The following is a 144,179-nucleotide window of genomic DNA, read 5'->3' as shown; positions in this document are numbered from 1 at the left end:
CATCTATTCTTTCTCTTTAAGACTTTCTTTTTTGGAAATAATTTCAGGTACATGAAAGGATTGAAAGACTAGTGCAAAGAATTATATACCCTCCACTGAGCTTCCCTAAATACTCTGCTAGCATTTTCCCATATTTGCTTTATTCTCTCTCTCTCTCTCTTTCTTTCTTGCCATCAAGCTCTCTTGCTCTGTCTCTCAAATGCTGTCTCCTTCTCCATAAATATAAATTTATTTTCCAAGCTGTTTGGAAATAAGTTGTAGACAAGATGGCCCTTAACCCCTAAATATTTAATCATAAAAATAAGGATATTTTCTTTCAGAACCACAGTAAAGTTATTATAATCCAAAAAATAGCATTGACACAACACTATTATCTTAATTTGCAGAGCAAATGTATAGCAAATTTCATTTTTCTCAACCAGGATCTAATCCTGGATTACACATTGCATTTAGTTTTCCTGTCTCTTTAGACTCCCTTAATCTGCAATATTTCCTCCATTTTTCCTCATCTTTAATGATCTTGACATTTCTGAAGAGTACCAGCCAATTATTTTTATTTCATTTTTTTTTTTTTTGAGACGGAGTCTCACTCTGTTGCCCAGGCTGGTTTGCAGTGGCCGGATCTCAGCTCACTGCAAGCTCCGCCTCCCGGGTTTACGCCATTCTCCTGCCTCAGCCTCCCGAGTAGCTGGGACTACAGGCGCCCGCCACCTCGCCCGACTAGTTTTTTGTATTTTTTAGTAGAGACGGGGTTTCACCGTGTTAGCCAGGATGGTCTCGATCTCCTGACCTCGTGATCCGCCCGTCTCGGCCTCCCAAAGTGCTGGGATTACAGGCTTGAGCCACCGCCCCTGGCAGCCAGCCAATTATTTTATAGAATATTCCTCAATTAGGGTTTAACCTCAGTTTGGGGTTCCTCATGATCAGACTCCAGCAACACATTTTAGGCAGGAACAACACAAAAGTGATGTTGTGTCTTCAGTGCATTATATCAGAAGTCACATAATGTCTATTTGTCCTATTACTTGTAAGTCAACTCTGACATCTTCCTTAATGTTATGTCTGCCAGATTCTCCACTACCATTTTCCCTTTGTAATTTACAAGTGTCTTATGGGGAGCTACATTGAGGGTATGTAAGTATCCTGTTTCTTATCTAATTTTTGCCCACTATTGTAGCCAGTATATTCATTCTTACTTGAATCAGTTATTATTACCATGTTGGCCAAATGATGATTTTTCTGATTCCATCATTCATTCTTAATTGATTAGCTGGTATTCTATTATTAAAAAGAGCATCTTCTTCTTCCCTATTTATATATTAATTAATTTATATCAGTATTGATTCATGGATTCCTACTCTATTCAATAGTGTTTAATAGGTTCTAATCTGTAATCATTATTTTGACATTCAAATGGTCTCAATTTCTCTCCCTTTTCATATTTTTCCTTTTCCTGCTCTCCTTGTCCCCTTGGTTTCCTATTCCCAGCCTCCCAGCCCCATCTCTTTTCTTTGTCCTGGTCCTAAGCCTATCCTTTTCCTTTATTCATTAGATGGCCTAAAATGCCTGCAGGTTCCCTTCCAGCACAGCCTTTCCTCATTTCCTGGGACTGAGACTGCCACTGGAGCAAATTCTGCTATTTTCTAAAAGTGATCTAATCATAAAGATACCAACTGCAGTTAGGTGTCTCAGTATTTCCAAGGGTTTATAACTCAGTCATAAAAATTCACTTTAGGCTGTAGCTTGACATATAATTTCTGAGCCCAGGAGTGAATTTCTTTAACCATTCTCCTTTCAATTCAACACTACTTGATTCAATGTATCTTTCATCCTCTAATAATATATGCTCATGAGTTATTACTGCAACAATACAAATCATGTCTATTGCTAAAGTAATTACTAAGGGTAAATATGAAAAAAGTTACTACTTCACTAGTGCAGAGTTTATGAAAAGAAAACAGTATTGTTCTATGTTACTCTCTCTTCTATTCATCCTACTACTGGCAAATCTTCAATCTATGAATCCAAAAAGGTTTTCTTATATTCTAAGGAAAGACATTATAGCATTTGTAGGATCCTGGCTTCTTTGCAGGGATTTGTGTTTAATTTTTGTTTCACAATCTGGTTTCAAATTAAGGGACATCACTTGACCAAAGGATGGGCGGGGTGTTCTATATTTGAATAACCAGAATTTGTAGAATTGAAATATTTAGAAATAGTAGTTGCAGGAGACTGGCAACTAGCTGTGTGACTGTGGACAAACCGCAGGAAGGGAAACATGATATGACAGAGAAAGGGCTGAATTTGAAAGCAGGAGATTGGTATTCCAGGTCTGGCCCCGTCCAGCCACTGACAATATGAGTCCAGTCAGTTCAGCTTTCCTCTGACTCATTTTCCTCATCAGTAAAAACAAACAGTTTTAGACATAATGACCCAGAAGGTCCCTTCTAACTATACTGCAGCTCTATAATCCTTCAACGCCACAAAAACAATTGCTCCTCTATTTAGTTTTAATATGACAAAGCAACTCTAACCTTGGATTGGGAATAGTGAAAAGAATAGGATTGGAGACATTAGAATCATAGATTTAGCCAAGTCAGGAAAGAAAAAAAAAAAAAAAGAGAAAGGAAAAAGACTAGAGAAAATCAGTGGGAAAAGTTGTTTGCTGATTTGCCTAGTTGTTTGTTTAAACTCATTTAATTCATTTGATCAAAGTGGTCTCCTGTGTATATCCAGTCTCAAAGGGCAGCAGAGGTAGAACATCTTTGAAATTGACTGTACATACCTTTCTCTCTTTCTAGTCCTTTATTATCATATGTGCAGAAGGAAGGATGCTTTCCTGCATAGAGGGGAAGTATTTAGGCATCTTATATACAGAATCATCCATTAAGCCTGGTTTAGTACCTTAGACTTAATGAGGACTACGAAGATAGCTATTGAAGAGAATTACATTCAATCTACATAGAGCCCTTCTAGTTCTTTGGCAGTTTCTTTGTGTCTCTGTTACTTACTTCTCTTTGTTATTCTATGTCTTTAAGGAAAAGGTAGTTTCAAGTATTTTCAGTGCTCTTAACCTCTTCTGCATTCTCTCCTTACATGATTTTGACCTGTTTTCTGGTTACGCGTAGCTCCTGAGTGCTAATGACCTCCAGATCTTTACTTGGGGGCTTGATCTATCTTCTGATACACAGATTTGCATTTCTAAGTACCATTTTCAACGGAAGACCCATCAGTATACTAAATTCGACATGGTATAAATGGAAATATTTGTTCTCACCAAGAAATGGGTGAGATTAGGCAATAACTTGTATCATGGTTAATATTCATATTCCTTTTTTTTCTGGCATGTTGTCTAGAAATGGTGGTGTCATCTTCAATTTCTCTCTTTACCTCATCCACTTTTTCTCATTTCTGCAGCTAATCAGACGGTGTATGCTAGTTAAGTTGACCTCTTTTTCAAGTTTCCTGTATTTAAATTCTGGCCTTGACAGGAAATAAGGGAACCCAGGCCAGTCATTCTATCTCTTAAATGTTACTTTCTTACTTAGTTGGGTTGCAGTGAGGATTAAAGGGGATAATGCAAGTAAAGTGCTCAGCACAACTCCTGGCACATAGCATGAACTCCATAAATGCTGCTGTTGTCTTTGCTTTTATTACACTTTCATTTTTCCCCTGTAATCCCTTGACATCCTGTGTTACTTTCTTCCACCATGTATATCATTCTGCCTTGTGATATCATTAGGTACTCATGTATTGATTTTACCCAGGAGACTGGAAGCTCCTGGAAGCAGCCAGTTCAGCTGGGCCCTCAGCAATCAGCCATCAGATGACCAGACAGAATGATAACTCATGAAGGATCATGTCTTATAGGCTGGACCTGAAAATGGCGAGCTTCTCCTCAGCCGTTTCAATAACCTACTTTACAATGACCAGAATTAATCACAAGGCCCCATTGTGGAGAGGGAGGGTAAGGATTTGCTATCTTCCCATGTGCTCAAGAGGGAAACAAAACAGTGTGGAGAGCTCATAACAGTGTCTCTGCCTCACAAAGTGTGAGAGGGGAGAGGGATACAAAAAATACCAGACAAAACAAAGACAATACAATTGTATTTCCCCCAGATGTCTCAAGTTCCTTTACTGTAATGTTTTCCAAACATTTGTCATTCCAGCACCACATAAGAAGTTTTGCTATGATGCTATGTGTCATTTTCTTTCTTTACATGGACTTATTTGATTGAATAGGGGTTTTGTTTGTTTGTTTGGTTGGTCAGTTGGTTTTTTTGGGGTGGACAGAGTCTCGCTCTGTTGCCCAAGCTGGAGTGCAGTGGCGTGATCTCGGCTAACTGAAACCTCCACCTCTTGGGCTCAAATGATTCTCCTGCCTCAGCCTCCTGAGTAGCTGGGATTACAGGTGCGCGCACCACCTTGCCTGGCTAATTTTTGCATTTTTAGTAGACATGGGGTTTCACCATGTTGGTCAGGGTGGTCTCGCACTCCTGACCTCGTGATGCGCCCACCACGGCCTCCCAAAGTACTGGGATTACAGGTGTGGGCCACCGTGCCTGGCCATTTATTTTTAAAAATAGATTTTTTCATCACTGCAATAAATAGAAAACTAGTATTTTTCTAATCTGTGTCAAAATAAATCATGAGTACTAAAATAAATTCATCTGTTGCTCACCTAAAACATTCTGCATAGCACTCACAGCACGCTACATTTTGGGAAACACTGCCTTACTGCATTACACACACACACACACACACACACGCATCTATAAACATTTTAAGTGAATAATGTTTACTATTGGGCAGATGTATTGAGGAAATGTAAAACAAAAAAGAAATTGCCAGGCTTTTTCCTCAAAAAGTTTTTTCCTTTACCCCTTTTTTCTCTCTTTCCCTCTTTCTGCCTTTCTCTCTTCCTTCCTTCCTTCTCTCTCTCTCTCTCTCTTTCTCTCTCCCCATCTTCCCCTCTTTCTGTCACATTTTGAAGAGGATGAGAGAGGGCAAGATCTTGGAAGAAATACATCTTTTATTAGTTCCCCACAGCACTTTTCTTGAGACATGGTAAGTTCTGGTCATGAAGTCAGCATCCTAGCACAATGAAAAAGTCCTGTCCAATTAAATGAAGTTTGAAGCTCTAGGGTGACCCCACTATCCTCCTTTCCACCTCCCACTCCCATCTTCATTTCATGAGCGAGCACCACCCTCAGCATGCCAGGCTTCTTATCACCATTTGCAACTCCACTCTTCAGAACAGAAAGCATGGCAAACTGTGTAGTCTTTCAAGGTGAATGTTAGCAGTAGTAGAATCAGTTGTGGCCTTTGGGTGCAGGTCAGGTTAGCCCTGTCAGACTTGGCCACAAGGCTGAAAAGCTGTAGTTGTTATATTTACCTGTCCTCAATTATGCTGAAATGAGGAAAGCCTTCTAGCAAGGTCTGGGGATTCAGGACAGGGATCAAAATGGCCCAATAGGAGTGCCTGAGAAAACAGTTCATTTTCTTACCGATGGAGTTTTACATCTAACCAGTAAATTTTATCGGAGCCCTCTAACTCTAGTAAAATACAGCAAAGTGCAATAAATTTCATTTTATGGGTTTTATAGTTTAAAAACAGCCTCAGGCAGTGTGGTTACTGAGAGAACCTGGTTGGAGCAGTCTCCAAGGGTTGGTTTCTATATGCAGGAATCCATGGAGATGACCCCATACAGTTTAGCGACTAGCCATTCAGGTAAGGTGTTACCTCCCGCTTGAACACCACTGAAGGTATGATGTAAGTTCTGTGTCTACACCTGTGAAGCTGGCTTTAAACAGTGAAGGAAGAAAGCAATTAAAGTACTAAGCAAAGGGCTTCTAGCTTCCCTGGGACAAGAATAAATGAAGTTCATCAAAGACAGGGATTTAGTTACTGACTTAGTAGAAGATAGCTGACTTCTCCATAAGGTCCCTTGGCCATTTTTTTGTTTTTTGATTTTGTTTGGGTTTTTTTTTTTTCCAAGTGGTTTTGGACTTCAATTAAATCAAACAACATTTCTTAAGGGAAACTCTTCCAACTGCTCCTCAACCAAAAATATTTTTATAATTTTCCCTGTGGCAGGCTTTTGTCTTTTCAATTGGACTTTAATTGACTGTTTTCCTTCTAACAAGGCCTGGTCACAATAGCAATTTGCATCACATAGGACCTCCCCCTACCCAGACTTCAACCACCAAACTCTGATCCTATAGTTCCTTTATTTTCATTATTATTATTATTATTTTACTTTTTATTTATACATCTACATATTTTGAGAGGGAGTCTCAATCTATCACTCAGGCTGGAGTGCAGTGGCACAATCTCGGCTCACTGCAACCTCTGCCACCCGGGTTCAAGTGATTCTCCTGCCTCAGCCTCTCAAGTAACTGGGATTACAGGTGCCTGCCACCGGGTCTAACTACTTTTTTTTGGTATTTTTAGTAGAGATGGGGCTTCACAATCTTGGCCAGGCTTGTGTTGAATTCCTGACCTCATGATCCACCCACCTCGTCCTCCCAAAGTGCTGGGATTACAGGCGTGAGCCACCACACCCAGGCTATTTTTATTAGTTTTTAATCAACTAGGATTCATGTTGAGTCCTTATAATGGATCCACTGTCTAAAGCCTTTTGCCTTTATGTAATGATAAAGCCCATTGGCATTTACTATTTGGCAGGCATGATTGGAAGCACTTTATCTGTATTACCTTGTTTTATTCTTAAAAAACAAACAAACAAAAAAACCGCACATGAGGTAGAGCTTTATTCTTGGCCCTTTTACAGATAAGGACACCAATTTTCCCAGAGTTACAAAGCTACCAAGCGGAAAAGTCAGATTCAACCACCACTTAACATCCTCTGTAGGTTCTCAGACACTGCCACTTTAAGCTAAGCGATATACGGCAGGTCTTCAAATAATGTTGTTTTCCTTCAATGTCATTTTGTTATAACACTGATGGAAAACAGATTGGTTCATTATAGGTCATTTGACTCAAAGTTTCCTTTTTCAAGAACCTGTGGACAATGTTAAGCAAGGACTTAACATACTGCCTTCTGGTGGGCACCTGGGTGGTAGACGCAGTGTTCCCCATCAAAGCATTCATGTGCATGACTTGATAAGTATGAGAGCTTTTGTTTTGACCTGAGAAGGATCAAGTTGTTTTCAAATACCATTAAGGAATACTTTAGTCTTTACAGTTGGGATGGAGGGGGTAGGGCAAGAACCCAAGGTTGGTTCTAGGTTAATAAAAAGACTGGGAGGTATCGCGCTTTGGGAACTGAGTGGTATCATTAAACCAAGTCGAAAGGGGGAAAATCCAGAATCAGAGTATCCCACTGCACTGGCAACTCCCTCCAACCACATACCACAGGCCCTTCGTCCTAAGAATGCGTCAGCAGAAGCAGTTATGAAGCAGATGGCTGAAGTGGCCGGCAGATATTCTCAACTATCTGTCCCCAGAGAGGCCTCAGGCACCTCACTCCCCATTCTCCATCTTCTATCCCACCCCTATTTTATATTCCTTGGTAGTCCTCATCATTGCTTAATATAAATATGCTTATCTTGTTTTCTTATCTCTCTTCTCACTAGAATGTCAACTCCACAAAAGCAGGAACCTTATTTGTCTTGTTCATTGATCCCCAGTGCCTAGCATCTGGTACGACCTTAATAAATATTTGTTGAATAAATGAATAAAATGTAGACAGGAGATGTACCTGGAAGTCCCAAAAATAATTCAGAGGTGGTCAGTTGTGGTGAGGGAGGGTGGTTAAATGTGCTGAGATGGAAGTCACCAAGAACTAAGAGGCATAATCATTTTGGATTGGTGAAGTCTTGAAAAATTTTGTTACAAACCACATTTCAATATAAGCATCACCATTTCCATTTTACAGATGAGAAAGCAAAGGCTCATAAAAATTAAATAAATTATTTGCCCCTGGTCCCACAGGCCATATGTGGAAGAACAGGAATTTGCAATTCCGTCTAGCTGTTTCTATAGCTCATGCTATTTCTACTCCACCTCGTTAGTGAACGTCTACCACTGGGGCCTGTCTTCTATCTATGAGGTGGATGGAGGGGAAGAGACAACATGGGCATAAATCTCTCAAAGAACAGCTGCAACATGTCTTTTATTTTGACAGCACTATGCAGGGCCAAAATTAAAACAAAACAAAAACAAACACGGCCAAAGTTCATGGCCTTTGTCTGCCAAAGCACAGCCAAAACAGAAGGGAGATCTCTTTGATGTAGGTGAACTAAAATGATCTCTTCATGGTCAACTTATGATCTAAAAATGTTTATTAAGCTGCAGTTACACAAAAGTGACATTGAGCTATCCTTTTTCATGGACCACATAACTCTCTAGGTACCACAGCTTGGGAATGATAATTTCACAAAGAAAGAGATTGTGGTATTAAATGTGTGAGGTCTTCTTGTTTAAAGCTAGCTTATTTTCATTGTGGTTGACAATTATAGGATTTGTTGCTTTCACTGTCCTTGAAGTATCTTTTCAAACAGCAGTGGTGGCGGCATCTCTGCCCTGTCCCTTGTTCCCTCACAACTCCCAAGAGAGTTCTAAGCTTTATTTTGCCAAGTGCAAAGAGAGTCAATGAGTAGTCAATGGTTGCAACTAATCAATATCTTATCCCCAGTTCAATTTCAACAACGGAGAATAAAGTGGCTTTTAAAAGGAGACCAAAGGGGAATTCTGTTAAGAACATCTCAGGAAGTATATAAAGATAGGATTAAAATGAAATCTTCTATCTTTTGCTAAGAGATTTCATTTCTATAAACAATTCTTAGGAAAATAATACTAAATGCAGAAGTTTTATGCAAAAAGCTCTTTATTGAAACAGTACTTATGATAATGGGAAATTGGAGAAAACCTAAGCAACTACAGCAGGTAAATGGTATGTAAGTTATAATTACACTCATGCAGGAGATACGATGCAATAATTAAAAGATTATGAAATAACATAACATAAGGAATTGCTTAGGTTTTAATGCAAAGTGGGAAAAAGTAGAAAAAAAAATTAATATTTGGTATCAGAGTAACTACTTAAAAACTTTAATACATAGAAAAAAGGTTGGAAGAAAATATACCAAAATGTTTAAAGGACTAGACTTATGTGACAGGACTAGAGATTATTTTTCTTTCCTCTATTGGTTCATATAAATTTTTCAGGTATGTTTTGTGTTTATGTAAGGAAAACATCTTGATACACTTTTTTAAAGCTTTGTTTTTAAAATAAATATTTCCAACTCTCTTGCAGGAAAACAAATTCATATCAAATAATTTCTATTTGTTGAAGAATGTGGCTTTCAGACTGCATGAGATGAATCATCCAACCTCTTCTAAAGCATTGGGTCTGAACTGGGCAGACACCTCTGAATATCCCTGAGAGAAGCAAGTGCTGTTTCAGAGGTATCTTGGTCCCATGAGAAAATGGGGATGAACAGACCACAGTTCTTTTCACATCTGAGTCCTGTTAACATCACTAAATTAGAGAACACACTGAGCGTGGTAGCCAGAATTCCGAGAGCATCCTCAAAATTCTTGGCTCCTGGTATATACACGCCTTCTCTCATTACTCAGTCAACACTAATTCAAGTGTCGCTTTGAAAGGATTTCACAGATGTAATTGAGGCCTCAAGTTAGTCAACATTAAGATACAAAAAATTTCGAGGTGACTCAATCTAATTAGATGAACCCTTTAAATTCAAGACTAGAGGGCAGCGTCAGGGAAGCCAGAGATTCCAAGCACAAGAAAGATTTGATGGAGCCTTGGTGACTTGGAGATGGAAGGGGCCATGAGGCAAGGAATGTAGACAACTATAAAGGTTCAAAGTGGACCTCGGCTGGCAGCCAGTAAGAAAAGAGGAACCTCCAGGCTATAACTTCAAGGGACAGAATTCAGCCAACAACTGGAGTAAGTTTAGAAATGGATTTTTCCTCGGAGCCTCCAAATAAGAGCCCATTCTTGCCTCTGCATTGATTTCAGACTTGCGAGATTAAGCAGGTGACCCAGCCACATGCTTCTGGTCTTCTGAGCTCCAGAAGAAATGCATGTTGTTTAAAGCTACTAAGTTTATGGCAATATGTTACTCAGCAACAGAAAACTAATTTACTTGAAATAGAATATTCATTGTGAATGAAGGAAGTTTTGAGCTCTATAAAAAGGGAAAACTTTATCTTACTCTCACTTCCAACTCATTTCCTAGATGCATTATCATTTCAGAACATTCCGTAGGGTATTAGTGATGACTTCTTCTTTACAGAGATCCAGTATTAAGTTAGAGAATAAATAGTCATAATAATAATAATTAATAATAATATAGATAACATTTAGAGAGTGTTTATCATGTGCTAGCATTTTGCTAGACACTTTATCTGCATTCTCTCATATACTTCCCACAATGGTCATTTTCAGACAGAGATTATTACTATTTTCATTTTCTGTTTTAGGAATTAGAGAATTGCAGACATGTATAAATCTTCATATAGAAACCTGTGATATTGTGATATAATGGGAAATATATATTTTGTCTCTGCCCCTGGTTCCTGGCACAAAGCTTCTAAAACCCTTGTAGTTTCCTGACTAATAGAGGTGCTAGGTATATCTTTGGTTCTGATATTGGGTCTTTCATTACAGTTCCTGACATGGTGCTCCTAATCCCTTAGAATTTTCTGGGTAATACATGTGTCTTTTTTTTCTAAGGAAGTGACTCTTGATGGGCTACTGGATTGCGGCTGGTCACCAGAAAGACCAAGCCATGATTAGAAGCTTGGAACTTTCAGCCTCAGCCCCTATCCTCCAGGAAGCAGAGAGGGTCTAGAGATTTTTAGTAATCAGTCTTGCCTATGTGATGAAGCTTCCATAAAAATCCCTGAATTCTGGGATTCGGAGAGATGCAAGGTTGCTGAACATGTGGAGATGCTAGAAGGATGGTGCCCTGGAGAGAGCATGGAAGTTCAAGCGCCCCTTTCCCCATACCTTGCACTATGCATCTCACCCATCTGGCTGTTAATCTGTATCCTTAGTAATATTCTTTATTATTAAATGGCAAGTGTAAATAAAGTGTTTCTCTGAATCCTATGAGCCACTCTAGCTAATTAAGCAAACCTGAGGGGGTTCTGGGGACCACCAATTTATAGCCAGTCAGTCAGAAGTTCTAGAGACCCATACTTGTGATTAGTATCTGGAGTGAGGGGCAGTGTTGTGGTGCTGAGTCCTCGCCCTGGGAGATCTGACTCCGACTCCAGGAAGGTATTGTCAGAATCGAGTTAAATTGTAGGACACCCCATTGGTGTCCACTGGAGAATTGTTTGAAGTGTAGGGGGAGAATTCCACAAATCTGATGTCAAAAGTGTTTTATGTTTGGTTGAGAATATAATAGAAGAAAACAGTTGCTTAGTTCATTTGTTTGTTTGTTTGTTTACTACCATACAGAACCAAAATCCAGGTCTGTCTGATTTTAAACCCATTTGCCTGGTGGAAAGTTATGGATGGTGCTCAGAGTTCACTGTTCTCTTTCTGTTTCATATGCTCAGGTGTGTTGCTAAACATGAGATGCTGGGAAACTGAAAGGAATACATAAGAAAGATAGCAACAATTAAAAAATGCAAAATGAGGTTGATCTAAAATAAAGTTGACAACCAATGAAATGGATTCCTTAAAATTCATTTTTCATAGAAGAGCAGATAATGGAATTAAATACTGAAGATACATAATTGTCTGGGCTTGGTTCACTGAGATTTTTCAACTGTATTTTATATTTGTGATTTTAGAAACTATCAGAGAAACTTAACTGCAATGTGTTAAGAACCAACTACATAAATACAAATCATGGACTCCATCAAGAGGGACATAATCATCTGATCCTTTTTATTAAATTATGGTAGCATAGAGATTTAGAAAGCCAAGAAGTACATTCTGTAGGACAAAGTAGGTCATATCTACACTAGAGCCATTAAGAATTATTGCCAACTATTGACAGTTATTATCAACTATGAGTAACAGGGTTATGTATCTCAGACAGGCCAAATATGAGGAGCTCACTCCAAAGCAGCTCTGTCCAATAGAAATGTAATGCAGGATGTATATGTATTTACAAATATTCTAGTAACCACATTACAAAAGCAAAATGAAAGAGGTGAAATTAATTTTAATACTATATTTAATTTAACTTAATACACCCAAAATACCATCATTTCAACATGTAATTAATATAAAAATGTTGAGATATTTTGTCTTCTTTTTCATACTAAGTGTTCAAAATCTAGTGTGTATTTTATATTATATAGTATTTCAGTTCAAACTAGCCACTTTTTTTTCTTGTCTATAACTTTTTAAAATTTTATTTTACTTTAAGTTATGGGATACATGTGCTGAACGTGCAGGTTTGTTACATAGGTATACACCTGCCATGGTGGTTTGCTGTACCTATCAACCTGTCATCAAGGTTTTAAGCCCCACATGCATTAAATATCTGTCCTCATGCTCTCCTTCCCCTTGCCCTCCCCATCCTCCAACAGACCCCAGTGTGTGATGTTCCCCTCACTGTGTCCATGTGTTCTCATTGTTCAACTCCCACTTATGAGTGAGAACATACAGTGTTTGGTTTTCTGTTCCTGTGTTAATTTGCTGAGGATGATAGTTTGCAGCTTCATCCATGTCCCTGCAAAGGACATGAACTCATTCTTTTTTATGGCTGCATAGTATTCTGTGGTGTATATGTGCCACATTTTCTTTATTCAGTCTATCATTGATGGGCATTTGGGTTGGTTCCATGTCTTTGCTATTGTAAATAGTGCTGCAATAAACATGTGTGTGCATGTGTCTTTTAGTAGAATGATTTATAATCCTTTGGGTATATACCCAGTAATGGGATTGCTGGGTCAAATGGTATTTCTGGTTCTAGATCCTTGAGGAATCGCCACACTGTCTTCCACAATGGTTGAACTAATTTACACTCCCACCAACAGTGTAAAAGCATTTCTATTTCTCCACATCCTCACCATCATCTGTTGTTTCCATACTTTTTAATGATCACCATTCTAACTGGTGTGAGATGGTATCTCATTATGGTTTTGATTTGCGTTTCTCTAATGACCAGTAATACGGAGCTTTTTTTCATATGTTTGTTTTGGCTGCATAAATGTTTTCTTTTGAGAAGTGCCTGTTCTTATCCTTTGCCTGCTTTTTAATTTTATTTTTCTTGTAAATTTGTTTAAGTTTCTTTTAGATTCTGGATATTGGACCTTTGTCAGATGGATAGATTGCAAAAATTTTCTCCCATTCTGTAGGTTGCCTGTTTACTCTGATGATAGTTTCTTTTGCTATGCAGGAGCTCTTTAGTTTAATTAGATCCCATTTGTCAATTTTGGCTTTCGTTGCCATTGCTTTTGGTGTTTTAGTCATGAAGTCTTTGTTCATGCCTATGTCCTGAATGGTGTTGCGTAGATTTTCTTCTAGGATTTTTATGGTTTTAGGTTTTACGTGTAAGTCTTTAATCCACCTTGAGTTAATTTTTGTATAAGGTGTAAGGAAGGGGTCCAGTTTCTGGTTTCTGCATATGGCTAGCCAGTTTTCCCAGCACCATTTATTAAATAGGGAATCCTTTCCCCATTGCTTGTTTTTGTCAGGTTTGTCAAAGATCAGATAGTTGTAGATGTGTGGTGTTATTTCTGAGGCCTCTGTTTTGTTCCATTGGTCTATATTTCTGTTTTGGTCCAGTACCATGCTGTTTTGGTTACTATAGCCTTGTAGTATACTTTGAAGTCAGGGAGTGTGATGCCTCCAGCTTTTTTCTTTTTGTTTAGGATTGTCTTGGCTATAAAGGCTCTTTTTGGTTCCATATGAAGTTTAAAGTAGTTTGTTCTAGTTCTGTGAAGAAAGTCAATGGTGTCTTGATGAGAATAGCACTGAATCTATAAATTACTTTGGGCAGTATGGCCATTTTCACGATATTGATTCTTTCTATTTATGAGCATGGAATTTTTTCCATTTGTTTGCATCCTCTCTTATTTCCTTGAGCAGAGGTTTGTAGTACCTTGAAGAGGTCCTTCATGTCCCTTGTAAGTTATAATCCTAGGTATTTTATTTTCTTTGTAGCAATTGTGAATGAGAATTCACTCACAATTTGGCTCTGTTCTTCTCTATTATTGATAAGTGTTTCATAGCCACGCATGGCTACTGGCTGTCACAGTATTCAACAGCACCATTCTAAAGTTCGTTCTCATTGGGAGCAATGTTGTATACAATCAGGTAAAAGTTGAAATTGATTCTAGAATGTGTTAATCTTACTCGTTTTATGTATAAAGTACAGATGTACATACAGTACACAAAAATATATACAGGTTATCTGTGGTATTAAAATTTCATGACAAGCATATTAGTCAAGAGTTCTCTAGAGAAACAGAGCAAATAGGACATATATATAAATATAAAATATATGTAAGTATATATACAGAATTTACTTTTCTTCCTTTTCAAAATCTCATATATTTACATATATACATATGTATTTCATATATATGAAAATGTAATGCCATAGATAAAATGTATATCTTCTTATGCACTGTATATAATTTTACGTGCTTTATATATAAAATGTGTGTATATATAATATATATAAAGTGAGTAAGATTTCCTCATTCTTTAGAATCAATCTCAACTTTTAACCCTTTGTGTACAACATCATCCCCAAAGAGAATGAACATTTTAGAACTCTGCTATCCAATACAATGAGAACTAATAGCCACATGTGGCTATAGAGCTTGAAATGTGACCACATTGAACTGAAATATTATATAAATATAAAATACTATATTTTGAAGACTTTTAGTATGAAAAAGAATGCAAAATATCTCATATATGGAGAGAGAGAGAGAGGGAGATTTATTATAAGGGATTGATTGGCTCATGATGGAGGGTAGCAAGCCCCAAATTCATAAAGCTGCTGTCTCAGTTCAAGTTTGAAGGCCCACGGCTTACAGTAGAACCAGGAAGAGCCAAAGTCCCAATTTAAAGGACTTCAGGCAGGAGACTTCTGTCTTGTTGCTGGTAGGGTTAGCTTTTTTTGTTCAGTTCAGGCCTTCACAGATTGGATGAGGCCACCCACATTAGGGAAGACAATCTGCTTTTCTTAGACTACAGATTTAAATGTTAATCTTATCCAAATAGACCCTCACAGAAACACCCAGAATAACATTTGACCAAATGTCTAGGCACATTGTGGCTTAGTCAAGTTGACACATAAAATTAACCATCACAAGGTTAACATTAAAAAAAAAAAGTCTAAAAGGCTCCTTTAGTGGATAGGGGAAGTAGTAACACTCAAAAGTTGAAGAAAGCTATTCTAGAGAGACCACTACATGACTGAGGGCTGACCCTTCCCGTTTTGAAAACACAAAATACTCTAGAAAAGCACCGGAAGCTTTAACAAAGCACAAAGGCCAAGTTTACAGTCCCCAGAACTGTGCCGTCCAATGATTATATTGCCACTATTCTAAGTGGCAATTTAAATGTAAGTTGAATTAAATTAATAATAAATGTGGCACTAGGCACATTTCAAGTGCTCAGATAACTCCATGTGGCTAGTGGCTACCATATCTGACAACAGGTAGAGAATTTTCATCATCGCAGAAAGTTGTATTGAACAGTACTGCAATTGGGTGTGGTGAGTCAGGAATCAAACCCCATTTCTGCCACTTGCTATGTGTAAAACCTTGGGCAGGTTGCTATATCTTTCCTTGTCTCTGTGTCTTTACCTGTAACATAAAATAAAGATAAAAGTACCACTTTAGAGAGCTATGTGAGTAGTAAATGAGTTAATGCATGTAAAGAGCCTAGCACAGTACCTGGGATATAATTAAATATTTCATAAATGGCGGCTATTAGTTCAGTCATCTTCTTCCTGTCAAGTTTTCTTTTTGCATCACTTAATATTCGTAGTATTATTAAACCTGAAAAAAATAGGAAATAAAACATTCATTCAAATAACTTAATTTTGCTACTTAGATAAAAAATTATCTTGAAATAACCTCAATCATTATTTAAGATGTGGTCTTGGTAACTCCATTATCAAAGTATTTAAAATATGATTTTTATTTCGAACTGTTTGTGTGACGGAAAACTTGACCTCATCAAAATTTTAATTAATGCCTCAAATACTGATCTACTATAATTTCATCAGTATCAAAATGTAGCTGTTATAATGTCAAGAAAACAAATTGCATTAATTGGTGGTGTTTATTCACTCACACAGAAGTGGCACTGGAGCTGGTTAGACCACTGGCAAATATCATGTGGGAGGTAGCTGCTTTCTCTTCTTTCAGCATTGCCCACTTAGGTCACTTTATATAATCTAATTCAGAGCTTCTGCCCTTGTGTTTTTCTTTCCCCCAGTCACTTTTGCAATGGGTACAAACCTTGGTATTTCTTGTTACAAACCCCAAGCAACTCACTACCTCAGTTGGTATCTATTACTTATAAAATGCCACACCAATGAATACACCAGTTTCATTCCTGCATTTGAATACCTGGTGAAAATCAGAATCTCTGTTTGTGGCTCATGGTGATCAAAATATGTCTGACTTCTAACCAGCTAAGTTTGCATATAGGCTGATGATTATTTAAAAATCTACCCAGAGATGCTTTTCCAGGAGAATGGGTGGTAGTAACATATCTAGGAGTAAAGAAAGTTGCCCAAATTTCAAATTCTATGCGATACAAAAATAGGTTTTATTTGTTTAAAGTGAATGTCAGGCACTGTTGGTTAAAGTAATTCTACAAATGAAATGTGGCAAGATACAACGTCTCCCTTAAGCAGTGGCTGCAAATCAGAATACATTTATAGTTAGTAAAAACTGGGAAAAAAATAAAAAGCTGATCGGCAATGAGTACTCCATCTGCTTGTTTCGGGCCTGGAGAATATTTATTGCATAGAGCTCGCGCTGCTATTTTAGTTAGACTTTGGATTTAGACAAACTTTTTCACATAAGATATCCTAGATGCTTGCGTAGTTTGATGGGTTTCTGTGATCTCCAAACTTATTTTTTCCATATGTAATATTGTGGAGAACACAAACATATATTTAAAGGAGATGAAAGTGGGACTGTTCTGGTTAGAAGATGGGTCCCCTTCCTTCCTTCCTCAATTCAGCCACCACCTTCCATCCAAATTGCTTAGTGCCCTAAGGCTCTCTCATATTAAAGTTTTGGAGCATATGTCTATGTCCTACCACGAGACAATCTTGTGTGACACCTCTGAGAAAAAAAACGTGGAACCTAGGGCTACACAGAATGTGGTTTGAAAATATTGTATTGAAATAGTATTGAGGGGTATTTATAGTAGAAGGAATTATTCAACTCACGTTATTTTAATAGAGAACACTCTCACTAGCTAGAGGTCCTCTTTGGGGGTGGGGGGAAAGCTAGAAAGTTGGAGCCAAGAGATTTGAGTTCTAGTCCTGAACCCCGCTCATTAACTGGGTGTTCTCAAGCATGTCATTTAACCTCTAGCCTCTTTCTTATTTGACTTCTTCATCTGTAAAATGAAGGATTGAAATAGATATACATACCCTTGTCACCAGTAATTAAGTTCTATGATGCCATGATTCAAAACCAAGACACATACAATTTGAATGGGTAGGGGATATAAATACCAATTGAATATTGGTAATTTCATATGGTTCAACCTATAGTATCTAGAGGAATCCAGGTAGTCACAAACTGAACACACATATATATTACAATGCTGTAATTTAAGAGTTTATTATATAGAACACAGTAGAAAATTCAAGAAAGAGAAAAGGAAATTATGGCAAATTTGTCTTGACTCATCTATCAGTAACTTTTTCAGGGAATAAAAGTAAGTTCTGAGATACATAGCATAATGTCCCCAAGTCATTTTCTCTGTCATCTATGGTAAGCCAAAGAATGGTAATAGGAGCCTGTGTTAATTCTATCTGAAAACACCATCTGGTTCTAAGTGCTTATCTAGGCCATGGATGTCATAGCCTAGATGTGGTCACCATGATATTCAAAGGTCAAAGAGGGGTCTAATTACATGCCCCAGTACTTAAAGGGCAGAGCCACCAGAGCATGAACATAATCACTCAGGCCAAACAAGACCCATTTATAATTTTAATTATCAGTGAATCAGACAACTCTATCAAATACCAATTATTTGGCTGTTGCTGAAAATAACTGTCTTGTCTTGTTAGTCTCTAGAATAACCCCTTGAGGGAAGTTGGAATGTTCCCCTTAATGTAAATATTTGATAAAATCCATCAAGCAGAATTAGACTCATTTAATGACACTCTGTATAGGTGGTTATTTTATTTATTGTAAAGGAACTTCCAATATAGGAAGAATGTGGTTGAAAGCCTGTTAACACTGTCCAACATCACCAGCCAGGAATGTGTCTTGGGAGCACAAGGCAGCTTCTACTTCAGAGCTCACTTTATTTTTTCTCCGTTAAAAGAAATACTTCACCTCACAGCTCAGCAAAACTTTATTTGGGGTCTTATTTATCATGGTGATTTGGTGATAAACACTTTATGTGCCTGGGCACTTGGGCTATACGTTAGAAAAGGCACGAAGCCTCCTCTCAAGAGTTCACAGCCTATATACATCCATGTTCAGAAAAAAATGAATACATGCTAAAGAAAAAATTAATTCAGCCTAGAAACAATTTATTTTCTTTAATTATAAGATTGTGTTCTGCCTAAAGAATCAAGAAACGTTCCACAAATGATTAATCTTTTTTTTTTTTTTTTTTTTTTTTTTGAGACGGAGTCTTGCTCTGTCACCCAGGCTGGAGTGCAGTGGCCGGATCTCAGCTCACTGCAAGCTCGCCTCCCGGGTTCACGCCATTCTCCTGCCTAGCCTCCCGAGTAGCTGGGACTACAGGCGCCGCCACCTCGCCCGGTAGTTTTTGTATTTTTTTTGTAGAGACGGGGTTTCACCGTGTTAGCCAGGATGGTCTCGATCTCCTGACCTCGTGATCCACCGTCTCGGCCTCCCAAAGTGCTGGGATTACAGGCTGAGCCACCGCGCCGGCCCAAATGATAATCTTAATGTTAAGCAGTGGCTACCCTGAGCACTCTATTAAATGAACCATATGAAACTGCCTGGTCAATAACAGTGGAAAATCAGTAATTTTGTATAGTTTAACCTAACAGCACCTGGGAGGAAAAAAAAGAATATCCAGACTCTCCACACTGTTAGAAATTAGCTATCCTGAAAACAAATATCTTTAAATAAATTATTTTTCAGTGTGTCCAGGGCTGTCACTTTGAGATCTGCCTTCTTGCGAGTGGCTCTCAAAGACAAATATGAGCTCCACTTTCTGCTGTCATCATTTCTTCCCTTTGCTTTTTACCTACAGCAATTAAGACACAAGTAATATGTTATCTGCACTGCTTTGATATTTCCATTTCATTTGCAACTTCAGCACTCCTCAGTCATTTTTGACAATCTTATAATTTTTATCTGCAATTACGCTTTCATTATCTTCCTTCCTGATATTTTAGATGTCCAATAAGCCTCTCAATTTCCTTAATTACCAAGTAACCTTCCTTCTTCATGCCGAGGGCTATTTTTATTCCTACAATATTTATTACTAATTGGCACCCACACACTTTTATACTTATAATAATTTTTCTATTCTGCCCTTTATTTACCCTCTGTTTCTCCCTTTGAGAAACATTTTACCCTCCTTGGTAATATTTGATGCTAATTCTTAGGAGTGGCAATATGATATCAATTTTCCTTGAACATAGTTTGAGGCCTTACTCTAAATTTACAGGTGTAATTTTATGCTTCTTGAATAGTCACACCAGCTTCCTTCCTTTCTTTCTTTCTTCCTTCCTTCCTTCCTTCCTTCTTTACTTCCTTTCTCAACAAATATCATCATTCCAATCACAGGTCCTGCACCAGAACTGTAAGTTATTCCTATGTGCTGCTACTTAGTCTTGCAGTTCTTTCATTTACCATTCAAGTATTTTTGCACTTTGCATTCTGACCTTGGAGCAAAGAGTTTGTAGCTAGGGACACACAGAAGCATTGACATTAATTCCCTGTACATTCGGAGCATGTTCAGAAATGCTGTCTCAATTACAAGTTCATGTTGTCAGTTGTTTCTTCTTATAAGTAGAAAGTAGACTTGTGTGTGGTACCTTCTACATCATCGAAAATTCTGTGGATATTAGTATGTTGGATGTGAGTCACCAGAACTTGCCCTTTTAGGAAAAGTAACACTACCTTTAAAATACGTATCTTTTGAGGCTGGACACAGCAATTCATTCCTGTAATTCCAGCACTGTGGGAGGTTAAGGCAGGAGGATCACTTGAGCCCAGGAGTTCAAGGCTGCAGAGAGCTATGATCACACCACTGTTCTCCAGCCTGGGCAACAGAGAGAGACCCTGTCCCTGTATCTCTCTCTCTCTCTCTCTCTCTCGCTCTGTCCCCCCACCCCTCCTCAATCTCTCTGTCTCTCTCTCTATATATAATATATATATTTAATTAAATGAGAAATACTTATTAATTGCAGATATATCTATTCCATCTATGTTGTATAATTGCAGATATATCATATGCATCTACATTGTAGATGGAATAGATAACATAGAATAAAACATCTTGAATGTTTTTAATAACCTTTGTTTTAACTAACCAAGAAGGCTTCCCTCTCTGCACTTTGCCACTCTACAATTTATATTTCTTTTTCTCTCCTAGTGTAAGGTTTATTATTTTCTCAAGGGGCTTATGAGGTGTTTTTGCTTTTTCTTTCATCTAAGAAGTCTAAGGTTTAATTTCTCTATGCCTCAGAATAACTGTCTCCCAAGTTCTTTGAATATATTAACTTTCCATTCAGTTAAATGAGTTTCCTTCTTGATTTCTCCTCCTCTGTTCTGTACTACACCCAAAACCAAAATACTTGGGGATTCTGTTTTCCCTTTACTTTAGATGAAAGTTTTGATTTCACACAGTATTAACTCAGAGATTAAAAACCATCTCCTGTGCTTAGGACAGAATGAAGGACAACCAGTGATTACAATGAGGTATCCGCTTTGCAAGTCAAGCGTTTGCCCCAAAGCTGTGTGACTGGGAAATCTAGCAGGCTTGAGTCCAGTAAAAGAAGACTTGAACTAAAAGTGTATTATCCAAAAGTGCGCATTTTTATTTAATTCAGGGTAAAGCAGAATGAATCATAATAGGTCAATAATAATGACTTATGGCTTCCTTCATATGGCACATTTACAATAAATGGTAATTTACCATTAAAGAGAGATATATTTCTTTTGTGTGTGTGCAAGAAAAATTACCACTAAGTCATACTGAGAAAGAACAGGTTTTCCATTCCTACATTTAGGATTTTATTCAGTTATTCAGGCTTAGAATATCATATGCAAACCACTTACTTCCAAGTTCCCCCCTCCCTATTCCCATTTAGAAAATACAGGAAGGATTAAAATGTAACCATTTATGACATCATTCCAACTGTACAGTGATGGACTGCAGATCCATTCAGTGGAGCCATTTGGAAAATATTTCATGTTCTAGTCATTAGACTTGCTAAATAAATTCAGACATGGAATCATATAGGGAGAGAAAGAGAAAGGTAATACCTATAGGTGACTGTATGTAAATAAAAGAAATACACACATATAATTCAGGCTCGTAACTATCACTCTGATGTTTTAGGATCCTTTGTACTTAGATTCCTCCCTCCTTCCCTTCCTCTCTTCTTTCATTCCTTCTATATAATACATGCTGATGCTTTACCTGAGATATTAACTCTGTTCATTGACAAAATTATAGGCCATTATTGCTTTCACCAATAAATAAAGATCTCAGACTTGGACTATCCTAGCAAAAACTGATCAACTCTAATTTGTTTGGTATATACTCTCCAGGAAAAGAAGAATCAGTATAAAGTAGACTACAAAAATATAATTCTAAAAGTTCAATCTCTCTACTCACCTTTTGGATATTTGGCTAAAACTCTCCTCCAGCTCAGAGAGACGCCAAATTAAATTATAGAGAACACCCTAACACTTTAAAACCTGCATATTTTATGTCTGTGGTCTATAAACTGGTTCACAATAACTTGATTAGAGAAAAGTCTTGAGTAATTGGATGAAGTCAGGCACAGAAGATTTGCCCAATAATCAATGAATCTCAGGCACCTAGCTCTGCTGGTTCCATACTGCTTTTCTTTCTGTCCAAATGGTCCTTTGAAAGCTGAAGCTTCAGGGAAAGAATATCAAATCCTCGAAAGTGAGCTAATTTCATAAGCTTTTTGAAACTAGATTGGATTTAACAGGGCTGTGCTTTTGGAAATGAATGGTTGATATAAATCAGAGGTACTGGAAAGGTAACATTTATCTGATTTGATTTAGCAGCAATCTAGTCCAGATGGCAACGTGGAATTTAAAGATATTGAAATATATGGTTGCAGCTGGAGACTGTATAAACCTAAATATAAATAATTCAGATGTGCTTATGCATTTAACAATGTCAGTTTTAAATACAGATAAGAGCCAAGACTTTAGGCTCACATTTGAAAACGGGAAGATGACTAAATGCAGTTGCTCTTATGTATGTGACCATATTTTAATGCCTAATTTAGCTCCAATCTGAAAATCAAGGTGGAGTTCATCAGATGTATCTGTCTGGTCTAAGTGCATGAAGCACATATTAGTATAAGGTTAAATCTGGAATATCAGAAGCAAAAGTGTTGATAAAACAAAACTGCGTACAATGAATACACCTGATTGACTAGGACTTGGAAAGAAACAACCTTTCTCTCCATGCTAGGATCACAGAACTATCTTTTTGAAAAGGAAAAAAAAAAAAAGAAAGAAAGAAAGAAAGATGGAAATATGTCAGCTTGAGCCAACAAAGGTTTGACACCATCCTAAAAGGAGACTGAAAAAAAATCCCAGGGTGCCAGAATGATGAGAAGAGTTTCTAGAGTTTAGCACATGCCTTCTTCTACCATTCAGAAAGAACTCTGAGTTTAAAGACTTGAGTTCAAATTCTGCCTGTCACTTGAGAGCTCTATGGCTGTGGGCCAAGGATGTACAGGAGATAATCATCCATACCTCCTAGGGAGCTGTGAGGTCTTCTTGGATCAGGAGTATTAAGCCCTGACCCGGCAATACTTTGTTTCTTTTCCCGCTTTGATTTTTACTTCTCTTTTCTGTCTCTTTTTCCTCTCCTTTCTTCCAATATATTATTACTGGACCTCAGAGTCAGGGTTGAACTGAGACTATGGGCTCAACTGGGGCTCTCCTGAGATTCAGTCACTCTTTCTCTCAAGTCAATCCTGCACACCTTCACTTCCTCAAGGGCAACCCCTTAACATGTTATTTGGGCTCTGTCTCTTCATTCCTCTTCCTTAATCAAGGGCCCACTGATAGGACCCTTGAAATGATGACCTGATACTTGGCAAGATCTTAAACTAAATTTGGGGATAGAAAAAAAGCAATGCCTATAGAAAATATTGTGAATGAAAAATTAACAAATCTGTATAGGCTGTCTGAAGAGTAGCGAGGGTTGATAAAGAGGTAATGAAACATCAAAGATGACTCCAGGATTCACTCTTGAGTCTGACTGAAACACACCTAGAATCAAAGACCTGACTTGAAAAAGAAGAGCCTACTTGGGAGATTAAGTGACTTGTCGAAGACCACAGAGCTAATTATAGTTTGGCTTGGAGAAAAGGTCTCTTGGCTTCTGACAGAGAGCCTGCTCATTCTATCTTCATCGAGACATTGGATGAGAAACTTACTAAAGCCACAGGGAAAGCAAGACTGATCTAGAAGATTTTCATAATTAAAAATAAGTCTATGGGAGGATGATGGAACCATGCCATGCTTTCTAAAACAGATCAATGCCATCATTTTTCCTGGAGACTATTTTAGGAGGAGGAACAGGAAACTTAAAAAAATACATATGGGAGGAGGAGGGTCAGGAAGTTTGATCAGAGAAGTATTCATCCTGACACACCTAACATCTTCTCAATGCTTAAAATCACTTTATACAGTTATTTTTCCAAATTAAAGGTTTTATTTCATTAAGAATATTCTTGAAATGTCAGCCTTCATCTCACCTGCCTATCATAGATGGTTCACAGCCCTGTCTCATTCCCACAAGCAGAGCCCAACCTTACCAGCCAGCAGAAGAAAACAGTGCTCTTTCTTGTATCACATGCCCTAAAGCGGTGTAAATGAATCATTCCTTTACATTGGTGTATTACAACATTTTCTGAAGGGCTCACCTCTTTACCTCATTTATAAGTCCATGGAGCTGCACTCTGTGGTAATTATCTGCTTACATGTTCTACTATGAGTGGGAAGCAGAAGGAAGGTTCTTGTCCATCTTCGTATTCCCAGCCCTCAATACAGAACCTGAAGCAAGATAGTTACACTCTAAATGTTGGTTGACCAATATCATGGCAACCACTTACATCTGCATAGCAATTTAGTAATTCATTCGTTTGTTTATTCAAATATACATCCCCAGAGTACTCTAGTACTGGGGTGACTACAGGGATTATGGCACAACCGTACCCTTGAGGGGCATGTAACATCTTTCATTGAGACAGTTTAAAAAGCAATTTCACTGGTGAGTAAAAAGTGTTGTGATAATAAAAGTGCAGGGGGTTCTATGTGGGAGGACACAGAGAGGTACACAGCTCACTCTTAGGGACAAGGAAGTCTTCTCTGAGGAAGTCATAACTAGTCTAAGATCAAGACTGGGAAGGAAAGGAAAAAGAAGAAGAAGAGGAAGGAGAAAGAAGAAAGAATGAAAGAAGAACAAGAGGAAGAAGGAGAAGGAGGAGGAGAAGAAGAAGAAGAGGAGGAGGAGGAGGAAGAGGAGGAAGAGAAGAAGAGAAGAAGGAGGATGGGGATGAGGAAGGGGGGAGGAGGAGGACTAGGAGAGGAAGGAAGGAAGGAAGGAAGGAAGGAGAGAAGGAAGGAAAAGTGCATAGTGATTAACAGGTGGCAAGATAGTAAAAAAGATATTATAGGTATTACAGGTAAAGGTGGGAAGGCAAGAGTATAACACATTCAAGAACTGCACGGCCTTCCATTTTCAAAAGGACTTTCATTCCCATGAGCTCATTTGACCCTCCTAGTCACTTTCTGGGATAGACAGTGTTTTTCGAGGGGAGGGCTGAGTTAATTGTTATGTCTACTTTACAAGTAAGGAAAGAAAGACCCAGACTCTGAGAGTTTAAATAACTAGTTCAGGTCACACTTGCCAGGGTCTTCGGGCTCCAATCTCTGTGCTCACTCTACCATATCACAGTGAAAATCATTTAGGCCTTACTTGTTTCCTGAGGTCCATGATTTCTGAGTGATCTAATCCAGGACTGCAGGCTGGCCCCTGGGCTTGAAGGGCATGCTGTCTCCATGCTGGGGATAGTGGTGACCTCACTCAGCGCTGTGGCCTCTGGCCTTTGCCTAAGCACACAGATGCCCAGAGGCTTTAACTTCAAAGACATGCCAAGCCAACCCTTAGAGCCTCCAGCTCCCTGTGGCTTCTTCTGGAATCCACACTCTTTGTGCCAGAAACTCCAACTGCCAACTAAGGAACAACTTGCTCCTGAGGCCTGTGCTAATGCACTCTCAGTAAAGGTTCTTGGGGAACAGGGATTGACTGGGCAGGTCACCTATGCTGAGCTGCCCCCTCAGCCCATCCCTAAATGGACACCAAATTGCACCAAAGGCACTGTCCTTCTGGGACAGAGATGGTCACCAGAATTTCAGTACTTCTTCCTTTCTCACCTTATGCATTCAGTCAGCCCCCCACATCCAGAGAACTTGCTTCTGAAATTCCTGTAGAGTCTATAACCTGCCATTCATAACTGCCATGGTGTTCAAAGCATGCCCAACCAATTCCACTCACTACATGGCAGACACTGTTCTAATTGCGTTATGTAAATTAACTTAATTTTCACAACAACCCTATAAAGTAGGTAATATTACTATTCTCATTTTACTGACCAGAAAACTATATCAGAGAAAGGTTAGGCAATCTTCCAAAAATCGAACAGCTTAATGTATGAAACAGTTGGGTTATGAACCCAAGCGGCCTGACTCCAAAAGACTCACTTTTAACAACTAGGTTATATGTCATGTCATAGATGGAGCAGCTGAAAGAGGAGATGGAGCCTGCAGATGGACTCTCATATACCTCCTTGCGTGCTCTCACACCATCACCTGTGCCTATGATGCCCTTCCTCGCTCTATCATCTTTCCATTCTCTTTGTCCTGTTGACAAAACTAAATTCAACTCATTTATATGGCAACAAGTAAGTAAGTATACTGTCCCTGTTGGGAGACTTCTTCTACTTCCCAACAGACACCAAATCAGGCTGAATTCATTACTCCTTAATCAGTGTCCCCATAGCTATACAGTAATGATGTCACTATGAGCCTGACCCCTCATACCCCCAAAGGGCGCTACTTTCTTTGAGAGTAAGGGCTCCTTCATTTTATACACCTTCTATGGAGCACAAAGCCTGGCATATGCTGAGAACCTCACAAACGTTGAGTTGATCAAACAGAGAAACATGCAAAGGCTTCCAGCAAAAGAGGGTTTACATTTGTACCTCGACCAAAGCAGTGAGAAAAACAGCAGATGAAAGCTGCCCCAAGCCATAATTAACTTAATAGAAGTAAAATCTAAAGGTAGAGTAAGCCAGCAGGAGGTGCTGTGTCCCTCGTCACTGATGGTCTTCAAGTAGGTCTAGGCGGCGCATAAAGAAGAGGTTATGAAGGGGATTCCAGGTTTAGCTGGGAGCTAGATAAGTTTCTGAATGGAGACTGTGTGATTTCCACTGCCAAGGTCCCAGGAGGCTTGCCTGGATTAGCACAATAGTCTCCTACCTAGTCTCACTGCCAAATCTGTTGCCATGCTAATGCCAATTCACACACACACACGTGCACACACATACACACTCATAAACACACACACACACACACGTGCCTGACACTTTTACTTTTTTATGAAAAACCTCCTACGCTCCCTCTTGCCCAGAGCAGGTGTTCTCAAAACTGTTCTGTGTTTGGTCTTCTCTATAGTGTAACTTAGTGGCTTCCCTGTGGAGTAGGAAGATGGTGCTGGGAAGCCTGAACCAAAAGGTTGGTCTAAACCCTTCCCTGTGTGACGACAAAAGTAACCTTATGTCTTGTATCTATCTATGTTAAATATTGGGAGTCTATGGGAAATTTTAGTTAGGAAAGAAAAAGCTTTGCTAATTGAAAAAAAAAATCTCAAAACCCCTGGCCTCTTGCATGAATCCAAATTACTAGGCACTGAAAACCCCACCACTGCAGCCCAACATAGCCTTTCTTGGCTCTACACTCTCTGTGCCATGTTGGGTTTCTTACTTTTGCCCCAAAATACTCTTAAGTTTCATATGAAGCCTGTGTTTCTGGATATGTTGGAGGTGGCAGGTATCCCTCCATCAATCATTTTCTTGTTTGGTGAAATATTCTTTTCTTTAAGGGCTCCCTTCATTTCTCATGTACCCTGTGAAGGCTCCTACATGACTTGCACTGATGTGGGTACTTAGCACAGGTTTAGCATGTGCTGACTTAGGCATCATTCCCCTGAAACCATGGGCTCTTCGTACCTCCAGTGCCTCTCACATCTGATGACACGTGGTAGGAGCTTAATAAATGCTTATTAAGTTGATGACTATGCCAGAAGAAGGGTGAAGGATTACACAAAGTTATAAGAAAATCTCAGGGTAACTCTTCAGAAACAAAAATAAAATAATAACATTTAATAAAAGTGCCTGCTCAGGGCCTGCAGGCCAACTCCAGTTTTGCTCCAAATGTTGATGGCCTTGAGCTTTCTTGTGTGAAATTCAGGACTGGCTCCATAGGAGAGAACAAATGATGAGTAGGACTTGAGGAGCAGTTTTAGGTGGGGCTGTTTTCCAGAGCCTGCAATTTTACCCTATTCCTGCATGTTTGTACCCTAACCTAAATCATACATTATCCTGGCTGTGTGCAGAATTAAAGGAGGTGAGAAAATATATAGCCCTACAAGTAAAGGAAGAATGCCAGGGAAATGATAAAAGATTCCAGCCTGAGCCTCTTCCAACTCAATGAGGCTCAGGCTGGAATCTTTGGAAACATAGTATCCAAGTGTTGCCATGCCTGGAACAAAGGCGTCAGTGCCAGTTCTCACCAGGTGAAAAATACCCACAGATCACAAGAAGCAAATGATGTCAGTTCTTTCAACTCTTCCAGGAATAAACTGGGCCCTTGAGCTGTATTTACTCAGTGAAACATGTACGTCTCTGAAGTCAGTACATATAAGGAAAAGTGTGGGGTTACCCAGAAGAGCTTAATTTCATTTCCACTCAGGAAGAATGCTTCCATTGTGAAAATTCAACAGGCAGTAAAGGAATTGTGACAGTGTGTGTGTTTGTAGAGGTAAAGGAGAAAGTTTTGGCTGCATCTTTCCCAAATTGCTTTGCCACATCCAAATTTCTAGCAGCTAATATTTTAAAGTTATAGCACCAAGGTTATCTAAGAGTCATTAATATCAGGAACTTTAATTTACAAAAGCCAGATCTCAAGTAACTCAAAAGATCTCACCTTCCCCCACAGTGGTTCAAAGACAAGACTAATGAGAGGAATTCTGATCCATTCAAGGCTGTAGTAGCCAGCCTCCAATATGGTGCCACATGATCCCTATCTTCTGGCATTTCATCCTTTCAATTAGTCCCCTCTCACAGTGAATCAGGTTAGATCTGTGTGACAAAGAACAGTTTAGTATCCTCCACATGGATTAGGACTTTCAGGAGTTATATTATCAGAGGCATTGCAGTTTGTACCCTGTTCTCTTGGATTACTCAGTCTAGGGGGATCCAGTCACCATGCTGCAAGTCACTGATGTACACTACGGAGAGACCCATGTGGAGAGGAACTGACGACTGTCATCAACAGACAGCACCAAATTGCCAGCCATGGGAGTGTGCCATCTTGGAAGCAAATCCTCCAGCCCCAGTCAAGCCTTCAGATGACTGCAGCCCTGGCTTACTTCTGACTCAGTCTCACGTGAGACTCCACCAAGAACTGCTCAGACAAGTTGCTGCCAAATTCCTGGCCCACAGAAACTGTGAAAATTAATTAATGTTTATTGTTAAGCCACTAAGTTTTGAGGGTAATTGGTTTCACAGCCATCAGTAATACACAAGGCATTAAGGTATTCATTCATTTGTTGACTGAATATTTTTTTCACTATCTGCTCTGTACTAGGAGCTTGATTGATCCTACCATGAACTCTAACAAAGGGAGAGTAAGAGAAGAGAATCAGAGTTTGGGGTGACAACAGGTCACTTATTGCCTTTTGCAAACTGACTGGTCCTTAGGTTCACCCTGGGCAGAGACTTGAAGTCTGATTTCACCAGCAACTGAATTTACTCCTTGGGTACCTGTATTAGCTACAAGTGACAGATACTCAACCACTCTTCTTATTTTTTTATTTTTTAAGGGATTATCAGCTTATGTAAGTAAACAATACAGGTACTGGTTAAGTGATTTATATGTCTTACTGCGTGTAATTCCCAAACAACTTCATAAAGGAAGTACTCACATGATCCCCACTTCATAGAATGGGAAAACTGGGGCAAAGAGAAGTAAAATACTAGTTGAATTTAGGTGCTCAAATGATCATCCATAATCTCTTTCTCCAGCTCTTGGCTCTGTTTTTTTCTTATTGGTTCAGATTCAGGCAGGTTTTCCCTAAGTGGTGGCAGGCAAGGCCCTCAGCAGCTCAAACTTACCAGCTTAGTACTCCCCAGAGAGAAAGTACATCTCCTTCCCGGTAGTTCCTGAAAGTGTCCCGGGACTGGCACTCATTGGCTCTGATCATCCCAGTTTGCTCCCTGACTTGCTGTGTCCTAGCTGCAGCCAGACTTCTGTCATATGTCCACCCAGGAGTGACGTCATGGGGTAACTCCACCTGAACTTCACATACTCAGAGCAAGGGAGGGGAAGCTTTCATAAAGGAAAATCCATATCTCATTGCCAAGATAAAGGAAGGTGAATGCTGTTGGCAGGCAAAAGTAACTGATGCTCACCAGAGCACCCTTCTCACTTTGTTGACTGAAGTAGAGGGTGCACTGTGGGAAAGGGTAGGAAAGAAAACTAGTAAAGTCATTTTGGATCAGATAAAGCCTTGTGTTTATTCCTTCATTCCCTAAATGTTTATAAATACGTTTTTGCTAAGCCTTAGGAGTAAGTGCAATGGTGTCCTGGAGTTGGGCTGCATTGACTTGTGAGAGTCAATCATTAATATTTCAGAAATTTTGCAGGATGATATCAAACATAGCCATTTTTAGATTTATATAGGCCAGGAGCCTATAATTCCAGCACTTTGGGAGGCCAATACTGGTAAGATTGTTTGAGCTTAGGCGTTCCAGACCAGCCTGGACAACATAAGATAATCAGGGATGAATTTATTTTTCTGTTGATTATCTAGACTCAAGAAAGTGATGGAGAAAGTTAGTGATGCAAATGTATCCATAACCATTACATTGTAAATAGCACAAAATATTGAACAAATATTCCTCTGGTATTTGCAAATGTCTGATTCAGTAAAGATGACTCACATCTTTGATGATAAGTGAAGTTTCAGTGTTTCCCCTTTATATTATGTGCTAAAAGAAAATATCAGCTGACACGTTGGAACTACACTTGTTCATCAATTGCAACTATAGATTAGCAACAGGACACAGGAGTTTGGCAAGAATTAACAAAAGCATTCTGTAAGAATCAATTGGCTAAAGGAAGTTTACAAGAGTATTGTACTTTTTAATTATTTGTAAAGAGTGAGCTACATATCTGTTATATCAATAAACTTTATAACTAAATAATGTATACATATACATGTATAAATTCCCTGCCCTTCCTCCTCCAGGATACAAGTTATTCAGCATTTACCAGGGTGTTACTTTATAAAGGAGTAAATATCCAGTATTATATCAAGTTAAAAATTTTAGACTATTTTGTAGTCAATGGGAGCCATGGGGGTTTTTTGAGCTGAGGCATGGCACAATTAGATTAGCATTTTAGAAAGTTCACTCTAGCAGTGATATGGAGGATAGATTGAAGATAAAGTAGTTAGGGAAGTCTCTTAGAAAGTCTATCAAATTCAAATGCAATTAATAATATCCTTCAGCTAAATGCTAGGCATTATGCTAAGAAATTTCATACCCTATTTCCTTTACTCCTTATACTAGCTCTATTGAGGTAGATATCATCATGACAAAGGCAATGAGACTAGATATAAAGGTACAGATTTCAGAAGGAAGTAGACTGACTAAGCATTGCTGACTGTAGCCCAGATATAGACTTATTTAGTTGTCTGGCAACCAGTCAGAACAGCACTGGTTTCTGTCCTATTTCTAAACCTAGTTTCGAGCCTCCAGTAAATTATCTTTTTACTGAAGTTTTCCAGATTTGGCTTCTATTGTTTGCAACCAAAAAAACTCCCACCACTACTGTGCCTAATTAGAAGAAAAGGTACAGGACTGGGTGATGTTTAAGGCTTAATAAACATTAAAGAAAGAAGGCAGTATATAGTCCCAATTTTGTAAAGCCACCAACACAAGTGACTACAATTTGTTCTATAGGTCTCTTTTGCTCTGAAGAACAATCTCCATTTTAACATTTGTATACGGTGGGTTTCCTGAGCTCACATAAAAGGGAACCTCGGCTCCTTTATTTCTATCAGTTTCCCCACCAGCTGCACTGAGGTGCATATTAATGATGGTTTGGCAGACCCTGGTCTGTGAGGCTCAGAAGCATGAAAGACACACCTATGTGTGTGTGATCTGTGCTATCAAAGGCCACAGGAACATCAGTGGGAAGGAAAATTGACACAGCGACAGAATCCGCCCCTTATCAAACAGAAGGTCTTGACAAGTCCTCATTAGAGAGGTCTCTGTGTTTTGGACTGATTGAAATGTCTCAGTCTGCAAGGATCCCGAAGCAAAGGTCAAAGTGGCCTTGCAATGGGCCTTCTAGCTTCTCTTTCTGTGGAGGGGATGAAGAGAGGCCTTAAAATCAGTCAGGACCAGACCCTGAGCTAGCAGGAGTGCTTAATCAGCTGCCCTAGGTCTCAGACAAGAAAATTCTGACTGTTGCCAAGAAAGTATTAATGACGGATACCATAAAAGGCAGTGACCTCATAGCTCTCAACTTCTCTGTCAAACCCCTAGTTGGCAACAGATGAAGGAGGCAGTTTGCCACACTGATCACATCTGGCTGCGTCTATAAGAAAGATCAAAGTGGCAAGCCTGTAAGTCCGAGAGAGGCTCACTTGCCAGTTTCCATCTCAGCAGCCCACTGCCTGGCACCTGGGGGATGCTCCATAAGGGTTTGTGGGTAAAAGGCGAGCAGTGGAAGAAGGAAAGGATCTGCTGCTGCTCTGAGTCTGGGGGGAAATCTCTTTTTCATCATTGCAACTCCTGGGGCTTTGGTCCAGATGGGAAGAATTGCCTCCTGTTCCACTCCTGCCTCCTCACTCCCCAAATCCTGAGTAAGATTCAGATTCTTACGAAGGCAGATGGAGGCCTGGGACTCTTCTGACAACACTTCTTTTTATTCATCCTGGAGACCACTCGGAAGATAAGCGTAGGAGAGCTCCAGCCCGGAACCCCTGCCTTAGTTATTCCAGCTTTGCCTCTAACAGAAGCTCCATCAGGCTTTAGTCTTTCATTTGTTGAAAGGAAGCATGAGCCTAATTATTCTAAAGGGTCCTGTCCAGTAATAATCTTCCATGTGTTGGGCTAACAGAATTGCGTCTGTCACTGCAGAGTGTATCTTTACTTAAAACACAGATTCCCCAAATAGGGTTGCATGCCTTCTCCTCTTGACAACGGCCTTTCATGTTGTTACCATTATAACCTTCCACTGACATTATCAAAGTCCAGAAAGCAAAAGCTTGATGCCAGAGATAACAAGGCAAAAGAACCCACCCCACAAGGCCCGAGTCACGGTCATGCACTGACAGCCACCCCAGCCACCGAGGCCAGGAATACAGTCTCTCAGTTAAGCCATCTCCTGGAGCGAAAACCAGCATTTTTCCACAGAGCCAACCATTCAAAGCTGCCCTCTCTGCCCTTTCAAATTTAATTTGTTTCAAATCTTGTAGGAGCCACAGAATTATTTCAGGATTGGAGTCAAGTGAAAACAGGTGTGCCACTCTTTCATCCGCCCCCCTCTCCTCTTCAAAGGGACCTGATTAGCCACCAGATTAATCGAACTGGCCAATAGGGAGAGAGGAGCCCTGCAGCTTGCCTGAGCATCAGTCACTGGGATGCTGACCCAGAGTTTGGGGGTCCCAGCATAGGACCCCTGACCTGGCTGAACTTCTCATGCCCTATCCAAGTGCCCATGCAGTGATAGGACTTGGCTGTGACATCATCCGCCCTGTGCCAATATCTTTCTTTGCCCTTGTGCAGGCCATTCTGGCCTTGAAAGCCAAGGCATGGTGGTCCTGCCTTCCAAGATAAACCAGAGTTCTGCTCTTGGCTATCCCAGCATTTGCTTTGGCAGTTCCATTTAGGCTGACCTTCCTGATGTGTCAATATTTAGGGGGCTATGCATGGAAAACATTTGCAAAGTTTAAAATGAAATAGAAAAGTCTTATTCAAAGACAAAAATTGGAGTTCAGCAAAAAGTCAAACCAAATGGAAAATTATTTTCGCTGTGCAATCCCTGGAAGGGGAGCTGTTAGCACTCAGGGCCACTGTAAAGGGACATCTTTGCTCCAGATACTTACTGGAGAGGGCTGCAGGGTTCACATCTGGTTTGGCTTTTCTCTTCTATCTGTACAATCCCCTTTGGTTTCTTCATTTCTTTTCATGGCTAAATACCATCTTGATGCTGACAACTCCCAAGCTTAAATCTTCAACCCATGCCTCTGTCTCTTAAACTTCAGGGTTATATATTAATTATTGATTTGATATCCCTTCTCAGCATCTAAAAGATTCAAAACCATCCCATCCTAAATCTTGCTTTCCCTCAGTCTTCTCTGTGGCAGCACTGTCCTTTCATTTGTTCAGGCCCAAAACCCTGGAGTCATCCTTGCCTCCTCTCTTTCCACACCCCACATCCAATATCAGGACATCTCATCTGTTCTACCTGCAGAACATGTCTCAAGTCCAACCACTTCTCACCATTTCCATCACTACCATCCTGCTACAAATCACCACAATTTTCTGCCTAAAAAATGTAGTAGACTAGTCATCCCACTCCCACCCCACCCCCTCTACCCCGACCCTGGTTGCAGAGAGAAATGAAAATGATTATTTCAAGATCATTGAGGTTGTATCACCATCTGCTCATCACCTTCCGGTAGTTTTCCATCTCATTCACAGTAGAAGCCAAAGTCACCACAAGGGCCTCAGAGATCCTCCAATACCAGTTCCCTGTCCCACCTCCCACCAGGTAACCCCTGATCTCATCACCTGCCCTCTTCCCCTCGCTCACTCTGCTCCAGCCACACTGGCCTTCCTCATGGTCCTCCAGTTCAGCAACCATACTCCCACCTCAGGACTTTGCTCCTGCTATTCCCTCTATGTGGAATGCTATTCCTCTTCCCCCAGGTATCTCTGTCTGGTTTGCTTCCTCAACTGCTTTAGCTCATTGCCAAGATTTGCTTTAACAGAGGCAGCATCTCCAACCACTCTACATAAAATAGTAGTGATCACACCTCCCTCTGCATCATAGCCCTCACTATGTTGCTCATCCTACTTTATATTTTTATGTGACAATTATCTCCACCAGACTTATTATAGACACAAGTATTTGTTTATTTTCTGTATCCCCCAACTACAGAATAAATTCCAGGGGATTGAAACTTCATTTTGTTCACTGCTACATCCCCAGAACCTAGACTGATGCCTCGTACCTGGTAGACATGAATATGTAATTTTTAAGATAATTCATACCCAACAGCCTTCAAGTCTTCTGGCACCCTCAACTTCTCTTTGCATGATCACTCCAGGTTTAAGGGTAGAGCATGATTCTCGGTGCTGAGCAATTATAACACTTTGTGCTCCCCTCCACCACATACACACACACATGCAAAGGGATTGGAGCAAGAAGGATCATGCAACTCACTTGAATCCAATGAGACGCAATGACATTTTCTCTGGCTTCTGGGAAAAGAATATTGCTCCTTCCCATTTAATTTAACATAGAAGGGACTGGATCTACTATAGCCATTTGGACACTGTGAGAAGAGTCCAGGCAGCCTTGGAGATGAACTGATGGGGAGCAGTCACCAATCTTAAGGAGTATATGATTCCATTGACAGTGACCTACACATTTCACATAGAGACTTGAACTTCAGAGAGAAAATGAGAAAAATTAATGAAGAAGCCCTTGTCCTTGCCTTTGTCCTCCCGCTGAGCCTTCCCACTTTCGCAGTTTTGAACTGTGATGATGCTTCAAGGTAGCGCACGGATGGTAAATAGGTCATGTGCCATATCCAACTCTAATTGACAAGTGGTCATTTCCTGGAGTTTAACACTGAGAAATATTTAGAAACTGTGAACAGCTCAGCAGGAGAATGCACCATGATTGACCAGTAATGCCTGTTACAAGCACAAGACAGAGGGGGGATGTATTAATTTCTTTGTGCTTGGATAAAGCATAAAATTGAGCTAATTTCAGGGAAATGATATAAAATATATACATAATAAGAGAATAGAGGGAAAAAAAAAGATGTGATTAGATGAGGAGGAAACCCAGGGATGGTTTCTGGAACGTGAACTATGAATGGAAGCCAGGAAATGCAGACAGTCCCCCAGCTGTTTTATCTGGAGCAGAGGGGACATGTCATAGAAAGGTTCAAGATAAGGCCGGAGATGTTCCACCAGGGATAGAGTAATTGATGATGGCCTTGAATGCTAGACTAAAAAAGGTAGATTGGATGCAGGCAGCAATAGGGAGTTTCTGTAGTGTTTGGAGCATGTGAGGGTTATAATAAGATAGATGTTTGAGGCAGATTATCCTGTCAGTTGGATCCAAGATGAATTGAAGCCAAGGGAATTGGTGGTAGGGAGGCTGGTTAGCATCCTGCAGCAATGAGTCAAGGAAATGCACTCTGGAAAATGTCTTAAGCAGACCCCTCATGAGTACGACCACAGACTCTTCAGCTGTGTCCAGACCTGTGCTGTGGACATGCTCAGAGAAGTCTCAGAACCTCCATAGCAGAGTTTTCAGAGCAAGGGACCTGAGCAGTTTTGGAAGGGTCTTTCCATTCAGTTCACTTGACAGTGGCCAGGGCAAGGAGAGAGGCCATTCCGAAGGAGCTGTGAAAGCTTCTGTGTGAAAAGAATTGTGTGCCTTTTTTTGCTGTGGTGCCACAAAGTCAGCTCACTACAGTCTCCTGAAGTTTCCACTAAATCATACATAGGAAGGGATGATTTGTTAATCACTAAACTTAACTCATATAAATGTAGGCTATATACTTAGATTAGCCATAGTAACAGCAAGGGGTACAAATGCAAATGTTAGCAGGGTCCGGGTTGGCAAAATAACAAAGCAAAGCAAGCTGGAGACTTTGGTATACCAGGAGGCCACATTCTGAAAAAGCAGCAGCCGCTCAGCTCTAACTGGTGGTTTACATCAACTAATGTAGGTTAAATACTTCAGTTTTTACACGAGAAGTCTTATATCTAGTGTTTCATGTGAACTTCCCTCATTCTTAAATGTTCAGAGCTATTTTAATTTTATTTTAACTGCTGATTTCTCTATTCAGATCTCTCGACTCAGAAGCTACGGATGTGGGTTTAGTCCCTATTATTGGGTGTAGTGCTTGATTCGAGGGAGGCAGATGATGAGCTTTGTAGCAGCAGCCTGGGATGAAATCTCGGCCAGCCCACTTTTTCTCTTGGTAACTGTGATCAAGGGACTCAATACTGCCCAGCTTCCATTCCATTAGCTGTCAAATGGAGAAAATAACAAAGTAGTTAAGCATTTGCCAAATGCCAGGCAGTGTCTTAATGATTTTATGCATTCTATGAAGTAGTTGCTATTATATGTTCTCCATTTTTCAGATGAGAAAACAGAGATGCAGGAAGTTTTAAGTACTTCTTCAAAGGACTGCAATAATAATAGATGTGAGGCAGTTGTGGTGGTTGCAAAGCACATTCTAAGCATTAGTTATTATTGTCATTATTGAGTATGACTCAGAGAAAACGTGTTTTTTAAAATCGCAACTGTTGGCAGCTGTTTCTGCCCTCAGGGAGTGGAAACTTCTTTCTTGACATGGCTCTGTAGTTTGAAAAATGCCTGGAAAGTCCTCTTGGAGTCTAATGCTGAAGTTTCCAAAGGTTTGGCCCAAATGATGCATCTGGACAAATAGCGATGTTGAATTGTTCTTCAAAACAGTAGGAGGATTTGGAGGGTCTGAGTGGAGGGAATGAGGGGGCTGAGAAGGAGGGAGGAGGAAGGGATAAGGAGGACATTGAAGGGGAATAGCTCAAGCACCCTGGTGAGCACCTGGAGGGACTGGAGGAGGAAATGGTCAGTGAGTGATCTTGTACTTTGCAGGACTGGAGGAGATATTGCAATTATTGACAAATCAGGCTACATGTACTCATCTCTATTGCTGCTGAGCCTTGAGTACAATCCTTCTACCTACAAAGGCTGCTTCAGGAAAGCAGAGATAAAAGGGCTGTGTACCTTTGGGTAAAGGTGAGACAGGGGGATAGTTAATGCTTACAAAGCTTTTTCGCTGTGGCAGTTGTTTTCCAAGTGCTTTATGCTCATTTAATATCAAAAACAACCATGTTCTATTAGCCCTTTTTTTTTTTTCTTGTGACAGTGTTACCCTCTGTCACACAGGCTGGAGTGCAGTGGCACCATCTCAGCTCACTACAAGCTCTGCCTCCTGGGTTCACACCATTCTCCTGCCTCAGCTTTCCAAGTAGCTGGGACTACAGGCGCCCGCCACCACGCCTGGCTAATTTTTTGTATTTTTAGTAGAGACTGGGTTTCACCGTGTTAGCCAGGATGGTCTCAATCTCCTGACCCCGTGATCTGCCCACCTCGGCCTCCAAAAGTGCTGGGATTACAGGCGTGAGTCGCCACGCCTGACCTCTATTAGCCCATTTTTACAGATGAGGAAACTGAGGTAGAGTTACTCAGCTGCAACTAACTCCAGATTCTGTGCTGTTAACTTCTATGTTATCCTGAAAGAAAGACACAGCTGCCAGAGAGGAGATCCTTGTGAAAGCAAGGATTCAAAGGAAAGAGGTAGTAAGAACAAAAGTGACTAAAAAGACCATAAGCCCTGGAGAATCTCTAGGGATATTGGGAGGCTCAGGGAGGAGGTTGCTTGTTGCTGATTTTTCCACTAACCTGCTCGGTGGGGACTTGAACCATTGTTACTTAAACATTAAAACAAAGTGATCCAGCTTCAACTGATCTTTGGGTGACACTGTTTATTTTCAAGATTCAAATAGGATATCCAAGTGACTAAGTCTTGTCATTCTAAGTCAATTTGGACATGAACCTTATCCTTGACCTGTGCTGATGAGTGACGAGTATACCCAGGTAGTATGTCCCACTTGTGTTAGCTGCTTCCCCAAGTGTGGGAAGAAGGTGATAACACCTTAAAAGCCTCCTAGGCATCGGAGTAAATTTGAGAATGTTCTGAGTGAGGAGGGAAGAGATCATTTTGTTATGTAGAGGACTATCAATCACTTTCAAAGATACAACTAATACCTAGATCTAAAAAGAGAAAATGGTTGAGCAAATTCATCAGGGAAGCTTTGATTTTATCTGATTATGGGCAGAAAAGAGACAAAACTGTTGCATGTTTTGAACTCTGTTAATTTGTATAACACATGCTCTACTTATGTTTTTAAAGGGATATAGATCTACATGGTAGCTACTTTTTTTTTTTCTTATTGATTTTCTAAGCACAAGCATTGAAATTACTTTTAACTCACAACAATGGAAAAATCTTTTAATGAAAATAGTATCCACCAAAGGTTAAAAAGTTAAGGTTTGTCACAGAGGAAAATGAGACCGGCATGATCAAAATGCAATGCATTTTGCCCTTAGAGAGATCGGGCAGTCCCCAGATCTGTTTTGTCTCTGATCTCTCTCTCTCTCTCTCTCTCTCTCTCTCTCTCTCTTCTCTCTCTCTCTCTCTATTTCTCTCTTTCTCTCTCTCTCTCTCTCTCTGCTAGTAATCCACTAAAGAAGTGTCAAAAACTTATATTTTACTGATGATTCATTATCAGGTTTGGCTATGTAGAATCTGCCTCCTTCTTTCTCTAATGCTGTTTTTGTTTCCCAGAATGGAAGCTGAAGGGAGAAAAGGCACATGAATTATGACTTCTTTGAAATGCCCCCATCCAGTACATCAAGGGTTACCTCCCAAATTCCATTTTCTCTGATCAGGAATGGATTACTCTTTGCACTTACACACTTTGCATCTGTATTTTCTGTCTTGGAAATGACACGTGAAGCAACTACAATTGGTGACTGAGCTGAGGGATTGGCATATGTAGTAAGCATTTACAAAGAGAATCAGATCATGTGACCTCAAAAAGATGAGCTTCTTTTAGGTAGGATTTTGTTAGACCAATTGTGGTGAGCTAACGTAGAGCCAAAAGGGAGGAAAGAGACTCAAAGTGAGAAAAGGGTGCTTATGGAAGCTCAGAATTAAACAAAGAAGTCTTTTTGAGTATTAAGAAATAAAAACAATGGATCCAGAGCCATGGAATGGTGCCCAGGCCCCCAAAAGCTCATTTGCTTTTAAGATTGTTTAGGCTTTAATTAGTGAAGCCTTGCCTAGAAGGATTAAAAATCTTGAACTTTGAAAAAGAACAATTTGCAAAGCCAAATGGGAAGAAGGCTGAGTGGATACAGATGGCAGTATAGAACTCACAGCTTGTTTAGCCAAGGATTAGAACTCTAAACTCTGAGGTGGGGCTGGTAGTTTTATTTACAAGAAAAGTTCAGACCACTTTATTTTGCTTTAGGCATGAGATAAAACCTATCATGAAGAAACCTACAGAAATGATGTCCCTCTGTTTGTAGTTTTAATCTTTCTACATTTATCAAGCATCAATAGCTCACATTTTCCCCTGCTGAAATGCTCCAAAGTATATTGAATTCTTTACAATCCCTCCAAAACCCAAACTATTTTATGCATCTAAACCCTCTACACAAATTTTTTTTTCTGCCCCCACCTGTAAATTCCCATGAAACCTTTAGAAACATATCCACTCATAGCCTCTTCTCTGAAGACCTCTCTGAATCTTGCGGGCAGTGGATGATGTTCTCCTTTTTGTCATCTACTTAAATCCACCTGTGCAGTTGCACTTATCGCTTTGTGTTGCATTTATTTGGTAACATGTAGAATATATGCAAAAGAATGCATATGGAATATATGTACATTTTAAATATTAATAATTTTAAAACACCTATGTACCAACCAAGCAGCTTAAGTTATTGCCAATAACTTAAAATTCCTGTATGACTCACCCATCCCTCTGCCTACTTGCTCTGAAGAGGAAACTACTGAAAAATTTTTATGTTTATTCTTATCTCGCTTTTCTTTCTAATTTTACCACATGTATTTGTGTTCGTAAACAACATAGTGTTTTGAGTTGCCTATTTGGAACATAATAATGTGATATTAGGATTCATCTATATTGATGATTGAATCATGCTTTCTTAATGGGAGTGATATCGCCCTCGAGGGGTAAAATTTGGTTCATAATGTGTACAGCAGAGTTATATATATGATCTATATCTTAGTCTTAATGCATACAGCAAAGTTGTATATATGATCTATAAATATACAGTTTGTCTGTGACATTAAAATTTCACCCAGGGTTGTTCAGGAAAAATACCTAAAAAGATTTCACAGGGGTATGATATAAAAAAAAAGATTGAGGAACACAAGTGTGGGTCATATATTTTTATTGCTGTATAATATCTCATCAGATGACTAAACCACAATTCATCTATCTATTTTAATGATTATGGATATTCATCTATCTATTTTAATGATTATGGATATATGGGTTGTTTCAAATTATTTTTATTATTAAAATGGTGTTGTGCTCATAAACTTGATAGCCTAGACGAAATGAACCAATTGCTTAAAAAACACGATCTACCAAAACAAACACAAAAATATATAAGTAATCTGAATAGGTCTACATCTGTTAAAGAAATTAAATCAAACATTAATAACTTTCCAAAACAGAAAGCACCAGTCCTAGATGGGTTCACTGGTAAATTCTACCAAATATTTAAGGAAGAAATTATACCAATTCTTAACAACCTATTTCAGAAAATAAAAACAAAGGGAATACTCCTTAATACTCTACGAGGCCAGTGTGACCCCAATACCAAAACCATACAAAGATATTACAAGGAAAGAAAACCATAGACCAATATCACTCATAAACATAGATGTAAAATTCCTCACAAAATATTAGCAAATCAACTATAATAATGTATAAAAACATTTATACACCACAATGAAGTGGAATTTATCCCAAGTATGCAAGACTGGTTCAACGTTCAAAATTCTATTAATGTAGTACATCATATCAACAGTCAAAAGAAGAAAAATCACATGGTCTTATCAATGGACACAGAAAATTATTTGACAAAACCCAACACCCACTCATAATAAAAACTTGATCAGCAAACTAGAAATAGATGGGAACTGCCTACATTTGATGAAGACCAACTACAAAAATTTACAGCTAAAATCATATAATGGTGTAAACCTCAGAACTTTTCTGCTACGATCAGGAGGAACAAAGCAAGGATATCCCTTCTCATCACTACTTTTCACCATTATACTAGAAGACCCAGGTAATGCAATAAAACAAGAAAATGAAATAAAAAGTATACAGATTTGGAAAGAAGAAATAAAACTTCCTGTGTTCACAGATGACATAATAGCCTATGTAGAAAATCTGAAAGAACTGATTTTTAAAAATTATAGAACTAAGTGATTATATCATTTTGTAGAACTATAAATGCAGCATACAAAGTTAATATATAAAATTAACTGTTTTCCTATATGCCAGAAATGAATAAGAAATTTTGAAATTAAATCACATGACCATTTACATTAGCACCCCCCAAAATGAAATATTTTAGTAACATCTAACAAAATATGGACAAGATCTATATGAGGAAAACTACAGAACTCTGATGAAAGAAATAAAAGAAGAATGAAAGGAATGGAAAGATAGTTTGTCTTCCTGGATAGGAAGACTCAATAGTGTAAAGATTCAGTTCTTCCCAGGTTTATCTGTACATCTTATTTATATATCTCAGCAAGTTATTTTGTGGATATTAACAAATTGATTGTCTAAAGTTTATGGACAAAGGGCCAGAATAGTCAACTCAATATTGAAGAACAAAGTTAGAGAACTGACATTACCTGCCTTCAATATTTGATATAAAGCTACAGTAATCAAGACAATGTAATATTAGCAAAAGAATAAACAGATAGATCAATAGAACAGAATAGAGAGCCCAGAAATAGACCCACATAAATACAGTCAACTGATTTTTGACGAGGAGCAAAGATAATACAATAAAGCAAAGATAGCCTTTTCAACAAATGGTGCCACAACAACTGGATTTCCATATGCAAAAAAAAAAAAAAAATCCAGACATTGACTTTACACCATTCACAAAAATTAACTCAAAATAGGTCATAGATCTAAATGTAAAACTAAAAACCATAGAACTTACAGAGGATAACCTAACAAAAAATCTAGATGACCTCGGATACGGCAATAATTTTTTGGATCTAAGACCAAAGTCATGATCCATGAAAAGAAAACTAAGCTGTGCTTTATTAAAATTAAAAGCTTCCACTCTGCAAAAGAAAATGTCACAATTAATTAGATGACAGCCTGGGAGAAAATATTTGCAAAAAGGCACATCTGATAAAGAACTGTTATCCAAAAAATCTACAAAGAACCCACAAAATCAAAAGATAATGAATGACTTGATGTTATAAATGGGCAAAAGGCCTGAACAGATACCTCATGAAAGAAGATACACAGGTAGCCAAGAAGCATATGAAAAGATGTTCAACAACATATGGGATTAGGAAATTGAGAATGAAAATAACAATGCAATTCCCCTACACATTTATTAGAATGGCCAAAATCTAGAATATTGACAACACCAAATGCTGACAAGAATGTGGAGCAACAGGAACCCTCATTTATTGCTGGGAGGAACACAAAATGATACAGGCATATGGAAGATGATTTTGCAGTTTCTTACAAAACTAAGATATTCTTACCATCTGATCCAATAGTTATGCTGCTTGGTATTTACCCATGAGCTGAAAACTTTTGTTCATAGAAAAGCCAGCACTAGGATGTTTACAGTGGCTTTATTTGTAATAGCCAAAACTTGAAAGCAACCAAGATGTCCTTCGGTAGGTGAATGGATAAGTAAACTGTGGCACATCCAAATAATGAATATTATTCAGCACGAAAATGAATGAGCCATCAAGCCATGAAAAGATATAGAAGAAGCTCATATGCACATGTAAGTGAAAGATGCCAATCTGAAAAGGCTACATATTGTATGATTTTAACTATATGTAATTCTGGAGAAGGCAAAACTATGAAGACAGTAAAGAGATCAGTGGTTGACGTGTGTTTGAGGGGAGGATGGATCAATAGGGAGAGCACAGAGGATTTTTCAGGCAGTGAAGCTACTCTATATGATACTAAAATGGTGGATACATGCCATTACACACTTCTCGAAATGCAAAGAATGTACAACATCAAGAGTGAACCCTAATGTAAACCATGGACTTTGGGTGACAATGATGTGTCAATGTAGGTTTATTGATGATAACAAAGATACCCCTGGGGTGCAGGACGTTAATAGTGGAAAAACTGTGCCTGTGTAGGAGCAGGGAGTATATGAAAACTCCGTACCTTCTGCTCAATTTTGCTCTGAACATAAAACTGCTCTAAAAATAAAGTATATTTACGAAAATGCTGCATGGACATTCTTGTACACAGCTACTGGTGCATATGTGCATCAGTTAATTTAGGGAATGCCTAGAAAATGAATTGATTGGTCGTATGTATGGCATATGCATATCCAAATTTACTGGGTTATTCACAAAAATTGTTTCAATTTACATTACCAACAACAGTACATAAATCCTCATTACTCCACCTCCTCACCAACATTTGGGATTGTCATGTGTTAAAGTTTGTCATTCTTGTGGATGTCAACAACAAAAAAACATACTTGGGATTTAGTCTATTATTAATAAAGTAGAGCATCTTCTCATATGTTTATGCCAGTTCAAGTTTCTTCCTCTGTAAAGTATTTATTTATTTATTTTGTCATTTTCGGTTGGGTTGTTTGTTTTACTGGTGGGTAGGCATTATTTATGTTCTGAATACTGTTCCTTTGCTGCTAATATATGTTATAAACGCCATTTCCAATATGTGTTCTTTTTTCATTCTATTATGTTTTTTGGTGAGCAAAATTTCTTAATTTTAATGCAGCTGAATTTATCTATTTTTTAATTTTTTATTAATATTTGCTCCTGTTTTTGACACTTTCTGTCCTCTACTTTTGTTGGGTTTAGACTGTTCTTCTTATTCAAAATTCTTAATTTTAAGCTTTCCTTCTTTTCTTTAGTGTGGAAATTTATAAGGCATCAACTTTTCCTAAAATAGTACTTTACTTTTTCTATTATTTTTCAGATACAAGTATTTTTAAATTTCTATTGTGATTTTCTCTTTACTCATGAGGTTTTTTTTCTCCCAAATGTATGAGATTGTTTTAACTGCCTGTTTGTCATTGATTTCTAACATATTGTATTATTGTCAGGAATGTGGGCTGTATGATACCCTTTGAAATTTGCTAAGCCCTCTTTTATTGTGTAAAATATGATCTGGGATCCATGTGTGCTTGAACAAAATATGTGTTCTCTTGTTATTGGTGTGATGGCCCATGTATGTCTGCTAGATCAAGTTTCTTAATTGTATTTTAGAAATCTATATTCTTATTCCTGGAAAGCATGAGCTATCACTTACTGAGAGAAATGTGCTAAATATCTCCCATTTAAAAAGTGATTTTTCTGTTTTTCTTTGCAGTTTTGTTAGTATTTGCTGCATATAACTTGGTAGATTACTAGGTACATACTATTTAGAATTTTATGTTTTCCTATATTACATAATTGTGTTAAGTTATATGTTTATCTCATGCATGTTTTTTGCCTGAAAGTCCATGCTGTCTAATGTTAACATAATTATACCATCTTTCTTTTTGCCAATATTTGCCTACAGCATCAGTAGGGGTTGAATTAGAAAAACAGAAACCCCCTTAAATATCTAAACAGAGGGAATTTAATTCAGGAAATGGGATACACAAATGATAGGCATTCAGAGAAACCCAACAGGGATGGTGAAGCAATGTAAAGATTAACAACAGCAAGAAGTTGCTACCATGAAGTGGGCGGGGAAACAAAGGGGAGAGAAAGTGATAGTAGATCCCAGGAGTCATGGTCACCCACATTAGCTAGAACCACTGAGGGGCTGTAACAATGCAGGAAAGACCCCCAGAGCTGGAGACTCCCTGAAAGAGAGGAAACCCCTGGGCACGGTCTTCCACTGATAGTCCAGACTCAGTCTCTCATTGATGGAACTCAGACAGAAACCAGTTGACCTGGGGAAAGCAGCTATTGGGTATCAGCATCACTGAGATTTGCCCAGTAGGAGCCCCTTCACACTGGCTTCTATGTCCTTTTGACATGTCCCTAGTATTCTTTGAGCACTTTCTTACTTCATGGCACAAAAAAGATGTTTCAGGCTCATCTTGTTCTTTCCTTGCGGCCCTGTAGGAGACCCTGTCATCCAGCTCAGCTGGTCTTATGCAGTTCCGCCATCCTGAGCAGAGACTCCTTTGTCACTTGGACTCTGGTACCTCTTGCTCCTCCAAAGTCGAAGCGCGAAATGGGGTCCAGGAGCTTTTTATTTTTTATTTATTTATTTTTTTGAGATGGAGTCTCGCTGTGTTGCCCAGGTTGGAGTGCAATGGCACAATCTTGGCTCACTGCAGCATCCAGGACCTTTTCAAACTTTCTGTATCCTGATGTTTCAGGTCTGGCCTATGAACTGCATATAGGTGGAAATCTGTTTTTATGTCCAGTCTAATTATCTTTATCTTTGAATTAGACAATTTGAATCTTTTTCAAACATTTTGATTACTAACATATCTAGATTAAATTCTACTAACATATTTAGCACTTTCTGTCTCTTTTTGTTTGTTTCTTGTTTTATTCTTTTCTTGCTTTCTTTTGCATTTAGATTTTTCCTTCTTATTCCATTTTTTTCTACTAGCTTTGATGTTACACACTTGATCTCTATCCTTTTAAGGATTAACCTCAAATTTTCAACATGCATTTTAGTTTAACAAGCTTTAAAAATAAAGCTCTACCTTTTCTACTTATTTTCCCGTTTTTCCCTCTACTTCTCTCTTCTTTCCTCCTCTTCTCTCCCTGCTTCTCCCCTTTTTTCCTTGCCTTCCTTTTCCCTTCATTCCTTTTCCTTCTTGAACAATTTACTCCTAAATCCATTAGGTGGGCCGAGGAAGCTTGGAATCCCCACCAGAGTGAAGGTGGCAGAGCACAACTGGGGTGAAGAAGGTATCTACACAGAGTGAGCAGGACAGCCCCACTTGGCATGGAGTGTTAGAGCTGTGTTTGGGTAGGAGGTTGTCTATGCAGGAGGTTGCCCAGGCATGATGTTGGAGCCTGTTCAGAATGAGTGAGGCAACTCATGGAAGGGCAATGTGATGAGGAGTATCAGAGCTTGAGTGGGGGAGGTTGTGTGTACTCTCCAGAAAGTGACCTAAGCAGAGCAAGGAGGTATCCCTGTGGAGGTTGGGAAAGGTTCAGTGATAAAGGCAGGCTTCTTGTTCAGGGTATGGAAGCTCAAGAGGGGTTAGGAGAATGCTCATGTGCGAAGGCAGCCTGTGGGGACGTTGAAGTCCAAGTGGTGATGGAGAGCTTCTGATCAGGTTGGTGGTTCTGCATAAGGGGAAGGAGCCACAGCAGGGTGAGGGAGATCTTTCCATGGTGGCTACAAGGAAGGAAGAAGGTGACATCTTTTTCATGCCATAAAATAAGGAGTTATTCAAAGAATGCTGTGGACATTCAAAATAACACAGAAGTGCACCTGATGGAACTCTCATTGATAAAACCAAGGACAATTTGAGCATCAGATTAAGTAAGGAGAATAATGGATTATAACCCATTTATTAAAATAAAAAGACATGAATCAAAATGAAATACAGATGCTCCTCAACTTATGATAGGTCTACACCCCAATAATCCCACCGTAAATTAAAAATACCGTTAAGTTGAAAACTCATTTAATGCACCCAATCTCCTGAACATCATACCTTAGCCTAGCCTACCTTAAACGTGCTCAGTACACTTATATTGGCCTACAATTGAGCAACATCACCCAACATATAGCCTATTTTATAATAAAGTATTGGCTACCTCACATAATTTATTGAATACTATACTGAAGATGAAAAACAGAATGGTTATATGGGTACTCGAAATATCATATCTATTAAATGTACATTGTTTTCCCACCATCGTAAAGTTGAAAATTATTAACTCAGGAACCTTCTGTACATACATGCATGAAAATTTGATGAAGAATGAGCTATTTTCATGGTTTCATTATACCTTCTATCAAGTACTAATTAACTACCAAGGAAAAAAAAAAAGAAAAGCTTTTCCATAGTGGGTGGAAAAGCCAGGCAGATATCACCTCAACCAAGTGGTCAGATTTAGCATCTTCAGAAAGGGACAGCCACTTAACAGTCACTTAACAGGATGCAATGAGAACACAGTATTGTGTCCATGCTATTTCTACCAAACATGCATTAACTTAAATCATGAGAAAACATCAGATAAATCCAAATGAGGGACATTCTACAAAATAACCAGCCTATAATTTTCAAGTGTCAAGGCCATGAAAATCAGGGAGAAAAAAACATATTAACTTAAAGAGATGTGACAACTAAACACAGCATATGATTGTGAGCAGAATCCTTTTGCTATAAAGAATATTATTAGGGCAATTGGCAAAATTTGAATAGGTATAAGGATTAAATATAGTAATGTATTGATGTTCATTTATATTCTTGTTTGTAGGAATCACACACTTAAGTATTCATGGGTCATAGGGCTTCCAGACTGCAACTTACTTTCAAACGGTTCAGGGAAAAAAGTTACTTACGGTGTCCTTACAACTTTTCTGTATGTTTCAAAATATTTTTTAAAAAATCACTATATTTACCCTTTTTGGATAATTTTGAGAGAACTTAGATCAATGTATTAACTCCATTCATTTCCCTCCTGGCTTAAGTGCTACTTTCCAGGGTTTTCATTTTATCTTTATTTTGTTTTGCCCGACATATTAAACATTATTATTACTTTATACAGCAATGTTTCTTTTAATTTTCCCATATTTGTATCTTTTCTTTGCTAACAATTACTTCTAACATCATAAACTTTCCTTCTAGGATTATTTTTATTCTCTCACAAGTCCTGTAGGAGTCTATATTAGTGACAGAGCATCTATTGGGTGGCACGCACTGCTTTTATTTACCTGAAAATGTTCGTACTTAACCTTCATTTTTCACATACGATTTTAGAAGTTATAGAATTCTAGAATAACATGGTTGTCTTTCAGCACTTTGGTAATACTGATTTTCTATCTTCTGATTTCTGCTGTCACTTCTAAGAACTGTGTTGTCATTTTAGTGGTTGTGTCTTTGTAATTAAGTTGTCTTTTCTTTCTAGATAGTTTTAAGGTATTCACTTTGTCTTTGGCATTCTGAAGTTTCAATACAAAGTCCACTTGACTTTCTGAATTTGGTTATTGGTATCTTTCATAAATTCAAGAAAAATAATATCAGCTATTATTTTATTGAATATTAGCTGTCTCCAATTCTCTCTATTAGCAATTCTGGAACTCCAGTAGACATTTATTGAACCCTCACAATCTGTCTTCTATGTCTTTTCAATTTCTCTCACCATTTCCATCTCTTTGCATTCTTCAAAATTACAATACTCTCTTTTATTTTTTTAAACATATTAAATGATATCATTTTATATTCTGTATCAGATAACTCCAACATCTGTAGTTTTGGCAGTTCAGATTCCATAGCTTGTTGTTTCTACTGACTTTTAATAATAATGGCTTGTTTACTCATGCATTTAGTCATCTTTTATTGTTTGTTCATGTTCCTTAGAACTATTATCCATGGTAATTCTCTAAAGCCTGATTTTGAAGTCCAATCCTCCAAATAATATTTCCATTGCTTTTCCCAGACATCTTTGGTTACTGTTACCTGAGACCACTTTAAATTATTTATTAACCTTGTGTTGTTTCAGGCCCAAATCTGATAGAGTGTGGGCTTATGGTTATAGATTCATAGGAGAGACATTTCTCTCACTTGTAACCAGAGCCAATACCTAGAAATGCATATATTCCTATAACATTCTCTTTCAGAGTTGACTTTTATTTATTTTTCTAGTTTACATGCTGGAGGTATTATTCTACAAGGTTTATACTGGCTTTATGTAAGAAGCCAGAAGTTCCTCAATCCCTTTTCCTCCTATCCTTCTGCTATTTTCCATATCATGGAAGTCTTCTGTATTAGGTCATTCTTGCACTGCTATAAATACCTGAGACTGGGTAATTTGTATATAAAAAAGATTTAATAGGCTCACAGCTCTGCAGGCTGTACAGGAAGCATAGCAGCATCTGCTTCTGGAGACACCTCAGGAAGCATCTAGTCATGGTGGAAAGCAAAGAGGAAGCAGGCACATCACATGGCAAGAACAGAGGAGCCAGGGGAAGATGCCGCACTTTTTAAATGAACAGATAATCATGTGAACTCAGAATGAGAGCTCACTTATCACAAGGGTATAGTCCAAGCCACTCATGAGGAATCTGCCCCCATAACCAAAACACCTCCCACCTGGCCCCACCACCAACATTGAGGATAACATTTCAACATGGGATTTGGGCGGGGATAAATATCCAAACTATATCATTCCACCCTTGTGCACCTGCAAATTTCATGTCCTTCTCACATTGTAAAATACAATCATGCCTTCCCAATAATCCCCCAAAGTCTTACTTCATTCCAGCGTTAACTCAAAAGTCCAAAGTCTCACCTGAGACGAGGCAAGTCTCTTCCACTTATGAGCTTATAAAATCAAAAACAAGTTATTTACTTCCAAGACAAAATGGGGGTATAGGCATTGGATAAACATTCCCATTTCAAAAGAGAGACATGAGCCAAAAGAAAGGGACTATAGGCCCCATGCAAATTCAAAACCTAGCAGGGCATTCATTAAACCTTAAAGCTCCATAATAATCTATTCTGACACCATGTCCCACATACAAGGCACACTGGTGCAAGGGGTAGACTCCCAAGGCCTTAGGCAGCTCCATCCCTGTGGCTTTGCAGAGTTCAGCCACCACAGCTGTTCTCATGGGCTGGCATTGAGTGCCTGCAGCTTTTCCAGGCACAAGGTGCAGGCTGCAGGTGGATCTATCATTCTTGGGTCTGGAAGACAGTGGTCCCCTTCTCACAGCTCCACTAGGCAGTGCCCTGGTGGGGACTCTTTGGAGGAATTCTAACCCCACATTTCCCCTCTACAATCTCCCAGTACAGATTCTCTGTGAGGGCTCTGCCCCTGCATCAACTTTTTGCCTAGGCAACCCAACTTTCTCACGTATCCTCTAAAATCTAGGCAGAGGCTCCCAAGTATCTTTAACTCTGGCACTCTGTGCACTCACAGGCTTAACACTGCATGGAAGTAGACAAGGCTCATGGCTTGCATTCTTCAAAGTGGCAGCTTGAGCTGTACCTGAGCCCCTTTGAGTCCTGGCTGGAGTTAGTGTGGCTGGGATGTGGGAAGCAGTATCTGGAGGCTGTACCTGGTAGTGGAGTCATGGGCCTGGCCCATGAAACCATTCTTCCTTGCTAGGCCTCTGGGCCTGTGGTGGGAGGGGCCACTTTGAAGGTCTCTGCAATGACTTTGGGGCCTTTTCTCCATGGTCTTGGATATTAGCACTTGGCTCACGTTTAGTTATGCAAATTCTCTAGCAAGTGGTTGTTCCACAGCCTATTTGGATTCTTCTCCTCCCACTGCCGCCATAAAAGCTATTTTTTTCTGTCCCTGCCACATTGCCAGGCTGCAAATTTTCCAAACTTTTTAATCTGCTTCCCTTTTAAACAGAAGTGCCAACTTAAGTTATTTCTTTGCTCCTGCATCTGAGAAAGTAGGTTGTTAGAAGCAGCCAGGCTACCTCATGAATGCTTTGCTGCTTAGAAATATATTCTGCCAGATACCCTAAATCATCACTATGAAGTTCAAATTTCCACAGATCCCTAGAGTAGAAGCACAACACAACTAAATTTTTTGATAAGGCATGACATGAATGACTTTTGCTGCAGTTTCCAATAAGTTCCTCATTTTCATCTGAGACCTTGGCAGCCTGGCCTTCACTGTCACTATCAGCATTTTGCTCACAACCACTTAAACATTCTCTAAAACATTTCAAACATTCCCTCATCTTCCTTCCTTCTGAGCCTTCCAAGCTCATCTAAACTCTGCCTGTTACCCACTTCCAAAGATGCTTTCACATTTTCTGGTATCTTTGTAGCAATGCCCCACTCCTCAGCACTAATTTTCTATATTAGGCTGTTCTTTCACTGCTATAAAGAAATATCTGAGACTAGGTAATTTATAAGAAAAGAGATTTAATTATTGACTCATTATTCTGTAAGCTGTACAGGAAGTGTAGCAGCATCTGCATCTGGGGAGGTCTCAGGAAGCTTCCAGTCATGGTGGAAGACAAAGGAGGATCAGACACATCACATGGCAAGAACAGCAGAAAGAAAGAGGGAGTGTGTGTGGGGGGTGGTGGGGATGGGGCGGGTGCCACACACTTTTAAATGAACAGATCTCATGTAAACTCAGAGGAAGAGCTCACTTATCAACAAGGGGATGGCCCAAGCAATTCATGAGGTATCTACCCCCATAATCCAAGCACCTCCCACCAGACCCCACCTCCAACTTTGGTGATTTCATTTCAACATGACATTTAGATGGGGACAAATATCCAAACTGTATCACCTCCCATGTAGGGTGTTACTTTGAAGGGATAAAGGGCTCTAGTAATTGCCAATACTGAATTTTTTCACCACTTTAAAGTGGTGAAAAAATCAGACTTGAATTTTTTCAAGTCTGTTTCAGACTGAATCCATCAGGTCTGGAATCAGACTTGATGTGACTTAAAGAAAACAAAACACTGCCCTAGGCACTAATCAAAGAAAAATGTGACATATTTTCTCACTTTAAACATGAAATTGTTCTTTTTATTTGATCTTCTATAGCATTGAAAATCAAAGCATCTAAAAGAAAAACAAAAAAATAATTAACTGAGGAGAAAAGAGAACTACTGTCAGAGAACAGGTCATAACAGGATACTTTTACCCAAAGCCATTGCTAGCTACTATATATATTCCCTTTCCCTGTAGTTTCTTCCAAATTTCAAGTGTGATGATAGTTTATTTGCACAAATAAGACAGACAGAAGTTATTGTAAACCAGAATGCATGCTCTCTGAGAGCAAGACTAATACCTCTAATTCTTTCAGAGAGCCTAGGACATGTCTTTTGAGTGTGGGAGGCCAGATTGTGCCACCCCCAAATATGAAGTATTACTGAGCTAAAAATAATTAAGAGAAGCAAATGCAGGAAAGCCCTCTGCTTTCCCTCTATTTGTCTTAAAGCGGGACATAGATTTATATGGACAAAAGGCATCCCACCCCTCTTTCTCCAAGAACAAAGGTTAACCACTAAAGACAACTTTTGACCCTGATTGTCTAGAGATGGTCCTGGAGGGATTTTCATGCATAAGTTTCACTAACCAGCCTTTATCTGCCATTGTTTTGCCCTCTTACAACTTGCTGTTCTTGGGAGACTCAAAGTTCTTTGCCTTTGTCTTGTCACTTCTCTAAAATGTACTGTTCTTTGTTGAAGATGCTGCTGGGACAACTAAGTTTCTCTTCAAAGACTCAACCTCCTGGTCATAAGTTGTAAAAGCTGTAAATCAACCCTACCCACTTTCTTCTCCACCTTCTTCTTTTTGCAAATCATACGTTTACCTTACTTGGAAAAGTTTAAGTCTCAGTCAATCGGGATCAGCTTAGATTGTGTGATCCAACTCCAGCCAACAGGCAAAGGACACAGAAACAGGAACTGCATTAGGGTTAAAAGCTCCTTCCTCCTTTGTTCGGTGTACTCTTGGCGATTGCATCAGGTGCAAGCAGTACCCTTCTGCAGAAGTAAAGTTGCCTTGTTGAGAAATTTTCTGTCTAAGTGTGGGTTTCTTTTTGCTATGCTGAGCACTTGTTTCCAACAATGCTATATAAGCTAGAATTCAATTCCACCTCCTTGAGAACTACTGATTTTCTAGGTTTCTCCCATGAGATATGAAATGTACATATTAATAAACATATGTTTGTTTCCTCTTGTTAATTTTCTTTCACTATAGGGATCCATTGGAACAAAGAGCCTGTGACGGCTGAAGAAAAAAATTATTTTTCTTTTCCTATATGGGCATGCAGAAAAGAAAGCAATAAGTATAGATTACTAGATAAAGTATATCATCCAGCCTTTAATAAGAGAAGACAATGTATTGTAGAGATAAAGCACACTGACTATGAGTCAGATATCTTGGGTACAAATCCAGGCTCAGGTACTTGCTAGAAATATGATCTTAGAGGAACCCTCTCTAAGCTCAATTTTTAATTAATTTAATCAATATCTTCGCTTTGAGGAAGTCCTGAGCTAATTTTGGTGAGATAATTGTTATGAGAATCCAGAAAATCTCTCAAGGAAGAAGTTATGGAGAAGTGGGTGCTGACCAGACCCTTGAAAGATGGTGACTAAGTAGACAGTGGGAAGGGAACCTAAGAAACTTTTCACAGAGAATGCTTTTGACTTCCTGATTCCAGAGGAGTTGGGAGAGCTTCTAAAGCCACTTTAGTTTTCAACTTCCTTCCTGATTTATGAGAGTAATGCCAAGTAGTAGTTATATTCCCACCCTCTGGATTCACTGCCTGGGATCAAGTCATAGAATCATAGTTCTACCTAGTTTATTGCCTATGTTAAAGAGAAAAGGATGAAAGGTCAGATTTTCTAATCTAAAAAGTGAGAGTACCAACTTCCCAGGATAGTTGAGAGGATTAAGTGAAACAACCAATGTAAGTGTCTAATACATTGCAACTGCAGTGAATATTAATTTTTAACTCATTCCTATTAAGATTGTCACGTTCCTTAATGTTTCCTTCTCAAGTCCTGAGTCTCTGGAATATTGCTAACTTGCTTGATCTGCCTTCCTCACCCACCTTCTGCCCTAGGTCGAAGAACATATCCCTGATTAAAGGTTACATCCTGTGAAGACAGACTGTGAAGGCCAGGCCACAATAGATGGAGAGACAATGCATTTTTTGTTCAGAGCAGCCACCAACAGTGATGACAACAGCAATCAGTGGGCCAAGGTCAAAGATCATCAGTCCCTCTGTCACTTCATTCTTCTTCTGGCTCCCAATGGAGTCCATAGGAACTCAATCTCAGTTCTGAAATCTAATCAAAGCTCATCCACCCAGACCCAAGCCAAGGACACCAAAGAACAAATTCATAAGGCAAACAAAGTCTTCACTCAGCCTTCTGCATTTGGTGATTGTAGAAATGTGGTGCAACTGCCAGCTAGATGAGAGACTTTGGAGGAAATGGGTGATTCAAGCTTTGGGAGTGAGGATTAGCAAGAGAGATTGATGAAGATTCTAGACACACTTGGGAAGCACTAGAGTGAGAGCCTGCCATGACTCTCCAGGTGGGCATCTGAGGAAGCTTAAAATGCTGAGCCAAATTAAAAATGGGAAATGAGAGCACAGAGGATGTTTTTGACAAAATTCCTTTCTTGTCTCTGCCTCATGGAAAACAGGAACATCAGCCCTTCCTAGACTCCCCCGGGCAGGTGTGCAACATTTGTCCTGGATGCAGCTAGAATCTATCCTTTATGATACAGTTTATTCCTTGATGCCATTGTCTGCTAGGAGATTTCCCAGATACTGAAAGTGTGCAAGCAATACTTTTCAATTACTGTACATACACCCTGACACACCATGTGGCCTTCACCAATTTGCTGCACAATCTATCTTAATAGTAGCCACAAAGCATGCTTCTTGATAATGTGAACAAAGTCATTTCTCTCGTTTGTTGCTTAGGAATTCTGTTGTAGGCTCAACTTGCTAAGCTAGTTGTGCAGATCAACACATGAGAGAGAGAAGCCTCTCCACTAAATGAGGGTGGGAATGAAAGTGAGTAATGTCTTTGGGGCCCTTGGAATGGGCCTTTGCTGGTGGAGACCCTGCTCAACAAAGAGAAAGGAAGTATCCAGAACAGGGCTAGGCGGGCATCAGCAAAGGGAAACCCAGCAACCACATTAGTATAAATGATTCTGCTATTCTACCTGGCACCCACTCCTCTTAATATGGCAGCTTAATCTGTCTTGGAGAATAATTATGTTTTGAGTGCTAACTATTGCTAAGCATTATGCTCAACACTTTAAATAAATGACTTTACTTAATCCCTACAATAATCTTACAAAACGGATATGATCTTGATTTTGCAGATAAGAGAATTGACATTTGGGCTTAAGAAACTTAGTTAAAAGCTGGAATTCAAACACAGGTCTGTGTGAGTTCAAAACCCATACCTTCAACCATATCATCAACCACCTCAGTTTCCAGAAATACAAAATCTGCACTCTTTCCTCTGCTGAAGTCTGAAGTAATTTCTTAGCAGCTACGGCTGTCACAAAGAACCTCTGCAGGACTGTGGCAGGGGATTTGGTCACTTTTTATAGTTCTTGGGATTCATTATGATATATAATTTCTTATTAAATTTCTATAAACCTATATTGCTTCAAGATAAAGTTGTTTTTCCCTGTTGTGACCCATCTTATGTATCACCACAAGAGGAGTCTCACTAAAGTATAGCTCATCTTGTCACTTCTCTGCTCAGAAACCTCCCAAACCTCCTGGTTGTCCCTGGGGCCACAGTTACTCTTGGATGTGCAAAGCAGGCTGAACCCTGCCTTTCCAGGATGACTTTCTATTCTCTGGTTTTCAACCCTGGGGTTTAAACCAGGCTCTGTAGATCTCTGGTGCAGCCAGGATTTTAGACCAGAGTTCTGTTCTAAGCACATTGTGGGTCAATGTAGAATCTTACTTCAAGAAGGGTCCTTTGGTTTCATAAAGATTGGAAAGTGCTTCTCTAACTTGACCATATTGCAATTCGTTTGACAATCCCCTGCCTACACCTCTGCTTAAACTCATCCTTCATGTAAATTGATCTTCCTTCCAACACTGTCTTCTGATATCCATCCTTCAAGGCCTGGTTGGAATGCTACTGCCTCCAGGAAGCCTTCCTCAGTAACCCAGACAGAAATCTTTTCCCTCTGCTTTATGTACTTCGACAGCTCTTTTAATACTACTCCTGTAGGACTTGCCACACTAAACCTTGTAGCATGGCTATTTGTGCCCATCTCATTTCTCCCACCTGACTTTGATGTCCTGTCCTGGGGTTAAGCAGGCAGAAATCATATGTCTTCATTATGCCTGTGTGTTACCCTAGCATCTAACACTATGTCTTGATCATGCCAGGAATTTAATAAATACACATTGATATAAACCAATTAATATTGATTATTGGGCATCGTTTCAAAAAATGGCTCTGGTAAGCTGTCTGGTTGGTGAACACCATCTTTAGTTCTTTGAAGCCAAGTGCTATGGGGACAAAAAAATAAAGCAAAATGTGCCCACCCCATAAGCCTTTCTCGTTCATAGAGATAAGGCAGTAAGTGTTGCTTTCATTTTCTTCCTTCAGCTCTAGACATCCTTGTCCAGGCATGAAATTGGTGCTTTGGTGTTTTTGTTTTCGTTTTTACAAATATTCTTCAGGATATTTCTTTCTCCAATTAGAAGGTCTGTTGAGGGTCAGGCAGGGCAATCGCTGGTATATAGACCGAAATCACTCATGGCTTCAATTTTGTCTCCCTCCAAGTTTCCAAACTCCTTAAGCATGTAGGGGACAAGGGAGAGCTTTCCCTTTGGCCTTCTGCAGGTTTGCTGAAAAATCAACTCATAAAAGGCAGATTAATTGGTGAAAAGACATAAAAATTTATTAAATGTGTGTACACGGGAGCATTCAGAATGAAGATCGACAGATACAAGAGAAAGTGTCCATTTTTATGCTTAGGTTAACAAAGTATGAACAGCTGTGTAGAAATATGATTAGACAAAAAGGATATGACCTAATGCTAGTGGACTAAGTGGGGATACCAAGTGAGGCTGGTCTGTCTAGGTCCTTCTTGGGTTCTCTGTGCAGCTTTCCTTCCTTCTGGGTGTGGGGCAGGCCCTTCTCTAGAAATGGGGAGTCTTATGACCTACAGTTAAACAAGGTAGGTCAGATAATTTATTTTAGGGCAGTTTTTACATTGAAAGGCAGAGGGAAAATTAGAGCAATACTTTTAGGTTTTATGGTGCGCTTGTGGACAAAGAGGTTCTAGTTTCTATGGCCCACCTTGGGGAAAAGGGATTCTAGTTTCTATGGCTAAAGCTAGCCTCAGGGGAGAACGGGACTGAGAGACAAGAGGGAAGGAGAAAGCCAAAAAATCACTTGCTTCTGAGGCCTTCATTTCCAACAAGCACAACAACAGTGGCTTCCATTTTACTTGTATCCTCGCTAGTGTGTCTGGAATTGGTGGGTTCTTGGTCTCAGTGACTGCAAGAATGAAGCTGCGGATGCTCGCAGTGAGTGTTACAGTTCTTAAAGACAGTATGTCCAGAGTTTGTTCCTTCAGACGTTCAGATGTGTCTGGAGCTTCTTCTTTCTGGTGGGTTCGTGGCCTCACTGTCAGGAGTGAAGCTGCAGACCTTCGTGGTGAGCATTACAGCTCTGAAAGGCAGGCATCTGGAGTTGTCAGTTCTTCCTGGTGGGTTCGGGGTCTTGTTGGCTTCAGGAGTGAAGCTGCAGACCTTCGCAGTGAGTGTTACAGCTCATAAAGGCAGTGTGGACCCAGCGTGAGCAGCAGCAAGATTTATTGCAAAGAGCAAAATAACAAACCTTACACAGTGTGGAAGGGGACCCGGGTTGCCGCTGGCTACCTCGGGCAGCCTGCGTTTATTCCCGTATCTGACCCCACCCACATCCTGCTGATTGGTCCATTTTACAGAGAGCTGATTGGACCATTTTGACAGGGTTCTGATTGGTGCATTTACAATCCTCTAGCTAGACTTAAAAGTTCTCCAAGTCCCCACCAGGTTAGCTAGATACAGAGTACCAATTGGTGTATTTACAAACCCTGAGCTAGACACAGAGTGCTGATTGGTGGGTTTACAAGCCTTGAGCTAGACACAGAGTCACAGAGTGCTAGTCCTCCAAGTCTCCACTAGGTTAGCTAGATACAGAGTACCAATTGGTGTATTCACAAACCCTGAGCTAGACACAGACTGCTGATTGGTGCATTTTCAATCCTTGAGCTAGTCACAGAGTGCTAGAAGGAGAAGTTCTCCAAGTCCCCACTAGGTTAGCTAGATACAGAGTGCTGACTGGTGCACATACCGTCCTCCAGGTAGATATAAAAGTTCTCCAAGTCCCCATCCAGTTCAGGAGCCCAGATGGCTTCACCCAGTGGATCCTGCACCAGGGCTGCAGGCAGAGCTACCCGCCAGTCCCGAGCTGCACCTGCATTCCTCAGCCCTTGGGCTGTGGATGCGACCGGGCGCCACGGAGCAGGGGGCGGTGCCCGTTGGGGAGGCTCAGGCCGCGCGGGAGCCCACTGCAACGGAGGAGCTCAGACATGGCGGGCTGCAGGTCCCGAGTCCTGCCCCGCGGGGAGGCAGCTAAACCCGGCACTGCTGGGGGACCCGAAGCAACCGCCGCACCTGCTGGCCCGGGTGCTAAACACCTCACTGTCCTGGGCCGGAGGCGCCAGCCGGCCGCTCTGTGTGCGCGCTCCGTGTGCGCGCCCAGCGCCCGGGCGCCCGCCGGAACTCGCACTGACCAGCCACAGCCACGCGCAGTCCCGGTTCCGCCCGCACGTCTCCCTCCACACCTCCACGCAAGCAGAGGGAGGCAACTCCAGCCTCAGCCAGCCCAGAGAGGGGTTCCCACGGTGCCGTGGCGGGCTGAAGGGCTCCTGAAGCGCCGCCAGAGTGGACGCTGAGGCCAAGGAGGGGCCAGAGCGAGGGCTGCCAGCACGTTGTCACCTCTCACTAGCATCTCTCCATCTATATGGGCACACAACGTGAGTCCTGAAATAGTTAATAGCAGCGACTCCCCACTCTGAATTCCACTGTGCTATGTCTCTCCCCTCCGACTGTCATCACTTTCTACCTTTTAAAGTTATGTGTATGTGCATGTTTCACTTTTCCCTCTACACTGCAGATTTTCTGAGGTAGAATTTATGCATTCTCAAAACCTACTACTTAGCAATCAGTGTCTGTTGAATAGACAGATAAATGACTAAATAAATTGGGGGAGGCACCTAATATTGGGAATAATAGAGAGAAAAAGTTATTCCAAGCAGGAAAAGGAGGTAGATGATTATAGTGGCTCCTGATTTCAATACAAAAACCTAGCATATTCTTGGGGCACATGTATACTTATTTGTAGCCACAATATCAGTGTCTAATGGACAGAACCAAAAGATATATGAGAGAACCTATGGAATATTCATTTTGGTTGTCGTTGACTACAAAAGGCTTCTAAGAAAAGCCATTCTGATAAATAATAATGATAATAATATCTAATGTTTATTGATCTCTTGCTATGGGCCAGCCACTATGCTAAGAGCTTATGCATGTTATTTCATTTAATCTTCCCAATAACCCCATAAGATAGATGCCATTTTTACCCTTTTAAAACCATAGCTTCATAAGAGGTTAAATAAAGGACTCAAGGTCTCGAGACAGGAAGTGGTAGAGCTGGGATGCCAATCCAGTTGATACAATGTCAAAGACTAAACTTGTGACCTCTGCTATGAAGACTCTCATTTATAAAATTTCCTTGCCAGAAGCTACTAGAATCTCCAGTCCCGTTTGCAAGGTTGTCTTTGACAAAAATTAAGCAAAACTTTGTTGCATAATGTACACTGTTTCCTGTACATCCATCCAAGGGTATCTAATTAAAGAAAAATGATAAGACCTTTTGATACAGAATAGTGCATTTGGGAACATCCCTGGTGAGGGTAAAATACCAAATATTTCCTGTACAGTTTGGTTCTCATATTTACTGGTGGTCAATAAATGTTAATTTAATTGAATACTTTTGATTTGGCTTGCACAGCCCAAAGTTGCTTCTGGGTGGCGGTTTTTGGACACTATTTGCTCTGGTGGTGACTTAAAGCAGAAGGCCAGAATCAGCATAACAATAGAGACTGGAATCTGGGAATATAAGGAAGGGAATAACTTTGAATTTTATGTTATAGAGGCTCCCTTGCAAACATTTTAAGACTTTCAGTTTAGAGGTCACTATATTCACTTTCTTTGGATGTCATTTTTGTTTAGTCAGCAAATACCTTTTTAGTGCTAGGCACTGCTATGCATCCCCCTGACGATATAGTGGTAAGCAGGGTAGCCAGGTTCTCTACCCTAGCTTTCAGTCTAGAGGGGGAGACAAGTCTTAAACAGGTAATGGTCCTGTGTAATTGAGGCAATAACAGCAGAAACATAGGGTGCTATAGGAGCACATTGCAGGGGGTAACTTACCCAGGTCTATAAAGTCAAGAAAAGCTTTCTAAAGATCTAGGATCTTAGAGTAAAATGTTTAAAGAACTGAACATTTTTAAACAAAAATGATAAATATTATTTCATAAAGCATATAGTTATTAAAGCTATTTTTATTAAATTTGAAAGATGGCAGGAGGTCTTCAAAATGTACTCTTGGCCAAATTGCTAGTTAGCTAAACAGAACAAGGGCCACAGCTGAGAGGTTGTGTTAAAGAAAAAAGTACTCATGATGCTTGTTAAAGGGCAGTGAGACTGACTTTATTCAGGACCATTGCAATAGAAGTAGGACAACTGAGATGGGGTTTTGCAGTGCAGGAGAGCGGTGACTGTACTTCTAGGGGTGAAAGGAGCTTTTCCTTTTTCCCTCTGAAGGTTTGGTAATTTGAGTCTATGAAATAAACTGACAGTAAACAGATTAACAGGAGAAATGGAATACAAATGTATTATATGCACATGTGCATGGGAGCCACACAAAATATGATACTCAAAGAAGGGCCAGATGGTTGAAGCTTAAATAGCATTTTGAGCTATAGAAAGAGGCTCCTGGAGGGTAGTGGTGCCAAGCTACAGGAGGGTGAGGGGAGAAACTGCACTGCAAACAAAGGTTGTCTTATTATGCAGATAAAGCCTTCTGAGGGTTACTACCCTCAGAAGAATAGGTGAAAAGTCTATCTGGCAACGTATCCTGGGCCTGGAGGCCTTTAGTCTCTTCTCCTGCATAGGAATTAATATTCTCTGGTTAATGTAGTTTCCAGGGAAAGAGTTTACAAAAATTGCATGCCTTGTGGAGGGACTTCTCTTAATCAGATGAGGAAAAACCCAGAGAAAACCCTTCCTTGCACTTCAGGAGAGAAACAGGACTGAGGGGAGAGGGAGATCAGAGAGACTTTGTTTCTGATGCTGCTTCTTTGGATCAAAGTCCCCAGCATGTCAAAGCACCATACTCTAGGGTATTGTTTTCTGAGTCCAGTAGCCTCAACTCTGAGTACAACAAAGAAAAGTGGAAATTTATAAGCAAGAAGCAGAGTTGTGGGGGGTGGAGAGGCTCAGTGCAAAAACTGGTAAGAGGAAACATTAGGGATAAGAGGGGGATAGTAGCTAAAGCAACCTAATGGGATTCTCGCTGAAGTCAGGCCAGACCAGGGTGACATCACCTGGGGGATTGTGGAGCATGATATTAAAGGTGATCAAAGATGGAGGATAGCTGAACTGACTTAGCAGTGTTCTTGCTAGAACTAGACAATGCCAAGATGAACACAGAAGTCCAAAAATAGAAGACTAGTTGAAAAAAAGAGTTCAGAAAATAATGAGTAGAGTTTGGTCAAGGAGAAACCTTTGTCATTTAACAGGCACAGCTGTGCTCCCACTGGAGGAGGGATTCTTCAGGAAGCCTTCCTTTCCTCATCCAAACTACTTCCATTTCCTTAACCCAGAAATGCTGAATGCTGGAAGAGGGCTGCCATGGTTTGAATGTTTGTCTCCTTCAAAACTCATTTGACATTTTCACTGTTATCATAACAGTACTGGGAGCTGAGGGCCATGAGGGTTCCACCTCCATGGTGGGATTGGTACTGTTTGGAAGGGTGCCTTTAGCCTCCACTTGCTCCGTCTCTCACCCTCTCACCTTCTGCCATGTGATGATGTGGCCAGAAGACACTTGCTAGGTGCCGTCACCTTGATACTGAACTTTTCAGCTTCCAGAACCCAGGCTGTGGTATTCTGTGATAGTAGCACAAAACAGACTAAAACAAGGTCTTTATTGTGTTTCTAAATCTGGCCTAAATGATATCAAGTAGTCTGTTAATTTTTTATATAGATGCCCTTTGTGTCACATTTTCTGCTGGCTTATGTGTCTTTTAATCACACTTCACAGCAATGGGAGCTACTTGACAGGGTGCCACTGTACCAACTTTTTCATCCTTGGATGCAATTTCAGAACGGTACTCCATCAAAAGGAGCAGCAGGATTCTATTAGGACATCTCTTATCTAATACAGAAACAGTTCTTTCACCACCGAATTTTCCAGTTCACAAATGCTAAGAGTTTCGATACTATTACAACCACATAGTTCAATGTGATTCAAAACCTATTTTTAAAACAGTAGACTGGATTCATCTTTAATACATAGACCGAGTTTTCCATGTGTTCATATGCCACCTAGTGGGCTATATTACATACAAAATGTAAAACTGATCTTTTGAATTATAATCTAGCATTTTCTTCTTAAAATTTGAGGTCCAAGTGACAAACCTCAGTCAGTAAAATCTCTAAATTTAAAAGGTAACGTTACATATTCAGCATAGAGTCAGTGTGAAAGATACCAAAATTTGGAATTCCTTTTAAACATTTCATTTGTGGAGCTATATCTACATCAAAAGGTTTAGGTTTGAGTTACCATTGACAGTAGTGGAAAGACAAACTGGTGAAAAATAAAAGTAGCCTATTTTATCTAAGGGGGCTAAGGTGTGGAGCAAATAGAAAAATAAGACTTCGCAATTCCAAGTAGCTGACAATTAAAGATACATGATGTTTCACAACCTCTTGAAGGATCAGGCATTTTTAAGGCACCTCTATGTTAGATTAAAGCTGATGTTCGAAAACTTATTTATTGACTGTTTACCATGTGCTGAGCCCTAAGCTAGGGGCTGGGACCAAAGAACGGGCAAAACTGAAGAGAACCCCTGCCCTAAACAAGCGAGAGATGCTACTTCAGAACACTCTGGATTTTGCCACTGAATTTTACAATTAGTATTATGACACCATTTTACACATGTTTTTACTGATGCAGTCCTAACAGAATTAATTATTTTGTTTCTAAAGGGCAGAGTGAACTCAGTTACGATGATTAGAGCTTACCGACTTTCCAGAGTTCTAGGACTGTTAGGACAGCTGTAGCAGCTATGGAAGTAAACTTTTTTTTTCAGAGATGGAGTTTCACTCTGTTGCCCAAGCTGGTCTCGAACTCCTGGGCTCAAGTGATGTTTCTGCCTGGGCCTCCCAAAGTGCTGGGATTATAGGAGTGAGCCACCACACCCAGCTCTAAGAAAGCAAATTTGTTGAAGTAGTTTGGTCTTTCCTCTGACTGAAGATGAGAGAAATCTTATCAACTTGCTATCATGTGGTTTTGGGAGAATTCTTCATACTTGCCTGGGGTTAGCTTGAGAATTGATCATCTTCCATGGAGTGCTTGAATCATTTCCCATAAGGCCCAGAAACAGAGCAATGAAAAGAGCTTAGGACAATGAAAAGGGCCAATGTCCACCAAGTTGGAAATTCAGTGTATACCATAAGTCAGAGACTTCTTCAGGATTAAATGAGTACAGAAGGGGAGAAGCTAGGGAACTGCACTGAACTTCCTAATGTTCTATTGTTTTGGTTAAAGCAGTAATTGCCCTCAACTCTTTTTTGGTTTCCGAAGCCACTCTCCGAAAAGCACCATCAAAATTTCCAAAGCACCCAAGAAGTCTAAAGAGCAACCTGATGCTTTGAGTAAAACACATGGAGTTAATCATGGAAGTTTAGGTGCAATACTTCCTACTCTCCCACAACCTATTTTTGATATACCCTTCCTCTCAGGACCTGGCAGTATAATCTCTATGAAAAAATGTTTCATGCAAATGACTACCAGAATGAGAACCCTGGCACTGGATGATATCAGATAATTTGCTTAAGGTTGGTGAAATCTTGGTGAGCGCTCAGGAGAAATGGCAAAAAAGAAGAGAGTTGATATGGTTTTTACCTGTAGTAAGAGAAGTATAGTGAAGTGGGTAGAGTGGAAGTTCTGGTCTCAGGGCCACCCAGGTTTAAATCCCATCACTACCACTTCCTAGCAGTGGAAATTTTGGGTGAGTGACTTAACCTCTCAGAGGCTATTTCATCATCTATAAAAGGAAAAAATGACAGAATCTCTGAAAGGGTTGTTATGATGATTAAATATTTTAGGTAAAGTGTTTATCACAATGCCTGGTATATAGTAAGTTTTTAATTTAGTTGAGGCAGCTATTTTTATTATGACTTTTATGATTATTAATACTTATCATTCTAGTAAGCTTCATTTGGAGATGTTTGGCTACTACATTTAGTTTTGGATGACACATTGTAAGAAGGCTATATAATACAAATGAGAGATAAATTAAAGAAGTTTTCACCAGATCTATCATGAAATCATGTTGCCCAAGGACTGAGTGTGAAAGTTACAGCCTTGGAGAAGCATCACATTGGACTTCAACTATTGACAGGCCTTTCACTTGTAAGAAGGGTCAGGCTTGCTCACTGTAGCCACAGATACAGAACTAATCAGAGGGAATAGAAATTACAAGTACCTATATCTCAGGTTGATGTAAGAAAGAATTTTCCTCAGAACTATCAGAAGGGAGAAGGGCTATGTGGTAAGGTGGCAAATCTCCTGTCCGTGGAGACACTTACATGTGAAAGACCAATTGCCATGGGTATTATGCTGGGCGGATACAGTTCAACTATTCAGTGAGTATTGGATTAGGTGGTTGTCCAAGGCTCCTTCAATGTTGAGATTTTCCAGTTCAAGGAGAAAGAAGAAGAAAAAGACAAGAAAAAAATGCCAAAAGGAAGAAATGGAGGGAGGCAGCCATCCCTGTTTCATTTGTTTTCTCCCTCCTTTCTGGGGAGTGTGGGATTTAGCAAGGGCCACCACTATCCCATAAAGTAACTTTGTCCAACTTCAAAATTGACACCCCTTCTGAGCTGAGGTAACATGATGCATTCAGGGCTTGACAATGTGGGGTGTCCTCGTGAAAATTAATAAAATAAGTTTCCTCCTCTGGGCAGAGGCATCTTGAGAGGAATGAAGACTGCATTTCAGCCCCCTCTTGCCTTCTCAATCTGCACCACTGTATGTGGCAACGCTGGCTTTACCTTTCTGGCCCTTTCAGCGTGTGTGTGTGTGTGTGTGTTTGTGTGTAGATAGTCTTTCTGCTCAGACCATTGTTACCTGGTTGGAGATGGAGTCTAGGCACTGATTTCCCTTTCTAAGTCATGCAAGAGAAACTGGTAGTTGCCTTTAAGTCTTTTTCAGCTTTTAGAACTTGGGAGTGTAACTTGAGCAACATGATCATTATACCCAAGAGCATGTGCTTAGAAGAAAGCAAAAATCTGTGGAAAGTGTTATAGAATATTGGATCAGTAATGATGGATGTTTATGAGTTTTGGCTACCAGCATACCTTTTCCTTCTTTATAGTATCCCAGTTTCTCCATGCGTCTGTGACTGAGGTGAGAGATTAATGCTGGGGGCTCATCTTCTACATATCTTTCCTCTCCCTGTCCTCTCAGACAGGATTTGAGCATGTGAATGGAGCCTGGTCAGTCAGGCATGATCTTCTCTCTTGAGACTGAATGTTGGGCTGCTGGTCTGGAACCAAGGTAAATAATAGGAAGTTATTCAGCTACCTGCCTTTCTGCCCCAGATACCATAGGTTTCTATGTCTCCTGCTCGGCTTCCTGCCTTCAGCTTCTTGGGCTTCCTGTTTATATTACAAGTCTTGTTCTCCAGCATCCCTTCAACTCTGTCAATTCTGTGAGCCCCCTCTTTCCCTTCATGTAATCTCCTGATTGCTTTTGTTGTCAATTATAGATTTCTGTTGCTTGCAACCAAGAACTCTGAAATACCAATATTAAAGTGGAAAATAGCAGCACTTGTTAATGATATGAATGGCTCATAAATCATAAAATCTCTACTACTAAAAAGATTAAAGTCTTTTCGTGCTGAGATGGTGGGTCACCTCCTGGCCCAAACTCCATTCCTGAAGTAACAAAAATTATTATGTTAGCTTTATATTTATTGAGCATTAATTGAGTGTTGAGCTAAGTGCTTTACATAAAACATCTCACTTAATTTTCACAACTCATCCAAAATAAATATTAAGATTTTACTCATTTTATAAATAAAGAAACTGAGGCTGAGAGTGACTTGCTCAAGACTGAGGTAGAAAGTGGCAGAGCTAATATTTGAACCCATGTCTGAGTCACTCCAGAAACTCTGCTTATAACTACTGTGCTCTCCTGTCTCTTCTTCTGCCGGACTGACTTACACATGGGGAACATTTTTAAAAATATTTCTTCAAATGATGAAATAGTCATGATAAATCAAATAATGAGAAATTGAAAAAAAAATATAAATTGTGAATTAGCTTCAGGAAAAGGCAAATTCAGCTTATTTACAGAGTAGCTGTCTGTATCTTAGCTTTGGATTATTTATGTGTTACCCTTGGGACTCCCCGTTTCCCCCTGTTTTGGGTGCACAGTGCATGGGAGCAGCCATGCATTTCAGCTGGGTCTTTCCTGACTGTTAAATATCTACTGGGCTAAGCACTCTCCAAGCTCCCAGCAAGTTCATTAGTTACCTGAAAATATCTACCTCATCTGTCATCAGCACTCAAATGGCCTGAGGGATTTTTCATTTCCACTCCATTTTCCAAACTCTTTCTAGCATTTACCTCCCACATCTGGAATCAATCCTGACCAGCAGCAAAATGCTGAACAGTCGGGCTCCTCTCAGGGCAGCCTTTCTTTCTCCCAAGGAGAGACAAGAATACATCGCATATGAATTAGCCATTCTCTTCTAGAGAAAACTGGCAGCAGAGGCAGCTTCTGCATTCTAATTTGCTCATCTAACCCCTTCGTCCTTACTTGTTTAAGCAAAATATTTAGTTTAACATTTTCAGTCATTAGAGCTGAAAAAACACACATATTTTAACCCTAGATTTTGTGTTGCAAATTGTGAGTATCCTTCAAAAATATCCCAGCTCGTTATCCCTTTACTCCCTTGGTAGAAAAGATTTTTAGACTACAGTCTTAGGAAACATCACTGACTTCCAAGCCTCAGTACCATTGCCCCACCACTGTTGCTGTCACTACTTCCTAGAGAAAAGAGAGTATCAGTTTGCCAATGACAGCTAACTCAGTTCCAAGGATGATTTCAACATTTGATTTTATGTTGTTTTGGAGATTGTTTTTGTTTTTGTTTCTAGATAGTGTGGGGGCCAGCTTCATAGACTTCTGGAATTGCTTTCTAGTGGACAACATTCAGATCCTCGTGAAGGAAATATCGTTAATTTATTATAGATTGTTATTTTCCTTTTAGTGGGGAAGGACTGTGTAGGAAAAGCTGACTTCAGGAAACTAAACTCCACACATCTTTTTACAATTATTCTTGAGAATATCTTCATGAAAAAGTCACAAAAAGTAAATGGCACCAAAGCTGCTTTCTGAGAGCCCCTAAGAACATATGTATTGGATATGTAGATGGGAAAAGTCAAGTCAATCTCTTAATTGGATGAACTGCATAATTTTACTAATACAGCACATCCTGCCCTTAAGTTTAAATCATCCAAAGTTTTTTTTTTTAGTTCTAGAAGAAACAGCAATATAAAAAAATCCAGAATGCCCAATATATCTCAAGTTATAGCCTTCAGCACCTGCAGGGTGATTATCTCTGCTGACGAAGTGAAATATTACTATGGATAATAGAAAATTACAAAATACTAGATAGAAAAACTAATGAGAGGCAACCAGGGAGCTAGAAAGGCAGTTTTCTACAAAAGATTTCATAATTTAAGATAGTGAATAAGGTGCTTCTGCTCCCTTTAAGGTCCATAATCTGATCATCAAGTGTATTTAAAATACACTGAGTTGTAAACAATTTTGAAATATCTACACTGCACCGGGCATTGTGCGAAGTCTCTTCTCAAGTTATCGCATCCACCGTGCTCCCAGTGCATGCACCAGGCACTGTGGGGATGTAAATGAACTGCAAGAGCCTGCTCTGTCTTTTTCTTACGTAACTGGCCAATGCAATGGTGAAACCCCTGAGAAAGCAAATCCAACCTCCGGATTGAGGGGATAAAAACAATGTGAACAGTAAGCTCTTTGAAAAGAAAACCGCTTCCCTATGGTAGAAAATAAGGGGGAAGGGGGCCCATGCAGGGAGCCCAGCAAGCAGAAAAGGTGGACCCTAGGGAGTGTGATATTACACAGGAACATAATGGGGTTGACTGCATACTTGTCTAATTACTGGAGCCATTAAAATCTCTATAATTTAGATTCAGGCAAAAAAAAAAAAAAAAAAAAAAGGCTCGTATAAATGCATACACATGCTCCCGATTGGATTTTATGAATCCATTCCTCTTGATTCTAAAAGGACACCACCCTGCTGTGTACATGTGGCTGCTAAACCTGAATGACCTTCTCCCCTGGCCCTGCCCTTGCCCCCTGACTAGGGTACTCTGTTACTGTAATAAGCAGTTCGGTTAGATAAGGCGATGGTTGATGGGATCATCTGTGTTGAAGCTGAATTATAATGCCTCAGTCAATGGATTTAATCTAAACCAAATGTTTTGGGATTCTGAAAGCTCCAGGAGCAGAGAAAATATAAGTTTTATATTTGCTGAAGTTCAAACAGAGAGCAGACGGAAAGATTCCAGAAGCTCAGAGAGTGGTAGCAAAAAAAAAAAAAAAAACAGTGTTGTTTCTCCTGAGTTCAATCAAAGGAACAAGTAGGGTACACTTTGCATTCACCTTCTCCTTTTGTTTTCTCCTCTATGAGCTTTCCTTTCTCTTGACATATTATCTGCTAATGTCAAAATGAACTTGATACAGTAAGTACATAGCATATGGTAGGTGCTCAATAAACACTTCTGGAATAAACAAATGGGCAATGGTTAGTGTAGGGGTTTAGTGTCCACACTGTTAGTCTCAGATTTCACTCAGCCCCTTCTTAGCCATGAGTTGAGGCCAATTTACTGAACATCAGGGCCTCAGTTTCCAGATATGCAAAGTGAAGCTAATAATAGTTGTGTGGATTAAACAGGTCAATGCATCTAATGTACTAGCATAGTGTCTGATACATAAATGGTCATTTTGTAGCTAACCTTCATTAGCTTTCACACCTGTGTTCTTACCTACTCGGTAAGACTTCCCCTTCTGAGAACGCTGGCCATTTCCTTTTAAATGGTCTTCTCCACACCCTTCTTCCTTTGTTTTAGTTAAAGATGGGATTTAAGCCTGAAACTTAGGCCACCTCTTTGCGAATTCCTCATTTCCTGGGTACCTCCCATATATAAATGGGATAAACACATTGATAAACTTCTGTTTGTCTTTCTCTTGTTAGTCTGTCTTTTGTTACTGGTCTATCCCAGCTAAGAACTCAGAAGGGTTGAGAGAAAGTTATTTTTCTTCCCCTACAGTACCTTCTCCTTTTGTTTTCTCCTCTATGAACTTTCCTTTCTCTTGACATATTATCTGCTAATGTCAAAATGATTATCTGCTAATGCCTAATTTTGAAGACTACTATTTTCATTAAAAATACAGAAAAAGTACTTTTCCATGCTTCATTTTATCTGATGCTAAAAATAACTTTTTGGGGCTGAAGGGAAATATTACTATTCTCATTCCACAGATAAGAAAATAGATATGTCCCATAGGTAGTGAGAATCAAGCTAGAGTTGAAACTCTACTCTACATTTGATATTCAACAAAGGTTTAATGAGCACCTACTGTGTTCCAGGCACCATGCTGGGCTCTGGGAACAAAACAGTGGATAGCGGTCTTGAAGGGCATCTTCAGGCTCCTAGTCCAGTGCTCTTAATAATCTGATAATTTAGCCAATGACATTGACATTAACTCATAATCCAATATGTTTTTAAATATCAAAATTTAATAGCGTTAAGGATGTTTCTAAATACCTTAAAAGCAGTCAGAAGACATTTTGTGCAGGATTTATAACTGAAACTACAGTAAACAGTGACTAAATTAACAGAAGTATAGTTGTAACATGACTTAGGAATAAAATCATTGGAAAGTCATCTGAACATTTGGTAACAACACCATCTTAGATAAGAGATAAATGCACTAAAAGTGCAGTAGTGGAGATAGCTGGGGGTTCCAACCCAAGGTGCCCCATTTTTCTATGGCCAAACAGCAGGGATTTCCATGGAGGCTCCGTGGGTTTACCGGCCACTCCTCTGCTGAGTTTCAGTCCCCAACTGCCAGGCCTGTCAGTGTTCCCTATTATTCTCCTGACAGACAAAAGGAAAGCAGCATGTATTCCTTCTGCCTGTAACAGGAGCCAGCAAAATGGCTTTGTGATTGTGAGACATGTCAACTTAATTAGCTTTTTTTCCTTCTAGGTAATAAGGGTTTTCTCCAAGGAATGACCAAAATTAACAACACAATTTGAGGAAGTTGATATTTCCTTCTCTTTTCCCACTTACAATTCCTAGATGCAAAAATCACACCCACAGATGCTAAGAAATCTACATGGTTTATTGTTTTTGAATATAACAAAATATTACTACAGTGAAAGTTAGAATCACTTCATCTGACCTGTATTTAGAAATCATCCATTTGAGAAGTCCGGATTACGTGTCCCCCACACCTTAAAGATTATGGAAATGAGAAATATCTTCTCTTTTATCAGAATTTATTTGGAAAGTTCATCCATAGCTCTGTGAACCCCCAAATATTGCATGAAAAAACATTTTTTGGGCCAGGTGTGGTGACTCATGCCTGTAATCCCAGCACTTTGGGAGGCAGAGGCAGGTGGATCACCTGAGGTCAGGAGTTCAAGACCAGCCTGACCAATAAGGTGAAACCCCATCTCTACTAAAAATACAAAAATTAGCTGGGCGTGGTGGCAGGCGCCTTTAGTCCCAGCTACTCAGGAGGCTGAGACAGGAGAATTGCTTGAACCCAGGAGGCGGAGGTTGCAGTGAGCCGAATCGTGCCACTGCATTCCAGCCTGTGCAACAGAGTGAGACTCCATCTCAAAAGAAAAAAAAAAAAAAATTGCATATGTATATTTTGTGAGATTATGGTTTTCCAAAAGATTCTTAAAGGAGTATATAAACCAAATTCGCTTGAGAACTGCTTCATGATTGTCTGTCGAAGTCTCAAATGTTGTCAATTCATTTATAAGTAATTTCACATAATTTTTGGGCGTTTCTTCAAACGTGGGTTTTGAAACCAAAATGTATAATCATCTAAGATTTATTTTAAGGATATAAGATGTCTAGTTTATACTATGGCATTTCTTTCATTTGCACAATTTTGAGAAGTGTTTCTTGCCTCTGAAAAGCAGAGAGGACTATCCAAGTATAACTCCACTTAATTTGACTCCGAGGATTGTAGTTTCTGAGCAGCTGACTGAAAGGAAATTTTATAAAGCAGATCTTCTATTCCCATTGTACTATTGTAATTTTGGTTTGTGGCTCAGGCCAAGAGTAGAAGAACCGAACCTCATATCCCCATCATGTTGCTGTGGGTGGGACTGATGAGTTTTATCAGTGAGCCCTTGTGGGTAGAGCTCTGTCCCAAGTAAATAAAACCAAGGGTCTTCCTGCCCTCTAGGCACTTATCATTTAGTTGGGGAGACAAAACATGCATTCAATATATATGCGGTTTTTTTCCCAATAAGCCACACTATAAACTGGAAAAATCTAGAGAATGTATACAGATTTCATTAGCATACAAAAATGTCTATGGTGAACAATGCTCTCGATTATGGTATGTCATATGATGAATTTATGGGTCTATTGTCTGATTTGTCAATGTTCATTCTTCAAAATAGGCCCATTGAAAAAACTGAGTTATTTTGAAGGACAAATTTTACGACTCATTTTTTTTTCTTTCATAAACTATGCAGGATTGTTATTTAGAAGATTTGCCAAATTTAGAGTCTTTGGCGATGTAAATAATTGGCCTTCTTGTCACAGTCTTCTGTTTATAAGTAGATGAAGAATGTTTTCTTTCCTGTAAGGTAGAGAGAGAGGAAAAAAACTATATATATGTATATATATATGAACACACACACACATACACACATTTATATACACACATAGCATATATGAAGTTCAGTAGAATTTGCTATTGAAAAAAATTATCAGAATAGGTGCATTAAAGCTTGATAGGGTTTGTAAAATTTATAGAGGCATCCCCTCAAAGCCTGATGTGAGTTATGAAATCTAATTTTGTTTTCATAGCTCTGTGATAAAATTTTATCAATGTTATAAAAGGGGTCTTTACTAAGACTGACCGGAAATCTGAACTATCTGGCCAGGCAATAAAAACACATTCCTTAGCAGCAAAGTGTCAGACAAGCAAGGTTTAACTAAAATTGATCGATAAGTCTTCCTTTTACAGTTGAGTGCATTCACTTTACCTCATAGGATAATAGTTTTTTTTTAATGGTTTTTCCATTAATATCAGACATCAGTGTTAGTAAGGAACAAGAAAGACATAAAAGAGAGAGGCATGCCATCAAGAAAGAATGTTGCAATCTTTAATGGTAGGGCACTTGTGCTATGACAAAGGCTTATGTGGGTGAGGTTTGGGGATTTTTGTTACTGATTATTACAGGTTGAACTGCATTCCTCCAAAATTCACATGTCAAAATTCTAACCCCCAGCACCTCAGGATGTGATCTGATTTGGAAATAAGATCATTGCAGATGTAATTAGGTAAGATGAAGTCACACTAGAGTAGGGTGGGTCGCTAATCCAATATGACTGATGTCCTTTCAACAATGGGAAACATCTGAACCCAAGGACACAGGAAGAATGTCACATAAATATGAAGGCAAGGATCGAGGTGATGCTTCTACAACCCAAGAAATGCTAAAAGATTGCCAGCTTTTCTTAGTTTGTTCAGGTTTCTTTCATGAAATAGCTTAGACTAGGTAGCTTAGAAATAAGACAAATTTATTTCTCACAGTTCTGGAGGCTGGGAAGTCCATGATCGAGGTGTCGGCAGATTTGGTGTCTAGTGAGGGCTTGCTTCCTGGTTCATATGGTGCCTGGTTCCAATGGTGGCTTATTGCTGTGTCCTCACACAGTGGAAGAGTCATGGCAGCTCTCTTGGGCTTATTTCATAAGGGCACTAATTCCATTCATGAGGCTACTGTCCTCATGACTTAATTAGCCCCTAAGAGTCCCAGCTCTTACTACTATCACATTGAGGATTGGGTTTCAACATAAGAATTTTGGAGGGACACAAATACTCAGTCCACAGCACCAGCAAACCATCAGAATCCAAGGAGAGGTATGGCACAGATTCTTCCTCATAGCCCTCAGAAGGAATCAGTACTGCCAACACCTTGATCTTGGACTTCTAGCCTCCAGAACTGGGAGACAATACACTTCTGTTGTTTAAGCTACCCGTATTGTGGTACTTAATTATGGCATCTACTGTGGTCTGCTATGACTTCCAAAATTCATGTTCTGTAAACTGACTCCCCAATGCAACAATGTTGGGAAGTGGGGCATTTTGAGAGGTATTTGGGTCATGAGGGATTTACCCTCATAAATGGATTAATGCTGCTATAAAAAGGGCATGTGAGAATGGGTTTGCTTTCTCTTTTCCTTCTACCTTCTGCCCTGTGGGGAAGCAGTAAGAAGACCCTCACCAGACACCAGTGCCTTGATTGTGATCTTGGGCTTCCCAGCCTTCAGAACTGTGAGAAATAGACTTCTGTTCTCACACCTTGGGTTGGGCATCCAAATGTAGCTTACCTTGCCTAACTCATTTGTCATCAGGAAAGTCATCCAAATAAGCAGCAACTAAACCATAAAAATGATCACTTCAAGGCATCTAATGAACTCATTTTCAGAATTACCAAGACCACATCTAACATTTCTATTGCACTGAAAACTTACAAGGGGTTTCTAGGGAACCTAAATGGAAAACGCAGGCTTTGGGGTTAGGCAGATTTGGGTATAAATCCCAATTCTGCCACTTATTGGCTGGTGCCTTTGGCAAAGATATTTCACTTCTTCAAAGCCCAGCTTTCCCATCTGTAAAATGTAAAAGTAGTAGAAGAAATATCTCCTTCACAGGGTGGTTGTGAATACTGAATGAGACAGACAACATTTATGTAAAAGTCCAATATGGTGCCTGGTACAGGTAGACACTCTAAAAATGTTAGTGTGCTTCTCTTTCTGTGTTGATGATCTCATTTGAGTCTTATAACAAGCAACTTTCCCAAGACTGCAGGAAGGTAAGACTCAAGCCAGGGCTTTGTCTCCAAGTCCAGGAATCTTTCCCTGGAAGGAGCCACCTCCAGGCCTTGGCTACCACAAAGTCATGCTATGACCTCCCTCTGTTGCTCTGGTGAGATTTAAATTGTGCTTCTGAAGGTGAAGGTGACCCCGTATGCAGATCCTGGTGAGCACCTGTAGAAAGGACCTACTAAGCAGACGAACTTCCAGGAATCAGCTGGAAGAGAGAGAGAGAAAAAAATAAAATCATATCTTCCTAATCATATCTTATCACTGAATTAGAATCAGACTTTTAAAACTGGATGCAACTTGAGAGGAATCTGCTCTTTTCATTTTCTAGAAGAGGATGTAGCAGCTTATATGGTCCCTCGGACAGTCAGCATCAAGTTGGATGATCTCATGAATCCCAGTCCAATGTTCCTTCCATTCTAATTAGTGTCCTGAATACCCGCAATGTCAGCTCAAGAATGGAAGAACCAGAGTAGATCCAAAGATACGTAAAATAGTCTCAGAATAAGCCTTTGTCATTGAAAAGAAATGTGGCTTTAGTGGAATCAAGATGCTTCCTAACTCTGATTCTTATACCAAGACAAGGTGAAGGTGGATTTCAAAATGGTGCTATAACTGCAATGTAGTAGAGGGGGAGGGGTACATCAGTGCTCTCTCATACTTGCTTTTTTTTTTTTTTGGATATGGAGTCTCATTCTGTTGCCCAGGCTGAAGTGCAGTGGTGTGATCTCGGCTCACTGCAGCCTCCGCCTCCCGGGTTCCAGCGATTCTCCTGCCTCAGCCTCCCGAGTAGCTGGGATTACAAGTGCCCACCACCACACCCAGCTAATTTTTGTATTTTTAGTAGATATGGGGTTTCACCATGTTGGCCAGGCTGGTCTTAAACTCCTGACCTCAGGTGATTTGCCCACCTTGGCCTCCCAAAGTGCTAGGATTACAGCATGAGCCGCCAGGCCCAGCCCATACCTCCTCTTTAGAGAGGGTAAAGTTTGCTCATCTGGGCCTGTAGCACCCAGGAGCTCCTAAAAGAGCTCATGGCAGTTTCAGAGTAGACAGAGGATATGAGAAGCAGTGACTCTTGTTTGGAAATCTTCTAAATTGGCTGACTCCCATTTACATGCTGTTTCTGGCAGCAGAGATCAGTCTGGGTCACCTCTATGCCACTGAGTAAATATGCTCAAAATTATTACTATTTCAGACAAATGTTTAACTGTTCTCAGATTATCTATGACACCCTAGGCCAAAGTCACAGCAATCTAACCTGGGAGCGAGTTTACTTTACTTTGTGATTTATGGAATGAGAATTCTGGGTGCTCTGTGGGACTAATTTAATACGAAACATTCAGATGTCTGTCTTATAATGCCATTCATCTTTCCTTAGCCTGCCTGCACCAGGGAGCATGTGGTTCAGAGAGCAGCCTCTCCCTTCTCAGCTACAAATCATCACGCTTGTGAAAGGGGGTGACAAGTTTTCCCTTCTAAGCCAGTCTGCCTGCAACCGAGGGTCTGTCTGGGCTCTGATGGAAGAAAAGTGTTTTCCACTCTAACAGGCTGTTGGAGTGTTTTGAAAGTACGGTTGGCAAAGTAGGATTCCTAGTCAACATTGCTTTGGTTTGCCTTTTGGTGAAGGGAATTTAGTCAGTCTATACTGTCTTATCAACAAATGTAGATTTGTTTTATAAGAAAGCAGTGTGATGTTCTATGGATTGACATAATGCATGTGAGAAGAAAGTTCTACAAAAATCTAAACTCTCATTCAGTGTAGTACTTATATTTGAAAAGCAGATATTTCAATGCATGGCTAAAAAGGAACAAAAATAAAACTTTTTAAACCAACAAGTGACCCTAAATCTCATATTCATCCAACAAATATTCATGAATACCTGCTATGTAGTAAGGGCTATTCAGGTACTGGGGACACAATTCTGAACATTCTGCTTTCAAGGAGTTTGCAGACCAGTGAAAGAAAGGTCATGTTCAAAGTGGTAAGTCCTACAGGTGTGAGCAACAGGTACAGGGGGAGCACATGGAAGAAAGTTCCCCACACAGTCATATTAAATGACATGCGAAAGCTGCAGGAAGAAAATGTTCAAAATCATGGAAGTAAGAGAGAATATACAATCTTGGGGAATGGGGGAAAGTTTAGAATGGGTGGAGTGGAGAACTCTGTGAGCAAAGGGCTGAGAACCCAGACTGCAGAGCCAGGGGAGCTCCAGATTCCAAAGGCCTTTGGGCACATGGGAAGGAGTTTGAACTTCATTTTGATGGCAACAGGGGCCACTTAAGCTCTTTAAGTGAGGAAGTGACATGATATGATTCTTATTCTAGAAAGATCATTCTGGCTACAACTTTGACAAAGAATTCGATAGAAGCAAGGCCCTGGGGGGTGGTGTGCAATGACTAGTTGGAAAATTATCTCAGTGAGTGGTGGCAGTGGTCTGAAGTCAGATAGGGTAAGTAAACAACTTTGAAGTATTTACAAAAATCCTATAAATGAATCCCATTTTACTCATATTAACAGTTGTATGCTTGTGCAAATGAAAATCAACCTCTGCCGTCAAGTCATTTCCTGAGCGAGGTAGAGTCCTATTGACCCTGGTATGTGCTGCTGCTGCAGTGCCCCTATTGCTGGTGAAAACTCCCTGAGAAGTCTCTTGAAGACATAGCTTTGGTTAAATGTAGAGATATGGCCCATATCAACCTTCCCATGGGAGCTAGGTGTTATCTAATGGATAACACTGCTCCATGGGTGTCCTAGAGAATAACAAGGATTTACAACTCAAAACACAGCAGACCACTGTCACACTCAGTGAACAGAACTCATGTTTTAACATTAGGAAAGCTGTTAGCAAGTCTGGCCTTTGAGAGTGGGGTAGGAGGAGAGAGAGTAATAAAATAGGATAAAAATTCACAATGGGATTTATCCTATCAAAATGACTACGTTAAATGAGAGGCAAGGAAAGGTCTGATAAAAAGGGTTTGACACTGGGATTGATTTGAAAAAATTTCCTGAATGCCAATCAGAGAGTGTCTTGAATTTTACCAATCTCTGCAACATCCACTTCTTTAGACAGACTTGATTATGTTCGGAAGTGTTACTTAAGATCTCAAATGGTATTAATCCTGATACTGTCATCAAAGTCACAGATTCTAACCTCAATTTTGTGTCAGCTGCTTAGAAAATAACATCAAGGTCACCCCACCAAAGTCAGTTTTAAGTGCATACCCAAGGGCAGGCCTCTCACTGACTGATTAGGAATAGTGACAGCCTAGCTGATCCTATCGCTAATTTCTTCCTCAGTGGTGAAGGGAGAAAAGAACCATAACAATGGCAGAAATACATGTCTATGCTAACAATGCTATGTTCACAGCTTCCTAAGGAGAGATCAGTCCACACTGTTCCTTATGTGGGGAAACTGTGCTTTGCGTCATGTGTCCCTGACATCCTAATCTAAAGGAATGAGTAAAAGCCATCCATTCCATCTTCTGTTAGAAGACACAAAGAAAGTAGTTCAGATGGTACAGTGACGCTTAAGCCAAAATAAATATGAAGAGAAGGCAGGAAAAAATATAAACAGAAGCCACGAAGCAACAGAAGCCATGAGTAGGCAGGTGCCATATCTTAGTGTACAACAGAAGAGCCCTCGGAGAAGTAGAAAGTTCATCTGAGGACCAAGAAGCACAGAGAAACAGGGAAGTCAAGAGCAGGAATGGCAGACTACTGGGGTGGCCACTGGGACCCAGATAGGCATGCGTCTTGAACAGAGGCCACCGTGAAGCCTGTCTGCTGGGCTTCCTGTGCTTCCTCACTTCCTTGTTAATCCTCCCAACAAACCTCCATCACCAGTGGTAAACTGAGTGAGTGTCTGTAACTTGAACAAACCTAACTTAATACACAGTGTCTAGTCCAATATTCACATTTGTTCTCTTTACTGGCTTCCCACTGCACTATCTACCTATCTCCCTCTCTCTCTCTATCTTTTTATATAGCACTTATATTATTCCAGCTTGATATATATATATCAAGCACTGATATTCTTTCTGTGACCTTTAAAATAGCAAGATTTTATCAGCACTGAAGGCAGTTTAATTAACATGGGGAGCTTCAGCACCTCAAACCCACTCGTTTCGCCTTCCAATATCTGGATCCTAGTTATACTCTCTGGGTGGTTAGTTCTGACTCAATAATATTTCCATCATTTCTTAAGGGAATTATGGTGATAAAACATGAGTACACTTAGTGTATTGAGTACACTTAGTATATTAAGTACACTTAGACACACACATACATATATATATACACACACACATATACACACACATATACACACACACACACACACACACACACATATATATATAGATTGCAGTGGGAAGCCAGCAAAGAGAACTAATGTGAATGTTGGACTAGACATTGCGTATTACATTAAGCTTGTTCAAGTTATATATATAAAGTGCACTTTTATATATATATAATCTCCCAACTCCTTAGCACTACCTACAAAGCCCTCACAATCAAGCCCATGCATGCCCCTTCAAGCTCATCTTGTGCCTGTTACTCCAACATTCTAGGCCTATCCAAGCAGTCACAACTATTACATTCACCTTTGCATGCCCAGCAACTAGAACAGTCTTAGTGTTGTTTGTGTGTGTGTGTGTGTGTGTGTGTGTGTGAGAATTAGTTCTTTTAAGAAAAGTAGCCATGAAGTACTTGAAATACAGCCAGTCTGAATGGAGATGTGCTGTAAGTATAAAATACACACAGGATATGGAGACCTTAGAACAATAACAAACAAAGAAATATGCCTCAATAATTTTACATTGATGATATGTTGAAATGCTAATACTTTGGATATATTGAATTGAATAAAATATAGTATGAAAATGTATTTCACACATTTAACTTTTCTAAAAATGTGGCTACTAGAAAATTTCAGATTACCCATGTGGCTCCTGTGATCTTTCTGTTAGACAGTGGCTACTTTAGACCTTCCTTTGGTAGCTTGATCATGCCACGCTCTTTCCTGATTCTCACCTCTGCCTGTTCCTTACCACAACCCTCACTCTGCTTCTTTTCATTTGGAATGGCTGATTCATTCTTGTCTTTTAGCCTAACTGTCACTTCCTCATATAAGGCTTTAAACATGCCATTCATTAAGTATGTCACCCCTACCTCCCCTCCAGTTATTCTCTAACTGAGCTTGGTTTCTTTCATAAGACTTAACACAGTGTGTAACTATTTATTACACATAATTATTTTATGTGGGTATTTAACTTCTAAATGCCTCTCCTCCCCAACACACAGCATGAGCCCCGCAGGGACAGGGATCATATCTGTCACATTTACCTTTGCATAACCAGCACCTAGAACAGTGAGTGCCTGAATATATATATACACATATATTTATATATATATATATATTCATGCATATACCATGTATATACCAGCTGATCTCTCTCTCTCTCTCTCTCCTGCATATATATACACACACAGTTTTAACACTGGGAAAGCTGTTAGCCTGGCTGGCTTAGAGAGTGGAGTAGTAGAAGAGAGAGTAATAAAAATCAAAATCCACAGTGGGACTTATCCTATCAAAATGACTACACTAAACAAGAGGCAAGGAAAAATTTAAACTTTTATATTTGTATATAAAAATGTACAAATATATAAAAATGTGGGCGTGTGTGCAGAGAGAGAGAAAAGAGAGAGACAGAGAGAGAGAGAGAGGGAAACAAATTGGTATATACATGAATTAGGTGTTAGAAAAACTAATTTTCTTTGTATTCTCTGTTTTCCAAGGAAAGTGTCTGTCTTCTAAGTAAAGTGTCTGTCTCTCAAGCTATATGGATTTCATTGATGTGGCAAGAGAACTACCTTGAAAATTCATTTTTCTAAGATAATTTGTTACTGAACTGAAATAATATCCTGTGGATTTTCACACTCTTGGGTGAGCCTGCCAGGGATGCAGGTGCTCAGACTTCCATGTTGACTAGACTTAGGGCAAACAGAAAAGAGAGGTTCAAGTAACTCCTTCACAGGAGAAAAAGCAATGATGGAAAATAGAAATCCTGTCCTTGTTCCAAAGCTCTCCCTTGTACATATAAAAGTGTATAAGAAAACTCCAGGAAGCTGGTTATTTTCCCCACCCTCAAAAGTACTCTGCTCCATGATATATGTACTACAGCACTGATATTCTTTCTGTGACCTTTAAAATAGCAAGATTTTATCAGCATCGAAGGCAGCTTAATGAACATGGGAAGCTTCAGCACCTGAAACTCACTTGTTTAGCCTTCCAATGTCTGGGTCCTAGTTAAAATCTCTGGGTGGTTATTTCTGACTCAAGAACATTTCCATCATTTCTTAAGGGAACTGTGATGAGAAAACATGAGGCTATTTAGACTCAAACACTCACATACAAAGTAAATGTTTCACTGTCTTCATAGCCCCTGAATGCAGACTTCGTTCTTAAAACTGGTACTTATCACTTGGGCCATACCCTGCTTATAATAAACAGCGCTGTCCCTGGCAGGCCCGAAACTCTTGGCAAAGTTTTTTACACCGTGGTCATGACGGCGCTTCTTCCCAGGTGCTTGTTAAAATGCAGATTCCTTATACCACCTCAGGCATACAGATTATAACCAGTGCTGGGACCAAGCCTGGAAATCTGTATTTTATCTAGCACACCAGGTGTTTCTGGTGCACACTCAAATTTGAGAATCATATTAAGGAAGTATCTCTTGCCAATACACAAATCGTTCCAGGAAACAGTTTTTACTTTTTAAATGAAAGATGGGATTTAAAGACTCTTAGAGGAGAAAGGCCAGGAAGACGGGAAAAGGCCAAGAGGCAGGAAAAGGCCAAGAGGCCAAGAGGGAGGAGGGAAGAGGGAGAAAAAGTAATGGAAAGGAGACCAATATAATCAGATTTTAGATTTTTAGAGGCACTAACCTAGGAGCCCTGGGAAGTTCCCTCCTCTCGTCCACCCCTCTCCAGCATAGTCGCTGAGTAAAGGACAGTGCCCTTCAGGAAATTTCCTTTAAAACACAGCTTCCAGTGGTGGCACCAGAGATGACCACCCAACTGCCTCAGTTGGTCTGACAGAGCTGACATTCCTGAGTATGTGCACCTGAGCTAAAACGCTAATATCAGTTTCCAATGTTGAAATTACTGCTCTAGGACTGACAAGCTAGGACCTGATAGGTCCAACAGCTCGACTGAAGCTTGTATCTGCCTGCAAGCCCACAGAGGGATACCACAGACAGTGAGCAATAGCACATCCTATTCAGAATCACCATTTTACTTGCCATAGATACAGAATTTCTCATCACCTTTCTTCCTCTCTCCAACCCAGTTGCATCATGGGCATATACATTTCCTCTGTCATATATTTCTGTTTATACATTTGGTACAGGGTGACAGCCTATGGATAGTAGTTTCATAATCCAGACTCGTCGAATTAGAAAATGCTATAGCTGGCAGCAGGCACCCACTGAATACCTACCGTTGCACAGTCCATTTACTTTCATCAGCTTTCTCCTGAGTGGTCTTTGTTGATCTTGCTTTATAGTTGCTTATGGCCACTCAGCCCCAAACCATACCATTTATGCAGAATTCTAATTTATTGTGTTGAGAACAAACCTGTTACTCTTTCTTTCTACTTACTTGGCCTCATGGAGGGGACAAGGGGTTGAGATATATTCAAAGCCAGGAGGGAACCAGAACCAGTGGTTCAGTAGAAACAACTGAGAATCACCAGAGTCTAAATTTCCCATAACTGGGGCATTTGCATCTGATTTTGTGATGTACTGGAATAATGCAGATTTGTGTGTTTTGATCATTCGCTTCCAAATGATGCAAAAAAAAAAAAAAAATGCTGCCATGGTGAATCACAAATCTCTCAATGGCACTCAGCACACCTGGGCTATTATTGAAGGTTAGCTCACAAATGCTGCAACAGCCATGAGCCACAATTTCTAAGTGAGTCTCTGACAAAAGAGAATACATTTATATTTATCCTTCTGCTGTCATTTGATTGTTGCTTTGTTTTTTTAATTAGAAAAACAATATTTAGTTATGATAAACAATCAAGGAAAAAAACAGAGATTTAGGGTTATTGCCCTTCAAAGCTACCTTTGCATTTTGAATCATTACTAATATATCCTGTTTTACAAAGCTGACATAAGCATCCAGATAAAATGCTTCTTATTTATAAATACTGTTAGTTATTCTCAGAAAGACTGCCAGACTTTCAGGCATATTGCTTTTAGTTTACTTGCTTAGAAACATGCAACTTTACCCTAACAGTTAATCAGGCCACAAAAGCTAGAGAGGTGGGCAGAAAAATTCAGTTCTCCTGAGGAAAATCCCAAATGCTTCTACACTGTTGATTAACATCTGGATCACCTTAAGGGTGTTTGTGAACCAGCAGGAAATAAATTTTTGGAGAAGGCCATGGACTTAGGGATGGTTGCTTTAGTATTTAATAATAAATCGTTTTCAGTTGATAGAAAAATACTGAAATCTGACTTATATATATGAGGCTGATTCAAATTTGATAAACATGTTCCCAAAGGAAATTACTGCATTTATTAAAAGCCTAGAATGGCTGAACAGAATTGCAATGGTCTTATCCTACAGTCCTTGCTGAAGGTAGAGAAACTGCTCCACAGTCCACCTTTCAGCCAACCAAAGAGGAAGGTCAAGAGTAAGGAAAGAGCAGGGCTGTTTTTAGTCTAAGCTAAAAGTGGCTATGAACTACCAAGATACCCAGGGCTAGCTGTCGTCTACAAAGTAAGTGTTGCTGCCTTGCTGGTAAAATGTGATGTGTTGATGACTGTTACATTACATCTAAAATCCCATTTACTACTAATAGAAAAGCTCAGTTAAGACTTTTGCCTTATGTCTCCTGGTGCTTGATACAGCGTTGTGTGATATTACCAATTTTCGCTTCAGGCATATTCACATGCAACAGTGACGACTTCACGAGAATTTGCACATTTGATCCAGGGTGAAATTATGCCATTTTCATAGCAAATCAACTTTTCCCTGGCAGGAAAGTGATAGGTACTTTTGCACCTAGAGAGATGTCTTCGTTTTCAAGGAATGAAAAAAAAAATTGTCGATAGAGGCATTGAGATTGAGTCATTCTAGGGAGAGGCCCAACTGGCAAGAGTCCTCTTGGCTCCCTTTCCAATGGGGAGTAAGTTTTTTAACCCTTCTTGTTTTGACTTTCTTGCTTTAAAAAAAGAAAGAAAGAAAGAAAGAAAAGGCAAAACAGAAGTCACATGCAGTCTTTTTCTCCTATATGGCACGCAGCTTCATTGGAATACCGTCACATCTCTAACATCGCACAACATATAGAGAAAATGTCTGTAAAAGAGCAAATTGCTGTTGATGTAACGTGAAATTTCACCTCAATGTGCTTTGCTTTTAGTGGTGTCAGAGGCAGCAGGAATTTATTCATGCAGCCCTACTGATTTGCAGACTGGAAGTAAATACTAGGCGTTTTGCAGTGATTTCCAAGAGCCCCCTTCAGTAGAAATGATATACTGCCTTCCTGCATCACATTAAAGTGGAGGATTGAGAAGTGAGCCCAGCTGAGCCATTCTGTACACACCTAGCCAGAGTGCAATTTATATTCATATAGAGTTGTGAGTGGTTTTCAGAGGAAGACAGGGAAGAAGAGCATTTCTCTGGAAATTTTTCACCAAACGCAGAAACTAAACTCTGATTTCTCACTGCCATTTTTTTTTTTAATGGTTCTTTCTTCTTGTAAATTCTTCCCTTCCTGTAGGATTAATACCTAAGACTGCTAGGGATCTCCCCTGATTTCTTTTTTAAAAATAAACCTTCCATAATTTTTATTTTAAATAGTGTATATATCCTTTCCCTAAGTTTTTGTATTGAGGACCAAGTCTATGACTTTTGATCACTGGGCATGTATTGGGAATTGCCAAACTTTACTCTCATGAACAGAATCTAACTGTACCTCATAAAAGGTCCTGCACTGTTACTACAGGTGAAACTGATGAGAAATTGGAGAAGAAAGGATTGATTTGTGTGGCATTTGGTGGCCACCTGCCGTTTGATTTGTATTCAGTATACTAAGGATTTTAATACGGAGGTTTGGAAAATATAGTGGCCGAGCCAGAAAGTATCAGCTAGGGTCAAATTTAGTGTTTAGTGGTCAGAGTCTTTTTGTATTATCAAACATTCCATATATGGAACATATTTTCTATTTGATGTATGGAATGTTTGATTATACATAAAAAGCATTTTACATAAGCTATTTGATCCTATGAAATTATATTTCACTAATGACTAGTACTTTCCTTTTTTTCTTGGAAGAAAATACACCGATGATAGTTATTTTGCTGGCATTATTTTGTCTAGTTTTGTTGTCTTTCCAGGAACAAATTTGAGGCATCAAATGTCACTTTATGTAAAATGCGGAGGGTAATAACCTTTATAAAAGATTGCATAGGGCTGGGTGCAGTGGCTTATGCCTACAATCCCAGCACTTTGTGATATCGAGGTGGGAGGATTGCTTGAGCTAAGGAGTTCAAGACCAGCCTGGGCAACAAGGCAAAAGCCCATCTCTACAAAAAATATAAATATTAGCTGGGCATAGTGGTGCGTGACTGTAGTCCCATTTTCTTGGGAGGCTGAGATGGGAGGATCACATGAGCCCCGGGAGGTCAAGGGTGCGGTAAGCTGTGATCGTGCCACTACACTCCAGCCTGGGCGACAGAGCAAGAACCTGTCTCAGAAAAGAAAGGGGGAAACTGCATGAAAATAAAAGAGATAAATAATCATAATGTCATAACAAACATGACTATGTGCACATAGCTATACCAGCAAAATATAGCAGAAAATCCAATGGTTCTGATAGGAGTTAACTGTGGAGATGTGCCAGAGACAGCAGCTTTGTGGATGGTGACACCACAATGTCTGTGGCTTGAGGGCCCTGCTGCCTTCGGATTCTGACATAATTTGCTCTGATCTCCATCAGTTGTTTTAACTCTGTTAAAAAAAAAAGAAGAAGAAGAAGAAGAAGTTGAGAGACAAGTCAATGTTATAGAAAAGAATTAAAAGTCCATGATGATGAAAAACTTGAAGACCCCTCACAAATCCTTGGCTCCCACCCTGGGCTCTCTCATTACAACTTCGACTTCTTATCACATCAGATATGTGTTAATAGTCTTTGGATTGCTAGAGAGTGGAAGTTGCTAGAGAGGACTTCTTTCCAGGTTTATTACAAAGCCTGAATTGGAAGTTAACCTAGGGCTGGTCTAAAAATTGGACCCACTGAAAAGATAGAAAGCAGCAGTGAGAACAGTGTTCAGATTTTATGGCAAATGGCATAAAACACTCTTTTAATTTCGTCAGGGGTTTGTTTTGAAAGAAGCCATTCTAATAGCTTCTGGTTTGTTTTGCAAAATCCAATTGATTCTTTTAAAAACCCAATGTGATTCTTTGATGACTAACTTTCACATACTAAATGTTCTTTGGTATTATAATGCATAAAGTAAGTTATTATAGAGTGGTTTTGAAACTCCCAGACTGCTTTATTTTCTTCCTACATACTTAAGCCAGTAGGTCACAGAAAAATCATGAGTAGAATGATTAATTAATTAAATGTCCCTTAATGGATATAGGCATATAGTTGCATTTCTATCTTTTCTTTTTTAAAGCATTCTGAATATTTAGATTTCTAATAAATGATTATTACTAACTTAATTATTTCAGGAAAAAAATAAAATGGCAAGAGTAAAATAAGTTTCTAAAGAACGACTAAATCAGACTTTCTGCAATCAGAGACTTCCTGTAATTTCCTAGAACACATATAGCTCATTGGAAAGAACTGAGACAATAGGAGGAAACCACTAATCCTTTCACCGTGAAGGTAACATAGGGAACCTATTGTCATAGGAAAGGAATAAACTTTCATATGATGGTAATCTATATATTTATAGAATTGAAGATGCAAAAGTGAACATTCATCTCCATAGCTTTATCAAAGATACACAGAGCTAACATGGAGGCAAACGATAGAAAGAGTAATATCTGCATTTCCATTTTTTTTTCTCTTCCAGTCACAGTTTGTATTGTTGACAAGCTTGTTTCTGGGAAGGCAGCTGACATCTCTGTCTGTCATTGGATACCCTTTTGGCTAGCTTGCCTGAAGCATATTTAGCTTTATTTATCACACAGGCTCAATGAACACAATACTGCAAGGAAGGTGTGGTACAGGCAACAGAAGCCCATCCCAGGAATATGAAAGACTAAGCCCAGATAATGAAGGAACTGGGAAGGTACCTCCTACTAAACAATTTTGCTCACTCTTCGATTGTACTCTAATTATTTCATGTGTGTTCATATTCTTAATTAGATTGAAAACTCTCAGAAGAGGAACCTAGCTTATGTTTATTTTATAACCTACATACTTTGGGGATACAGAAAGCTATTAACTAATACTTACTGGTAATAAGAACCTCATCATTGGTGTGTTCTTCTAAGTACCCATGTAGTGAGGGTCACCAAGAGCCAGGGTGATGAGTAGTGATGGGTGATGGGAACAGCAGAAAACAAAGAATAAAAGGACTGGCGCCTCATCCATAATGTAGGATGGTGCAGGGGGAATATTTGTGGCTTCCCTCAGAACAGTGCTAGGCATCCTAATAAATCCTGTCTCCCTACCTTTTGGTCTCTATTTCTATCCTTTTGTCCCTTCTGGACAAAATGTAAAGATACAATCGCAACTGTTTTGAAGTTTTTGGTTTGCCTACATTACATATAACATAGTAATAATAATTTTATGGTGACTTCTTAAAAGAAAATATCTACTATTACTAATATAGGAATGCCAGGCAATTCATTACCTAATCTTTTAGTTTCCTTTAGAGTGATAACAATGTTCTTTGGAATCTCCCAAAAATTATATCTTTGCTAATATATACCCACCTACAAAAACAGGCTTTAAATTCATCAGGGTATTTAGGATAAAGAACTAGAGTTCATTCAATAACAAATATATGTCCTTTTCAATTTCTGTCATTTATCAAAGAAAATTACCAAGGAATAGACAAGATAATAACTCTAGAAAATATTTACTTATTACTAAAGAAACTACAAACCATTTAATTACTATTAATAAAACATTACGTTTTAAATAATTTGAAAAATAGGAAATCAGTGAAGCTTCACTTTCCTAAGGGTTCATACTAGGGGAATACCTTCAAATGAGGCTCTCGGTATTTCTGCAAATAAGCCCCCTGGATAAGGTTCAAGATTAACTGAAATACGATTGAATTCTCCAGAGCAAATAGTGTTAACACGAGGTTCCAGCACATAAATATATAAATTTAACTTCCATAACATGGAGTAGAAATGCTTGGGGGAGGATAATTATTAAAAATCATTGTGATGGGATATAAGCTCTTTGAAGAGAAGACTGAATGCTTTAATTCTTCAAAAACTTGATGGAAAAGAAAGTATCACACATACCTTTTGGGGTTTTGAAACCATGTCCCATAGACACACAGATGACCATATCTCGCTCTATGTCATCCCAGGACTGAATTGGCTCTCCATCGGGGGTGTACAGTGCTCTAGCTGGGTGGGTCATTTTGAGACGAGAGGAGCAGTCTTGCAGCAGCTGAGACACAGAGGAACAGCCACATTTGAATATGGAATGACACAATATGATCATGTATCAAAGAACCAACTCTTCTAAGAGAACTGTTGTCCCAGTTTGATTATTTGCCCACTGATAGTTAAAAATACATGTAGAAGGGATGGGAAGAAGGGTATACAAATGTTCCCTAAAGTGCTTAAACAATGAGGAGCTTCAGGACTCTCCAGTGAAGCTTACCTTGTAGTTCCATATTTTTTCAGGGAAGAAAACTTCTCTTTAAGAAATTCCTAAATATGATAAAAACTGGATTGAAAATCTAGACTTCTCAAAATAGCTAAAACAATTTTTTTTTTTTTTGAGATGGAGTCTTGCTCTGTCGCCCGGGGTGGTGTGCAGTGGCCGGATCTCAGCTCACTGCAAGCTCCGCCTCCCGGGTTTACGCCATTCTCCTGCCTCAGCCTCACGAGTAGCTGGGACTACAGGCGCCCGCCACCTCGCCCGGCTAGTTTTTTGTATTTTTTAGTAGAGACGGGGCTTCACCGTGTTAGCCAGGATGGTCCCGATCTGCTGACCTCGTGATCCGCCCGTCTCGGCCTCCCAAAGTGCTGGGATTACAGGCTTGAGCCACCGCGCCCGGCCAAAACAATTTTTTTAATGACCAAGGAACTAGAATAACAAAAGGTGAGGAGATCCAGGCTCTGGCCTCTTTGTTACTTCAGACAGGTAACTTTGCTTCAAAAGAGTCTCCTCAATGATAAAATGAAAATTTTGGTCTAAGATTTCACTGGCTCTATTATATTATGATTAAAAAGTCTTTTGTTTTCAACTGATACATTTTAAAGCTTCCTAGAGAGGCCTTATTAAACTTTTCTCAATTTGTCTTGAATACTTACTCATAAAAACACATGTAGAGATATAGTGTCAATGGTACTAGAAAGATTAGTCAACATGCTGCCAGACCCTTGAGGGCAATTCCATTAAAATGTGAGTAAAACTTTAAGACAAAATCATAAAAGCAAGCAGGAAGAAAGTGAGAGATTTCTACACACCTGCCTGTATGGCTTTCAGCTATTAGAGGGCCAAAAGCCTGTTCCCCCAAAATGCAGGTGCCAAGTTCACATCATCCCTCCAAATGACCATCAATACTTCTGTTTATAGATCTGTTTAGAGGCTATAACTCACAACAAGGCAGAATGGCAGGGGTTGGGGCTGGGCATGTTATGACGCCTTGCATCTGGCAAATGCATCAGTAATATGAGCCAAGACAAGAAGAGTGATGGAGCGATGAAATTCAAAAAGTGCAGCTTTTCACCCAGTATTTTGAGTAAGGGACAAATGGATTGAATTTAATAATAATTGAAATTATCCAAAAATATATTCCCCTCTATAGAACAGGATAATCAGAGAGGACCAACAGGAGAGTAGTCTTAAATGCAGCCTTAGTCCTGCCAAATATCATCCAGTCAGAAGCAATTTGATTAAATACTCTGCATACAAACCAATTCTTCAACTTAAGTGTTGAGGGAGGATTCTGACAGCTCCCAAGCAGATGTCTAGGGTGACCAAAGAGAACTAACCTATTCTGTTATCAAAAGATCTCTGCTTGTACAAGGAAATATAAATAGAAAAATCAACAATAGCAACAATGTAAAGCTTATGAAAATACTGTGCAACATAAAAAAGGGTACATTGTACTCAAGGTGAAAATTTTGAAAAAGATTTACAGCAGGAGTACATTTTCAAAATATCTGTGTTGTGTTCCCCCCAAATTCAAAAAATATGACTTCCATAAATATACACACAGATACACACAGAAATGAGACAACCACAGCTTAAAGGAAAGGAGTATTGCTGAGATACAGGAGAGATGCTGAGGCTGCTGATAACAGTGACATTGACTAAAACGTACTGACACATTTCTAGGGACTGTATTTTTCTAAAAGTTCTCAAAAACAATCTAATTTTGTTCTGTGGAAATAATTATTGTCCCCCTTTTGTTGATGAGAAAAATGGAGAACAAAGAGGTTAAATATAATAACCAAAGTTGTATAGCTGCTAGTGAGAGAAGAAATAGGGTTTCAAGTGAGGATGAAGAGAGAGCTGAATGACAAGAGGAGAGAAGGTAAGAAAGAAAAAAGACTCAATATTACAGAAATTCAAATCAGTATTAGGGCAGACTAGGTGGAGAAGATCTCACAGGATACAGAGAAAGGAAAAGAGATAAAGTGTATGAGAGAAAAGTTAAACATTTAGAATGTCAAGACATTAGATATTAAACCTATACATTATTGGCATTACTGGAGAAGAATCTAGAATACATTAACCTTAAGCAATTATCAAAAAATAGAAGAAAACTTTCCTGTTCCAAATAAAGATCCATGTCTTCAGATAAAGTAGGCTGACCTAGGATAAGGCAGAGTTTATGAACAGTATTGTTTCCGTAATTGGTTCCTTCCAGTGGGTTCTTGGTCTCGCTGACTTCAAGAATGAAGCCGTGGACCCTCACCATGAGTGTTACAGTTCTTAAAGATGGTGTGTCTGGAGTTTGTTCCTTCAGATGTTCAGATGTGTCTGGAGTTTCTGCCTTCTGGTGGTCTTGCTGACTTCAGGAGTGAAGCTGCAGACCTTTGCAATGAGTGTTACATATCTTAAAGGTGGCACGTCAGGAGTTGTTTGTTCCTCCTGCTGGGTTAGTGGTCTGGCTGACTTCGGGAGTGAAGCTGCAGACCTCCACAGTGAGTGTTACAGCTCATAAAGGTAATGCAGCCCCAAAGAATGACCAACAGCAAGATTTACTGTGAAGAGCAAAAGAACAAAGCTTCCACAGTGTGGAAGGAGATCCCAGCGGGTTGCCACTGCTGGCTGGGGTGACCAGTTTTTGTTCCCTTGTTTGGCCCCACCCACGTCCTGCTGATTGGTCCATTTTACAGAATGCTGATTGGTCCGTTTTTACAGAGTGCTGATTGGTGCACTTATAAACCTTTAGCTAGACACAGAGCACTGATTGGTGCGTTTTTACAGAGTGCTGATTGGTGCATTTACAGTCTTTTAGCTAGACACGGTGCTGATTGGTGCATTTACAATCCTTTAGACACAGAGTGCTGATTGGTGCATTTTTACAGAGTGCTGATTGGTGCGTTTACAAACCTTTAGCTAGACACAGAGCACTGATTGGTGCATTTACAATCCTTTAGCTAGACAGAAAAGTTCTCCAAGTCCCCACTTGACCCAGGACGTCAAGCTGGCTTCACCTCTCAGTATGACTAAAATTTAAATATTACAGAGCAAAAAGTATGGATTTCAAGCATGGGAGAAAAATTCAGTTATATTTACACTTTGTTTTCTGTAACACTGAATACCAAAGAAAGTGAAGCAAAATCTATGAAGTTATGAAGTTTTTAGGGGAAAAGATTTTAACATAAGAATTCTATATCCAGCCAAGTTACAATTTATGATTAAAAGAAACAAGTGATGTCCTCCTGTAAACAAAACCTCAGAAGACATATCACACACAAATATTTCAGATTATTAAGAAATGAATCAAATTTCTTGACTATAGGAAAGTCATAATATAAAATGACTAATGTTAAGCATTAAGACTATCAGAACATGATACACCTCCTACAAAAGTAATCAGAAAATAAATGAATTAAAACTTTTAAAATAAGTCTTCATAGAGGAAAAAAAAAAAAAATGTGAAACGACCAAAAAAGGCGGTGGGCAGGAAAAGAAAACCAAAGTATACTTTCTCATCTTTTTTTTTTTTTTTTCTGAGACAGAGTGTCACTCTGTCTCCTAGGCTGGAGTGCAGTGGCATGATCGGGGTTTGTAATGAAGCCTCGACTTCCCTAGGCTCAGGTGATCCTTTCCACCTCAGTCTCCCGAGTATCTGGGACTATAGGCATGCACCACCACGTCCAGCTAATTTTTGTTTTTGTAGAGACAGGGTTTCACCATGTTGCTGAGGCTGGTCTCAAACTCTTGGGTTCAATCAGTCCTCCCACCTCAGCCTCCCAAAGTGTTGAGATTACAGGCATGGGCCAATACACTCAACCTTCTTTCTTATCATTCGTGCAGACAAAAGATGTTGCTTTCTTCTTTTGTGGTTGTTAAGAATTTTTTTAATGATTATAAGCAATGCAATAAAACATAAAATCAGATTAAGAGAAATAGTTATTTTAAAAGAGTAAGCAAAATCACCATGTGAATTTAATATGACTTCATTCTTAGAAAGCTTAGGTGAATCAAATGAGAAATTAACAAAAATAAAAACACTTAACAAAGTGTCCAAATACAAAATAAATGTTAAAACATTAATAGTTTATCTGTTCACTGAAAATAGGCATTTTGAAAATACAGTGGGGGGAAATCTATCCCCAAAACAAAATCAACTAGAAATAACAATTATTTAAAAATCTAAGACCCTTGTAAAAAAAACAAAAAAAAAGCCATAAAATTTTGCTGACGGTCAGGAAAAAAAACTTATACATAAGTCTTTTTTACGTATATTAAGTATATTTTAATATATGTAAAAAATACATAAATAAAAGAATACCACAGCCTAGTTGTAGAAATTGAATAATGTAGAAGGTTTACATTCTTAGGAAATTAATAGTCTAATACAACTTCAGTCAAAATCCTATAGGATGATTTTATGGTGTTGAACTGTAATTCCAAATTTCATCTTTAAAAATCAACAGGCAAGAATATTCAAGTAAAATCTGACAATGAAGTGCAACAATGGGCAACTTCTTTCAGATATTAAAATATAAATATATATAATTTAAAAAGTAATACATACTTTATATAACTTAAAAGCAGAAGCTAGTCTATGTAAGATTTTAGCACAGCATTGGTATTCCAACTCAGAGGGGAGAGAAAAAAATTAGTCAGTGAACAGAGCTGAGATAATTTTAAGCAAACAAATAAAGCAGAGAAAATTGCTTCACTCAAATTTTACACCAGAAAATGGAAAAAAAGGAAAAGTAAGAGAAAAATACAACTTTAAAAAAATTAGATGAAAAAGCAGGTGAATCTTTATATGACCTCAGGATGATAAAGGAATATCTGAACATTAAGAGCAATGAACAAACTTATAAAATGTATTACTTTCTATACATTAAAAAACTCCATAGACACAATAGTAAATTGGAAATTTCTTACAATAAATCTGATAAAGTTACATGTAATACCCTTACTACTTAATAAAAAGCTTTTATCAATATGAAAAATATATATAATAGAAAAATAGCAAAAGACATAGGAAACTCAGAGATAACCAATACGTGATAACATAAAACAAAAATCACCTCAACAAGTAATTAAAAAAAAATATTGAAATATGGGCATAACATTTTTCTTCTGTCAAACCTGTAAATATGTTTTTAAATCACTGGATTTTGTTGCAGTGTTGTTGATGTCTTCATGTATGCAACAGGTGGATGAGAATTCTCAATATCTACTTATGGGAGTATAAACTCCTGAAACATTCTTAGAAAACACTTTGGTGATAGGTATCAAAATTCTTAGGCATGTTTATTAACATGACCTAGCAATCCCTCTAGGAAATTATTTAAGGAAAATAATCAGAAAATAAATATAGATTGATGTATCAATATGTTCATTGCAGCACTCTTCATAATAGCAAAAAATGACGAACCACCAAACTGGCAAATAATAGAAAACTGGATGAATAAATAATACGTCAATTTGATAGAAGGTTATGATACCATTCAAAATAATGTTTTTTAAAGAATGTTAAATTGACCAGGCGCGGTGGCTCATGCCTGTAATCCCAGCACTTTGGGAGGCCAAGGCGGGCGGATCACGAGGTCAGGAGATCGAGACCATCCTGGCTCACACAGTGAAACCCCGTCTCTACTAAAAATTACAAAAAAATTAGCCGGGCGTGGTGGCGGGCGCCTGTAGTTTCAGCTACTCGAGAGGCTGAGGCAGAAGAATGGCGTGAACCCGGGAGGTGGAGCTTGCAGTGAGCCGAGATCGCGCCACTGCACTCCAGCCTGGGTGACACAGCAAGACTCCATCTCAAAAAAAAAAAGAATGTTAAATTATACAGGGGGAAAAGTCACAATAAGTGAATAGAGCAGCTTGTAAAACTGTATATACATGTGATCTACTATGATCACAAAGGCAAAAAGAATTATCATTGTTTAGAAATATATACACTAAAATTGTAATAACTGGTTATTTGTGGATGATATAATTTTCATGTTCTTCTTGGTGCTTTTATCCTTTTTCTAATTTTAATACAATGACTACATGCTGTTTCCTAATTAGAAAACAGAATAAATGTTATTAATAAAAAAATTTATAGAGATTATTTTCAAAAAGATTGCAGTAGATACATATGGTTTTATTTTATTATTTTTCTAAATTTTCTATAATAATAGTCACTACTTCTTCTCAGGCTGTCACAGACTGGGTGGCTTAAACAATGGGAATTTATTTCTTGCAGTTCTGGAGTCTGGAAAGTCCAAGATCAAGGTGCCAGCAGATTCAGTTCCTGGTGAAGACTTGCTTTTTAACTTATAGACAGCCATCTCCTTGTTGCATCCTGACATGGCAGAGAGAAAGAGGTCTCTCTCTCTTCCTCTTCTTATAAGGCCACTAATTCTATTGGATTAATGCCCCACCCTTAAGACCTCATTTAACTTAATTACCAACTAAAGGCTTTATCTCCAAATATAGTCACATTGGGGTTTGTGTCTTCAACATAAATTTGGGAGCACAATTCAATCCATAGCAGTCACTATTTTTTTTTTTCTACTCCAAGGAAACCAAAGGGTATGGCAGTTGAGTTTCTATCTGGAGTGGGAAAAATGAGGAGCTATCGTAGAAATATATAGAGATAGGTATCTGAGAGAAATTTGTGTAGTTTGAAAAGATCCCAGAAAGTTGTATTTCTTATATTTTTCTTTACCACTAAAATGTCACTGTTCTATAGAGATCATATTTTCTACTTACAGAAAAAAAAAATATAAATAATTTAACTAAAACATACTTTAAAGGCAAGATATAAATTCAATCTACGGTTATTTTACTTGATTTCTCCTAAGACATATTTATATGTAATGTCAATAAATTTAGCCAAAAAAATTTTTAATATGAAAGTAAAGCATTTTATCTGCTGTAACTAATGAAATGCTGCTCCTTGAAGGAGATAATGACACATCATGCATGGAAGACATAGACTAAGCTCTGACTCAAGAATGACTTGTACTCATGTTCAATATTTTATCTTTATTCTCTCTGATAATATATTTTCAATGACTTTTTTCCTTTATTTTGGTTAACATTAAAAAGATCTGTAAGGCATGACAACAACTCCTTTAAGGGAAAGATAAGATGTCTTTCAACTTCTATTTGCGACATTGTGATGCTTTAGGCACTAAAGCAGAGTTGGTAATGCTTTTTAAATTTCAAATTGGTTTCTTTTAACAGATCAACATAATGTGTGCTGTAAGATGTATGCAGCCTAATGTTAACTTTGAGGTCTAAAGTATTCAAGCCAGATTCCTTAGTAGACCAAATATGTTGGCATTGAAGTGTTCTGAAATCTACCTTGATGTTTAGAAGGAAAGTATTTGTTATTCTTCTAGGATCTACTTTTTAAACTTTTCATGCCCCGTGGTTGCCAATTCTGCATATATTAGTCCACTAGAAATAAGTATGTTAAACAGAAGCAACTTAATGTAACTCTCCACAGGGCTTATTTCTCAAAGAAAAGTATTGTTTGGCCAGGTGTGGTGGCTCATGCCTGCAATCCCAACACTTTGGGAGGCCAAGGCGGGTGGATCACTTGAGGTCAGGAGTTCAAGACCAGCCTGACCAACATGGTGAAACCTCATCTCTACTATAAATACAAAATTAGCCAGGCGTTATGGTGCAAGCATGTAGTCCCAGCTACTTGGGAGGCAGGAGAATCACTTGAACCCAGGAGGTAGAGATTGCAGTGAGCTGAGATCATGCTATTGCACTATAGCCTGGGCAACAAGAGCAAAACTCCATCAAGAAAGAATGAAAGAAGGAAAGAAAGGAAGAAAAGAAAGGAGGGAAGGAAGGAAGGAAGGAAGGAAGGAAGGAAGGAAGGAGAAAGAGAGAGAAAGAAAGGAAAGAAAAGAAAGAAAGGAAAGAAAAGAAAGAAGAAAGAAAGGAAAGAAAAGAAAGAGAGAGAAAGAAAGAAAGAAGAAAGAAAGAAAGAAAGAAAGAAAGAAAGAGAGAGAAAGAAAGGAAAGAAAAAGAAAGAAAGAAAGGAAAGAAAGAAGAAAGAAAGAAAGAAGAAAGAAAGAAAGAAAGAAAGGAAGAAAAGAAAGAAAGAAAGAAAGAAAGAGAAAGAGAAAGAGAAAAAAATTGTTTAGAGGAAAAATTACAAGCCTACCTAGGCATCTTGTAAAGCTGTTCAAAAAGTAACTCAGTGAGGCTTGTGCATGGAAATGTAGTCCCCAAGTCACAGTCTGCCCTAAAAGAATGTAACAAATACAGATGAGTTAAAAAGAAAAAAAGTAGACATTTTCAGTACAATTAGGTTCTAAGATATCTAGTCATATTACGACCTTTAAGACATTCTTAGGCTGGGCCTGGTGGCCCACACCTGTAATCCCAGCACTTTGGGAGGGCAAGGCGGGTGGATCACCTGAGGTCGGGAGTTCAAGACCAGCCTGACCAATGTGGAGAAACCCCATCTCTACTAAAAATACAAAATTAGCCGGGCGTGGTGGCGCATGCCTATAATCCCAGCTACTCTGGAGGCTGAGGCAGGAGAATCGCTTGAACCCAGGAGGCGGGGGTTGTAGTGAGCTGAGATCACGCCATTGCACTGCAGCCTGGGCAACAAAAGCGAAACTCCATCTCAAAAACAAACAAAAAACAAAACAAAACAAAGACATTCTTAATTCTGTTTTTCAAATGTATCTAAACTTACTGAAGTATCCTCTTTAAAGTATATACTGTAAGTTAAATTTTTTTGCAATAACAAAGTTCATGATGAAGAAACACTGTTCCATAATAATTGCTCACCCACAATCTGTTTTCTGAGTTTTGTTTTCATAGACCAGGTCTCCTCAGGTGGGGCACATGGTCATCATGGAACTATTGCATGCTCCCTGTGGGCGTGAGATACTTGCCTATCCAAATCAGAAAGACCTCTTTTTCATTCCTTTAGCTTCTGCTCATGCATTCAGAACCATTCCTGGGCCAAGGAAGAACACTCTGATTTCGAGATTCTGTAGAATCAGAGAGCTGCCGCAGGAATGGGAGAAGACAAACGCTTCAGGACCATAGAAGGAGGGGCATAGGCAATCATAAATCAGAGAAAGATGCTGGTCCTGCAGAAAGAGCCACTAACCCTGGAGAGAGAGCTGCCTTGGTGCACTGATGACTGATGAGCTGACAACAGTTGGAGACGAGAGTAAGTCTAGCAATGTTCAAAGAGTGGGTGGGAAGAACACGGCTAAATCATCCAGAGTAGCCACAGCAGTGAAAGCAGTTGAGAGAAAGTCCACATTGGATGGGATTCAAACAGCATCTGGGGGTTTCATTATAGAAGGTAGAGAGAAGCACTTTGAAATGTGCTCTGTTTCTCATTCTTCCAGCAAAAGTCTCAAACACTGAAACTCTGAGCTTCTTTGGAGTCAGTGTCATTAGCCAGACACCCCAGTGAAATCCAAACCCTACCCTTCCTGCTGCCTGTTCATTTCTCACACACAGTCCATCCTCCAGAGGCATTTTATACAGCCTGATAGTGTGAAAGGATACATTCCTAACTGATGACAAAGAATCCCATGCAAGCCCCTAAAGACAAAAATACACAGCACAGAAAAGGAAAAGGAAGAGATTAAAAGTTTCTAGATATTCTCTAAGTGTCCTTTTACACATGTAGGCCACATTAATCTTCCCAAAACATTGATTTCGCTATTCCATTTCTTTATTTACAGGCAAGAAGTGGTTTAAGTAGTTGAGTTTAGGATCGTGTTATGGACTAAACTGTGTCCACTCCAAATTCGTGTTTAAGCCCTAACCCCTGCTGTGACTATATTAGAAGATAGAGCCTTTAAGGAGGTAATTAAGGATAAATAAAGCCATAAGGGTGGAGCCCTATTCCAGTGGGACTGGTTTCTTTATATACAAGAAAAAGAAGAGACACCATAGTCCTTTCTTTTTCCACACACACACAAAGGAAAGAATATGTGTGAGCACAGCAAGGAGGTGGCTGTCTGTAAGCCAAAAAGGGAGGCTTCACCAGAAACCAACCCGGCTGGCACCTTCATCTTGGACATCCAGCCTCCAGAACTGTGAGAAAATCAACTTCTGTTGTTTCTGCTGTTTAATACTCAGTCTATAGTATTTTGTTGTGGCTGACTGAGAAAATTAATAACTATGTATATGGGGTCTACCATATGCTTTTAAACAATCTCTCTGGTCACAACTATCTCTTCCAATTTCTCTGTCCATGGGGCACCTATTTAATGTACTTTGTGAATTCTAACACCTATATTTACATGGGTGCCCCTCATCCTTGTTAATGCTTTTTCTGCTTAAGCTGTTGAATCTCCTCCATTTCTCAAGTTCCATCAGAATTCCTTATTGATTCCTCTGTAGAGCCTTGTCTGTCACCCTAGGTGGGCACTGTGCTCCCTTTTCTCAACTGAGATTCCTGCCTTCACTGCTAATTTTACATTTATCACATTCTATTAGTACTTCTCTCAGAGGAATATAAGCTTCCCTATCATACAACTTTTCCTTATTAAAAAAATCTGGACTCACCATAAAAAATATAGAACACATAGGAAAACATACAAGAAAGAAAATAAAGGTCTCCCATAATATGGCCATCTAATAAAATCAGTCCAGTCTTTTTTCTATATCTGTGCATATATATGTGCAGAACTTAACTCCACATGCTTTACATAATGCTTCTTTCACTAAGTATATCTTGAACATCTTTATTATTATTTCAAAAAGGTAATTTTGAGTTATTGTATTTCATCTTATGTGTTATAATTCATTTAATCATCTCCCCATTGATGAGGTTTTGAATTATTTATAATCTAGCTCTATTAGAAATAGGCTTGTAATAAATATTCTTAATAAATAATTGTTGCCTAGGTTCATGAAAATATCCTTGGGATCAAGTTCTGCAAATACACTTTCTTATGCTATGTACAGCCAAATTGTCTTCCAAAGAGTTGTACTTCCAGAGTGCCCATTTCTCTACATTCCCAAGTAAACCTTAGATATATTTTCTAAAACTCTGTCAATCTGACGTATTAATTTAAGGAGACCACAGACTCCACTGCTACTTACTACTATTGATGTTAAGCTGTCAATTATATAGCACTATTCAGTTTACAAAAATATTTCCACAGACATAAATTAGAAAAATAATTTACAGCATCTAGCATAGGGCTCTTCATATATAAAGCTCATAAAAAATTATATGATCATGGAATAAGAGTTATGAAATGTCTTTTATATGCTACACGAGAGTCACATAAATCAAAAAGTCATCCCCCGGTTAGATATAGATATAAGTAATCTTCATCAAAGTTATTGTAAGCTTTTTCTACCCTGAATCTGATAGGCTATCTTCCCCCATTGTCTCAGCTCTACCCTTTACCCATTTATTAATCATTGCATGTTCTCTCAGAAATTTATCAGTTCTAGGTGCAATGCTTAAGTGCATTTTAACATTTAGCATCTACAACATGAACTCTGATTTTTTAAGAAACCACCAGGGAAAAGACATTTCAGCTTTGTTATAGTGCTTTTTCTAGGTAGCTCGCTTCTGAAAAAGCTTTCATTATCTTTTTTAAAAATCACTTTCCTTTTTCCCCTACATATATGAAGATCCTTTACTTATACTCCTAATTTGGGGAATACATTTTTCACATTTTAATCTCTTATTTCTCAAGTACAACAAATTGTTTGTCAACTTCTGATATGAAGTTGCTCTCACCATTCTTAGTCAAACTCCCTGTCAGAGAAGAGTGGTCTCCCTTACACTTTGAAACTGGATTAATGTCCAGGGGCAGAACCATCTCAGGTGGCCCTGCTACTCTATGTGCCCTCACCAGCCTCCATGAACTTCTCCAAGCCAGTCTATTATACTATCTTGCCTATCCACATCCCCACCACCACCAACATCTCTGCATGACTTTCACTTGTCCCAGAAAAATTCATGAAAACATTTCACAAAATAAAAAAGAGAAACTACTATTTAAGACATCATTGCAATAGATAAGACTTTTAGAAAGATTACCCAAATTCATTTATTATGTGCCTAAAGTCTTCATTTAAAGATTAAGAAAAAATGTCAGACTTGTATCCCTGACTGAAATTACAAACCAAGAATGAACTGTTACTCCTCTTTCCGTAGTCAATATTTTAACTTTGTGAAGTGAGAATTCTAACAGCTCTAGGACTCTGGGTAGTAAGAACATGATAGGCTTTCTCTAATGAGTATCATTGTTTTTCTTAGATAGAACATATCTAGTAAATGATTCATGATGGGTGAAAAAAGTCACTCTTGTGAACTGGATTTACAACGGATGAAGACCCATGCCAGTGCACTCCAGCATGGGTGACAGAGCAAGACTCTGTCTCAAATAAATAAATAAATAATAATAATAATAATAATAATAATAATGAATGAAGAAAATTACTTTAAAGTTTAGATTTTACTCTTTGGTAGGAGTGGGTTGAACTGGCACAGTTCTCTGCTGGACGAGTGTCATATTCAGATTCACATCTATGTCAGACGCATTGAACTTCACATTTCACACATATAAGCTCATTCAATCATGAGATCAATCCTACGAGGAAAGTGCTGTTACTATTTTATGGACAAGAAGATGAGGGTCATAGAAGTGATTTGCTTGACCAAACAATCTAGAAATATCAGAGCTGGGATTTGAACTCAGGCCTATGAAACACTCCTTTCACACTAGATTTACCTCTGAAACAGTTTTGCCCCAGGAATAAGTGCCATCTTCAGGTCTGCCTCCATTTAGATAAATCCACACTCTTTTTGTGTTGGGCTGCTTATACAGGCTGCTCAGCTTGACTGCTTTAGGTTTAGTTGCAATTGGAAAATTTCTTTTGGATTCCATTGCTTGGATTTCAGAAACGTGTGCCTGTCAAGAAAAACCCAGAGAATGTTGTGTTTAGAGAACTGTCTGTATAGTGTTTGTGAAGAATGTGATAAAATCCAGAAATATCTTGTAATTAATAAATTATATGGAAAAAATTTTAGGAAGTAACTATTAAGTACATTAGCCTCTCTTGTCACTGACGCTAGTAAATTCCCCTTGCTTCAATGAAATACTAAAGGCAAGAGCAATCATTAGAATAATAATAATAAGGCAGTCATTTTGGCAAAGCACTTAACTTTCATTTATAATATGAAGAAATTAAGAGAGAAGTATTTTTGGACTTTTGCATGATGTTTCCCCTACTGAGAGATTTCTCTGCATCTAACAAATGAGTTTTTTATTAGAATCACATCATTTCCTCTAACCAAGAAATGCATACAAGAGTATACGTGAATGTTGTTTCAGTCCTTACTTACTGTCTTTTAAAATACAGCAGCCACCCTTATACTTTGCCAGATCCCTGCCAGGCAGCTTTTTATTCTACCTCAAGCATGTCCTAGTTCAATGCTTTGCATTCATTCCCTGGTCAGTGATTTATCCTTCTTAGCTTGGCACGAAGTCATATTTCTAGGGATGTCAATTCCTTTTGTTCTAGTAACCTTGACTTGGGCACATGCTTAAGATTTAGACTGAACGCATTTCACGAATTTGAGAAATCTTATTAAATAGGAATGTGTCATTTTGATGAAAAACTTCACAAAGCAAAAAAGTTTTCCCTGGTCTCTCTCCCTGGTCCTCTCTCAACAGCTGACCTTTATCTTTTCGACTTTTTTATGTCTGGCAATCCTGACTGATTAACCAATTGGACTGAAACCACTTTTTTAATTCTTCACTTGTGAATGTCTCCGTTGCAATTAGTATTTTGCTCCTTGCTCTTTTTACATATTGAGACATGCCCTTAGGAGTAATGAGCAATGAAGCCAGAAGGCTCAACTTGACTACAATTATTACAATTACCTTTGTACATATCCATTGGGCCTTTTTCTCTTTTTTGCTAAGGTCATAATTTCTGGTCTCCATTCAAACAAAACAGACCCTCATATGAGCTGGCTGTCTTTTAGACAGCTACTCTTCAAATGCCAACTCAATGCTTGGCATATGCTTATATGGTCATAACTGATCAGATGCTGAGAATATATTAACAGTATCATTTTAAAATTCGATATTGTACTTTTAAATACTCATAAAAAGGGCAGTGTCTTTAATGTCCAGAATCCCAAAGAACATACCTCTGTATGTCTTATAAGTTCCATGAGTTTAATTTCCTCTTGAGTCTGTTCAGTCCAGCCTCCTTCAACCACCACAGGCTGCACAGGGCTTTTAGTAGGAACCATAGTGGCTGGCTGACATGCCGCTACTCGCCGCCCTGAGGAAACAAGTCCTAGAAATTTTGTTTCTGATGATAGGCTTTCAGATTTCAAATAAATTGATTTGGCTTTCTATGTATAAATCATTCCACACAGGAGCATAGGCTAAAATACTGAAGTATCATAAAAGCAAAGATGCCTAAGGTAATAATATCTAACAATACCTCTTCATATGGGAGCGTCAGACTTTAAATAGCCAGGATTCACATATGTACTCTACAGATAGAAGAGGAAGATAACATGCTGATTTCCACACTGGCCCCAGCCTCGCATCCATGATATCGTTCAGCGGTAATTTAGTCAAATAGAATTCATGACCTTGTATAGCCCCTATCATCCTTCTAGTATTGGAACATATGTTTTGTTCTCTTTACTAATAATAAGCCTTTCCCCCACAATTAGCTTAGCAGCCTGGGGATTAAGTATTTCTAAAATAATATTAACCCAAGAGACAGGAATCTTTTTTTCTATCTAATAATACCCTGCGAGCACGATTAGTTTCTGACACTTCTGCTGTGCCCTTTATGCTGTTAGGAAGTTGTAGTAAGAGAAAATATTTATTGGAATACTGTATTCTAAAGAATCACAGGCATAATTTAATAAGTGTGGTGATTCCAATTTATGTGTTCTTTCTACTAGATCACTTAAAATAGTTATAAAACAGGTTTAAAAAGTCACACTTATGAAATTGTTTTCTTTTTGTGTTGAAGATATAATCAGTCCGCATTTCATATTGATCTCTAAACTTATTAAGTAAAAATAATGCTTTCTCTTGTATCTTCTTTCCAAAAACCTATATTGAACAACAGCCATGGGTAAGGCATTGTGTTGGATAATGCAAGCACAAACATGTTGGAGAATGAGTTCCTGCCTCAAGTTTGGTTGGGAAGGCAGACATCAAGGAAATAATTACACCAATAGTGGATTGTAGTTGGGCTGCACCAGGAAAGCACAAGAGCTATAACAGCTCCTAACAGGAGTTGCTAACCTAGTCTGAGGCACCACAGAAGGCTTCTTAGAGAGAGTAACTTAGGTTCATAAAACAATGGAATTACTAAAATGAAATTGAGTCTTAATTTTGTTGTCAACATAATTTTAATGTGAAGATTTTCAGACCATGACTCAAACAAAACTGAAAATAATCTGGTACTTATAGAGTATAAAGCACTTGTGCTCTTCTAGCTCAAGTTTATGGAAAGAGATGCAGCATAAAAATAAATGGCAACAGTGACTTTTCAGGGAAACCAGAATACTATGTCCCTAATAAGGATTCATTTACAATTTATGGATGTGAGAAAACATAATTGAATCAATCAGTCAGTGAGTTACAGTGACAATGCCATTAAGCAATGCACTTTTGAGAAGACCATGGTGGCACCTCACAAATACATAACACAAATTTATACTAAATTTAGTTTTTAGCCAACTCTATTTATAGAATGCAGATAACATTAATTTATGGCCCATACATTTTTATAAATGACATTTCAACAAATATTTTATTTAGAATGCATTTTGAACAATACAATTTTGTTCATCTACAGAGAGTTCAGCAAGTTTATCATTTATACTGTTGAGAACTAGGGATTGAGTATAGAAAACAGGAAAAAACATGCATTTTTTGTCAACTTGCTTCTAATGGTCTTAAGGAAATGAATGCATTTGTGCTATAATTTTCATGAAGAGACAATGTCATCACAAAAGATTTTAGTTTGGGGAAAAGTTTTTATGATAAACTTATATTTACATAGGTATGAATAACATAAATTGAAACCATGTAGTAATGTATTGAATGAATTATTTTGTATTTTCTTATTACATTTTCCCGTATATCCTATTTTATTTCACATGAGATCAGGGGATAGTAATTATAATCGCTAACTATTCATGAGACATGCCTCTTCCCTAGTCCTATTGTTTCATTTTGAGGATGGAGCCCCACTGATACTGCAGATTATTTTTCTGATTGGAAATTGGGGAAAATAAGCTGGGGATTCTTGGCCCATTGTTTCTCTTAGAAACTAGAGAACACAAGTGCTTTGCTGTTCTTTCATGGGATGAGTCTTGCCCAGACAGCTCTCCCCATTCCCTGTCTTATTGGGAGGCCCACCCTCATTCAGAATCACCTGTGTCTGCAAGGGTAAGCCCACCCAATCTAGGGTTTCAGTTAGCAGACTTATTTCACTTTCGCACTAAATTAAATGCTCCAACATTGCCTTTATATGTAACATTGATAATTTAGCTTGATCTGCCATTCCTGAGTTTTATTTATTTATCAGTTTTATAAAACCCCAAGTGGGTAAATGAGTTGCCTTTTCAGGAATCCTTACACCAATATTTATTGAGTATTTATTATATACTAACCATGTAGTAAAGATTCGACATTTGTTACTTAATCATGAAAACCCAACAAAGTAATTACTAGTATTATGATTAATATTAGCAATGTTCATGCTTACCAATGAAATGTAAAATCAGCTTAGCACAGTGTTTTGCACATAGCATATGCTCAATAAATGCTTGTTGCAATTACCAATGGCTATGATGACATAGAATAGCTGATTTAGCAACTATTCATACCTCCTGTCTTAGCCAACCCTGAGGAAGCTCACAATCTTATAGGCCTTGCAGTTAACTAAGACTTGTTCTTATTTATCCTCATAATCTCACCAGCTAGAAAAAGGCCTTCATGAGGGTAAATGTTTTATAAGCATGTGTTGAATTTATATTTAATAGCAGAAAACATACCACTTTGTCAATAGAGACAAGATTTACGTTAGCATTAAATTCTAAGAGAAATCACATCAATGGATCCCTCCAGAATGGACATCACTGACAAAATACAGAGTTTTAAACAGTGGTATTGTAGATGACGACAAATTAACTTAAAATTTTTAAAATACTTGGCTGGGCGCGGTTGCTCACGCTTGTAATCCCAGCACTTTGGGAGGCCGAGGTGGGCGGATCATGAGGTCAGGAGATGGAGACCATCCTGGCTAACATGGTGAAACCCCGTCTCTACGAAAAATACAAAAAAGTTAGCCGGGCGTGGTGGCGGGTGCCTGTAGTCCCAGCTACTCGGGAGGCTGAGGCAGGAGAATGGCGTGAACCTGGGAAGCGGAGCTTGCAGTGAGCTGTGATGGTGCCACTGCACTCTAACCTGGGCGACAGAGCGAGACTTCATCTCAAAAAAATAAATAAATAAATAAAAAATAAAAACTGAAGACAATATAAAATCAGAATTTAATAAAGGCAGCTATACCAGGTGCTATTTTCAGCATTGAAGTTGATGCAGGAATAGAGCTTAGGAAACTCCCTGCAGCGAATGGTTGCAATTCCATTTATTCTTTAAATCAGTCATTCTACAACTATTCAGAGAACAAATGAGAAGGGTATAGAATGTATAATCTAACATAGGAAAGACTGTCACATAAACAGGTAATTATAATAATGTGATGAAGACTATTGGAGGGAAGTTCAGAGTGTGATAAACCACATTACCCTAGGCTTGGAATGCTGAGGAAGGCTTATGGGAAGAAGTAACAAGTAACCTTAAAAACACAGAATGAGTAGGAGCAGCCTAAGAGGACAGCAGAGGGAAAACTTTGAGGTAGAGGGAACTAAAATGTGCCAAAGCTCAAAGTTAAGAGAGTGCATGGTATGTCTGGGGAGCTAAAAGAAAGTTAAAATGTATGAAATGTAGTGGGCAAGAAGAAATAGGAGCTTACAGAGAACAAGATTATAAAGGGCCATGCTAAGGAGTTTCAAGGATTTGTCCTAAAGATAATAGGAAACCTTGCAAGATTTTGTGCCTGGAGTATCATAATACCTTTGCATTTTTGCATGATAACTTCAACTTCAGAATGTCACCATGATTTATAGAATGGATACCATTGTCAAGACAGAAGCAGGGAGATCAGTTAGAAAACTGTTCCAATGGTCCAAGGAATATATAGATGATAGTAGCTTGAACTTGGATAATGATATATAGACTGAGAGAGTGACATTCATTTGAGATCAACTTAACAGATTCAAAGTAACAAGGCTTACTGAATATTTGTTTGGGGAAGGTGAGAGAGAGGGAGATGCCAAGAGTGACTTCCAGGTTTTTGAGGAGGAACACCTGGGTAGATGGTAGTAGAACCCACTACTAGTTGAAACAAAGGAGGCATTGGTGTTGGCGTAATATGACAGTTGTGGTTTTGGACATGTCCATGGAACATTCAAGTGAAAATGTCTAATAGTAGGAGTGGTAGAAGTTAGTAGTAGTAATTATTTTCACTTACACCCAATTCTTCTTTTGGTAACAACCGGTAATAGCCATTTCAAACTACAGTGCAGTCTAATGCAGTTAGGACTAGTTCTGCCATTTAGTGAAGCAAGATTCATATGCTTTTAACACAAGACAGCATCAGGAGTTGAAATTCTGATGTGGCAATTACTGAGTTTGAAATGTGTTCCTTCCTAGACTCAAGTCCATAGTACACTGTTTCTCCCCAAAGTACCATTTGTATCTCAAGTCCTGGGAATAGTATAAGGTCAGAAAACTAAGATTCTGTGTTAAAGAGAATAGAAGGAGGAGACCAATAATTGATCACTTGGACTGTGATTAGCATGTCTCATGCTGTGTAAAAAGGAGTCATTTTAAGTTACTGACACTGACTTCTGAAGATTTTAGTACTTCCTCATTCAGACTACTTAAAAAAAAAAAAAAAAAAAAATTCTTCCCTAGCAATACCCAAGGAATGACAGCAAGGTTTGTTTAAAGATTAATTCCAAAGCCCACAGAATGTCTGTTGAGGGATTATTTCAAAACAATGGGGTAGTTTCTCTTGCCCAGGTACTTTCCTAATTTTTAAAACATATGCAGAAGTCATTTGGTATTTCATTTTAATATAAAATTTACAGATATAAAATCAGACCAAAAATATATTATTAGGTTTTAGACTTTGCTCAAATGATTTATGTAAGACAATATTTATATAATGTTCCTTAGTTAAACACTTGGTATCTAATGGTAGAAAATAACCATTAGCAATTTGAGGTTACATTTTGAATTAAATATGGTTATGCTTGGTATAGTTCATACTGACCTTTTAACTGTCTCATTTTGTGTCTCATGGTATCTAGATCAGCCAAAATTCTGTCCTTTTTCAGCCAGTTCTGTTTCTGTAATTTTTCTGCTTTCTGCAAAGCTAGAATAATACAAATACAAGATATTTTATCAACAGTAATTTATCACACACACCAATAATTTATAAAGAACTTTCTGCTCAAAGAAATAGATTCAATTAGAAACAAGTAATTAAAAGGTAAGGGTCATTAAAAGAAACCTCATTTGAAAGATGACAGGGCTTAAGGCATTTCTTTATGGAATGGAGGGGTAAAAAAAAGAAGAGGAACGATGCTGTTTTATTATATAGATTTACCATATGCAATAGCCATATTTCATTTTCCACTTCCACAAACTATTTGGAGGTGATGAAAGCCTGGCTTGGAACCATTCATTTTTTAAACATCCACCTACTGCCTAAAGGGTGCAGTTCTTAAAAATGAAAATGTGCAGACAGGTCGTCCTCAGTGTGAATTAAACTCATTTGTTATTTTCTAATGTATACCATTACTCTCAGTCTTATAGACCAAGGATCTCTTTATCAACTAAATTAGACATTTTTCCACGCAGAATACTCCATTCCAGTAAGAAAAAAACAGGCAAATGTGCAAATATGAGAGTATAGCTATCCTTGTGCACATATTAGTTGATGAACCTTCTGTTCTTTGTGCAAATTTGATGTTATTATGTTGATATTATACCCATTTAATTCATTTTCTTATGATGGCATAAAATGTATTTCTCTCTCCCTTCATATACTTGCTTGAAAGAAAGCAAAAACAAAAAACTTACCATTTGGAGGTAGAAATGGTTCACCAGAAGATACCCAGATGGCAATAGGATTTCTGAGGATGAGGGTAAGCAAAGACTTATCTATACCATCCAAACTATCAGATGTCACAGATTTTGGAAATAATCTGTTTTTCACTTTCATTCTTAGATTTCCTGGTGGAAAAATGACACATTTATCATTGTTCAATGAATAATGAATAAATTTGCTTTCTGAATTTGTTTATTCAAAATATTTTATTATTCATTAATAACTTAATTTGATTTAAACAGGCAATGCCAAAATCAGAGATTAATGCATAAATTTGGTCAGAAACTTCATATACAACAACAAAAAAAACCTAATAAGATTGTAAATATGTTTTAATTTCTTTCTTACACATCACCTAGTTCTGAAAGAAATTTGAGGTGGCTTACCAAAATACCTACTCCAAAATGGAAAAAATAGAGATAAAAAATCAAGCACAAGGGAAAGGAGTATAGGAATAGACTAAAGCCAGGGATAAAGTACCTTAGTGTTCTTATATTTTAAATGAATAATAATATCTCATTCTGCTGTTTCTTTTTTTAAAAGAACAAAGTAATATGCTTAGAAGAAATAGTGTTTGGCCTGTTTACTCTGATAAGCATCAAATAGATGTTAGATATTATTTTACTGTTAAACTGAAATAAATACCCTGTTTTTACTTGCTAGAGATAAAGCAAAATTTTGACTCTGAGTTTCCTAATGGCCAAAGCAAAGAGAAAAACACAATTTCCAGCTTCATATGGCCCACATATAGTGAGAAATTCCATAGAGAATGCACTTTTCCTGGTTCTGAGATCTGAGAAAAATTCATTTAAGGGTCCTCATAAAGAGGCTATTTGTGATATAGCTAACAGTACCCTGCAAAAGAAAATTAATATATATTGAGAACTTATTATATACTGGGTATTTTATTAAGGCCTTTACATATATCATCTCATGTGATTCTAAAAATGATACTCTAAGACTCTGAGTTAGGGCTTATTATCAGTCTTCTTTTACAGATATGGTAACTGAGCTTTAGTGACATAGCTGGGTAGTGGCGGAGTAAGGATTAGAATCCAGGCCATCTGCCAATGAAGGCTGTGCTCTTAACCACTGCCTGCATAGTAAGCACCATGTTGAATTCTGACAAACAGCTGTTTCTTTAAAGTTCCTTAATGCAAACTGATGGCATAACACCAAGCCACAGTTCCATCAAGGGGGCAGTCTACTGATGGCCTTGCCTGATTTAAGCATACCCTTTAGAATACAGGGAGGAAGAGATGGAATCAAAAGAATGCCCTTTTGATAGTCCTACATTAATAATATTACTGCAACCAGGCTTTTAATAAGAATTTAAAGAATAGCGTTTTAAATTATAATTTTGTAAAACCTGAAGTTCAGATATTCTATATGCCAAATAAAGGCAGAAATATATGCTTCAGCAATCAGCTAGGCATTAAATGTTCACATAATTATTTCTTAAAACTCATTTGAAGACGAAATAAGTAATATCCTATACACAAAAGTGATAAGTAATTTCACTGAATGTTTGGTAAATATCAACCAGGCACTGTTCTAAGTATATATGTGCATGTGTATATATAAATACACATATGAATATATATTAATATTTATGCAGACCAAATGAATATATTAATGATGATCAAATGAATACAGATATTGAATATATATATATACACATATATATATGTGTTCAAGTGAAAATATATAGATATATTTGCTATGGTTTGAATGTGTGCTTTCCAAAATTCTGGTGTTAAAAATTAATGGTCAGTGTGATGATATTAAGAGAGATAGAGACTTTAAGAGGTGATTAGATCATAAGGGCTTCTCTTCTTGTGAATAGAATTAAGACCTTTATAAAAGAGGCTTCGCACAGTGCTGGGCTCTTTTGCCCTTTCTGCTTTCCATTGTGTGAGGACAAAACATTATTCCCCTCTGGAGAATGTAACCTCGCCAGACAACCAGATCTACCAATGTCTTGCTCTTAGACTTTGCAGCCTCCCAAATTGTGAGAAATACAGTTCTGTTCTTTATAAATTAACCAGCCTGTGGTATTCTGTTACAGCAACACTAATGGACTAAGACAATGTTATCTATGTAATGAAGACATATTAAATAAATATATATATATATATATATATATATATATATATCTCCATGAAGTAATTGACTATTTTACAAATAGTAAAATATGTAAATTTTATGTAAGAAACTTAAAATAGTAAAATATAGTTTAAAATGTATCCTAACATTATAAATAAGAAAATTGGAATACAAGAGTAGTTAAACAACTTACGCAAGGCCATTGAGCTAGCAAGTGACAAAGCTGGGATTTGAACCCTGGTATTCTGGCTCCAAAACCGAAGTTCTTAACTTCTAAATTATGCCTCTCAATACAACCGTGGAAATCTCATACTGAGAAAACTACTGAATCACTACTACCAAGACTTGCTTTTTTTTAGCAGACTGTTGTTTGGGACACACACAGTCACTGCCCTCAAACTGCAAATAGTCTAATAAGACACACACAGCTATTAACAGACCGTTATCATGCAATATGCCCCAAAATACAATAGATGGACATTGACTGGAGCTTCTGGGAGATAGTAAAGAGTGGAGAAGACAGAGACTGGGAAGGGGAGTTGAATGAGGGTAGAAACACAGAGAGATAGAGAGGACACCTTCCCTTCTAATAGTAGCAAGAGATTTCCATTGATCCAGCCCCCATTTCTCAAGTGGTTTCCAGTTGGTTTTGGTTCTGAGTAAGAACAAAAAATGATTATGTTCCATAAAGTAGCTGAACTGTCAAACATATTTTATTAATTATATGTAATTTATTTATTGTTTCAGTGCTAAAATCAAAATTTGCATTAAGTTTTAATTTTTCTTATAATTCTGCAAGGTAAAAACAACATGAGAATTTCATTGACACTCTTTGGGTCACAAAAGTACCTTCCTATGATTTTGAAATTCTGAAAAAAGTGACTAAATGAAATAATCATGTTTAACAATTTTATGATCAAGCATAAATAGAATTAGCTAAATGCTGTAGATTGTAGCCAACCTTCCATACTTTCAACAATTATCTGTTCTTTTCCAACAGGAGCTGCATCTTGCTTTTGTTTCTCAGAGTCTCTCTGGAGAAAGGATTCATCTAGAGCCCATAAAACCAAATCACGCAAGGTAAAGATTGGGGTTCCATCTTTGGTATATACTTTGGAGGCTGCTCGGGCAAGCCCGAGTTTTTCCGTGCATTCTGTAAGAAGCTAGATAACACAGGCAGTAAGGATCTGACAGGCAAAAGTGATAGGGTTGGGAATAATCATTAAAAGCTTGTCATTCTAAAAATCTGAAAAAAAAAAAATCGAATTTGAGAAAATAGAAAGCTGAATTACTACTGATGTTGATCTTTGAATCAGAGATTATTTTCCATATTAGATTGTCCTACCTAATTTCACAACAGTAGTCCAATCCAGCTGTAAATTTCCTAGCTCCAAAAATTTAACATGGCAGCTGACATATATTAATACATTTTAGCATCAGAGTATCTTCTAAGAAATGTTCAACTTAAAAATCCACTTTTAAATTTGTTGCTTTATAAGTTATACAACTGTTGTAATACTTCATACTGATAAACCGCTTCAAAATAAATAAGTAGTTAACCTTCAGACCAAGAACTGACAGGTATTATTGCCTGCATTGTGCAGATGGAAAAACAGGATGAAAGATTAAAATTTTTGCCCAAGACCATAAAAGCCAGCTGTGGATCCCTGGGTGAATCTTGGAGTTGCTAACTTCTGTATTTTGCTTAGTCTATTGAATGACAATATCTTAATTTAAAAATATATTTTCAACCAAAGAGGTGAGGGAATAGATACGTGTGCTTGCAAGGAAGTCTGCAGGGTAACTCCATATCATATCAAACATCACTTGTAAAATACATTGTTAAAGGCATTGGCCAGAGTGAATATTCAAGATAATCACCAAGTAGTGCAAGGACAAAGCTGGGTTTGGGCCTTCTAGCTTCTCCTCTCTTCCTATGACTATGAGGAGCAGCCCCCAAGGCAGACCACCTAGTTGCTCCTAACATAGCCCCTGCTTCCCCAATTTGAAAATAAAACAAAACATCCTATCAACAAATACATGCCCAGATACTCCAGATGGTGAATGAGGTGGCATCTATTGGATGATTCAGATGACATACAACTTGAAGCTGGCATGAGAAACAAGGCAGAAAAAGGCATTCCGTCTATCATAAGAAGGAAGAAAATCTAGTAGCTTTGTTTTCCTCTTTCTTACAGATCTCTACTCTAGAGCCAATCTAAAAACTGAATTCTGGGTTTCTAAGTCTGTATCCACTGACATACAATGAAATAAAATGTCTTTCAGTAAACAGAGATCTTGATCTCATCAGCTTTAACTGGTGAATCTGGCCAGGGACATCTATCACTCAATCCCACTGCTTTTTCTTGTCAGAAGAATTGCCATTATCATTACCTCTGAAGATACAAACAGCATTTAAGTGATAGCCACTTACCATGGGGAATGTTCCAGCCACAATTAACTTCCCATTACGATATCCATCCCCATTTTTGTATGCAATTATTTTCACTGCCTTCTGGTGTGTGGCTGCCATGCCACTGTGAGATGCAGCTTGCGTGCAGGTCTTCATCCGTAAAGACAATAGACGTGCTTGGTAATAACTTAGAGTTTTTTCAGCCTCGTCACACGACAAATCAACCTAATTATTTTTTAAAATAAATTGTACATTTACTCAAACTCTTGTTTTAGTTTGCTACACTTCAGCCTCTTAATAAATGTGTGTATGTGTGTGTGGTGTCTACATTTTGCAATGCTCTCTTCGTGTGTTAGAGATATTGAATACTAGAGTTGGAAGGATGTTGGATCCAAATTCTTCAGTTCCCTCCCAGGCCTGTCACTGAGTCACTAGGTGACTTTGGGCATCTGGCTTGTGTTTTTGGCATTCTCTTGTTTTTGTTTGTTTGTTTATTTGTTTTTTTGCTTTCTCTCTGCAATGGCCAGAGAGAGCCTGGATTAAAGTAATCATACACGAACATGACAGATAGCCTCTGAATTTTTAACTTTAGGATGATTCTACCATATGGTGGAAGATGTTGATGAATGAGGAGGGGAATGGTTGTAGCTTTAACCACATGGTAGTAAGGGTGGTGAACACCACTCTTCTGCTTTCCCTTTTCATCCCAAACTAGGATGCTGCCCTGAGGGCAAAGTTCTGTCTGAAATTCTGTAGCATTGGGGATTCTTTCCAACCAACTTCTTACCACCTCCTTAACATTATCCTACTATCTTCAAAGCAAACCAGATGCTTTCAGGTTTCCCAGAGGACTGACTTCCTTTCTCCTTCAAAGCTATTGCTTCTGTTGATGTTTTCTGTAACCGGTTTTTTGTAACCCCAGTGCGTATCAGCATTAGGGAAGGGAGGAGGGTGATCTGGGGATGCGGTGAGCAAGCCCTGAAGAGCACACCAGGCTGGAAGATATTCCACCTTTTAGGAATCGCTCCTTTTTATTCAGGCATGTAAGTTCCCTTAGTTTTTACTTCTGTAGTTAGAGGAACGTGGCAGAGTTTTTTTGTTTTTTTTTCTCCATGAACTCTAAATACTATTAGACATGGATGTATGAATTCAGGCACCCCAAACTGAACAGTCATTAACAACAACATGTCCAATTCCCCCTGAAATGTTCCATACTAGTAAAAAGAAGTTTTTTTCCTGTGGATATAGGCAAAAAGCTGTTCCATGAAGTAAAGATTTGCGGTTACTTCCTCACCTAAAAGCAACACTGTGAACAGTGAAATATGTCAGTAAATGATTAAAGCTGCAGAAGTGCCCAATTAACTTCAAAGAGTCTATTGAACTATTAATAGACAATGCATTTTAAATTACAATGGGGAAAAGGAAATCAATGCAGGTAGAATGGTAAAGGTGCATCTGAGGAAGATGAATTGAATGAGTGGAGATGAACTTGAGTGCAAGGCAGATAATGAATGCATCAAAGTTTGCAAATTGTTGCCATACATGCATTAGCAGAGCTCAGATCATTACATACCTCAGCCACACTGATGACCTTGAATGGCCGTTGTAAGAAGGGCTTCTGAGTCTTGGTGCCTGAAATACAGAGGAATGGAACCCCTGGAAGCAATTGTTTCAATCCCTTCTCTGTTCTCATGGATTGTCCACAAGCCAAGCAGAGCATAGTTTTTCTCTTTCCATCAGGTGAGAGATAATAGTATCCCTAAAATGGGAGACAAACATGGCTTTATATAGGAGCATCTAAATTGTTATAGCATTGCTGTAGAACATTTTACAGTATAAATATAGCACTTTTAACATCCCAAAATGCTAAATTTAGCCAAAATGCTAAATTTAAAAATGTAAAGTATTTCCAAATTCTGTAATGACAATTCAACACCAATGAATATAAACTGTGTGCAAAATCAGCTTCTTGGAGGAATGGCCAGCTCCAGATTTGGGGCAAGAAATATACAAGACAATGAAGGGATATCTTGTGTCCTGAAAGAGAAGAAGCCATCATCATGTCCAAAAGACACAGGAGCCAACATGAAGGAGCCTCCACTGCCCCAAAATGGGACAATTAGGGAGCAACAGAAAGAACCATAACTGAAACATTTTGAAAATGTTTAAATATATAAAATCCTATGAGTTTTAATGATGCTAACAATATAAATAAAAACAAATAAACCCCAAGCAAATAAAAACAAAACTGCAACTCATCGGAGACTGTTGGAAGTAAACTGGCATCAATTTAAAACTCTACAAACTGGCCACTAGAAATTGGGGCAGATTATTTGTAAAGATGGCCACAATAAAACCATCCTACTCTTATTTGCATGCCCTTTTAAAATGTGACATTTTGGTCCACCAATCACGAAGTAGAATCTCTTTCTCCTTTTCTTCTTTCCTTGAATCTGAGAAAGGCCATGTTACTTGCTTTGGCCAACATAGCACTAACAAATGTGATGCAAGCAGATGCGTAAGAAGTGCTTGCACATTGGAGCTTATTCTGTTTTGGCTGCCATTGGAAGCCCGAGACCACAATGTGAACAAACTTGAGCTAGCCTGCTCGAGAAGCCATGTAGTTGAAGAACCAGTGTTCCCAGCTAACAGCCTGCCAACCACCAGATGGGTGAGGGACGCCATCTTTGACCATCCCATCCCCATAAAAACATCCAACTACCAAAGAACCACCAGATGACTGTAGCCACATTAGTGACCTGGGACAAGACCAGCAGAACTGCCCAGCTGACCTCAGCTCAAATCGCTGGCTCACAAAGCAAGAAATGTTTTTTTTTTTTGTTTAAGCCACTAAATTTTCAGGGGTTTTGTTACACTGCAATAGATAAGTGAGATCAATAGAAAGAATTAGGTGTTCATCCTACATTCCCTTACAACCATATTTTTGAGTAGTCAGATATTGAATTGATGAGCTAAAGTCCTTCCTTCTGTTAAAAGTTTAGTTAATCAATGTAGGAAAAAAATGATAGAATTAGACAAAATTGACCCTTTTGAAACAAGAGGGCAACATCAAGTGAAATGTCACTGGGGAATTTTTAAACATGAAATCAGGTTGTAAACACCTGAACCCACTCATAACTATCATGACTAAAAATGGAAAACCCACACATTGCCTAAGTGAGTGATACACAGGAAACGTGGGAAAACCTGTGAAGATTCTGGCCAAAAAAAAAATGTTAAACATAAATCTAGTTACAACTATAGGACTCAATTTCATTTACAGAAATTATGGGGGATGGGGAAACAAGTCAAAGGATGCCACAAAGAAGAAAGTAAACAAATCCCATTAAGGGGCATTCAGTATGAAAATGGAGCCAGACTATGCCACTGAGTGTCACATGGAGACCTTATTTGAATCTTGACACAAACCAACAAACCATAAAAAAAAATTTTAGGGCAACCTGGGAAATTTGATTAAGGATAGAATATTAGATGACCAAGGAATTATTGTTAATCTTGTTAGCTGTGAGAATGGCATGATGAGTGTAAGTCAGAAAATGTCCAAAATTTTTAGAAGTATGTGCTTAATATGGAGGTGAAATAATATAATGTCTGGGGTTGGCAAACATGGCAAAACCTAGATAATAGTTAAATACTAATGATGGATAAATGAAGACTTATTGTCCTAGTCTCTCTACTTTGAAATATGTATGAAAATTTCCATAATAAAAATTTTAAGTATGTTAGATTAATATAAACTACCTAATTTGTTTTTTTCTCACAATTTTCCTTCATTCTTTCCTACTAGAATCAGAGTCTAAGTGATTTCACTCAAAAATCAGCATTCAACTTGTATGATCATAAAGTTTTCTAGGGAAAAAATTTTTCTTGTTTTATTAAATTACTCTCTTTTACCCTATTTTTTCTCTTATCTTTGAGAGGAAGGAACCACTTACTGGTTGATCAATGTTTTCCTCTTTAATCACAGATGATGTACAGACACCAGCGTAATTTGCTGATGTAATTTCCTTATCCAAGGCAGTGCTATGAAAGGCCACAAGTGCTTTTATATCTTTCATGTAATGCCACTTTTGATTGGCAGCTCCATTGTTGTATGGCTTATATTTCTGAAAAAAGAGGCAAAATATTGAGTCAAGTGAGTTCATGAGAAGGTTATAGTAGTGTTGTTTTTCATTGCATAAATCCAGAAAGTGCAGAGAATTACTCATAATCCCACCATGCAGTAACAACTACTACTCTTGAAATTTTAGTGATTAGAGATGAAATCTTTTTATCTTTATAAATACACATTATTTGATTTAAAAAATAGAATCATAAAATGCATACAATTTGGTAACTGCAATTTTTTTTTCTTAACAATATTCCCTGAACCTTTTTCTAACATCTTGCAAAAATATATACCATTTCACTGTAGGGATATTTACTAATCTTCAATAGTTAAACATGTGGGTTCTTTCTCAAAATTTCTCTAAAATAAACAAATAGTGTAAATAAATATTTGGGAAATCCATGATAATTTTTAGGACGAATTTCTAGAAGTAGAGTTGCTGATAAAAAAATCATTTTAAAGATTATATCAAAATGCCTTCTAGAGAAATTATTTTGCTTTGCACTTATGCCAATAATATACTAAATGACCCATTTTCCTTACATTCTTGCCAAAAAATGGGCAATATTTCCAAAACATGAATATAATAAATGAAAAAAAGTACCTTGTTGCTATTTTAATTTACATTTCATTGATTATCAAAGAGGTTTATTTCTTAAGTACATTCAGTTAAACATGTAATAGAAACAATATATTTATTCTAATTGTGAAAGTTGGCTCAAGTACAAGTAAAGAAATAGTTTCAATTGAACAGAACTTAAACCAGTAGACTAGTCCTAATTAAATATATCATAACACCTCAAGGAACTTTTGTAATTAATAACATCTACTTTACCAAGCGAGAGCTTAATAGCAAAGAAGAAAATAAACGAGTCCCAAGAATTGATTTAATGGGTCAGACAATAAAGCCTCCCTCAGAGGTCTGAAAAACCAAAGACTATATTTTCAAGGGACAGAAAAGGGTCTAATAGCATTAACCTGCCATGCCTCATTTTTATTATTTTACATGAACTTTAGTATTTTCTCACAAACCAGTTGTTTCAATAAATACAACACTAGCAACAAAAAATTCTTGAAAGGTAATCCAAATTACCTTGGGGTCAAATTATTTCTTACGAAATGGTAACCTTGGGAGAAACCACCCATATCTATAATTTTACGAAAATAATTAAGGGACTAAAATTGTATGTGTATGGAGTTGTATCTCACTGTGGTCTGTACTGAAGAGGCACCTGACAGAGAAGAACGTATTGTTATATGTACTGTATCTCCTAGAATAACTTTTTAGTCCATATTTATCACCAGGATAGAAGACTTAATTAAGCGTTGGTATTTGTCCAGATTGCTATGTCTCAATTTTGGATTCAGGGCCTGCAAAACAAGTTGCCTCATTGCTATTAAAAACACAGAATAAAACAAATGTTATTTGGAGGCAATCTATTCTGTTCAACAAGAGGATGGAAAATACTGCGGAGGACACAGAAAGTAAAGGCAAAGCAGGAATGCTTCTACACTTTCTCCCTTACTAGCAAGGAAAAACACATACTCCTTTAGGAGTGGTTTTGGTTATAAGCATGTGAGAATGACAGAAAAATATGAAGAAAAAAAAAAAAGATCTTCCTAGGTCTTTTCCAAAACTCAAATAAAGCCAGACTTCTCTGGAGTCTCCATAAATTGTCTGGCTGCTATAAGCATTTGCAACAGTGAATGAAAAGAGAATTTCAAATGGGTCGTTTGGTAGAATTAACATTGATGATCTTGCATCCTTCGGGAAGACCTCCTTGACTAGGTTCTTTCTCTCCAGCTGCCAAGGCCTTTAGAAACGGGGGCCTTGCATATGTTCCTGATGAACAAATTTAGGTGCATCTAATAGCCATCCACCTGCCTGCAGCCACCACTGAGACCATAAGCTTCATGAATACTGTTGGGACAATTTCTCATGCTTGCCATTGGGTTTGATTTCAGTAACTAGCATAGTGCCTGACATGCAGCAAGCCCACAATCACCATCTGTTGGACTAAACTAAATTAAGAGGTACATGAACATATTCAATTTAAAATCTAGGCAGACTATTGTAAATATTTTAACAACATTCAAATAGGATCCTAAGACAGTTTTCTTTTCCACTACAAGGAAGCATAAAGCTTTACTTAAATTTAATTAAAAGGCCATGACTAATCTTTAGCCATACATATCTTACCTGAACAATAACTGGATAGCCACAAACTTCATTTCCAGTCTTGGTCATAGACACTGCCAGCACAAGGTCAGGGTTACTCACCAGGTGAAAGGTCCTTGGGAAAACAGGATTAGCCACATTACAAAGTAGCATGACCAGATTAGATCTCCCTCTGTGCCACTTAGCACTGTGTTGCCTCTCAGCTCCATGCATGCTCTGTAATAATGAATGTGAATCCTTTAAGAATTTCTCCCCCACAGTAAGTGTGAGGTTAAGCTTTCTCAGTAGAGAGTGCTGGAAGAAGACTGCAGGATGAAGGGGCTCTCTGGCTCTTTCTGGCTGTGGCAGGGGGTCAGCAGTTGGGAGTAAGAATACCCAGTGATGTTCTGCCAGGTGCCCAGGATGCAGGTCTCCCGGCACCTTCATAGCCTGGGCTTGCCTATTGTTCCTTTGCTCAGTGCCCGCCTGACATGGACACCACATGCCTCAGGCCTCCTAGTGTACCAGCACCCCATTCCCTCTGCATGCTGGTGTGCCCAGCAACTGACTGCACCCCCCTATATGTTCCGGAGTATTATGTCCTGCTCACTCAGTGTTATGGTTTGAATGCCCTTCCAAAACTCATGTTGAAACTTAATTCCCAATGTGCAGTATTAAGAAGTGGAGTCTTTAAGAGGTGATTGGATAAAGAGGGGTCTGCCTGGATTAATCCATAGATGAAAGGGTTAATGGATTAATAGGTCATAATGGGAGTGAAACTAGTGGGTTTATAAGAAAAGGAATGTGACACCATGTTCTGTGCTGTGTGATGCCCTGTGCTGTATGATGAGCTGTGCCATCTCAGGGCTCTAGAGAGTCCCCAGCAGCAAGAAAGCTCTCACCTGATGCACCCCTCAACGTTGGAATTTCCAACCTCCAGAACTGTAAGAAATAAATTTCATTTCTTACAAATTACCCAGTTTCAGGTATTCTTTTTTTTTTCTTTCTTTCTTTCTTTTTTGAGAGGGAGTCTCACTCTGTCACCTGGGTTAGAGTGCAGTGTCACGATCTCAACTCACTGCAACCTCTACCTCTTGGGTTCAAGCGATTCTTCTACCTCAGCCTCCCAAGTAGCTGGTACTACAGGCATGTGCCACCACGCCCAGCTAATTTTTGTATTTTTAGTAGAGACGGGGTTTCACCATGTTGGCCAGGCTGGTCTCAAACTCCTGACCTCAGGTGATCCTCCCACCTCAGCCTCCCAAAGTGCGGGGATTACAGGCATGAGCCACCGTGCCCAGCCCAGTTTCAGGTATCCTGTTATAAGTAACAGAAAATAGACTAAGACACCCAGCCACCACAGACAAACTTTGGCCAGGCATGCCAGTAAAATTGCTCTGCAATTCAGTGAAATGGAACCATACCTTTTCTAATGAGTCCTGAACCCCAGCCTTGGGGAGGGGACCCCATTGCAAGTTTATCCTTTCTTGGGCAGTCTCTTTCAGCCATAGGGTGATATATATTATATACATATGTAATGTACATGGGTATATATACCCTGATTTACTGCCTGGGTAAAATATGGACGATAAAAAGACTGTGGTTAACATAAATGTAATTTTCCACTGAGTTCTACTACATAGTGTAACACACGGTTCTCTAGGTTTCACCAGCTTATCAAAACAAATGAGTTTTAAAAGCCATCCATCTACATGAAAGAGAACAATATGCTAAGGGAAGATGTGCAATAAAGCTCAGAATTACTGTTACTGTGCAAACACACTTCTGCCATGGGACATGTATAGTTCTGAATCATGCCCACACCTAATCAACAAGACTTCTGCAAAACCTCTCTTGTCCAAGTCTGTCTGGGTGTTCCTAGAGGGTGACTTGTGCTCATGAGCAAATCCTGTCCCATTGGGTCCCCGATGGTCCACCTCTTCTCTCTGGAATCTGACGTTTCCCATGAGGGATCAACCAATATCACCATGTCCCTTCCACTAACTGCCTCTCTTTTCCGTGGCTTGACATGAGGAGCTCCCAAGATGACAAAAGTATAGAATGTTCTGCAAAGTGGGAGGAGATGGAAAGAAACTGTCCTTCTCTTTTGTGTTACATATGGTTAGATTTTCCAAGGCAGTGCTACACATGACCCAACATCTCATAGAGTTTTAGACTGATTTATCTTTTCTGTTTTCCCTTAAAGACTTCTCCTTCTCCTTCTTTCTCCACAGCAGTCATAATGAAAGGAAGGAAGGAAGAAACAAAACAAAACAAAACAACACTGACAGACACTGAGTAAGATTCAGAACTAGTATTCTCTTCCAATGACCAAGTAATCCTGGGTCAAACTCATGCAATGGCTTTCTCTTGCCGCAGGGTTACATTCTCGTTCCCCATGCATGTCCACCCAAATTGATCAGCTATGCTCAAATTCCAATTTAGGTTTAAGCAGGGACCTCTACTGTAATACAGAAAACCGAGGCAGTAATATAAATTACTAAATACAGTGTAGAAATGAGGAAACACTAGGATGTTAGCTCCATAAGGGTAAAGATTTTTTCTCTGTTTTGTTCTTCGTAAAGCAACAGCTCCTAAAACACTGCCCTCAGTAACCCTTGGTAGCTGAATGAATGAATTCTGGTTCCATATGGCAAACCATTCATAGAAACAAAAGCCTGCTGTCCTACCTCCACATTGCAAAGGCAGCTTAGCCCAGGTGAATGGGGTAAAGAAACACTTTCACCAGGTCTGTCTACACAGTTGCTTTTCCCATCTTTTCTAACAACAGCCCAGCAAGTTCTTCTTGCTGGAGGCTTTGCTCATCTCAGTGAGCAGAGTAAGACCAGTTCCTCTCCTGCCCGCGTAGGGCCCGCTGCTGCCGCCTGCTGAAGCTTGTGCAACCTCCCTCAAAGTACTGATTCATAAGCCTTTTCATCGCAGACCTTTTGAGAAGCCAGGGAAAATCTCAGCTCTTTCCCAGAAAAAAATAAATTGCACAGATGCACAAACATACATTTTGTACACTATTTCAAGAGATTAAAGAGGTCGCTGGAGACCCACCATATCACACTAATGGTAGAATTTGAAGCAAACCAATCTAAAACACAGGGAATTGTTTTCTTTTTTGTTCATTAAAGAAATGTTCCATATGCACCAAAAAAAAAAAAAAAAAAAGAGAGAGAGAGAGAAATGTGTAATCAACCAGCATGGACCTAACAGCTATCAACATTTTGCCATTCTCATTTCATCCATTCCCCTCAAGTTTTAAAATTTTTTTTTATGATAGAATGTCTTACAACAAATCTAAGAGAGCTTTTAATTTTATCTGTAAATACTACAATATGTTTCCAACTTATCAGGGCTTTTTTTTTTAACATAACCATTGAACCATTATTGCACCCAACAAAATTAACAGGACTTCCTTAATGTCATCAGATAGCCAAGCTGTTTTATATTTCTCCTGATTATCTCAAAAATAACTTTTGTACAGTACTGTAGTTGGTTTAAATTTGGATCCAGGACCAGACATTGAATTAGGTTGATATATTTGCTAAGATAGGAATTAGTTTATACTGCGTGAGTGGAAATCACAAATTGGTTATTTTATGAAGGTGGAGGAGAGAGGGAAGGTGTGTGTTGGGGGAAGGATGGGGAGTAAGTTAATGAAAAGTATCAAAAAAATTGAAAATTGGGGACCTTTTAGAATTCTTATTTGATCTCTTCATTTCATAAAAATGACATTGATGAGAGTTTGGTCTTGAGTCCAATGGCCAGATAAAACTGTATACCCAGGAGATCAGAGTGAACATTCCTTCTCTGAATCTGATTGTGGATAAATTGTATATGGCTTACCTAGCATTTACATTTGATTTTATTCCCTTCCTCTTCTTTGGCTAGGATAAAGAATTATCAGCTAAGTTAAATAGAAGACCCAGAACTCTCAAATATAGTTCAGCTTGTTCTGTGGGGTCCATGCTAGACTTATTAGGATCCTATTCACCTTTTGATATATTAAACCCAAATATAATGGGATTACCTGCTGTCTTCCTGATGTATCCAGCGCTGATTACTACCATCAGATTTCTTCTCCACCAAAACCACCTCCATGCCTGACCGGAGACTGGGACCTTGAACCCCCAAGACTAGCTGAGGAGCAGCACAGCTTATAATCTGCCCATCTCTGTATTCGAACTGCTGATGGCAATGCTTGTGCAACTTACTATTCTTTGGTGAACAGCTGAGACAAAGAAACCTCCATTAGTGGCAGAAAAATGTCCCATGCACTTGATCCTGCACTTGATGTGCTGGGGATTATAAGTTCTGTTGGTGAGAGCTCCAATGTGAACCACGTGAACTTGCAATGACAGACCATAGCATTAGAATGACAGCAACGCTACTAGCACTGCACTTCTAAGCTGACACAAGAAGTAGAATTCTGAGCTTATTTTGTGACAGAAATAAATGTTTACCAGGAGAATATTTGAAAATTCATTAGCAAAGAGAAAAGAACTTCTTCAGTTGACAAGGTAATTTAAAGAGGAAAAAGTAAAAATAAAAATTAAGTAAGAGAACAGGGGCAGGGGCATGTAGAATCAAAACAGAGAAATAAGGGAATTCTGTTCAAACTATGATTGTTTCTATCCTCTGTCTACAGTATCCCTGGAAACAGAACACAATTCTCCAAGTTTTTAACTCACCTCTGACAATTCATAGCACATCATAAAATAATGATGAATTAATAATTTAAATGGCTCTCTTAAGGATCTTATAGTAAGCAGAATTAACATGTTACATATCACAACACATTGTCAATTAAATTAATCTATAAATATCTAATAAGCCCATACTATGTGCATGGCCTAGTGCTAAATGTTGAAGTGTCAAAAACATTTAATTCACATGTTCCAGTAACTGCTGTAATGTCAAGTAAATATCTAAAGATTATGAAATAATACAAAGTATTAGATTATGTGGCACATATACACCATGGAATACTATGCAGCCATAAAAAAGGATGAGTTTGCGTCCTTTGTAGGGACATGGATGCAGCTGGAAACCATCATTCTTAGCAAACTATCACAAGAAGAGAAAACCAAACACCGCATGTTCTCACTCACAGGTGGGAACTGAACAATGAGATCACTTGGACTCGGGAAGGGGAACATCACACAGTGGGGCCTATCATGGGGAGTGGGGAGGAGGGAGGGATTGCATTGGGGAGTTATACATGATATAAACGTTATGCACATGTACCCTAGAACTTAAAGTATAATAATAAAAAAAAAAATCAAAAAAAAAAAATAAGGAAGAAACTGCATTTTCTGAATTTCTTAAAAACATCAGGGCATCTTAAATGCTTATTCATAAGTTCACTCACACACTCATTCAACAAATATACAGGCTCTGTGCTAAGTTGTTAGGAGGCAAAGGTGGATAAGCATACTGTTTAATAGAAAAAAACACAAATGAGTAAGAGATTATACGCTGAGCAAAATAAACCAAAGAGTAAAGGACGTTCCCGCAAAATTTTGTAAATATTTTAATCAAAACCATAAGACAAAAATGTGCATGTTGATAGAAACAGCAGCTAAGAGCAGTGAAAACTCTTAGGAATATATGTGTCCCAAGGTGAGAAAACTAACACTAGACAGAAATCTTTAAGAGCATTCCTTTGCAACTTTTTACCTGTGTTTCTTCTGTGGTTCCACATTTTCAAAGAGCCCTTTTTCCATTTTCTTTGGAAGACTGTCATCCTCATCCAAGTCATGTGAAGTTTCCTGCCAGGCATACCTGAGAAGTGTGTGACAAGCCTTCATTCGAAGATGAGCTCTTGCGTGTGAATCTCTATCAGGGTTCAGAAGCAAACACAAATCTAAGAAATCTCATTTGTGCTCATAAAATTTTTTTCTGAGGTGTAGTCTGATCATATTCTGCAGGATGTTGGTGGATCTATAAATCTTATTTCCATAAGGGTGCCTGATATTTGAAATTCACATCTTACTAATACATCATTTAGATCTTTTAATATAAGGCTACAAATAAAATCCCTCAATCACATTTATCTTTGTCATGTTTACTCAGAAAAAAATGAGACCATGTATTGTATTTCAAAAATCATAAAGATTGACTACTCGGTAGTTTGAGAAATTCACAATGAACATGTAATGAGACTCCCTCTGTCTACCCCATAATTGGGTCATAATTCTGACTGGAACAGTACAGCCTAGATTACCCGGTTTTGTAAAATTTACTCATTAGACAAGGCTAAGAAATCTTAACTTTTCCAAGATTTCTCCACAGAGAAATCTAGAGAAACTCAAATAGCATCTGCACATATAAGCCAGCTTTTGACAGAGAATAATACACTAAACAGAGTAAATAGTCATAGTTTGAATAATTGAGTCAGCCTTCTGACTTCTTATTAAAATGAAGATATAAAGGGGATCAGTAGCTGCCATATAGATCTGTATATATAAAGTTCCAGGCCACTGTTGAGAGCAAATTTGCCTTCAGTGGGATCGTGATATGAGGACTGCTTGACTGAGGAAGGATAAATATACAGGCAAAGCAGCAAGCCTATTCCAGCACTCTAAATCTGCATACCTGTAAATAAAGTTCTGTGGGACAGACTGATCACCAAGGTGCGTGCGATAATTTGATGTAACTACAAGCATTATTAAATTACCAAAATCTTCAGGGACAATTCCTGTGCTAGCAGAGCTGATCGTACTCTTTTCAAATGTAATAGAAGTATTACATGTAGATTTGAAACTGGTGGGTAATGACTGCCTCATTCAGAACTGCAGGCAGCACAAGCGGCTTCGCAAGGCAAAACTCTCCTTTTACAGTTAAAAAACAACAGTGCCATCTTGTGTTAAAAATAAAAACCACAGCTTTCTCACCAATTCCGTTTCTTTGAGGAAAAGAGAGGGAAAAAAAGTTATTCTTAGCTTTAACAAAATTAGAAAGATGCAAACAAGATTCTTCACCCAAATCCAGAGGTTTAATTTTCTTACTCGGAATTTCTCTATCGGCTCTTGAACTTCCTGGCAAATAAGGTATAGTCAGGTCAGTTTTAGAACAGTCATTTTTCAGTCCATCTTGCTTTATTAATTGATTTGTTCATTCATAGAACAAATCATTCATTAGTTATTCACTCCTTTAATCAATATTTATTGAACATCTACAAGACAGGTAAGTTATTAGTGCTCATGGAGTTTACATTCTAGTGGGAAGAAGAGAGATTAAATAGACAAGTAAATGAATAAACAAGATAAATGCCATACATTGAATAAAATAGGATATTGTAATGGAAATTGACTGGGATGGGGTAAGGTTTACTTTAGCAATGGAGTCAAAGAAGGCTTCTCTGAGAGGTGATGTTTGAATTGAGACATAGGCAATAGGAAGGAGCCAGTCACGTGAGGATCTAGAGGGAAAGCATTCCAAGCAGAGAAAAGAACAAATGAAAAGGCGATGAAGCAAGATTATGGTTAGCTCATTTGAAGAACAGAAAGACAGTGGTGTGACAGGCAGTGAGTGAGGGGATGGTAGTTCTAGACGAGGCTTAAGAGGTAGGCAGGTACCTGTGATTCAGTGAGGAAATGAGAAAGTTTGCCCCACTCTCTATGTTCCAAAAGTCTTTTTCTCCTGCAAAGCACAAAAATGGTAGGCAAGTGCTACCAGAATTTATTTTCCATTTTTCTTATTGTTTGTGCCAGACACCTTTATGATAAAAAAGCAATCAAGAAGGATCCTTCTAGACTGATGTTCTAGCTGCTGGCTTTATGCATGTCCTTCCTTAAATCATCCCATTTTTCAAATATGCAAAAACCTCCAAACAAGCACATTTAAGAAAGTCTGGGAAAAATCTTACAGTGACTTCCTAATGTAAGATGATTTAGGATGATTTCAGGATTGTGTCATCAAAAATGGTTCAAATGACTAGTGACAGCCTGGAAAATAGATAACCCAGGGTATTAAAAAATATTTCAAATAGTTTAAGAGCTGCCAAGTAGAAGAGGAATAGGGCATAATACAGAGAAACACATGGAATAATAAGATGGAGATGTTCTAAACAATTACTTAAATGTTAGAATGGGCCTCCTTGAAAACAGTGATCTCTCTGTTATTAGGAGTATTCAAGAAGAGGCTTCAGCAAAAGAGCCTGCTTGGAATATGCAGGAGATGCCTGCATTGTACTCTGAGAGAACCCAATCACTTTTAACCTCAAGGACCCCAGGCCTTCATGAAATCTCTGATTCAGAACAATGAGAATCTTTGCTCTCAAAAATGTTTTTCTTTTCTCTTACTTTCTGTTTATTTTTTTTCCAAGTGCAGACTAAATTACTCAAAGGATAGATGACATTTTCTTTAGAAGGGGATGTGAAAGTTTGTGGTCAATTCCTTGACTGTTGAGAAAGATGCCATCTAAGACCAATCATTCTCTCTGAAAAATGCCTTCTGGTGCCTTTAGTTACTGTCAGTTATAGGACCAAATGAATCACCTATCCGAATAAGGAAGTTTGGTTCCTAAAAGTTCATTTTCTTAAAATTGAGGATAGAAACAATTCATAACAATGATATATAAATTATTCTCACAATTATTGCAGTGGTAATTGGTCAGGTATTTTTGGTTTTATAATTTGAAACACATTCAATCTTTCCTTCGTTTATTCAGTAAATGATGATTAGAACCCACGTGACAGAGTCTTTGCCCTCAACAGTTCCCAGGCTGGTAGAGGGAGGGGTAGGCAAGGGAGAGAGGGACTGACAAGTACATTGCCACGTGCAGTCATTGCTGTAATTGACTTCAATGCTAAAGAGTCATTCTACAGATAAGTATGGGGCAAGTAAAGGCACTGCAGTGGAGAGAAATTCATATATGGCTCAGAGGTCTGCAACAGAACATAAACAGAATGTGGAATATGCAGGTGACAGCTTGTCGTTGCTGAGCTGGAGGTTGGAATTCATGTGGCAGAGAGAGACAGCGGGCATGGGAATTCAAATGAGGGTCAATGACAGGCATGAACCAAGGTCAGAAGGTCTTGGGATTCCAGATGAATAAGTTTTTCTGTGTGCAATAGGTAGCCCTTAAAAAACTATGTGAAAAGGATTGTGCATTAGAAAGTTAATTGTCTACAGTTTAACTTAGAGGGGAATTGGAAGGAAGATATTATGGCAACAGAGAGCAATCAGAAAGCTATTTCAATGATCCAGAATGATAACTGTATATTAACATGTGTCTAACTTGAACTTAGGGAAGAAGCTTAATTTATCCTGAAGTCAATATTTATGGAAACAAAACTTGATGAATTCCTCAAATAAATGTTTTCTATCCTAAAATTCTAGCCTTTAAAAAATAATAACATTATAACAATATTACTGAAAATAGATCATTGTGATGGTTGAACATTGAAGCTGTAGTTGTATCATTTTGCTGGAAAACTAATTAAATACTAGCTCTTCACCTGCCATTAGTTTCACAAACTTGGCATGAGCTCCCTGCATGGGCTCTGTGCTGTTATCGGGCTAATGAGCTGAGTTCAAACAGCAGCCAGGTAGCTTTTTGGGCTATATTGATTACTTACAGAATTTCACTGGAAGTATTTTCCGTTGTTAGAGCATCTTTTTGCATTTGCTTTTCTTCTGGTTCTGTAACTTGCTTCTCTTCTCTAAAAATTGCTACAGGTTTATGCACAGCAAGCTTGCTTCCAGATACAGTGTCACTTTGGACTTCTAAAACAAGAGCTGAGCAGAAATTCACAAATTGCAAGGACATATTAGTTACAATTGCAGAGCATCAGGAATTTAGAAACACACACTAAAATACAAATGCAAAAAAAAATCCATCTATTTGGTCTATTCATAGGTTACTTAATAAACTCAGTTGAATTTAATTTTAATTTTTGTAGATTCTTTACTCTCAAGATATTCTTAGTCAAAAATACTAAAAATAGGTCTTTCCAAAGATCAGTTAATTATTCTATATTGTAATTATTCAAATGGGCTACATTATTTAGATATATGTTTCTAGATCATTCTCTGGGATCCAAAACTCATCAGTGGAAGTCCCAATCCCAGTCCCAGTGAAAGCCTTGAATGACACATGCAAAGTTTTACTATACAGTGTTCGACATATATCATAGGGCAATGTTTTAAATTATACTCATTTTTTTTGTCTCTTTTTCTTTTCTCTATATGGACTTTTGTCCTGGTTCCTGGAGAAAACTTAAGGGAAGGAGGAGGATCATGAGGAAATCAGAACTTAAAGAAAAGCAAAAGTCCAAAGATAGTTTTTGACATTCAAACAGCATACTGCCGTCGACCGTGGAAGTTAGGATGATACAGTCATGATCTATGGTTTCTCCAAAAGCCTGTAGTTCCCACTTAGTGTATCAAGGGTTTAACTTCAGGATTGACCTGGAGAAAAACCACCACTCCTGAGTTAGAGGGGATTTGGGGCACAAGACAGAGAAAGCCAGAAAACTAGCACAGTGTATCCTGATTCTCTCTACAGTCTTCACTTTGGGTATCTTAGTTAAACTGGGGAAACAGTGAGGACCTTCCATTGTTTAGGACACCACTCATTGTTGAGGACACCATGATGACGTCCCCTTTCGAGCTACCCTTGCTACTCCAGTCTGAAGCACAGCCAGCCACGTGAACTGGGATCTGGTTTCTGGGAGGTGCAGCTAAGACCCAGGAGTTGCTGAGAATCTTTTTGGGGAACTTTCCAAAAGTGCATGCCAAGCAGGGGTGAGGTGGCTCTGTAGCAAGGACTGCAGAGATGACCACTCAGTCATAGCCAGGCTCCAGAGGGCCACAGGAAGCAGAGAGAAGGCTGAGTCAGGGAGGAAGCACACCCACCCAGAGTATCGTCTGAACCAAAAGAAGGAACCACAAGTCACTCCAGTCATGGACTTCAGCCAGCAGAGCCCAGGAAGCAAGAAGATCTGCATCCCAAGTGCTTTCTGTCTATCTTAGAGAGGAACTTAACAAGAGAGTCTGGAGATAGAGAAATCTGAAAGCTCTCCCTAAAGGGACTAATTAAATTAATGGATGGAATAAAATGTAAACATGACTGGAGAATGCATGAGGCTCACAAAGAAGGTCAGATCTGTAAATGACAAAATAAAAAGATTATGTTTTCTTTGCACATTCAAACTGTAGTGTGAACTAAAATACTCAACCCTGTCAAACATATAAATGACTTTAAAGAGTTAAACAGCAAGATGCAGAGATGAAATATTACCTGTTTAAACAAACTTGGACTTTTTTAAAAACAGTATCATCAAGCCTTTCATTTTGACTGCATATATTAAGGTAAATAATTCCAATGCTTACCTTCTATTTTACGTATGCTACAGAAGATTTGAATTTTGGAAATGTCTGATGCTAGGTTCCTCAGGAAGATTTGTTTCTTTTGCTGAGCATTGGACAGGTCAGGGTTGATCCAATGTTCTCCACATGAAACATACACCTATCAAACAAAGCATCTCTTATCCTGTATATAATTGTCATGGCAGCATTATCTGTAATAATCTAAACTGGAGACAATCAAAAAAATCAAAATGTACTATTAATATAATAGGTGAATGATTAAAGAAAACTGTGGTGCCATGGAATACCACTCAGTACTTTCAAAAAAATCAAACTGCTGATAAAGGCAACAACTTTAATGAATTTCAAGAGTTTTGTATTAAGTGAAAAAACTGTCTTTGTATTGTACCATATTATTTTTGCAACATCCTGTGAATCTATAATTATTTCAAAACAAAAGTTTAAAAAAATAATTGTTTAAGAAGAAGAGGGAAGGAAGGAAGAAAACAGGAAGGGAGTGAGGGAGGGAAGGAGGTAGAAAGGAAGGGAGGAAAGAAGGGAGCAAGGGAGGGACGCAGGGAGAGAGGGAGGAAGGTAGGAAAGAAGGAAAGAAGGAATAAATTAGAGATTGGCAAAATTAGAGATTAGGGAACTATCCCTAAAACCCAAATCTGGTCCCCTGCCTCTCTTTGTGAGTACAGTTTTATTAGAATACAGCTATGCCCATTCATTTGCATGTTGTCTATGGCTGCTTTCATGCATCAGAGCAGAGCTGATATACAGCAGGCACCATATGGCCCACAAAACCTACAATATCTACTATATCATTCTTTACAGAAAATGTTTAATGACCTCTGGTATAAATGAATTTGTAGTACAAACACCAAAATGTCAGTGCGGATATTTCCAGGTGACAAGATTATGGATGATACTTTTCCTCCTCTCCTCCTTTTTTTGCTTTTATGTATTTCTTAAATGTCCTTAAATGGATAAATATTTCTTTACAGATGAGAAAAGAAAGTGATATATTGAAAAAAACTCAGTAAGAAGAAATAGAACCTCAGTGCTGACTTTTCTGATCATTGCAAAGTCATTATCACAAACATTCGACATTCTATGTAGAAGACCCAGGGGAAACTTCAAATAATAACACTAGTAATAGTAAATATATATTACTATTATATTTTATATATATACTATATAATATATATAATAGTAAATATATATTACTATTATATTATATATAATATATAATATTGTATATTATATACACCATAAATATAATATATACTATTATATATATAATATATAATATATATAATAATATATATAATATTGCCAGTTTCAAATTACTATTACTAGTATTATTATTTGAGATGGACTGTCACTCTGTAGCCCAAGCTGGAGTGCACTGGTATGATCTCGGCTCACTGCAACCTCTGCCTCCAGGGCTCAAGTGATTCTCATGCCTCAGCCTCCTGAGTAGCTGGAATTACAGGCACCTACCACTATGCCCAGCTAATTTTTTGTATTCTAGTAGAGGCAGGGTTTCGCCATGTTGCTCAGGGTGGTCTTCAACTCCTGAGCTCAGGTGATCCACCTGCCACGGCCTCCCAAAATGCTGGGATTACAGGTGTGAGCCACCATGCCCGGCCAAAAATTTCTTCTTTTGAACAACAGATTCCTTTTTCTCTTTTGGACATATTTAATGATGTAACTAACTGTTTATGTTTCCATCTTCATGTTACTCTTCAGAGCAGTGACAGATTAATTTCTAGCAAATATACAATCACTCCTGGCTCCATCTTATCCTCCTTCCACTCATACCTGCTTTGCCATGGTGGCCTCATCTATACTTACCATTAAATTAATTTTTTGTATTGTAGGATTTAATGTAATCTACCTTAAATCCATTCTTTAAAAAACCCACCGTGGGCCGGGCGCGGTGGCTCACGCCTGTGATCCCAGCACTTTGGGAGGCCAAGGCTGGCTAATCACGAGGTCAGGAGATAGAGACCATCCTGGCTAACACGGTGAAACTCCGTCTCTACTAAAAAGATAAAAAATTAGCCGATCTTGCTGAAGGGCGCCTGTAGTCCCAGCTACTCGGGAGGCTGAGACAGAAGAATGGCGTGAACCCGGGAGGCGGAGGTTACAGTGAGCCGAGATCGCGCCATTGCACTCCAGCCTGGGCGACAGAGCGAGACTCCGTCTCAAACAAACAAACAAACAAACAAAAACCCACAGTGAATAGCACAGCAGAACAAACAAAAACACTAAAAACAAACACACAAAACACTTGGAGAGATGACATTAGCATTCAAAATGAGATCTAGCAGTCTCTGAGAACAACAGACCTGCCATTCTGCCTCTGATATTAGCCATTGATACTTCTGTTTAAGACTCTCTCCAGGACTATTTAGATTCAGGGCCTGAGTTGAGTTCTGACGAAATGGTACAAGCTTTGTTCTCTGTTCAAAGAATTGTAGGCATCAATCAAGGAAGGTATCTTTTTTTTTTAATTTTTCAAACGGATGCCTCAAATTCTATAAATGAGGGGAAAGGCTGGGCTGCTAAAGTCCTTCTGCTTTTCAGCCTTCTCCAGTCACCCAAATAGAGTGTGTGAAAAAAGTAGACATAATTTTGTCCCGAAAAAGTGAAATCACCATTTAGTAAGAAACCATTAAACAACTACATTTTGAAGCTCTCAAAAAGAGCAGAGAATTTACCTCCTTCAGAGCAGGAGACAGAAATTACAAATGATTAACAGTTTGGCCTTCTCCAGTTTCTTCCTTAATTTCTAGAGTCTAGGATCATGATGAATATTAAGTAGATTAATTCGGCCGGGCACGGTGGCCCACACCGATAATCCCACCACTTAGGGAGGCTGAGGCAGGTGGATCACCTGAGCTCAGGAGTTTGAGACCAGCCTGAGCAACATGTTGAAATCCATCTCTGCCAAAAATACAAAAAATTAGCCAGGCATGGTGGCACATGCCTATAATCCCAGCTACTCTGGAGGCTTAGGTGGGAGAATTGCTTGAGCATGGGAGGCGGAGGTTGCAGAGAACCAAGACTGCGCCACTGCACTCCAACCTGGGTAACAGAGTGAAACCCCATCTCAAAAAAAAAAAAAAAAAAAAGTTTAATTTATATGCCACTCTGAAAACCATGCCAGACACATAGGAAGCTCTGAATAATGTTAGCTGTTAGTATTATTTTCTGATGCTTGCTCAGTTAGGATAATTCTGAGAGAAAATAAGGATTAAAATGGAAAGCTTCTTATATTTAAGGGCATTCTTTCTTCGATGGGGTATTCATAAATTAATATTGCCAGTTTCAAATCCATGTCTTTACCAGTTCATCTCTTTGCAGGTCTTTTAAGGCAAATATTTCCTTCCCCTTTTCATTGTACAATCTCCGAGCTGCAGAAGGTAAATTTAAAATCTCAGTGCACCTGTAATAAAAGACACAAAAATTGACCTTGCATACAGAAAGCTTCCAGCAGCAAAGGGAGAAAATAAAAGAAATCAGGGCCCTGAATTCATAATGACAACTCTCTCTGCAGGACTGTTAGTCATAAGCTGGACTCTGGGGCCCATCAGACCCATTTGAGTCTCATTTTCCTCTCCAAAGTGTGGCACTTGGGCAAATTATTTAACCTGTCTAAGGCTAGATTTCTTACCTTCCAGGGTTTCTGTGAAGATTAAAGGTTGATTTTGAAAAGGGCTCTTAGCACGGTCCCAGATATGACCAATAAATAGCTAGACACACTGCTATTGACTTTTCGTTCCTTGGTATGCCCCACACTTTTCTATTTCTGTGCCTGTGTTTTCTCCTACCTAAAAAAAATCTTCCTTGGCTTTTTCTGATGTAGTTTTGCTCTTTCTCCAAGGTTGTCAAAGTCTAATTTGTCACCAAGTTCCTCAGCTCCCTCCACCAGAAGTGATGACTATAGCCCTTTAACTACCTTTGAAACAGATGTTTTTAGCCTGGTTAAACATTGAACACTGATTTCCCACTCCCACAACCCCCTGCCCTCCCAAACAAGCACTGGACAAGCCCTGTGGATTTTGAGATGAATGACAGTTTTGTGGTTCCCTGAGGAGCTCTGAATCTGGTCAGGGAAGAGAAAGGTGAGCCACTGAAGTGTAATATGAAGTCACAGGTGCTGCCATAGGCACCTGGCCAGTGTGCTGTGAGAACAGAGGGGAAAACAATTTTTCCAGAGAACCCTTATCTATGGGAGTGACATTTGGGTTAGGTTTTAAAGGATAAATAGGATTTCATCAAAAAGCGCTAGACTGGAGCTGAGTGTATGGACATGAGGAAGGTATGGACCAGATAAAACTGAAAAAGAAAGCAGAAACCAACTAAAGTACTTAGGATTCCAGACTGAGGAACCTGCCTTCTAGCCCATAAGCAGCAGAAAGCCATTGAAGGCATTACAGCAATTACGTGGTGTTATCAGGTCTGCTTTTCAGAAAGTTAACTGTCAGAAAGGTAGAAAATGGGCTGGAGGTGGGAGAGGCTGGACCCTAGACAGCAAGCTTTAGGACAGATGTAAATAGATGGAATTGTGAGGAAAAAGTAGAGCTACAGGAGACTGATGGAGTATTTCCTAAACAATACTGTGAGGATATCCTGCCTATGGAAGAAGTAGAAGATTCTTCCTAAATATATTTTGTGTTAGAATGTACTGTTTACAGTAAATGAACTTCAGTTGACTTTATGCTCATCAGCAAGACATAGTTTTATAATGTTTCTAAATTTTATTTCCTCAATGGGATAAAGCAATGAAACAGATAATCAGGCTCCCCATTTCTCTAAGGCTAGCTTAGAAGTAAATAAAGCAGGTTGGGTATGGTATTCCATACCTGTAATCCCAGCGCTTGGGGAGGCCAAGGTAGGAGGACCACTTGAGGCCAGGAGTTCAAGATCAGCCTGGGCAACATAGCAAGATCCCTATTTTTAAAGAAAGGAGCTATGCCTCCCAGATCCACAGTCAGCTACAGCTCTGCAGCAGTGGAGCTCTTATGCTAATCAGTTCCTTCCAAACGGTAACAAAACCTTCGAGAAGCTATGGTCATGTGCTTTCTCCTTTTCTTTATCTTCTTGCTTTGGATTTTTGTCTCATTTTCTTTCTTCTCCATGTGACCTTCTCTGACAGCTGCCCCTTAGAATGTTCTCTCTCGTCCTGGTTATATGTAAACCAGGAAATATATCATCATATAAATGATCGCTTGATCATTTTCAATTCTGTATGGTTAAAGACTGCTGCATATGGCTTTCTGATTGTTTCACTAAGCAAATTTTCTTCCCCAAAAGTTAGTTGGGAGTTCCTTAAGAGCAAGCAATGCCTTGTTCGAGAGAGAGAGAGAGAGAGAGAGAGAGAAAGAGAGAGAGGAAGAGAAGAGAAGAGAAGAAAAGAAAAAGAAAGACACCAAAAACCTCCAGCAGAACATCCAACACTGGTTGATGTACATAATATAAATACAACAGATGACTGTTGATTTAACAGTTGAGGAAAACAAGCCTTGGAGAAGGACAGGGCTTTGCTGAAGACTTCCAGCTAATTAGTGGCAATGCTGGGGTTAAAATAAGTTCCGTTGCCTCCTACTCCTGTGGTCTTTCCAATATTCTGTGTTGCCAGCAACTTTACAGAAAGTAGAAGGTACCAACAACAACAACAAAAGTCCTGTATCTATTATTCTAAAATGGGACTTATTATACCGTTAGATCATACTTCAGTTTTGTAGATGGAAAAATCAATGACAAAGAGAACTTCAAAATTGTCCAGAGTGAATTATTAAATAACTAAAGATAGCATAATTTTCCTTAAACTCAATAAAACTGTCCCCTCATATTCGACAAGGCATATTTTGCAAAAAAGTTCATAACAAGTGCTCCAACCTTTCAGCAGTGATCTAATTCTTGATTTGGTAAGAAAATACTGATTAAAGAAAAATTACAACATATTTCATAAACATGATATATGTTAGTGCTATGGTTTAGATGTTTGTCCTCTGCAAACCTCATGTTGAAATTTGATCTCCAATGATGGAGATGAGGCCTAATGAGAGGTGTTTGAGTCATGATAGAAGATCCCTCATAAATAGATTAATGCCCCCCGCCCCGGAAATTAGTGAGTTCTCACTCTATTAGTTAGTTGAGAGCTGATTGACTGTTAAAAAGATGCTAGCACCTTCCCTCTCTTTCTTACTTCTTCTCCTCTATGTGGTCTCTGCATTTGCCAGCTCCTCTTCACCTTCTGCCATGAGTGGAAGCCGCCTGAAGCCCTCACCAGATGCAGATGCCCAATCTTGAACTTTCTAGCCATCAGAATCATGAACCACATAAACCTTTGTTCTTTATAAATTAACCAGTCTCAGGTATTTCTTTACAGTAACATAAAACAGACTAAGACAGTCATATTTTAAAAATCGGTTTATAATAGGTAAAATATAAAAATTTAACTACCCCACTCTTAATTCACCCAAATATAAACCAAAGAAAGGTGCTGTAAATTATGAAATATATTTTTTTAATGGGATTAATTTATATTTACAGAACTGGTGATTCTGAAAGCTAGGGGAATTTGCTAGACTTTGACATTTAGGGGGAAAAAATTGTATTAATTACCATTGGTATCATAGGCTCACATGCTTTATATATACCACAGATTAGAAACTCCAGAATCATTATATTAACAACTGATTTTCTTAGGTAGGTATATATGCAACATATATATATATATAAAATATTTAACCTATTATAAACCAAATTTATATATATTTAAATCGGTTTATAATAGGTGAAATATAAAAATTTCACTACTCCATCCTTAATGCAAGCAAATATAAACCAAATATAACATACTATATATATTTAAGTATATATATAGTATATACTTAACTATATATATAATATGCTTAACTATATATACCATATATATAGTATATACTATATGTATATATCATATATATAGTATGTTATCTGTTATAAATAATCATTCAGGTATTTAAGTGGAAAACGCATTTGCATTTAGAATGTTAAGTGTTTACCTTTCCAAAAATTGGTGAAATTCTATCTGGTCCATTTCTGTTTCAGAATATTTAGTGACACAGATTTTCTCTTTCTTTTCAGTGTGAACACTTCTGAAACAAATGATCCAAGATTTGATTGATATGTCAGAATACACTGTCAATTATCTCTTGACATACTTTAATATATGAAAAATTATAAGGTCTCAATTTATCATGACTTACCCTAAAGTAATCTCTGTCTTTAAAATATACAGTTTCAAAAACTATCACAAAGAAATATTTAACTTCATATTAAATATTAAATAACATGATGTTATTATATAAATATTCATACTATGAGTAATTTTATAAGACAATACATTTTCACTATCTTATTTCTCTTCTAATAATGCTGACCACTATGAAATATAAATTTTTCAACTTTGAAGAAAATTCAGAGATTGCATTCATTTTACCTGTAATTTTTTACTAGTATATTGTCTTACTATTAACCCCAAATTTAAAATTTTTAAGCTGAAAAATAAACAATGATGATCATAGAAAAAGATGCTTAATTTGAATATATATCTGCTCATAGTTTTAAGTTAGAAAACTATTTTGTGCATTTTTAGAATCTGTATATTTTATTAAATGAAATAGTTATCAAATACTTCATAATTAATCATTCATTCACTGCAAATGGTGATCAAATATAGCTAACCATTCATTCATTCAGTGGTCACTAATTTAAGGCCTATGTGGGCCCTTAATCATGTGGTTAACAAAGTGACTCTCTAATACCTTAAAACTTGATTCATCAGAACACAATGATCTGTGATTGTAACAGCAGACTGTACATCTGCTATGAATGAAGCATCCCTGTTCTCTGTCTCATGGATGAAACATAAGCAAATAATCATGAAACAGAACGGTAGGTGCTGTACTGGTGGAAGGCCTGGGGCTGGAGTAGTGGAGTACATAGCAGCCACAACTAACTCGAGAGGAGAGAGCATCTCATATTCAGGGTCAATATTTGGAAAGGAAATCTAAATTCATTCTCAAAAGACTTTTATTATTTAAGTACATAGGAAGTGTTGGAAAGTGGTGGCGGGTGGTTTCAGAGTGGGAATGGGGGCGTGTTGATAGGAAATAGAGCTAGAGAAATATGCAGGGATAGATCATAAAAGGCCTTACAAGCTCTATTAGGGAGCTCGAGTAAGTTCAGAGATCATAACTTACTAATAAGTAATACATATATTGAAATAATCTAAAATATAAAATTTACTTCAGAGCCTCATCTTGGGCCTTTCCTCTTAAAATTCCTTAAATATCACTTATAAAATTTTTCTTGTTTAACTTACATTTCTGAGAGATGAAATTTGCCTGTGACACAAGAAAAATTATGAAGGTCTTAATTTATATGAACTCGACAGTCATTATTAAGACTAATTGACAAGATCTAGTCACTTACTAGAGTAATAACTAATTAATGAACAAATACTATTTGATTTTCCTTAGGCTTTGTAGATGAAAGAACTAATAACAACAACAAAACTCCTCAAAACTATCTCCAGTAAATTACTAAATAGCTAAAGGACAGCATGTTAGTAGAGCAAGATTTGGTTAAAGTATATCTATATTTCATTACTCTAGCATGATTTTGCTTGTAAAGACACTAAACAGCCCAACACTCCTTCTTCTTATAAATGAGTTTCAAGTTAATGAAAGTAATATATCCTTATATGTCAATAGAAGTTATTTCTTCTGGAAGATATGTAACTTGTATTTATTAAATACACTGAGGCACAGCAAGGGTTCTGCCTGGCACAACTCTAGGATGTCATTCATACAGATAACCATGTGAGCAGAGCTCTCTGAAGCTGGACAATGCAGCCACCCTGCAATGTAAGCCAAGACTTTCCATTTAAACCTTCTGTGAACCAGTACTTACATACAGCTCTGGTGTGGGTTGTCAGGGGGCGGTGTGGGGGAATGCTATTGATGATCTTATAGAACACTTTGTGAATCAGCAGAGAAATTAAACTATATGTAGTAGAGTTTTAGTGTTAAGTGTATGCCAGTGTATTTTAATTATTTGGGAGTAATTAATTCACATGGTAAACTAAGTGACTCTAATACCTGAATACTTAATGAACTGGGACACACTGTTCCATGAACATAGCAAATGGGCAGCACAGCGTTTCACATATTCTCTGCTAGAACAGTTGTCCAAATTTACCATTTCAATCTCTTAAAATTTGTTTGGATTACCTGACTGAAGCATGCATTTTAAAACATTGATGTGATAAGATAATATCTGTATGTAACTTTGAGCCACAATTAAAGATGCAAAACAAGAAAAAAAACGAATGTAGGAAGAAACAGAAATTTTGTGTTAACTTTGGGTGTTATTTTTGAAGAGTCATACATTACTTTAAGGACATTACCCTCACATTTTACATCTAGCAGAATGAGCTAATTATGAAATGTATGCGTCAAAGAATTCAATTTCAGGCTTGACTTTACTTTGAAGATTAATTTTTTACTTTATCATCCTTACAGGCAGTTCAGTGGTCAGCCAATCTGAATGTTACTCATTGTTCAGCGATGTATGAAGTATATTTAATCAATGTGAAGAAAGTAATATTAAACTATTATCAGCAGCCTCAAATATTCTAAACATCTCAAAAGAAAGGTCAAGAAGTAATATCGCTGCTAATAATATGAGAAACAATGTGTTTAACTCATTCTTTACATCAGAGCTCTTCAGTGATCTATGATGCCTTTTGTCATAAAATGAAAATACAGTGGGCGATTTTTCTTCAATGTTGGAGAAAATATTGGCTATTGGGAAAATTTTATTCCAATAATAAGGTAAGCTAAAATGTCAATAAATGCTTTTCTAGGGTGATAAACTTTTACAATGTTATTCCAAGGAAGACTATAAATTATATAAAGTTATACTTTTGAGAACTATATTTGTTCATTAAATATTATAAAGATTTAAACATAATCGTGTATAATTTAACTTAAATGAGGAGCTACAAAATTATATTTAAGAAGGATGTTGAGTTCAATTATTTCAAGACACATTTATAAAACTCAAGCAAAAACGCTAATTCAAATATACATTGATCATAGAACTTTTAAAAATAGAACTTTTAAAAATCAGAGCTACTCATTTCTAATCCATTAACTTCTGTATCAGCAGAGTTCAAATCAAATTCCTGATGAAGAAACTAAATGAGTCCTGGTCTCTGTTTTCATCTTCAAATATCAATATGAGAGCCCTTTTGCTAAATAAATACAGAATTCCCACAGAAAAACGTCCATAATGAAGGACACAAAAATCTGTAGAAACTAGAAAGTGTATTTAATAAGTATGAACAAGTTGTTCTTACTGTGTTTTCCAACCAGGTGAGATGTCTGGACCAAGGACAGTAAAGGATCTGTTTCTATTCTTGTCTCCATTCCGCAAAACTCTGAGTCGCACAGGGGCATATGGCTCCGTTGTCTTACAGATGGGTTTCTTCATGGGAGGACTGCTCGGAACAAGCAGTCCTTGTATCGGCCAATCAAACTCCTTCAGAAAGAAATGACAAAAACATACTAATAAATATAGAAGAAGGGTCATGTCTAGATTTTAAAAAATATTGAACACAGTTTATACCTTTAATCTCTCATTCATTCAACAAAAATGTATTGGGGTAACTAAGATGTTCCAGACAATACTAATTAATGTTTTATTTGAAGAGGAAAGGCAATTATTTTTAAAATTTCTGTAACAACCTGTGTTATGCTGCAAGATGAATGATTTATTCCCTCTCAGAGAAACATCATTCTGGAAAAATAGAACTTGGAATATTTTTGCTTACATGTTAAATATCTTTAATCAGCGTGAAGAAGGAATGTGACAAAAGTGGTTTTAAAATAGCCTGAAATAATACCGCCTTAAACTAAATCTATTTGGCAAAAAAAGGAATATATTTGGAGAATATTGCAAAAAGAAACACCAAAATAATGAACATAAACACATTTCACATGTTTCAGTTGTAGAATTCAGTTACTTTTTTATTCAGTTTGTATCTATTCATCCATAAAATCATTTATTGATTAATTGATGTATTCTTCAAATATTTTTGAATGTTTACCATATATTCTGGCATGATATTATGCACCGAAAATAAAACTATGAACCACACAAGGTACTCTTCCTCAAATAATTTGTAGAAGGTCTTCAGAAAATTACCTAAATATAGACTGGCAATTACAATAGTGCAAGTATGACGACAGGTTACAGGTGTGATGGGAGCACATAGGAGGAGAACCTAACCTGAGTTTTCTTAAAATGTTGTAGAACTGACTCCTGAAGGCTTCGTAGGAGTTAATGAAGTAAAGGATTGGTAAAAAGAGGGATAGACTTGAGGATTAATAGAATATGATATTGGGGCAATAAAAGGAGGCAAGGGGACTTCCAGGTTCACAGCTTGGGTAACTGGGTGGATGGTATTGCTGTTCACAGAGATAGACACTTGTGTGTGAAAGAAGAGTAAATGTGGGAAGGGATGATTAGTGATGATGCACCTCCCCCTGCAAAGGAGCGCAGCCCATCGCCAGCAACGGATCAAAGCTGGTCAGAGAATGACTTTGACAAGATGAGAGAAGAAGGCTTCAGTCCATCAAACTTCTCAGAGCTAAAGGAGGAATTACGGACCCAGCGCAAAGAAACTAAAAATCTTGAAAAAAGAGTGGAAGAATTGACAGCTAGACTAATTAATGCAGAGAAGGTCATAAACGAAATGACAGAGATGAAAACCATGACACGAGAAATACGTGACAAATGCACAAGCTTCAGTAACCGACTCAATCAACTGGAAGAAAGAGTATCAGCGATTGAGGATCAAATGAATGAAATGAAGCGAGAAGAGAAACCAAAAGAAAAAAGAAGAAAAAGAAATGAACAAAGCCTGCAAGAAGTATGGGATTATGTAAAAAGACCAAATCTACGTCTGATTGGGGTCCCTGAAAGTGAGGGGGAAAATGGAACCAAGTTGGAAAACACTCTGCAGGATATCATCCAGGAGAACTTCCCCAACCTAGTAGGGCAGGCCAACATTCAAATTCAGGAAATATAGAGAACACCACAAAGATACTCCTCCAGAAGAGCAACTCCAAGACACATAATTGCCAGATTCACCAAAGTTGAAATGAAGGAAAAAATCTTAAGGGCAGCCAGAGAGAAAGGTCGGGTTACCCACAAAGGGAAGCCCATCAGACTAACAGCAGATCTCTCGGCAGAAACTCTCCAAGCCAGAAGAGAGTGGGGGCCAATATTCAACGTTCTTAAAGAAAAGAATTTTAAACCCAGAATTTCATATCCAGCCAAACTAAGTTTCATAAGTGAAGGAGAAATAAAATCCTTTACAGATAAGCAAATGCTTAGAGATTTTGTCACCACCAGGCCTGCCTTACAAGAGACCCTGAAGGAAGCCCTAAACATGGAAAGGAACAACTGGTACCAGCCATTGCAAAAACATGCAAAATGTAAAGACCATCGAGGCTAGGAAGAAACTGCATCAACTAACGAGCAAAATAACCAGTTAATATCATAATGGCAGGATCAAGTTCATGCATAACAATATTAACCTTAAATGTAAATGGACTAAATGCTCCAATTAAAAGACACAGACTGGCAAACGGGATAAAGAGTCAAGACCCATCAGTCTGCTGTATTCAGGAGACCCATCTCACATGCAGAGACATACATAGGCTCAAAATAAAGGGATGGAGGAAGATCTACCAAGCAAATGGAGAACAAAAAAAAGCAGGGGTTACAATCCTAGTCTCTGATAAAACAGACTTTAAATCATCAA

The 144,179-nt window shown here is 38.4% G+C and overlaps 1 protein-coding gene across 1 annotated transcript; it reads right to left on the bottom strand.

Moving 5' to 3' along the window:
• Positions 1-71,800: 71,800 nt before the first annotated feature.
• LOC117080319 (doublecortin domain-containing protein 1) lies at positions 71,801-141,883 on the bottom strand. Its single transcript, XM_033205293.1, has 18 exons — positions 141,708-141,883; positions 134,639-134,738; positions 131,306-131,441; positions 129,550-129,709; positions 125,645-125,803; positions 123,996-124,196; positions 119,999-120,092; positions 117,626-117,796; positions 115,243-115,428; positions 113,691-113,894; positions 112,227-112,419; positions 109,123-109,275; positions 108,311-108,412; positions 103,080-103,216; positions 101,653-101,832; positions 88,552-88,702; positions 85,900-86,067; positions 71,801-72,792 (listed from the first exon to the last, which is right to left on the bottom strand). The coding sequence occupies exons 1-17, from the start codon at positions 141,839-141,841 to the stop codon at positions 85,940-85,942; spliced, it is 2,589 nt and encodes an 862-aa protein (XP_033061184.1). The 5' UTR covers positions 141,842-141,883; the 3' UTR covers positions 71,801-72,792; positions 85,900-85,939.
• Positions 141,884-144,179: the final 2,296 nt, after the last annotated feature.

This window comes from Trachypithecus francoisi, unplaced genomic scaffold, assembly GCF_009764315.1.
Source record: "Trachypithecus francoisi isolate TF-2019V2 unplaced genomic scaffold, Tfra_2.0 Lachesis_group8, whole genome shotgun sequence".
Taxonomy (NCBI): Eukaryota; Metazoa; Chordata; class Mammalia; order Primates; family Cercopithecidae; genus Trachypithecus; species Trachypithecus francoisi.
This window is presented reverse-complemented; position numbering and strand designations above follow the sequence as displayed.

What these genes read in the sequence shown, in the direction of transcription:
- LOC117080319 (XM_033205293.1), bottom strand. Translation starts at nt 141,841, where the DNA reads ATGAAGAAACCCATCTGTAAGACAACGGAGCCATATGCCCCTGTGCGA. An exon ending in AGGAAAACATTGATCAACCA is followed by an intron (nt 115,429 to 117,625) that starts GTAAGTGGTTCC and finishes CTCCCATTTTAG; the next exon opens with GGATACTATTATCTCTCACC. An exon ending in ACCATTTCTACCTCCAAATG is followed by an intron (nt 108,413 to 109,122) that starts GTAAGTTTTTTG and finishes GTATTATTCTAG; the next exon opens with CTTTGCAGAAAGCAGAAAAA.